Source organism: Tinamus guttatus, unplaced genomic scaffold (genome assembly GCF_059628265.1).
Source record: "Tinamus guttatus ecotype Peru unplaced genomic scaffold, ASM5962826v1 Tinamus_guttatus_pri_ptg000033l, whole genome shotgun sequence".
Taxonomy (NCBI): domain Eukaryota; kingdom Metazoa; phylum Chordata; class Aves; order Tinamiformes; family Tinamidae; genus Tinamus; species Tinamus guttatus.
Window position 1 is genome coordinate 7,091,719 of NW_028288567.1, and position 141,128 is coordinate 7,232,846.

The following is a 141,128-nucleotide window of genomic DNA, read 5'->3' on the forward strand; positions in this document are numbered from 1 at the left end:
AGAGTAACCATCCCCCAGCCCAGGAAAGCTTTATCTTTTGTATTCAGATATAAAACAAAGGAAGATGCCAGAAGACAGTAGGGAACACCATGTTCTTTGTAAAGATGGAAACATCTCCAGTAATGAAATGGAGAATGAAAACTGTTCGATTTGTCATCGGATGGTGCTAGGGGCAATCACAGTAAATGATTAGAAATGTTTGGATCTGTAAATTCAACACTCACAAGACCCTTAAAAAGAAGGAATGGAAGAAATGCATTATTATTATTTTTTTTAAACTGGCTTCCAAATGAATTCTCAAAATGAGAGGTAAATGTGCCCTTCCTAATCCTAAAAGATTAGGAGAGTGTTCTGCTCAGTGCTGTCTATATGTGGGCATAACCTATAATTAGGCATAAAATTTGTTACCGAAAGCAGAAAGTCTTAAAAGGGAATTCTTTTTCTTATGTCAGAAATGAGTGAAATTAAGAATTTATTTTATGAGAGCTCATAGACTAAGATACACATTCCTCCTTTTTTTTTTTTTTTTTTTTTTAATACAGTTAGCTCTCTTCCCTTTCAAAATTTTAATAAAGGAATTTTGGGAATGCAAAGGAATTTTCTGATTTTTAAATGGGACTGCAGGATACCAGGAAGATGAAAAAAGAAAATAAGGCTTTTGGGCATGAGTTAAAATTGGAAAGGAAACATGAAATTTTAATCAGTGATTAAAATTTCAACTCTTGTAATGTGGGTATGACATTTTATTATGCACTTTGTAAACTGGTCAAGGTTCATCTTGAATGCAGTTAATCTTTCATTCACTATATAGTTTACTTCTTTCATTCATTGCTTTGGTTAGGAGGATGTTTTCAAATCTCACTGCTATAATATTTATGGCCTTTCTACTTTACACCGTGTTTCATGCTCAGTTTATGACATTTATTTTTAAGCCAACACAGTCCATGAATTTTCAATAGTGTTTTTCTTTTCTGATGTATGTTTATTGTCTGTTAGTATTATTCAGTAGAAATCTATTTAGCAAAGTTTTGTTTTGAAGAGAAGTCAAGACAGCTTAGGGAGATCCAAGATGACCGTGGTGGCTGTAATTTTGAAAAACTAGCCTGTTCAGTGATGAACATGTTTGTCATCCTGTGTTATGCTGAAATCAAACACCTTCTGAAATTCTCTTTGGGGGCTGACTTGCCAGGCTTATCTACTCTATTGGCAGCTTTCAGTCATCTTAATGACAGAAATGACTAGTTTGGAGCTAGAAGGAAATTCTCAGTGCACTAGGATGCCTAAGCCTGATTAGGCAGGTTTGTGAAGAGAGGTAATGTTTTCTTTAGACAGATTTATATAGTTGGTGAATGCATGAAAGCTTTTGGCATGCCAATCTTTCCTCAATAGAGCAGTTAGATGCATGATATCGTTTACAACGAATCTAAAGGGGATGTTAGTTAGATTTCAGAAGCCTTGTTTGTTAGCAGAAGAAGCTGTAGAGGTTTTTTTTTTTTTTGGCTTTTGAACAAACTGTGTATCGAAATACTACATTCTATAAAATAAATGTGCAGCTGATCTCTGCCTGGAAGCACACTGTGGACAGACAGAAAATGCTTTAAAAACATGCAAGCCTTAAGTAAAGACCTCTGTATGGACACTTTCATGCAAGGAAGAAAACTAGTGAAAATTAACCATGTATTATTAAAACTAGCCATGGAAACTACCTCTTATATTTTTACTTATTTGTTTCATTGGACTGTGGCTCTATCCTTCTGGTTTACTTTGGGACAGGCTTATAATGAGTAAAGACAACAGATACTTTCAGAATATCTGCAGATGAAGAGGAAGAAAGGCAGTGAAGACAGATTAAAATATCTGGCTAGACAGTTGGACTTTTTTTTGGTCTGAAACTTCTCCCTTCTCAGACAAGTGATAGGGGTCAAGTTAGTTGCTGGTGAAGAGCCTACTAATGAGGGCATGGAGCACAGATGGACAAGTCTGCTTGAATAAAAAGATGTTCTTCAGGCTACGTATCTGAAACATTTCATCTGATGTGCTGAAACTAGGTTATGAAAGAAGAAAACTGGAAATCACTTAAAAATGTTTGCTTTCCTGATAACCGTTCTGAAAACTAGTGACAACCAAAACTCCTCAACAAGAGGAGAACAAAGTTAGTTAATTCTGCCTTTTCTTCTTCCTGCCAGAAGAAGCAGTGTGCTGGGACTAGTAAAAGAGCTATAATTAAACTCCGCCCATATGCAAATGCAAGTGCAGAGATTGTAAATCATGAAAGGTTAATATCCATACAATTACAACCTGGGCACAAAACTATTACTGATTCATTAATAATGGGCTACTTACAGTCCTTGTGAGGATCTCCAGTTTGTTTTGTGACTAGGATCTTTTTTTTTTTTTTTTTTTTTTTTTTTTTTCAAACCTGAATTTGTAACCGTAAAGAAATTTTGACACCTCATTGTAGAGCACGTGAAGTATATGAACTTGGTACCCTGGGAAGTACCTTTTTAAAAAAGGAAAACATTACTTTGATGCTACTAGATCAGTTTTAAGGATTTGTTGTTCCTCCAAAGGAAAATTAGCCTTATGTCTGTATTATGGCCCTGAAAAGGTTATACTTTGACAATTTTGGGGGGCTTTACTAATAATGTGAGAATAACACTGTTGGATCAGATCAAAGATCCATCTAATTTGGGAGCCTATTCTACAAAGAACATTCATGACAAAGTAACAGGACCACTAATAGTTCATGCTCTGAAAAGGAGGCTTCATAGAGTAAAAGCGATGCAGTACATTAAGCCCTGAGTAGCCTGGTCTGATTTCATAGCTGACCCTGCACTGAGCAGGAGGTTGGACTTAAGACCTCCTAAGATCCCTGAAAACTGACTGCCACTGCAGTCACGCTTTCGCAAAGGGCGCCTACACCAACCGAAGAGAGATCTCCAGATCTTATGAAAACAACCTTTTATAGTTCAAGAGGCTAGTCCTATATTTTAGCAGCAGTGGCTAACTAATAAACTTCTGGAGGTAGACTACCTACTAGAAAGGGTGAGGAGGCACAGTGAGTTAATGTGAAAATACTGGAAGCTGGATAGCTGGGGACTTTGCCGCCCCCTTTTTTTATTATTTTTTTTTTTATGATCTCCAAACTGCATTTCTTGAATCCCCTCCCCTCAAAATCCCTTTCTGAGCTGCCCTCTTATCTTCCACAGGAGGAATGTGAGATCACCTCACCTTTGTTTGTTTTAATCCTTTCCTTCGTTACCTCCGGTCTCTGCACGTTGTTGCACTTTAATACATTTGCCTAATTCAGGCGGTGAACTCCTTAGGGCAAGAACTGTGTTTCCATAAATTTTGGTGTATTTATTGAGCTACGCATATCATCAGTCAGAGCAATCACCTGCAGGACAATTTGTCATTATGATTGCAACAGCTAGATCTGCAGGATTAACCAGTCAGAATGAGAAAAGCCAACTTCATTTTTCTTCTTGACTAATACATTAACTGCTTTCTGAGTTCCTCAATAAGTGAGTGAGACTGCAGGGAAATCTGAACTTCTAAAATAAACCTGTCTGCATCTGCATTATGGATGGTCAAAGGGATAACTTCTAAAATCTGGAACCTGTTAGACTTCTCCTGACTGGTAAATCCAGAATAACTTGGCTTGTAACAAATTTGTGCTTGATGTATCAAAGATGTTGTTGTTGTTTGTTTTATCACTTTCCTCCCTCTCCCCTTCCCCCCTGCCCTCTTTTTGCAGTGTTATTTCTGGGAACTGCACTATTTGGAGTGGGTTTTTCAGAAAATGTCTAAGATGCAGAACTCGGAGGGTAGTGATCAGTGGTGCCGAGTCTAGTTGGAGGCCTGTAGCTAGCGGGGTCCCCCAGGGGTCAGTCCTTGGTCCAGTCCTGTTCAATTTATTCATCAATGACCTGGATGAAGGCACAGAGTGCTCCCTCAGCAAGTTTGCTGATGATACCAAACTGGGAGGAGTAGCCGATACCCCAGAGGGCTGTGCTGCCATCCAGAGGGACCTGGACAGACTGGACAACTGGTTGGCAAAAAACCTCATGCAATTCAACAAGGCCAAGTGCAAGGTCCTGCACCTGGGGAGGAATAACCCCAGACACCAGTACAGGCTGGGGACTAACCTTCTGGAGAGCAGCTCTGCGGAGAAAGACCTGGGTGTCATGGTGGATGACAAGTTGACCATGAGGCAGCAGTGTGCCCTCGTGGGCACATTGGCCAAGAAGGCCAATGGGATCCTGGGCTGCATTAAGAAGAGCATCTCCAGCAGGTCGAGGGAGGTGATCCTGCCCCTCTACTCAGCCCTGGTGAGGCTGCATCTGGAGTACTGTGTCCAGTTCTGGGCTCTACAGTACAAGAGGGATGTGGAGCTGCTGGAGAGAGTCCAGCGCAGAGCTACAAGGATGATCAGGGGCCTGGAACATCTGCCCTGTGAGGAGAGGCTGAGGGAGCTGGGCCTGTTCAGCCTGGAGAAGAGAAGGCTGAGAGGGGATCTAATCAGTGTCTATAAGTATCTCAAGGGAAGGAGTGAAGAGGATGGGGATGGTCTCTTTTCAGTGGTGGCCACTGACAGAACTAGAGGTAATAGCCACAAACTGAAGCACCAAAAGTTCCACAGGAACTTAGGGAAAAATTTCTTAACAGTAAGGGTGACAGAGTGCTGGAACAGGCTGCCCAGAGAGGTTGTGGAATCTCTCTCCCTGGAGATCTTCAAAACCCGCTTGGATGCCACGTGCTCTAGGTGACCCTGTGTGTGCAGGGGGATTGGACTAGATGACCTCTAGAGGTCCCTTCCAACCTTAAGCATTCTATGATTCTATGATTTCAAAGCTTTGGCTTGTTTTGAGTGTCCCATTTCTCTGTCTGTGAAATGGGTATAATAGCAATAGACTATCCCATCAGGGTGGTGAAAAACAAAGAAGTTTGTACTTGTGTGATCAATGACATTTGAAATAAGATCTGAATGTTTATATTACACTGTGATCTCTATCGTGTAAATAGCTCACTCACACATATATTTCTTTCCACATATATATTATGCATATAGTAGATGGGTGGTTGAAAGGCAACATCACTGTGGACCATCATAAGATATTGGTTGTTAGTTTAGAAGTAGAGGAATTACTTCAACAAGATATTATATGATTACAGGTGTTCTTTAAACCTATGAATAGCATCTTGCATTTTGAAAAATATGGGTTAGGAAACAACATGTCTGATTTTGATGTTAATACAATAATGGCTAGTTTAAAGATTGCTGTAACGTTACCTGTAGTTATGACTAATAATTGTTAGTTAAAATGTTGCAAAACTCTTTACAAGTATTAAACTTGTGTACACTGATTCTGAGATTGATGCTTGGTACGTGATCGTAGTGGACGTGTAGATTTGCACACAGATATAGAGCGACTGAGTTGCATATTTCCTGGAGTTTTTTTTTTTTTTTTTCTCTCTAATGTCCTTATGCAACGAAGTGGGAGGTGCCAAACAATAGGTGTCAGCACTGGTCCAGCTATGCAAACATGACTGCAAATGTAGACCAAGACAGCCTGTGCTTATGGTTAGTTTATAAAAACCTGCTGCAGCAGATTTTACCTGCATTTCCTGGAAAGGGTCTTAGGCACGAGTTTGCTTTGGGCTATATTTTCAGCAAACTGAGTGCCCATAAATCAGTGCTGAGACAATGACTGACAGTTTGTTATAAATTAGTTTATTGTGATACAGGTCCTGAAGATAAAAGCTGGTTAAAAATAATCTGCATATTGTGTTGGCAGTGACAAATTGCCACACTACTGAAGGAAAGTCTGCTCCTGGAATGGTAATTTAATTAGGTTTTTTTGCTTTATGGTTGGAGATGTTAGTAGCAGAAAGAGTTAGATGTAGTGCCATTCCAGGGATATTTCAAGGAAAGCCTAAAACTAGTCAAAACTAGTAAGCCTGGCATGCTGGAGAAAGAAGTCAATATCACAAAAATCAAAATGGAGCTGGCAGGTTTAGCTACAGCCCTAGGGACCTTCCATGACACTTTAGAATCATGGAATTTTGTGGAGGAATGTCAAGCAGGAACTAAGAGCTTGGATGTCTCATGAAAATAGTGCACATCAGGAATACAGTCTGTGGACACTTCTGCAACAGTTTTGGACTACAAATCAGAAAGATTTAAACAGTGTGAGATGTAGGGTTGCATAATGGAGAAGCAAGAAAGAACCACCAATAGGAAAAAAAGACAAAAATTCTTTAAAGAATTTTTTTTCCTCTGTGTTTAACTGGCACGTAAGATTGAGGATATGAGGATTCTGCCAAAAAAGGTAAGCCCAAAGGGTTTAAAAGCCCAGTGGAAACATGGTCTAAGCACAGCACCTCCTCTGAGGTGCTGGATCAGAGTGTCAGTTCTTTGGAACTGCTTGTATCTGGAAGAATACGTATATGTTTAAATTATCTCCTCACAAGTGAAAAGCTTTGTAGCTTTAAAACTCTAAGGATAAATGGGGAAACGGGCTTGCAGGCACTCCAGTAGCTAACATGCAGAGGTGGAGGAGTCCTTTAAATGAGGAGGTGCTCCCAGGAGAAAGAGCTGTGCAGTGGGTGGATGACAGTGAGAAGGGAAAGAGGAGAACCTGCCGATACCCAGGGATGGGCGCCAGGAGAATTGCCCCCTCCCCAGCACTCGCGCCGCGCTGCTAAGCGGCGCGCGCTCCTGGCAGCCGCAGCAGTGGCACGTTCGGAGTGCCCCGTGCTGGCAGCGCCTCCGAGGGAACGCCACTGAGGGGTGATTCAAGTCAATCCCGTGCTTTATAAAAGGAGGCGGGTCACTTTGCTCGGTCCCACTCCTTTTCTGTCACAGCTGCTGCAGGCAGGAGCACCAACCAAAGGCAGCTGGCACGCCTCCGTGGTGGCTCTTATAAAATACGGGGTTTGCAGGGTGCTGATGTGGAAATCAAGTCAAACGTTAAGACGGGCTCGCGTTACTTGTCTTTGCGTCGCCGGTGCTCACCTTCCATAGGGCTGCTCTCAGAGGGCTGATCTGTGACCCTGCTTGAGCGAATTTTTGGGAAGTGTGCAGGATGGCTCCTGAAAGGGCAGGGGATGAGCTTGTCTTCTTTGTGAATGGTAAAAAGGTAAGGAAGCTTCCCAGCTTTCTCTTCTGCTTCTTCCAAGTTTTGCATTGATCATTTTTTTGTTTAGTCATCTTTTCTTCCTCTGAAGTTTTCCAGTATCAGCACACTTGCCATGATGACTTTGAAATATTAAATCGTGAAAATTATTTATTGCTTTGCTAAGTGATTTTTTTCTCCCTTCTTGGAGTTATTTGTGAAATATTCAGAAAGTAACATAACTATATAACTTGATGTTTGCCTTTTGTTTGTAACAATTCACCACAATTCTAAGGCAACTTATTTTAAATAAAGGTGCACTGACTGAATGCAGACGTCTCTACTAGACGTAATTGAAATAATTAGAGCTGACCTGAAAAATGTAACTCAAATATAAGCATCCATACATTCAGTAAGTAATTCTGACTTTTGATTTTTAAAAAGGAATTCAAGTAAAACATTTGTTCCATTTCCACAAATCAAAACCTGAAAACTGATAGCTTTGCATTTCCTAAAAATGAAAGTATCACATGGATCAATTGCTGACAGTTGGGACTAAGAAATCCCACGCTTGTGTACAAGGAGTCACTTCTGCGTAAGAAGTGACTGTGTCAGAGAAGAGGGCAATTCTTGCACCAGCTGGATGTCTTTGCGCAGTTTCTCCCAGAACGCCTTTTTTCTGCTCTGGTTTCCCTAACTATCCTTTCAGCCTCTCATCTGCAGCAACTTGTAGCAAGTCAAGGATGCCTCTGTTCTCCAACAACTTGAAATAAGTCAAGGTTGTTTCTTTTTCAAACTACAAGCTGGTTCTGTTTGTGCACTCAGCTCAATGTAAATCTTGCCCTGCCTCTCTCCCCTTCTATAGATATGTCAGAACAGGCAAATTTGCGCCATAGCAGTTGCCAACTGGGAAATTTGGAAAGGGGGAGGATTGCATATTTGCTGTGTACTGTGGAGCCAAGAGTGTGCAGACCTTTCTGTGCACTGCTCAGGGACAGATCATGTGCAGAATTGTTTGGACTAGAGGATTAGTACTTCAGTCCCTTGAGGAATCACAAGGGTGATTTGGTTGCCCTGCAGCCTGGTATAGGATTCTTACCATTTTTGCTTTTGTGAGTCTTTAGTGCTAAATTTAATCATTTATAAATGTGGATAGGATTGTTTCTGTATTAAATAGGCAAGGTGTTTCAGGTGTTCAAATTCAGGTGTTTCAAATTTGCATCTCAAATTTGGTTGGAATCTGAACTTTCAAAAGTGCTAGATCATTTGATGTCAAAGCCTTTTTTTATTTAAGCATCAGTAGTTAGCTGAAGAATACAGGTTATAAGTGATCCAAAGGGAGCTTGAGTGTAATACTCACGTAGCAGCCAGACCTGGTTCTGAGCTTTCCTAAAGGACAAGTCCTGGAGCTTTGCTTACAGGTATGATTAATGGTTCACATGTCAACATTAACTCATAGATCGGCTGTTCATGGTTTCTAAACAGAGGTGAAAACTGAAGGTCCAGGTTAATCATAGCTAGCTAATGAAGTCTGATCATTGAGGTGGTGAGGCAGTGACACAAGGTGATCTGTGCATTTCACGTGATGAATTTCCTTCTGTGGTAGGGGCACAGGTGACATCTTTAACCTCTTCTGCTTTCTTTCTTTGGGATTTTTAGTGGCTTCAGGTATACCCTAATTTTGAAAGGGTAAACTGGGAGCTTTTGGAGACTTGCAGTGAGGAGGTGCCACAAAAATGTTGGACAGTCCAGGTCTCATCACAGGCCAAGTATTCTATCTTGTTTTGTTTTTCTGATATACTCTAATGCAAGAGAGTTGTAATTCCAATGTCAGATTAGCTTAGATTTAAAACCAATATATTCTCATTGCAGGTGTGAAGAGTTTATAAATAAATAAATCTCTTAAATACCTTTACAGCAGGTGTTTTGGCATCACTTGGTGGTCAGGTATTACAGGCGTGTTGCTCTGCGTAAAACAGTAGAAAACCCTTATTCCTGATGGAAACTCTTGGCCTAACATCTGAATCTATATATTAGGCATACAACAGAAGAAAAGGGACTGAGTTGCACAGAAGTTGTTCTGTGGGGCTGTTCCTTCATTTAGGGTTGTGGGGTGAGCGGTGAAGGATGAAAGCACCATGTTGACCCACAAAGACTGCCAGCAGAAGGTGACTCCTTACTTTTAGTATGCCATGCTTGGCAGGACCATCTACCGCCTGTTCTTACTGTGTCCTGGAGTTAAAGCTCATGCCGGGAATGGTCTCTCTCTCCTTGCATTTCAGTGCTTTTTATGGAACCTTGTTTACAACCTTTTTTCTTGTTTACAACAGCCTCACCTTGGAGCTGGCCTTGTGCATGCAAAAAGGGCTTATCACAATATCCTCTTGGCACTTCTCTGTTAAAAAGCCACTGGGAACCGTTAATGCCACCAGCAGTACCTGCCAATTCTACGTGGCAAGGCTGTATCAACATCGTTCCCTGCTGGAATCAGCAATGCCAGCAAAGAAGCGGGCTCTGCCTGACCAGGCAGGAAAGGGTTTCCTGGAGTGTGCAGTGCCCTGACAATGTACCCGGTCAATGGGAAAGGTTACTGCTGTGCGAGTCTGTGACAGCTTGACATTGCCAACGGGCTGCCGATACAGAAATGCACGACAAGAGATGGCTGATAAGATAGGGACATTCATGGCAATGACTTCTATTTCCTTGCATTAGCCCAGCCTGTAACGTTGTCCAGAAAATGTCTCTTCAGAACAGCTGAGCATACTTCGCATTCAGAATTGTTTATTTTAAGCGCCTGTTTACTTCACTGGACATGAAGTTTGGCACACATGCCGCACAAAGTTATCTTGATAGCCTTGCCAGACTAGAAAGCAACACACACAACTTGCAGTTAATAGTAGCAACGTTTGTTTTCCTCAGCTGGCAAGGCTGTCTCATCCACATGTAGCATATAATTTTAATTCAAACATCTAGAGTCAATATTTCCATATGTATACTGAATATTAAGAGAGAATCTCAGCTGGAAGCCGTATTAGACCCCTTCTAAAGCCTGTGGAATAAAGTAGGAAGGTGTCTGCGGTTATTTGCAGACTTTGCTCAGCTACTTTTATTTTACATTGGAAATTATTTATTTAACTTTCTGGGAATAATTTAGTAATTTAGATATGATGTTTTATGTGGCAAATGCAAAGTCATTTGAATTAATGAAAGGCAGACAGAAAAGATACAAAACCTGGATCTCTGTAAATATTTTTTGTTTGCGCTATGTTGTGCATAGTGGTCAGACCAAGTCAAACCAATTTCTGAAATCATGGAGAAGTGAGCTCAACGCCTTTCTGGATCAGCTCAAAGGCTGTAAGTGTAGAGCATCAGTTAGGAACTTGTTCTCTTCAGTGCTTGAAGAGCGGTACGGTTAGGCCGGACTCCTGCTGAGTTGGTCTGAGTATTAGAGAGTCCCAGAAACAGGAGACAATACATGTGCAGTACAAACACAACAGGACAGAACATGTTTTCAGAGTCATTTCACTATCAGTGTCCTCATAACATTTCCTATAGTTTTTTTTTTCATGCATTTGATTAATATTTAAGCTACCACATGCAGTAAAATCCACGCTTTTGAGGCCGAAGAAATGAAGCTGTCAATATATGACCTTTGTGGGTTTTTTAAGTGATTTTGCAAAGAGGATTTTTTTCTTTAATTGTAATATCTAAGCACACTGATCTTACTCCCACTGAAGCCATTGGGCATAATTCAATTTCCATCTGTATATGGACACTGCGGGGGTGTGCAGGAATTGTTTTGATGGATTAGATACTGAGCTGTGAATCATGTTGATCTGGGCATCAAACAAGAGAAGATGTTGTCCCCACCCACAGAGTTTTAAAATATTTTAAGAACAAATCACAGTAGGTGAGTGTAACACACACTGGGGAGAATGATATGTTGGAGGACAAAACCAGCATCAGCAAAAAAGGGACAAAAGGCTGGAGCATTAAAAAGCTCTTAGTTCTGGGGTCAACAAGAGCCACTCATAAAAAAGCACTGCCCCACCAGGAGTCTGACTTCTTGCTCTCTCCTGAGTGAGATCTGATTTAATCCAGAATGCCCTCCAAACTCTTAACCTTATGTCCCTCTGATCCCAAATGCCAGCATTACACATCTTTAGCTAAACAGAATAACTTCGTGGGCGTAAGAAGCCAGGCACTGATTTGCATGGGGCAGTAGTGTGCGCTGTTCATGACACGTTTTTCTGCATAGTGAAAGCCACTTCACTGAGAAACTTGAGCACACGTTTGACTTTGAGATTAAGTACATCCTCAAGTACTTCATTAAGAGTGTGTGGAGATGAGTGTTTAAGTGCTTTGCTGAATGACGATTAAGGCCTATGTTGTCTTATTTACTTATAACTTTCTGAAAGATACCCATTCAGTGGTTATACCTTTCATTGCTCAGTTCAGGTACATAATATAGAGCTTCTGGGTGCTTTCAGGAAAACTTGGACATTTTCATTGATCACAGCATGGAATAATCTCTATATTCTTTGTCCAGAAAATGTTTTCTCTGTGCCTGGCTATTTTGGATACTGCTTTGAAATGGTCTGCAATGGCCATTGGCACAGTCCTGAGGAAGAATCTCAGATTGATAGAGGTGTGAGTTGCTGCGGAAGGCTCCTTGCTTAAGAAATGCTTGAGGCCTTCCTTTGCCAGTGGAAGACTAGTAGTTATAGATGGTTTTGGAATTGTCTATTCAAGGGTGTTTGTTTACCAAACTAGTGCAGAGGGATCTCTGTGCTTGTTTAGAACTGTCTGGTTAGGAGAGGGTTCTCACTGATTTCTGTATATCCAGGAGGCAAGGGAATGGAGAGCAGCAACATGAAAGCTGCATGGTTTATAGGAAGCTAAGAGGGATTCTGTTGCCTTGTAGATTGTCCCCAGTGCAGAAATGGAATGTCCAAAAATGGCTGTGTTTTGTTGCAGCAACTTTATCAGGTGGTTTTAGAAATGTGGACTCAAATAGGAAGTATGAACCTTGGCTCTTCAGAATAACCCTGTCACGTGTCAAAGGCGTAAAACTGAAGCAGAAAGCAGAGAGGGTGTGAAGGTGTCTTATCAACAAGAAAGAAGGCTTACACAAATGACCTCTGTTTCAATTTGCCCTTCAAAACTGGAAGAGATTAATTTAAATAAACAGTAACTACTGTACTTAGGACTTACATATTGTAAAAGCCAAGAACACATGATTACATTCCTGCACACAGTAAATTTGGAAATGTTTCTTGACACCCTATTAATAACTGCAAAAGAGGAAAACAAACTCTGCAGCCACTTAGAGCAACTGGATAGAACTTTGGTTTCTGATCATGGGATAAAGGTTAAAGTAAAATCCAATTTTATATGTTATAGATCATTGTTAATAATGTTGTCCATTAGTGGAATGGGACTGCCTTAAAACATGCAGGGAATTTCTCCTTAGCCAGAATTTCACATTCCAGATTGAGAATAGCTACTAATGCAACATCTATCAGTATAACATTACCCAGGGAAGAAAGACAAATTTAAGTCAGGCCACTACTTCTTTCTCTGTCCTGCAGCACCTGTACTGGTTATGTTAGGGTTTCTGCTACTTATTCTGCAAATTCTATAATTGATGTTGTTTATATCTTGATGTTTATCTTTTACCCCTCAGGAATTCAAAACTCAAGTCCAGAACATGATTCCTTCTCTCTCTAGTCACTGCTAATTCTGCTTAGTGTCTATGAAGTGTCTTTTAAGGATTTGCCTCACTTTGCAATGGCTGAAAAGTCCTAATCTAAAGAATGCTATGCATGCTTTTCCCTGTCACAATAATTGCAAAGTAAAATTGTAACTGGAGGACTATGACCACTATTTCTGAATCTAGTAAGAGGACAACATAATCAATGGTTCTGCTCCCTGCTTTGTAAAAGTGGTAGGTCTGAACTTCCTCTTCCAAGCTGACCTATATGTTGTGACCCTTTCTATGTGTAACAATTGCTTTACCTTCTTGCAGATAGTGGAACAAAATGTGGACCCAGAAACAACTCTACTGACCTATCTACGAAGAAAATGTATCCAGTGCCCTAAGAAACTGCAGAAGGCTTTAAATGCCTGTAGCATTTCATAATTGTTTCCTGTTCTGCATGTCACTTGAGTGCTTATGCGAGTGCTTGAGCTTATGTGCAGAGCATAGGAGAGAATGTTCTGCATTACATTACAGCCACTTGAGCAGCTTGTTATGTCATCCTGTATTTTGGATATTATCTGAATATTATCCAGTACTTTGATTGTCTCATGCCTTGCATATTACAGGCAATATTGGGTGATCCAGGTATGCAAAATGAGGCAGGGGTTCCACCACATGCTGTGGGCATGCTGCATGAATGGGCCCAGGTGGATGCAGATTCATTTCACTCTTGCATCACACACGAGCCAGTTTTGCTATAGGAACTAGCGTAGGTAATATTGTTTCATGTTTTCCAAGTCCTTGTCTGACCAGTTGTGAATGGCCACACATGAGATTACTCACATCTGTGTTACTGTCTCCCTTAAAGAGTCAAGCCTACTTGTTTAACTTTTGCTGTTGTGTTCCAGCTATTGTCCGGGATCTGAAAGAAGTAGAAGGATGTAAATCATGCTCCCCCTTGGAGTTTCCAAGAGAACTATCAGCAGCCATATGACTCTCTATCTCAGGCTTTGCTTGAGTGCACAAGGTTCAAGAGGGGAAAATAAGTGGTATGTCTCTTCTGCTTTCATGCAGTTCTCACCAGTTGGCTTTATATATCTAAGCTTATTAATGTTGGATGAAAATGGTTTCATATGAAGACAGCTCTTTAAAGCCATCTGATCCTTCTGCAGGAATATTTGTGATGGCTAGGGTCAGACAAAGCATGTTAGAACCACATTATTGTTGAGAGAAACCTTGGATGGCACAAGCAAGCTGCAGTAGATAGACAGCCATATGGAAACAATCCCATTCAGAATGATTGTAATGGAGGTGAAGATTGAGTCACCTGTATCGTGACTATTGATGCTTTTCCTCGGGCCTAAATTCATCATTTCACACAGATGCACAGGCATGTGTCCACTGCCACTGATAGCAGCTGTTGTAAATATCTCTCTGCATTGAACAACTTCATTAAAAATAAGTGGTCTAATTGCCCTCCAATGAGAAAAGGAACCTAAAGCAGAAGTGACCTGAGGAATTGTCTTCTGACATCCCTTTGCAGTATATTTCAAGTGCTACCTGATTGAGAAGTGTTCTGTAACCTGTGGAGGAATCCGCTTAGGCCAGTGTGAAAACTTCTGGGATTCCCAGAGATTTGTGCAGTGCTCCTGTGCCTCCTCGCTACTTCTGGGGTAAAAGCCTCCTGTGGCTTTATGGGAACCTTGTCCCCAGCAGCCATTGCTCAGCAAGTCACCATAAATGGGGCCAAAAGATAAGCTGGAATGGCCAGACTGACTCTTGCAGGTAGTTTGTGAGCAGTTCAAGTATAGCTCCTGCAGCACCTGTTGAAGGCAACTGAAGCAGATGTCACCATGTGTCTCAGGGCTGTGGCTGAGCAAGCCCTGCCCAGAAGGCACTGGGAGTGTTGTGTCTCCTACCTCATTTCCTTCTCCAAGTCCAGAAAATGAGAAGTCTTGTAGTTTATTCTAACGAGTCTACTGGATCCTGGGCTTCCTCATTATTAGACTTAAGGGTGTTGATTTGATAGCTCTCATGCCAGCAGACTTTGCTTAGATCAATTTATTAAGCAAGAAGAACATAAGTCCTTGGTTTCTGATGAGAACATTTAGAGAACTGATTGCTCCACTTTCCAGACTTGTTGCTAAACCCTGACTCACAACTGTTTGTTGAGTGGACTTCTGCCAACATTCTTCATGTTTTCCTTAATTCCTGTTTGCTCAGTGGGCCTATGTGGAACCAAACTAGGCTGTGGAGAAGGGGGATGTGGTGCTTGCACTGTTATGATATCAAAATATGATCCCTTTCGAAAGAAAATCCTGTATCCTTTGCAATTCAAACTCTTCTACAAAGTGTGAAATGAAATGGGGACAGATCCAGGTTCTTGGCATTCCAGACACAGTTCTGTTTTTTTTTTTTAAATTATATAATGTATACTTATGCCAAAAACATAATTTATTATTTTCAGAACATAAATTCAGAAGGATGAATTTATGAACAATGTATTTTTTCCACCAGCATTGCACAATGCTGATAGGGACTATTTCATCTTGTCCTGAAATATCTGCAGTGACCCCAGCACACATTCTTGTCTGCCTTTTCCCAGTCCAGAAAATCTTCATGTTCTTACTTTCAATGTAATATAACTTTTTGCTATGGTGGCTAATAATGATTAGTGTGGTAAATCTTTATTGCTGTTGGATCAGTAGAATAATATGACTTCTGTATGCCAGCAGATATTCACTATTTCTTTACTTTCATTGTAATTTTCAAAATGACTTTTTTGAGGCATAAGATTTTTCCTATTCTGTATAAATAAATGAAAAAATAAGTTATTTAAAGAAATGGAATCAAAGAGGGGAATGAAGAGGGAGGATGGGACAGGAGTGTATATAACTGTTTTTTTTCCCCTCTGTGCGGAATAGAAAAACAGATCTTGATATAAACTTGGAATAACACTTGGAGATGATTTAACTTGGGATCATCTGACTTTGTTCTACTTAACAATATGGCTTCAAATAGGATATTTTAAGGTCATTCTTTCTGTCTTGATAGAAAAGAAATAAAATAGTTTCTATAAAAATATTGGCAACATTACTCCATTTCACCATTAGTTTGGATGTCTTCTCCATGTGTACCATCCAGATGATTTCCTAGATAAAAGGCCAAGAGCTTCTTCCTCTTACACAAGCATTCTTCGTGAGTGGGTCAGGCTAGTTGCCTAAAATCTTGGTATTTGTTGTCTACTCCTTTAAACTGCTTACATGGGTTCTGTAGTGCATGCAGGGAGGAGGGTTAAAGATACTATTTCTATGTCAAATCCTATGGTGCATACTTGATTTGAATTTCAAGTGAAGTTTTTGGGAGCTTTGGCTGAGCAGTTGCTGGGGGATTTGCCTTGGGAGCAATGCATGCACCAAATCTACTTAGGTTTTTCAGTTGTGCCTACTGCTAGGGTCTGAGTACCCTCGAGCTCTCTTGGAGTCTTTTCCTTTGCTGAGCAGCACTATCAAGTGGAATGACCTTAATTTATTATTTTAGCCACTATACTGCCAATGCTTGTCTCTTCCCCATCTGTGCCCTGCATCATGTAGCTGTGACTACTGTTGAAGGCATAGGAAACACAAAGTCCCGGTTGCACCCAGCCCAGGTAAGATTAATACTGGTAATTATTATTTTTTTAAACCATTCTCCCCCTTTACGTTAACTACGCCTCCTCTAAGACACTGGGACCTCCATCATAATATTAAAGCTGAGAATTTGACTTTCCATACTTATGGAACTTTCCATACTTCCGTAGTTGTGGGAATGGCTCAGTGGTGGGATCAAACTTTCATTTCAGCACAGCATCTCTGTTCTTCCCCATCAAGTTAGCTGATGCTGTCCTAGCCAAACTGCTAATATGATTTAGGTTCTTGGGCACCCCAGCTGTGTTTGATCCAGGACCTGTATCAGGAACCAGAAAGACTGATGTTGTGAAACTACATAATGACTGGGAGTCAGGAAATCTGAGTTAGTTTTGACTCTGCTATGGCCTATAGTGGATGACCTTGGTTTCTGCTCCTGCAGTGGCACAGTAAGGTTTGGTTCAGCTCTGTTTGCAGAGACCCCAAACATTCTTGGTGGGAAGGAGTGACAGGAATGTGAAGACTTGCTTTTCCAACAAGATGTTATAGTGTGCTTCTTGTGTGCAAATTATTTCAGTGTTGCCAGAGATACTGCTCCTTTAAAGGAAACTGATTAATCACAGCTCTGATAGAGGGCAATTTCTGTCTGAGAAAGGAAACAGCAAAGAGAAAAATAATTCAGATATGAGTGAATGGATCGTAGCTAGTGTGACCTTTATTTGCTTGTCTTCTTTTTCCTACCTTATCTGAAGACTCTAACAGCTAAACTTTGAAATTGAAACTCAGGTCTATACAGATAGCTCCAAGATTCTAGCCTAGGAAATCCTTGTCTGGAGAACTCTTGGTATCACTGGAGGCTAAGTATCTTCAGTTACTTTGTGAGTTTGAAGTCTAGATGTAAGTTTCTCAGTATGTTCTCTTCTTTGAGGTACTCTTCAAAGACTAAGTCACCGTCTCATGAGAGAATATCTTAACATTTGGTGAGATTGTCATTCTAGCTGATGTTTTGTGGGAACACAAATAGGTAGGGGCCATGAACTCACCGTGATGTTGTGAGCTAATGGTTGTTAATTTTCTTCCCAGGAGAGAATAGCAAAAAGTCATGGGTCCCAATGTGGCTTTTGCACTCCAGGTATTGTCATGTCCATGTATACATTGCTTCGGAACAAACCTGAACCCAAAATGGAGGAGATAGAAGATGCTTTCCAAGGTAATGCCCTCCACTCTGCAGGGATGCAACCTGTGGTGCTTTCATTACATCTGCTTCACCAAATGGAGTGGAGGAACACCTTTTGTTTGTAATGTATTTCATTAAAGACAGACAATTGTTAGGAGATAAAGAACTAGCTTTCCTGCTAACAGATGAGCCAGCTGGTATGAAGCATTTGCTCATTGTTTGCAGGGCAGCAGTGGCAAATGTCCTCAGTCTTGGATTACGACTCCACTAGACTTAACACAGACCAAAAGGGTGGCTTGTCCCTGGCAGGGCTTACAGGCTCCACGTCTCCTCGTGGAGGGCAGTTTGCCACTGGTTCCAAGAACTTGCAGGGCTGACGGCGCATCTGGGTTAGTCAACCTCAGGTAGAGGAGTGATTCAGCAGTATGCGATGGAGTGGGACAGAATATGACTGTGTAAAGCAGCTGAGGGGCTGCTGTTAATACTGAGGTTACAGCTGTCACTAGGCTTCTGGCAGTGACCTGAGAAGAAATCAGAAGCAGAAGAAAGCAGTCTGTAATTCAGGGCACTGGATGCTGATTAGACTCACACAACTGAGGTAAATGAATAGGACAGATTATTTAAATTTAACATTGAAATTACTTTAGATAAATTTCCAGAAAAGCATGGTAGTGTTGTTGCAAAAATATTCATGAAAATTTCCTTTTATTTTTGATCTTCTTTTTCCCCTTTTAGTAGTTATTGTGAGACATGATAAAATGCTCTAAAAAAGGAGATGTTTTCAGCCAAATAACACTAAATACTTATTCTTTTGCTCTGCAATGCAGGGAACTTGTGTCGATGTACAGGATACAGACCCATTCTGGAGGGATACAGGACATTTGCCAAAGTAAGTTTGGAAGGCTGACTGGCTTTCTCTGTTACTCAAATATACCAGGCACTGAAGAGAGGAGGAAGGAAATATATATGCTACAACCCTCTTGATCCATTTATGTATGCTTCATGCATTGATAATGGAAGACCAATTCATTTTCTCATTGTAATTGCATGAAGAAAAGTGCTTGAGTAAGATCCATTTGATGGTTCCCAGACTCTTTGTAATTCTTCTTTGTAAGTCTCTGAAAAGCTTAGCATCTCTGCATGGTACAGCTTGCAGATGACCTCTAATGTGGAAAGAGTGTTAAAGGTGCAGTGCACAAACAGGCACTGATGGGGAATCTGATTGGACAGTTGCTTTCTTGAAAGACAAACTGAAATAGCACTGGAATGTAGTTGCAGTCACTGCTGCATAGCTCTTGCTCAGCACTCAGCTACTAGCATGGTAGAGTGTGAAGCTTTGGTATAGGTTTTCTCTAGCGCTTTTGTTTCAGAAAGATTGCTGAAGGCTGTGAAGGAAAGTAGATGTTCAGTTACTTCAGTCATTACTAGCCACCCATGGGACTATGTAAGCATCAAAAATGGAGAACTTCAGAATGCTGTCCATTAATTTTATTTCATTATCCAGATTCATGAATAAGAGAATACCAAGAGAAGTAAGATCTATTACAATTGTTTGATAAACCCAGTCAAGGTAGTTTCCTTGGATTTCTAACAGGTTTTCAGCACAGTGTCTTACCAAAGACTTTTAAACAAAGTGGGCAGCCCTGGGTAAAAAGGAAGATCTCTGTATGGATGAAAGAATTGCTTGAAAGGCAGGAAATGTCCTTGCAGTGGAGGGAGATCACTGATAGAGTTCTGCGGAGACCTGACGTGGGAGCAGAGCTGTTTGAGATCTCCCTGTATGAGCTGGAAAAGAGAGTGAGCAGTGAGGTGAGGAAAATAAGTTCACTGATGATACCGAGCTACACTGAGTAGTGAAAACAAACAGATTAAGGGGAATTTCAGAAGGGCTTCGAAAGACATGAGAGACCTGAGAGATTGGAGAATAGAATGGAAAGAAGTTCAGGGAAAAAATGCAAAGAGATCCCCAGAGGGAAGGGTGGTCCTCTTTTCCCAGGCAAGATACTGGATTTTGGGCAGACTGCTAGCATGCAGGAACAAGACCTCAAGGTTGTGGCAGGCAGTTCCATGGAGGCATCAGCTTCTCATGAGCAGTCAAAACTGCATTTCAAAGGGTAGAGAACAAAACAGAAAACACTCTTATGCTGCCATCTAAATCATGGCTCTCCTGCACCTTGGCTGCTCCATGCAGTTCTGGTCCTCTTATCTCTCATGAGGTAGAGTGGAAATGAAAAAGGTTAAGAGAAGTGCAGCAGGCCTCACAGCGATGGAAAGATGGCTTCCATACAAGAAACATGGAGTAGACTGGGACTCTTCAGCCTGGAAAAGAGATGATGGAGGTGGAGGGTGTTTTGCATAGCCCATACAGTAGTTTACAGAGAGCTTTGATAGAAGCCTACAAAATCATGATTGTCAGGGGAAAGGTGAACAGATACCAGCTGTTTTCTGCCTAATTCAATACAAAAACTAGCTGTCATGAAATTAAATTACTAAAGGGCAAAGCAAAATGAAATGAATTTCCATGCCTCAAATAGCTGTGCTGCAGAACTCACTAAGGGATGCTTTGGGAACCAAAAGCTTACACAAGGGTCAGGAGAGACTATGTACTTTCAAGTGCTACATACTTGGGAGGAAAGCTACTGAGGGTTATTAGGCTCTCGGTATAAAGCACATTTGGCTAAGGTATTCCCCCAATCTGAACACAATTGGAAGCTGATAGAGTACCATGTATTTTATTATATATTCTAGCCCCTCTTACAGTTTCCAGGGTATTTTCTTAGAGCTGCAGCTGGCCCAGAGCACTGACTCAAAGGTCTGGGTAGTTCTGAGTCAAAACAAAAGGTCTATGTGTAAACTGATTACTTCCTATCCAACAGGCTGCAGGAGTCTATCTTACATTGGCCAAAGGAAATACTATTTACTCAGCACCTTCCATCTCCCATTTGTGCTTCAGAAATAGTCTTCTCTGACAAAGAGAATAAATTATGTTTCATTTCCTTGGAGTATGCACATTTTTTCAGAAAACTGTCTTTGTCCTCTTAGGACTGGGGTTGCTGTGGGAGAGTAGCCAATGGCACTAGATGCTGTCAAAGTGAGAAGGAAAATAGCATGGTAAGCTGAATAAAAAAGCTATAATCACAGTTTTCAATATAATATTAATATAGTTTTGACATGCAAGTCATCCCCGTCTCTGCTATATTGAAGTTATTCAGAGACATCTGAGCTGCTTTGAATATCTGTGTCTTAGAGCATACTGCCATTAAATATATCCTGATTAGCATGACTAGTACTTGTAATGCAGCTTTTATAATAATGAACTAAATACATGCCCTCTGAAACTACGAGGTGCAATGCTTCTGTGAAATTGCACAGGACAACTCTGAGCAATGTGTTACTAGTTTCTGGGATATGGAAGCCAGTATTTTTTTTCTGTGAAATAAGGATAATGGATCTCAAAATTATTTAATTCTCCAATATGCTCTTTCCCAAACTTTGCAGTCCAGTGATGAATAGGAAATAATTTATTTATGTTTTATGTAGAGAAAAGAAAAGAGAGAGTTAGGGCATAAGGTTGTATGAATGTAAAGTGAAATTAAGAAAGAGAATACAATAGAGATTGCATACTTCCTAACAAAGAATTCACCACAAAGCAATGTCATGTGGAATACTCCAGCAAGTAAAGTCATATAGAGTGCTTTCATCAAAATAGTTTATTAATGAAACATCATTCAGAGTTTGCTAAAAGGAGAGCAAGATATGATATAGGAGTTGGAATTGTTTGACTTTGTGCTGAATAGCTGAAGTGTGCTTGTTTCTTCTTTAGAATGGGAGTTGCTGTGGAGGAAAAGCCAATGGTCCAGGCTGCTGCATGAACGAAAAAGAAGACAATGTGGTAAGGCCCTGCTGACCTGTTATCCTCCTCTATTTCATAGAATCACAGACTGGTTAAGCTTGGAAGAGACCTCTAGAGGTCATCTAATCCAACCCCCCTGCACACGCAGGGTCACCTAGAGCACGTGGCACAGGATTGTGTCCAAGCGGGTTTTGAAGAACTCCAGAGAAGATCTCCATTTCATCTGTTTTGGACTTTATCTTGCTTGCTCTTTGCCAAAATCTAACTGTGCACTTAACTGTATATATCCAAAGCAGTTTGGAATAACTTTTATGATGATTATGCTGATGTTATCTTAGAGGAGGCAATTTTGGTGTCATTCAGTACACCAATGTGAAAGTCATGCTGCTTTTAATTGGCAAAAACAGGTGCGTTCAGGTAGGCTTACATTTTTTTTTCCCCCAGAAAAATCTAACTGGAAAACCTGGAAATGCTGTCCAGGTGACATCTGTTCATTATATTTGCCATTCTTTGCTCCACGAGACAGTAAGACTAGAAAAGAAGACATAATTAGCTTTTTTTCTTTTTTCTTTTTTTTTTTTTTTTTTGTGGAAAACTTACTTCTCTGCCTCTCAAATACACGTGTTTATGTGTTTTCTTTTTTCATAGGCAATGATGTCCTCCAGTCTGTTCAATCCTTCAGAGTTTCAGCCTCTGGATCCTACACAGGAGCCAATTTTCCCACCAGAATTAATGGTAAGTTAATTTAAAAGGAAACAATATATAGTTCATTGCCTTCATTATTCCATGCTGGGTTTGAGGATCCCCACTGTGTTTGCCCTGAGGAAACAGCAGTGCAGAAGGTGGATGCTGATAAAACAAGACACATGAGCATGAATGCTTCCATGTTTTACACAAGGCCATTGCCAGCTGTGGTGGCGTAGAGGACATGCAGGCCAAGTGCCTCCCCCAGCTGACTGCCTGCCCTCTGTGTTTGTCATCACACATGCCTGTGCCAGGTTTGTTTTCCTTTCTGATTCCTGTCTATCTGGGGATGGAGTAATCGCTGACACCTGAATTTCAGTTTATTAGGTCAGGTGTGAACCTCTGCAATCACTGCTTGCTCCCTTTAGTTTCTACTTTTCTCCCTTGATTTTATGGGATGTAGTTGAGAATAAGTTTGAAATAAACCACCTTCTAGAAGGATCAGCTTCTCTCCACTCTACATGAAAAGAATCGGGAGTAACCAGATCACAGCGACATCAAAAGTTACATGAGATTAGATTCTCTCCCTGTTTCATTTTTGTCTTTTTGGATCTAATTCTCCTCCTTGCCTCTGCATGCTGAATGGCACAGAAGAGTCCCAGCCAGGAGTCTAGTCTAGGACATGGCACACTTATAACTTCCTTCACGTTTAACAAGCAATCAAATTTTATTTAGTTCTGCTGTTGCACCAGCTTTAGCCCCCAGTCCAAACGTGTCATGAGCTATAGCTCTTCTGGTGTCTTACAGAAATGAAATAAAGGGCCCCTCTGCTGCTTTTCTAAGTTCTCCAGCTTACAGGTTGACCCGCCGTTGCTGTGAGGCAGCCATGTTAGTCTTGTCTTCAATCACTGGGCAAAGGGAATTAGAAAGGAGACAGATTTTAGCTGCTAATTGAAATTCAGCTGTGGTAAAGACTTGCATAGTTTCAGGGAGCTGAGATTGGAAAATCCATTACTTCTGGGATGGTGAAGCCACAGCACCTGCCAAAACTCATGGCCGATGGAACTTGCTAAAGGAGATCTTGCTAAGGAGATGTGGCAGCAACAGGCACTTGACAGTGTCAGGAGGCAAAAGCTTTTTATCAGCATGAGAGAGCGAGCCTTGTCAATGGCAGATAAACAACAAAGGGTGGCTGACTGCCAACAGTTGTGGGGACTCACAGGCGCCTGTCAATAACCCAGCTGAGTAGAATCTGGGCCTGGAGCAGGCAAGGGCAGGAAGCAGGGCTTCTTGGCTTGATGAAGGGTCTGAACTCCATCTCATTTCACTTTTGCAGACTCAGAGTAACAAGCAGCAGAAGCAGCTGTGTTTCAAAGGCGAGCATGTGATGTGGATCCAGCCTACAACTCTCAAGGAACTGGTGGCCCTCAAATCCCAGTACCCCAATGCCAAACTTGTTGTAGGGAACACAGAAGTGGGTAAGAGGATGGGCAAATGCTCATTTTCAGTAGCTGGAAACCTTCCATGTAGTATTTCATGGGAACAGTACAAGTTTAAACTTCTGTCATGCCATTGGTGTTAAATGTCTCTCAACCTGGCATGTGAAGGGAAAAAACTTCTCAAGTTAATTAATCTCACAGCAAATGTTTTTCTTCATTCTTTTTGCTAAGTCAAACAAAAATACGGTAATCCAGACCTTTGAGCTTTTGTGGTAGTGGCTTGTTGAAGAGAGGCAAAGACAAGTTTTTTTTTTGGGGAGAGGAATGGCACACCATAAAAATGTCTTTGTATTCAAGTGAACTGAGTGACACTGAAATGTGCATGTTGAGAGATTTTCAGGGAGTTGAATAAATTCTCAGGACTCAATTTTATTGGATTTCTCCCAAAATACATATTTCTGCAAGCAAATGGAGTGATGAAGAGAGTTAATATATATCAGTAACACTATTATCCTGAACAAATAATTCAGGGCACATCCACCCCCCCTCCCCAGTCTTGTTTGTTTCATGGTATTCATCCTTCTTTCCTGAAGGATTATGTACAGCTAAGCCATGTTATGTTAACCCAAGTCTAGGCTAAAGCACCTAAAACATCCTTGTGAGCATTCCAGTATTGGTAGAAAATAACTTTCAGTTTTAGTAGACCTGCCATGTCATTGAAAAATTTAACTTAGCCTGTCTGCAGCCTGTGTTTAACTGAAGGAGTTTCACTTTTCCATAAGGTATTGAGATGAGATTAAAGAACCTGTTGTATCCAGTGATAATAGCACCAACATGGATCTCTGAAATGCATGCTGTTCAGCACACTGAAACAGGTGAGCAAAAAGGAGACTAAATGCCCATGAAGTGAGTTGAGGACTCCAAGAAAATAATAAAGAGGGTATACAGGAAAAGTCCAAGATTAGAGACTGCTCTCTATATCTGTTAGTAGTACTGCCATGGAGAGAATTAAGCTAGTAATATGTACTTGAGACTCAGAGAGGACTTTTACTTGAAGATATAGTAGGCATTTACCTATCTTTGTGTAGTGTTTTATGTACAGTAACTGAGTTAATGGTGTAAATGGACAATCTTTTTATTTATAAGAGTTTTAAAATTAGTATAATTTTAGGAAAAGGCACTGGATTCAACAGTCCAAGTGAAGTATTGTGTTTATCTTTGTGGTGGGAGCAGGTCAAACCTAGAAATAACTAGAATTAACAGGAACAATGTAGTACTTGTGTCCCAATGCAGTTCCTGTCTGGCACCTTCATATACAGCCTACTGATACGTTTAAGATGTGGAAAGTGGAGAAGGATTTGGATTTCAGTTCTCAAAAGACGAGCTAACACCTATAAGAAAAGAATAGCCTTTCTATGCACTGAAGCACAAGGTGGGTGGGTGTATCATTGTCATGTGAGAAGCAGCACCACCACAAGCTGTGATTTAAAAGTGAATTTTGTTCTGGGTAATGTGGTGTTTGCATACAACACATACTATTTCTGCAGAATAAAATAGCATGACTGAATTTCTTTTCCAAACCCTGCTGTCCAGTGTAAATTCAGTGGCATCTAAGCTTTGTTTGTCAATACAGTTATATCTATGTTCTCCTGTACTTTGATTTTTGGGAAATGAAGACCAACTTCTCCTATTTGTTCATTTTCAGGGATCAGTTTTGGGGCTGCCTGTACTCTGAGCTCAATAGAGGAGGTGCTGAGAAAAACGGTGACAGAGCTTCCTCCCTACAAAACAGAAGTGTTTCAGGCTGTCCTTGAACAGCTGCGGTGGTTTGCAGGGCCACAGATCAGAAATGTTGCAGTAAGTGACTTGGGAGCACCAGAAACTGGAACTGAAAGCTCAGTCTGAGAAGCTGGTCTGTCTCATCCAATATTGGTGTGCCATGTGTTCCTCATGCAACCTAGGCGAAGAATTTGGTACATCTAAACCAACCTCTGGAATAGCAACATGAGTCTCAGATGGTGTCTATGATACACTGATTCCACAAACCCATTGTCTATACATTGTCTATATCTACTATTATCAGAATAAATGTGGGAAACCTCACAGGGGTTTGACTGCAATTTAACAAAAATGCATTTAGAGTGATGGAGAAGTAGATGTGTAGGCTTTTGGCAGCACAGCTCTAGTAGTCAGAGGGTTAATGAATCAGCTCTATCAAATTTTCAGAGGCTTGCTGATTTTCTTCAAGGTGCAAATTTCATTGTCTAGAAATGAAACTCTCTTGGAAAAAAACAGTCTCTTACAGGAGCAGGTCACAGAATGCATATTACATTAATGGTTCCCTGCCAGTGCTCCTGGTTGATATGGGACTTATGACACTGCTTCAAAGTATTTTCATTCTGGTTTTGTTCCTGCTTCATTGATTGCTTTTCATTTTCTACAGATATGGAAGAAGAAAGTTGTGAAAGGGACTTTAGTGATATTAGGAGCTGCTTGAAACACACAGGCACTGCTTGGACACAAGGGTGTTTTGAGTGCTGAAAGCAGAGTTCCAGTGTTTTTATAATGTTCTGAGACTGTGTAGGTCATATTGCATTTGACGGTCTGTGTAAAGCAGTCAGAACAATAGTATGTCAGTGCAACATCTGAGAGGAGAATCACTGCAGAGGCAGTAAATGTTTATCTGTATGGATTTTTAATATGGGGATATTGTACCTGGAAGATGCAAAAGCAGAATTTCATCAGGGTGTGAAAGAACACAAGATCTGAGGCCTCCTCTTTGTATTTTCCATGCTATCTAAAACGAGGCATCAGAGAAGATGGGTTAGAACAGTTGAAAGTTCATAAATTAAAAAGTGTCTAGTAGGCAGATGAGCCAACCTGCCAAACACAAGATTTTGCTCTACAAGATTTTGTGCTATATATTTGTGCTGTAGCCAACAAGCTTAGGTTCCATAATGTCATTGAAAAGGTGTGCTATATTTAATGAATCTTAATTGCAGCTACAGTACTTGAATTTTGGCATCATAGGACATGCATATTTTGAACATTGAAGACTGTTTTGATGCATCACTCAAAGATTATTCCTAAAACTGTTTCAGTCTAATGTTGCGATTGGCTGGGATTGCAGTTGATTCAATGGGTTTTGTATTTTTTGTCCTGTTACGTTATAGACCTAAAATTGCTGAGTAAGGATAAGAGTTTATCAAAATAAACTTAACTGTAGCTGTACTGTAGTGCACTGTGTATGCAATAATGTATGATTACAGTGTGCTAATTATATTGCTGTTGAATACTTATCTAATGCATGTATTATCATGCTAGGCTCTTGGAGGGAACATAATGACAGCAAGCCCAATCTCTGACTTAAATCCTGTGTTAATGGCAAGTGAAAGCAAACTGACTTTGATATCAAATGGTAAGTTACATATCCTTGTGGCACCTTGTGGGAGGTGGGGTTGTCATCAGTCCTTTCCTATATTATTAGACCAGATGAGAGTTTTGAGGAAAGTGCACATTAACCTTAAAGGACATAGGCTTAATCTGAGTCTTTTGCGGCTTGCCCTTTCTAAGGCTGAAGACTTAAGGTTAGACCTAAGCTTGGTTCTCTAAAGTATTTTTAACTTCTGTAATAAAGTGAATCTCTAGCATTGTGCATGCACACACAGATACATCTTTGTAAAAACCTGGTTGAATATGTCCATTCATAGAAAAGCAAACTTATTATAGATATGAGATTCTTTCTGTCACTACCATACTTGGATTTTTGTGGATTTTTCAGAAGATTGATACCTGTTTTTGTCTATGGAACAATGTCTCAATTTGTATTTATTTTTAAGATTATCTTTTTTTTTTTTCCTGAAATATGATCCTTTTGACAACTAAGTGAACTCTTTGATCAATGGCTTTTGCTTGTAATCAGTTTGTGTGCAAGCTAAGGTAAGGTGAAAGGAGGGAAACTACTTTGGCATGCTTGGAACTGAATTCACCCAGAGGCTCAGCTTTAATTAGCTTAAGAAGGAGGAAGGACTTTGAGAAGTCTCTTTGATCAGTTCCTGGGCAGAAGAAACATCATACGTAAACAGATGCTATCATAGGTTCCATAGGAAACAAATTCAATTTGAGAAAATCCTTCCTGATTTGGCGAAGTAGTGTTAAAAAATGAAAATTGATTCCATATCAGGAATAATTTCCGCAGGCTGAAGGCTCTTTCACACACATTTTTGTCATTCTTCATCGGAGTTATTTATTCATCCATCACTCATCTCTCCTTGCTCTACAGAGGGCAAAAGGACTGTCACAATGGATGAGAAGTTCTTTACTGGATACAGAAAGACAATATTGAAACCTGAAGAAATACTTCTCTCTGTTGAGATACCCTACAGCAGGAAGGTAAGCTACTGGGATTAGACTTCAGTGCCAGTGGAGCTACAGCAGTGTTACTTGGGTGTTAGTTTAAATAGGTTAGGCACTCTTCCTTGAAGAATGACCTCCAAATGCTTATGCAATCCCTTGGATCAGCAAGCTCATAGATTTTTTTTTTTTTTTTTTTGGTGAAAATCTTTTTGATAAGCAAGGGGAGGTAGACTCTACAGTGAAGTGCTATAAGCCCAAGAATTGTAGTGCAGTGAATAAATGTCACCTCATTCTTTTGAATACACTATTGAATACACCTTTTTTTTTTATTGAATACACTTTTTTTTTTGAATACAATTTTGAATACGACTATTTTCTGTAGCAGCATGAGTCACAACTGATTCAGTGCCTAAGTAGTAGAACTCGTTTTTTCCCTTAAGGCCTGAGAACGTCAGACTGTAATTTTATGCCATTGAAGGTATTAAGAACCTTTTTAGAGTTTGCAGCCATTAGTTATGTCACTACAGTGTGAATCCTTTTATAATATTTCTTCTTTACAAATGGAAAACATTGATTTTTTTCCAGAAATGGCATCATATTATGGGACAGAACCAAAAAAATCTTTTGTCTATCCTCTATTTTTTCATATGCAAGTATTAAGAGATTATTTTTCTTTCTGTGTTTGGATGATTCTACTTTGAACTTGTCGTAATTGCAGGAAGCATCAATTATTGTCAAAATGAGAAACATGCTTGGGGGAGTCAATGGACAACAGCATGTTCCACCATCCATATCACTGTGGAGAGAAAAAAAAAAAAAAAAGCTTATACTTTAGGCAAATTTCACAGAACAAATAAACTTTTACCACAAGGGCAATGGCTTGATCTGTAAGTTATATGCAGCTCATTGATCTGAATAACTGAAATAACTTATGAACTTTCTACTTCATGGATTTTTGCTGATCTTTGCTCACAAACATAAAGCCAGGAAGACTAAAATTCTTCAAGAGATGTCTGAAAAGAGTGGGATGAGGCAGGCAACGTCTCTAGAACTGTGATTTCCTCACAGCAGGAAGCAGGGTTGTGTTAGCACACAGCAGAATTTGATTTTCTGGTTTATGTTTGTTTAAAAGTGAAGTTACCGCTTGTGTTGGTATGACTTGTTATGCAAGTGTAAGACTGTCAAACAATGTCGTGAATGAAACCAATGAAGCTTAGCAGTTTTCACTGTTTAGTGTTAGAGGGATTTAATTCATGGTAGGCTTTATTACATTGAGAGAATGTTAAGGGAGAGGAGCTAACAGCCTCTTTCCCTTGCTAGTTTGTGTCAGCTGTTGAAGTAATTCAGGAAAAAGGTTTTACAGCCTATATTTGTAAGGTAAATGCTGCTGAGCAAGGACAGTATTTAGGGAAGAAAACAGCTCACTAGATTAAAGATACATATAAACAGATTTCAGAAGATAAAACAGTGCTTTTTAATGTATAAAATGGCATTACTAGAACAGACATATCCTCTGCTTAGTAGCCCTCTTTCTTTTCTGGACTATAAAAACATTCCCTGTGCTCCAGATGAAGTTGGTGTTGTCCACCACCTGCATTATTACTTAATGTCCATCACACCTTCATATTCTTTTCGTTGTGTACATTTTCTTATTCATGTTAGTTACTGTTATTTATCTTTTATAATACCATTGTTCTTTATCATATAAATGTTTACTTTTTTCAATAGAAAAAGCTTATCAACACAATGGCTATACACTTATTTCTTAAAATAGGATCAGTGTTGTCATTGCAGTCTTATGGTATCATAACTTTTGTCCCACTGGAGAAATGTCTGATCAAGTCTGTCTTTAACCCTCAAATTAGTATCCTACAACCCTATTGACATTATTGACTTCTCTTCAATCTTGGTGGACTGAATATAGTGACATAGAAACAACATTTTAGCAATTGTGAATCTTGCCTATAAATCATTTGGAACCTGTGGAGCTCTTAGTGCGCTCCTAGTTGGCATTGCCTGCCCTTCAGGAGGAAAGATATGAGACTAAATTAGATTCACACACAACCCTTTGCATTCTTGATTGCCTTTTTTAACCCCTTCTGCTATAAAAGTGTGTTTTTCCTGTGAGATAACTAACTTCTAGAAGCTTTAACTGTAAAAAAAACAAAAGGGACATACTTGGCTCTGTTACTGAGGAGTGGGGCAGACAAGGGCAATCACAACTGTTGTAATGGTTGACCTTGCCTACCTTTCTAGCTAGCAATGAAGAACAGCAAGTGCCTTGTCTCCCACAGGACTTTGCATCAAGATAATGATGGCCTCTTGTGAGGAATGAGAGCAAGTGTTGTCTTCTCATTGTAACAGCGTTATTGGAAAGCCTCTCTGAAATGTGCAGTAAGGGAAGAAGATGATTTTCGTTTCTTTGAAGGCTAATTGCTTTAACAAACAGAGTGGCATAATGTCCTTGTTGGGAGGATGCTGTTGATGCTCCTTGGCTATTATCTGCAGGTTGCCCACTAATTAGTTGAATTCAGGAAATGAAGCCCACACTCCAGTTAGATCTTCAGTAATGAGATCTCGATGCATAAAATGGACCTCTTGTGAAATTCCCCTATGCCAACAACAGAGGAATTGTTCTTTACAGCAATGGAGAAAGTGTTGCTCGCTTCTGATTAGCGATAATTAATGGAACAAGGCATTGTACTGTGCAGAGTTGCTTGGCTAAGCCATTATAGAAAACAATTGGCAGCAAACTTTTCAGAAGAGCCATGTAAAGTCATCAAATCAGATTCATAACTTGCAGGATGTCCAAGTGGGAATTTGCAGAAAATACCCTGGAGGCCAGGGAAGAGGAAAAACTGAGTTTGCTGTGGATCCCAGGTGATACCATCACTTGGTGTAAACTGGTGGAGTGTTACTCTCACGTTGTATGTCACTCTTTCACAAAGAGCTTCCGAGCTTTCTGAGAGGTAGTAGCTGGTGCCTTGAAAAGAACTTCCTTTCTGTGTGGAGTCATTGCTGAGAAATATATTTGTAGGATCCACTAGCCTGGGATCTGATCAGTATGATTACTGATTTCAATTTTTCCAGAGTTCAAAGACTTTCCAAAGAGCAAAAAGAGAAGTGGTTTAGCAGGATCACAGTGTTACTGATTAGGCCTCCAACTCAACAGCTTTGCAGACTGGGAGAAATTAAAATTACCAAGGAAGAGTAAACTTTTTATATACAAAAATTTTGTCTTGATTCCTCTTCCCAAGACATATCACAAATATGATAGGTACAAGCAGATCTCCATCAAAGCTCATCTCACACAATTCTAGCTTGGATAAGTTTCATCTTTGAATACAGTGTTGCCTGAACAAATATGTTCTGCTTGGCACTGCAAGGTGAATCAGTTAGATACGGGGTTCTGGAATAGCTCATCCATGTAGGGACAGGCCAGCAGGTTGTCCGCTTTCCAAAGCAGGCCAAGATAGAAATCTCTTCCTTTCTTCTAGGGTGAGTACTTCTCAGCTTTCAAGCAGGCTTCACGTCGGGAGGATGACATTGCTATTGTGACCTGTGGGATGAGAGTCCAGTTCCAAGAAGGCACTAGCCAAGTGGAAGAGATTAAACTGAGCTATGGAGGAATGGCTCCTACAACTGTCCTAGCAGTAAAAACTTGCCAAGAGCTCACTAGGAGGTAGGAAGTTTTCTGTGATAAGAAAGGCTGCCTAGTAGAAACAAGGTTGAGTTTTTCAGGAACAAATTGAAATATCTTGGATCCTCTTTGATAGCACCCAGAAGGAGAAAGAGATAAAAATGAAAGCTGCAGTTCTGCAGCAGTCTGTTCCGTCTCTTCCAGTAGTCCTTTCCCTCAGAGATCCAAATCAGTCTCTGAGCACCATATTCACGATAAATGCACTCTTCTTTAGAGCTGGGCATATGTTAGACAGAGGGAGAGCCTGAAAACCAGGGTGTCATGCAGGCTTGACTGAAAAACTTGCAGTCATCACTTAATTGCATTGTCATACCTTTAGAACAGAAGACATATGCGTGATATGAGAGCAAAGATGACGTGTGTTATAGATAGAGATAGAGCAGGTGACTGACACTTGAGATCCAGTGGAGTTGCCATGAGTTAATCTGCCCTTGTGATATTTAGGGCTAAGCAAGCACTGGATGTCACTGTGTTTCTTTGCAGAGACTGGAACGAGAAGCTCCTGCAGGATGCCTGCCGCTTGCTGGCAGGTGAGATGGACCTGTCTCCTTCTGCACCTGGTGGGATGGTGGATTTCCGACGTACACTCACGCTCAGCTTCTTCTTCAAGTTCTACCTGACAGTGCTTCAGAAGTTGAGCAAGCAGCTCAACGGCCCTGTGAGTGCTGCTGGGGAAGATGGGCTGGGTGTGCTCTCTGGATGGGGAAGGCATGAGGAGGCTTCATGTGAAGCATGAGGAGGCTGCACATGAAACAGCAGACTTAACATGCCTGCAGGTGGTCATGAGGGGAATATTTTGACAGAAAACTTTGTTGCAAGAGCTGCCTTGCTTCTTATCCGTGTGATAGTGACCACAGTGACCAAAATTTCCATCCACTTACCCTTGTCATTCCCACATTGCTGTGGAAAGACACTGCTCTGCAGGTATGTGGGAGCACTCTTGGAATTCTCCTACTTAGTGTGCTGCAACTGCCCTTGTGGGGCTGTGGTTATTCTTCCCACTTTACCCTGTAAAAATGGGTTATATTCACAGCTAGCTGAATGTTAGGCCCATCTATGTGGCAACTATGAGCTTTTGCCACACAGTGCTGACAGGTACGCTCTGTTGACAATCCTCCAATTGGCACATCTGCCCCTCGTGGCTCAGAAGGTTACTCTGGTACATCAGAAAGGAAACCTCGTCTTGAGGCAAACAGGAGCTACTGGGGAAGGTTAGAAAGGGACTGGCAGGGGAGATGATGGTTCTTTAATGTCTCTGGCAGAATAAGCTGTGTGAGCCCATCCCTTCGAACTACATCAGTGCCACAGAGTTGTTTCACAAAGATCCCATTGCAAATGTTCAGCTCTTCCAAGTAAGTACCAGTAACTACATGATCCATGGTCATTTTTTTCTGTAGTCCAAACTATGTTGCTTATTGTCTTACTGCCTTCCTGAGTATGAACCATGAACTTGCTGCAGTCATGCTATTCATGAGGCTTGTATTTCAGTCTCTGTTCCTTCCTTGACTTGGGCAATTACATGAAAGAATTGTATTCTAAGACTTTGTTCCTGAAGTGTATAGTTTCACAAAAATCACTGTGGATAACAATTCTGTTCTGCACCCAGAGCTCCGTATCCAAACTGAAACTGTTCTATTTTGTGCAGTTATAGCCTGCCTCTCTTTGCATCTCTCAAGTCTTAGATTCAGGATACATCTCCTTGTTTCTTTGCTTGCTCATGGCTTGTTCTCTTTAGCCTTGAGAGGAGAAGCTGGCTGTAGAATTTGAATTTTTCATGCCAGTGGTCATATCAAATCCTTCTCTTCTATAGCAGTTTCAAAGAATTGAATCCCTTTCACCTCATTCTCTACAGCCCCCTCTGTGCGGCCACATAGATAAACATTCACTCCATCGTGTTTATCTTCCTCTTCCACAGGATTTAGCACTCTCCTTTCCAAGCTCACTAGAATGTTTCTTCTGCCTTTTGCTTTCTGATGAATGCTTGTGTCCCCTGCAATAGAAGGAGCAGCAGTTAGCCATGTGTTTTACTCCAGGAAGTGCCTCCAGGGCAGGCAGCTGAAGATATGGTGGGCCGGCCTTTGATGCACCTTTCAGCAGCCAAACAAGCATGTGGAGAGGCAGTGTACTGCGACGATATCCCTCACTATGAGAATGAACTGTATCTGACACTGGTCACCAGCACCAAAGCCCACGCTAAGATCCTGTAAGTGCTGCTCCTAAGTTTCAAATGTTGGAAGCATCTGGTGGCTCAGAAAACACTGACCTGTTAGGGAGGGAGTGAGGGAAAGGTTCTTGCATTGGTGGGAATTCCAGTTTGTTGCACATCATTATACAGAAGTGATCTGTGTATGTTACACCTTTCTTGCAAATCTCTCTTGGTGGGACTATGAGGGAATTAATACTGAACTCCCAGCTTTGCTGGAGCACAAAGTTCTAGTCCCTAGGCATGTTATTGCATGACCCATTTCTTACATGCAAATATGCAGGACTGAAAAGGAGCAGGTTAGGAGAATATTGCAATGTCTGAGAGGTAATCTTAATCCCTGACCTGAGCATGCAGTCTGGACATGCCTGCCTAGAAGTTCAGCCTGTGAGTTCCACTGCCTCACCCCCAGTAGTGTATAGTCAGTTGTGCATGCAACATATTCTGTTTTACCTTCCTGAGTGCTCTGGCCATAGTCAATCCATCAGCATAATCAGCCATAGTCAATTTGGCTCTGGCCGTAGTCAATCCGTCAGCGTAACAGCCTATATGAATTAGCCTCAGCTAAAAGATATAGAGCTGTTTGTGCTTGGCTGTAGCAAGGTGGATAAGTTGGTGTTGGAAGTTCAGCTGGCTTGAAGCATATCTTGTCTATAAGAGCATGGCTGGCACATAATTTATAACCATGCTGACTAACCAATTCTCAATAGCCTGCGTTAGCAACTAATGTCTTATGCATTCTCATGTGAGCCTTAAAGCTGTTACAGTGCAGTACTGACTGCCGCATGCAGTCCCTAATAGTACTTCCATTGCGGTGGCTCTGTGATCTCAGCTGCTCTCAAGTGCTTTGATGTGGGACACTCTGTGTTACACTGCCCATCTTCAGTAGCCTTGCGATGTGCTGTTTGTTCCTTAGGCAATACTTCCTGCCTATTTACGCTTCCTGCTCTGGTTTCCCACAGTGATTTAATACAGGACATGCAGCCATGTCATGGATGCACAGGTGCAATTGACTGCCAGATTATGAAAGAAACTGCTCTGTCATGATAGTTAAATCTTAGGTGTTGCAACTTGGTCATTGACAGTGCCGCAAACACATAAGCCTTGTTACTGCTGCCCATGCACATGGGACAATAGAGAAAAGCACGAGGTCTATGCTTGTGACCACAATGTGCAGTATTTTCTAGAGGCTGGTGTGCACATACTCTTGTACTTGCACTGTGAATAACATTTCAAGCCATAAGTCTGCGTCATTCTACAGAGGATGTGGCAGAATATTTAATGAAATGATAGGTATTTTCGCCTATGACTTCTGGTCAAAATATTGGCTCTGTTGAAATTAATAAGAAAACCTTCACTTCATCTGAGTCAGGTTTTGACCACTAAGTATAAATTAGAAATCATCTGCCTCTATATTGACTAAGGAAATTGGTCACTGGATTCTTCTGGAGTGTTTTTGCAGAAGCACAGGAAAGTAAGTTTTCCAAAGAAAAATAACATTGGCTTCAGCTCCTGCTGTCTAAGAGCTCATGCATGAAAATTCCTTTATACATATACACACGCACACACACACACATATATATATTTAATTTCTTACTGGGATGCATAAACAACTATTTTCAGGCACATTTTCTATCAGAGCTTCAGGAATCTATGCAAGCATGCTGGAAGAATTGCAGTAATTTACAGAAGACAATAAATCATTCAGTTAGGAGAAACAAACCCACAGCTCTTCTGTTTGCAACAGTTCCATTGTCAAGCCAGCCAATTGCATGGCCAATGTATAAAGTATTGCAAAGGGAACTTGAAAGTCTTCTGTAAAATATTTATAGTTATATTCTGTTTTGTTTATCACTTGGTTTTAAATCAGCATATGACTCAAGCAGGCAAGCATTTTATTTGGATACCTCTTTTGCTAGCTACCAAAGAAGACCATCTGTGACACTTTCTGTCTCTTGGAGTTTACTTACCAACTTCTTACAGTTTCCCAGCTACATTTTTCTGTAGAGGCAAACACACTGTTGGTGCCATGTGTAGGCAGTAAAATCTCATGTTTATCAATGCACAGAAAGGAATTCTGCCTTTACAGAACCATGACAGCTAAGAGGACAGTGAAGGAAAGCCAGGCTATCATTATCACTAATCTATCTTTGGATAAAAGTTCCAGGACATCTTTAATAGCCATGATCAGGAGATCAGTTTCAGATGTGTCTCAGCCAAAAGATGTACAGTTTAAAGTGGACTGGGTATTGGACTGACCATCAAGATCTGAATTATAGATCCCCAGTAATTTAACTATCATATGTTGCCTTTCTGCCTTGGTTTCACATGATATCCATCCTATGTTGCATAGCCAGACCGCTGAAAATCAGGTCTGTAGACTCATTGGTGTTTCATGCTTATAAGCACTTACAGAATTAGATCAATGAAAATTAGTAACTCTACTTCTACTCTCTTTAGTTCTGTAGATGCATCTGAAGCCCAGACTGTCCCTGGATTTGTTTCTTTTGTCTCTATGAAGGATGTTCCTGGGAGTAACATCACTGGCATCGCTAATGATGAGACTGTTTTTGCTGATGGCATGGTATGGAGTTAAAAAGAGCCTCTTTCAATCACGCTGCATAGGAAATGGGGTTTCTCATTTTCTCCAGTGTAGTCCTCAACTGTACATAAAGATAAATCCTGACTGCATTGGAGTCAATAGAAATCTTGTTGTCTAATTCAGTAGGGCTTGAATTTCCTTGCTTTGTGCACCTACATCTATTTGTACCATTTTCCTCTAACTGCAGGCAATGGGAACAGGCTCATTCAGTTACCTTCCAAAGGTATTTGCAGTTCCAAAGATATTTGCAGTTTTTTTCTTTTCTCCTTCACCAGATATGAGTAATTTTTGGCAATATTCAATTCAGGTAGCTCTTATACAGTGAAGGTGAACCTGGCCCTCAGAGAGTAGCAAAATACCACAACTTTAGCCACTCAGCTAATATTAGAGTATTCCTCAGTCTACTCAGAAGTAATTCTAAAGAGGCTGGTCCAAACAAACAAAGAATTGCACTAAAGAAAAAGAGCCTTACAGTGCCTTCAGGCACCTATAGCAAGTGATGATGTGTCCTGTTCTTACCTCTAGGTCACCTGTGTTGGTCATATCATTGGTGCAGTTATTGCAGATACACAAGAACATTCCAGAAGAGCAGCTAAAGCTGTGAAGATTAAGTATGAAGAGCTCAAACCTATTGTCACAATTCAGGTGAGATGACCCAGATCTGTTTCTACAGTTAAGCTGTGGCCCTCTGATGGCTGGTTAAACTCCCTTCTCACACAGGGGATTATTTAGCCATGTATTTTGTTGCCTTTGCTATGCGAGTGTAGCAGGATACAGATAGGATACAGATAAGAATCATTTATGTATTCAAATATAGAGAGGGATACACCTTTGGGGTGGTACTAATTGGCAGTGTGTTAACTTGTTCTGTGTTGTTTGTCATTGAATCAGATAAGACAAATTCTGGGGGATGTATTGCACACAACACAAATTTGTTTAACAAGAGTGCTTTCAGTTCTGTTCTTACCCACTGTTGCTTCCTTTCACTATACTGCTGGCTTTATTGGTATGAATGTTCATATATTGTCCAGTTGCTGATTTACAACACTTAATAAGAAGGCACAAAAAAGTCCCTTCTCACTGTAGAAGCACTATTTCTTTCTAATTTTTCAGAATATTTGTCTGACAAATATAAAGCTGACAAAATTAATTTTCAGGAGTTATGTCTCCACAATGAACATTTCCTCTTACTGCATGGGTACAGCCCTTTAGCAGGATTTTCTTTTTTTTTTTTTTTTAGTTTTCTGAGGGACCACAGTTCCTTTTTTTTTTATTATGGAAGCTTGAGCTTTGGCAAAAGTGAAATGTAAAATTTTGTAAAATTTTAGCAAGAAAGATTATAGCATTTTGACTCCAAAGGAAATGGTTTTTGCATTTCTCCCTTTCTGGGAGATCTAGCTTGCTCCTTCTCTTTTTCTCTGTTTCTCTCCTGCCCCTCTCACTCCAACCCATGGACTTGGTTCATCAGTTCGTGTAAGTTGTCTGTCTTAGCTCCGCTGGCTGTAAACTTTGGGGTTCTGGGTCCATAAGATAAAATAGATCACAAGGAACTACCTAAGACTGTCCACTTTTGGTAAAACTGCCCTTTTGTGAAAAAATATTTGTTATTGCTCTAAGTTAAGTCATTTAACTATTACCATAATTAGTATCTTGATAAGTTCTTGTGCTTTTTAGCTTGGATAATTTTTTCAGTAAGAGAGAGAACTGTTGTCACACCTTTTTCATAAGAAACATCCCTGTGTTATTTTGTTTCCTAGGAAGCTATTGAAAAACAATCCTTTTTTAAGCTTATACGAAATCTTAACAAAGGAGATGTAAAGAAAGGATTTGAAGAATCGGATCATATTTTGGAAGGTGAGAATAACTATTAATAGCTGTTTTGAAGTAGGATAGTTTGACAAAGGAAGACAAACTATAAGCTTCCTTTTCACACATATCACACTGTGTTCATGCAAGTAAGGCTTGCTGGGCTGAACCGATTCCATAATATGTGTTAATCTACTGTTTATATGCAAATATCTTATGAAAGATTTAATTTCAGATTAAATTTCAGATTTGAATTTCCACTTACCTACACCTGTCAAAAGGACTGACAGACAGCAGATCCTGGCAGATCTATTATGCTAGATCTCTATCTCCAGAAATAGCCTATCTATGAGGCCTGTTTTCCATATATTTTTCTAGGAGAGATGTACCTTGGTGGACAAGAGCATTTTTATCTGGAAACTCACTGTACTGTGGCTGTGCCAAAGGGGGAGGATGGTGAGATGGAACTCTTTGTGTCAACCCAAAACCTAATGAAGACACAGGTACTGCCTCTCTCTAGCCTGTTACCTAAAAGGAATTTGCTTCTCAGTCCTTAGACTAGGTAACCTCTTGTTTTGCAGTTTGTTTTAGCTTGTCTTGTATAAAAATGCCACACTGGCCCAGAACTGGGTGTAGGATCTGAAGTCCATATTCATCCCCTAGGGTGTTCTTCTAGGGGATGGAGAAGTTTCTGCTGGCAGCGCCTCCCTCTGTGCCCGGTTTACATCTCTGACCATTTTCTGGAGATGTGGCTAGTGGGTGAATAGCCATGGCCACTGGATGACATGTCAGCAAGGGAGGTAGTGCAAATACTGACAATATAACCAACCCTGTCACCCTGTGGGACAGGCTGCTGGCACTATGAGATGTCTTTGCCCTATTTACTGACTACAAGAAAAGCAGTATTCCCTATAAATCTTCCCTTGTGATTTACATTCTGTTTGAAATGTGGTACTGTTGTGGACATCAAGACTATCAAAAGGTCTAATAGTTGAGTGAGGAGAGTGGAGAGTGTGAAAGGGCTATCATCACACTTTTTGCTAGATGAAATGCATGCCTTGGTAAGCTAACCTCATGTCAATCTCTTCCTGAATCTCATGCTCTTTGCTAAAGCACTCTTACAGTGAAGCAACAAATTCACTTGCAGGATCAATAGGACCTGCTATAGTGACAGCGTATTCACAGTTTTGCGAAGTTTGCAGAATGGAGAAAGCTATGACAAGTCATATTTTGGTATCTATTAGTTACCACTAACTCTGCTTTTCTGTTTTTCTTTAGGAGTTTGTTGCTAATGCTTTAGGAGTCCCTTCAAATCGGATTGTGGTTCGAGTGAAAAGAATGGGAGGAGGATTTGGAGGAAAAGAGACTAGAAATACTATTTTGTCAACTGTGGTGGCTGTGGCTGCTTTCAAGTAAGTTTGGGTACAGGGAATTGTGCTTCTTCCTTTCAGACTTTACCTGTCCGAGACTGCACATTTTGGAGCACCGCTCGTGCTGGGGCACTTTGAAGACTCTTTATAGTCTTCTGACTCTACAGTTTGCAGCAAGCTTCTGAGTTCCTATGAGTGTTTGATGGGCTCTTAGCTGAAAGGAGAACTGAAACTTCTGGAAGGGGCTGGGCTTATGAGGAGTGTCATCTTTTGCTGTGTAAATAAGAAAGGGAAAAACTTTGTTTTTCTGTTGATATTCTAAAATTATTCTGTGTCAAATTCACTGCCCTTTTAGTTCACTTCACCCCCAAAACCTTTCAAAATCCAACAATAGTCTTGCTTGGATTGTTCTTTGTATAATGGAGGTATAATAGCCTGCACAAAAGTCTGTTACTGACATGGGTCTTGCACTGCTCTTCCTTTGCTCTTCCACAAAGCCTGATGTCTTTGGATTTTCCCTAGGAAGGGGGGCAGGTCACAGTGCAGAGAACTCCACTGTTCAACACCCTAAAAACTCATGGAATCAGCCTGCATTGCAACCATTTGTGAAGTATAGATTGCAAATGGGCTTCTGGCTTTCAGAGGTTTGTTGCAGGTTCATCTTTAACTGTGCAAATTTTTGTGGTTGTGAATGAACATGGCCTCTGAGATGACACTTGTGCACTGCATGTAACTCTTCACTTCCCAATATTGCTCTTGTATGCTAGGATGCTCCTTCCTGTTAATGCTAGTTGTATGTTGGGACATATCAGTAATTTGACAGAGTATCTTTGGAGCAGAATAACCAAAATGAAGTTCCTGTGCTTGAGCCAGCTTTATTTTCTCCATTCTGAGCAAAACTTCTTCTTCCTCTGCTTAGTCAGTAGTGCATATTTATTTTTTATTGTTTTTATTGCTTTCAGCCAAACTACTGATTTCATATTTCAGAGGTAGTGAAATTACATCTATGACATTCCCTAGATATTTTTGCAATCTGAAGAGAGGTGCTGGAAAGTCATGCTTGTTTGAAAATGAAGAGCTGCTTTTCTCCTCCATGAGTAATAAATAAGCAACTAAAGACATGGCCAAACTGAAGTCTAGTCATTACCTTCATTAGCATTATTTCATAATTCATGGGGCATTTTCTCTAGTAGAGTCAAAAGAGAATTGAGAAATAGTCCAGAAACAGTGATCACAGTTGTTGTTATCTGTGCCTATAAGAAACCATCTATTTTAACGCAGGAGTCTTCATAAGACTTCTAAAGAACACATCCCAGTCTCTAAGATATTTTCCTTCTTTACTCAATTTTGCCATTTTCTTCAGAGGAAGATATATCCAGGCAATTTACTCCTAACTGATATAGTCATTGCCACTCAGGAAAGAGTGCACACACAAAGGTTCCTGCAGTTCCTCTGTAAGAACTGGGTAGCACGTTTCAGACTTTGCTCGATAAATGCCTCTTTTCTTTTAACAGGACTAGCCGCCCAGTACGGTGTATGTTGGATAGAGATGAGGACATGCTGATAAGTGGTGGAAGGCATCCTTTCCTGGGGAGGTACAAGGTATGCACACACACATAAAATAAAGGCATGTCCTCTTGGGGTTGCTATCTGAAGCATCAGAAAGCAGTAAGATACTGTGATAAACTTGTTGCTCTGGTTTCACTGCTGATCTCTCCTGCTGCAGATGAACCTGGTCAGCTGGGTTATAGAGTTTTATCTGTTAGAGTTCTGTAGAAGTTCTGTAGGCTCCAACTGGTCCTTCCTTCTAACCTTACAGTGAACACTTCCTCTTCCTTGAAGCCAAAAATGTGGCCCCCTTGAAAATCGCATTACTCTTAGATTGCCCCCAGTTTGTTTGCAGAGCTGCATTACTAATTGTTCTGTTAACCTGCTTTATTCTCTCATCCTTATCCAGCTGCTTAGAAAACCAAATCTCATTAAGCAAGGAATGGCTGCTGCCAGTGGTCAGCATGGATTTCAGAAGTGTTCTTTGATGCAAGATTGAGGTGCTTACCTAAGCTCTAACAGTGAAGCTTCCTGAGGTTGTCCTGTGTCCTTCCAGTGCTTGTCCTATACTACAGCAGAGGACAGCCAGTCAGCTTCTTGTTTGTGTGAGGTCCCCTGAGTTTTGGGTGGGAAGGAAAAACTATTTAGAAGAAACATTACTGAAGAGACTCTCTCAACAGGTTGGCTTCATGAAGAATGGGAAGGTCAAGAGCTTGGAGGTGTCATACTACAGCAATGGTGGCAACTCTACAGACCTCTCTCATGGTGTAAGTAGAAGAAATGCTTTGATGGATAACTAGGTGGAAGACATATATTTCCCTGGGAAACCTTTTTCTTGGACTTTGAAGAACTGCTGTCAACAGAAATGCTTGCACATTCTGCTCCTCTGCTCCCAAACTAGACCTTGGTGGTTTGGGGGGCTTCTGCAATTGCTGTCTGAGCCAACTGACCTACCATGACAAGTGCCACACAATTCTTAGAGATACTGTAATAACTTGGATTGGGCAGAAGGCTCAGAAAAGTTTATTCTGCATTACATATGCAGAGTGCTGTGACAGGAGACTTCTTGCACAATACAAGATGGCTAACACCCAGTACAGTGGGGCAGGTATGGGAAAAGTTAGTTCCTTGTAACAGATGATATTCAGATCAGCTTGCTGATCAGCGCAGGGTGTCTAGATCAACAAGCTGGTTAAGCAGTGCCTAAACTTAACACAGGTTTAATACCAGAGTTGTAAAGTTTCCTCCCATAATCTTTTCTACATCAGGTTATGGACAGAGCCCTGTTACACTTGGACAACTCCTACAACATTCCCAATGTCAGCGGTGTGGGCATCATATGCAAGACCAACCTGGCTTCCAACACAGCCTTCCGGGGCTTTGGAGGGCCTCAAGGAATGATGATTGCCGAAAGCTGGATGAGTGAACTTGCTCGGAAATGTGACCTGCCACCTGAGGAGGTACAAATTCACTGATGCATTTCAGGGCAGCACTGCACGTGAACAGGTTCTGTCAAGAGGATGCACAATTGCAGCAAATTGTGAAGCATAAGAACTTTTGCTTCATTTTTGCTAAATCCTTAGCAGGAACATAATGTTTCCTTGGAATGTGGGTTATCATCTGCTTCATTAAATTCCCAATTGTGTAACACTAACTTTAATGATAGCTAGATTCAGAAAGTCCAAAAACAGGTACCCTAATCCTACTACCAATGTGCTTAAATACTAATCCTCCTTGAAAAGTCCCAGCTTTAGCATCCTTGTTTCCTTATTTTCCCATGAACAGAGATTTATCTGTTAACTCTGTTGTTCTGTAGAGTGAGAAAATGTGTAAAATTTGGGAACAACTTCCTTTTGATGTTGTTAAAAAAAATGTAGTTTGAAGCATTAGATGTGGCATATCCTTTATATATTGCTTTCGTTGGGAAGGTACGGAAGCTCAATCTTTACAATGAAGGAGATCTAACTCATTTTAACCAAAAGCTGGAGGGATTTACTCTGCGAAGATGCTGGGATGAATGTTTGTCGAGCTCTAGCTATCATGCCAGGAAGAGGCAAATTGAAGAATTCAACAGGTAGGTGTCCTACAGCCACACTGAAACTGAGTGTACCTGGTGCCCACTAACTTCTGAAATTGTAGATGAGGCAGAGGAAATGGGTTTACAGAATCAATCTTTGATAGACTTTTCAGATGGATATCAAGGCAATATGTGTTTTTTGCCTTTTTTTAGTTGACTGGTATTTATATTGGTTAGCTAATAGTCCAGACAATTACTTTTCTAGTATCTAGGGAAGTGCCTTCAATTCAGATTTCTTCTTGATGGGACACATAAACAAAGCCAATGTTACATAAAAAGTTACTGGCAAACTCCATCTTTATTGCCGCCAAGTACTTGATTTCAGCTTTGACACCAAGGGAGTAAGAGAGGAGCATGACAGGGAGTTGTGCTGAAAGCCTGGTGAGTAAAAAGTAACATTTTCTTTTTACAGGCAGAATCGTTGGAAGAAAAGAGGGATGTGCATTATTCCTACCAAATTTGGCATCAGCTTCACTATTCCGTTTCTGAATCAGGTCCGTATGTGTCATTTGTCTTTTCAGCAGATGAGCTAAATTTGTGCTGCTTCCCCAGGCCTTCCTCTCTCTTTACCAAACTGCATATTTTCAGGAAAGCAGTAAGTTAATTAAGAAAAAGCACAAATTTTCAAAACTAAAATGAGAAAAACAGCAGTTACTGGTTTATATGGTCCAGAAGGTACCGCAACACTGCTGTGTTTTATGGTACTTTGTTATGCTACTTTCCCTGTTTGTTGTATCTTCCTCAATATTAGCAGCACTATGACTATGTAATATGGCTGTTTTTGTCCCTAATGCGTGGCCTGTGTTCTTGGACTCAATGAGTTGTCTCTTGCACCTCTCTTGCACAGTGGCAGGTTTTGTTTCTGGTTGGTCTGTCTCCTTTCTGGGCTGAAAATGCTGGCTGAGGTTTGCCGTGTCATTGAAACCTCTCAAGTCAGTGAGGCTAGAGCAAATCCAGCCCAAGTCTGCACTGGTGGCTTTGCTTACACCAAGGAGCAATGTGTTCTTCCATTTTGTAATCCAGTTTTGCTGCTTTAGTCTAGTTCTGAATTCTTTGTCTCTCTCTTTAGTTTGTAACTCAAATCTGCCAAGTATTTCACTAGCTCATTTTGATCACTACTGGATTAATATGCTCTTTTATAGGCTGGAGCTCTGGTCCATGTGTATACAGATGGCTCTGTGTTACTTACACATGGTGGGACTGAGATGGGTCAAGGACTTCACACCAAAATGATCCAGGTAAAAATGTGTTTGAACTCACCTGTAGAAGATATCTTTTCAGGAAACTTGCACTCACTGTATAAAATAGCCTCAGGCAGCTTGAAATCTCCTCTATGTACAGGGTAACAAATCCTGATTAATTCTGTTTACTGGTTCAATGGCCATGCCTAATTTACAGCCTAACATTATAATTGACTGCAAGAATAGTATCATCTGCATCTTAGTTGGGTTTTAACATGGAGTTTAAATCTGTGACGTGAAACTGAAAATATAAATAGTGCAGGTTATGCTTAAAATCTAGCTATGACAATTGCGTTTCATCCACTCAAAATAGAGTATGCATATATTTTATAGTAATGTTTGTCACATTGCAAACATTTAAATTAATTTGTTAACAATTCATTAATTGCATTTGGCTTTTTCATGAAAAGGGCATGAAGAACAGTATTGTTCTAGAATTGAAATGAAAGGAAAATCTAATTAGGGCTCTTTATCCCCTGGTTCCTTTAATTATTGCAATAAGAATCTAGTCCTGGTGAATGTCTGTTATTGTGGAAGAGAAGTGTCCATATATGTGTGTGTATTCTCAGTTTGTCAAGGGCAAATCTAATTTCCCACCTAGCTCTTGGTCACTAAACTGACTGAATTCCCAAGAAAGATGATATGAAGAGGGTAGTTTGCACTCCAAAACCTAGCAACATAGGCAATGAATGATCATGCTCATTAATAAGAACAACCATTTATTTGTTTTTTACTTTTGCTTTCCAGGTTGCTAGCAGGACACTGGGAATCCCCACCTCCAAGATTTTCATCAGTGAGACAAGCACAAACACAGTCCCAAACACCTCCCCAACGGCTGCCTCTGTCAGCGCAGACATCAACGGAATGGCTGTCCACGTACGGAAACTGAGTACTTTGAACTACTGGGTCATAAGCTGGGACTCCATAACATGAAAAAATGATGTGTATTTATCTATTGCTTCAGAAAGGAATTCCAGGCAATATAGTGTACTGCACTTATTACATGCAGGTGGTTTGGAGACTGACCCCTAAATCAAAGACTTTTAAATCTTGATACACTTAAAGCAAATATCCTTCCGTAGCAATGGCATTGTCATGGGTGTCTCTGACATGGTGGAGTATGAATGCATCTATTTGCATGGCATGTGACCCCTGAACAGAAGAAGTTTTTATTGCCTTTTTAGTGCATGAGCTAAATTTTCAGGTTTGAAGAAAAGAGGATGTCTGGCCTGTAAAATTACAGCTCCCGAAGTACTTGAGGTCGCTTTTATTCTCTGCACAGTGTGACTGAGTGGGCTGAATTTTGGCTTTTTTTTTTTTTTTTTTTTTTGTTAAAATGGGTCCATCTTGCTAGATCTGCTAAGGTCTCCTATGACTTGGTGTAGACAAAGCTAGAGTATAAATGGATGTTTAGTACTTTGCGTCATGGTCTGGAAGGCTTTGTACTGTGTTTGGAATTCCCTTCTGCTAACAGCATAGCCAGTGTGTTTTAAAATCCTTCTCAGTCAACAGTTCTACCTGTGTAGCAAGTTACTGAACTTTGTTCCATTTTATGATATGTCAAAGTCCTAAAGGCAGTGTTGGTTTGAACGGAAGACTCTTGGGGACTTATGCTGCTCCTAATACTAGAGCTGGACTTTTGACTTTTGTTGAGTTTTGAAATCTTAGTGTTGATCAAAGTGCTTTTGATTGTTTGTTTGTTTGTTTGTTTAGAATGCCTGTCTGACTATCCTAAAAAGGCTTGAGCCAATCAAACAGTCTAATCCCAAGGGGTCCTGGGAAGACTGGGTAAGCTGTCTTGATCTGTCGCAGGACAAGCGGGTTTGTCAGAGTTGGTTTCCATTTCCTCCTCCTCCAGGAAAGGCCTGAGGAAAGGCAGTGAAGCAGAAACTCAACAAGGGAAGAAACCAAAGCTTGAAAGGGATGATCCCCAAAATGTCCATTATGAAGTTAATATTGAGATTCCTCCAGACTCTAGGGGCCTGCCTATGGCAAATTAGACCAAATAAAACGCTTGAATGATTACAAAAATCCCTGTAGCCAGACTATAGCCCAACTGGACTGGAAGAAAGCTCATTTGTAATGAAGGAAATCTGTGACAAAAATGACTCTTTGCTGAGCCTGCAACCACTGCATCCTGTGGTGCTTCATGGCAGACGCATTTCTCTGTCCTGAATATTAAGAGATTGGGGCACTGTCAGCCTCCTGGACAGCTTTCAATCCAAGCTCTTCTCTTCCTGGGAGGAGCTTTACCTTTGTGATCTGAAAGTCAAGACATAATTTTCCCCTGGCCATGCTGAAGACAAAGGGCTGGGCATCTTAACCTGTGCCTCTGAGGTGGGAAGGTCCCTGAAAAACAGAAGAGACAAGGTCTCTTCTCATCCCTCTGCCTGTGGGGGAGCCCTGCCCTTAGCAGCTGCTGCAGAGGTTTGCTGGGGAAGCAGCTGCATGCCAATGTTTTTCTTGGTGCTGCTGGCTCTGGGTGTTGTGCCAGGTGTCTGTCACTGCGCACCTTCTGTACGGGCACTCCTGGAAATGTTTGGGACAGCTGTTTTGCTGGACAGTAATTGTTTTTGTTGGATAGTAATTGTTATAAAACTCTGCTTTTTTGCCAGATTAAAGCAGCCTATGTGGACTGCGTGAGCCTGTCAGCCACAGGATTTTATAGGTGAGTCCATGCTGCAGAGGCATGGTTCTTACTCAAATGCATGGTATGTATCCAGGGAGTTTCTGGGGGGATTTATGGCCCCCACCCTCGTCACTGCTCTAACCTAAGCCCTGCAGCCCTTTTCCACCCAGAAATGATAAACTGACAGACTTCTGGCAGAGGAGGACGAAACCAGATAGAGCACATCTCTTGGATCAGATTCAGATCTTGTGTAAATCAGAAGTATATCTATCTTCACTGAAGCCAGCCTAGGTTTAGGGAGGCATAAGTGAGATTGGAGCTTTGCGTGGGGGCCTGCCCTGTGTCAGACTCCGCACTGTGATGGTCTTAATGCCTCCCAGGGGCTCCAGGAAAAAGGAGGCAGGAGATGTCCTTGAGGAGAGAGCAATTGACTGAGGCTTCATCGCATCTCTTGTGGCATGAGCAGATCCCAGTGTTTCCAATTTCATTCTCCCACTTTAAACTCTGGCTGGCTCTTGTGCTTTTCTATAATGAGACACTTCTCGCCTTAGCTTTATTCCTTGGGGTGAGCAGAGGTCTGTCATCTCTGAGGCAGAGAGGCTGGCATAAAAAATAAACACAGTGTTGAGACGAGACTGTAGGACTAAAGTACATCTCTGTTTCTGTTGCATCTCTGATATGTGTTACGCTTTTAACCAAGTGGCTATCAGTATTTTAATAAAAGTGTTTTCAAATATAAGGAACCAAACACAAAGTTTACTAACAGCTGTGCTTAAAAGCAGTCTTCAACTTAGTTCAACTTGATTATTCTCCAAAGTTTAATTACCTCTAAGACATGTTCACCTGCACTCTAAAAACAAAGGATTTGCTATTGCATTCCTGGGAATTAATCCATATCAGTTGTCACAAACCTTAAGATTCATGGGAAAATAAAGATGGCTAAAATGCCTCATTTCAGGAGGGTTTTTGGAGTACAGGGAAGCTTTAATAGATTCCTGTTTATAGCTGTTTATACCTTTCATTTCTGCATGAGCTTGATGGAAGACAGAAAACACAAGTACCTAAGGATTTTGATAAGTGTCAATATGATTGCATTTACTTTGACTGTTCATGACATTAAATGTGGGTTTTTTTTTTATTTTTCCTCTCTCCTTGTTTAAAGAATTCCTGATCTTGGCTACAGTTTTGAGACAAATGAAGGGAGACCATTCTGCTACTTTAGTTATGGTGTTGCTTGTTCTGAGGTGGAGATAGATTGTCTGACCGGTGACCACAAGGTGAGTGAAAGGCAGTGAAATAGCCTTCTGGGTTGAGATGAAGGAAACATTCACAGGGAGCTAGAACAAATACGGGGCGTCAGCATGTTCCTTGCTCTGTCATTGGTTCACTGTGACCTTCAGTGAATTTGTTATCTCCTCTGTTCGACAGTGCAACAATCTGTAAAGGATAATAAAATGTTAATTATCTGCCCTGCAGGGATAATAAGGGGAGGCTTAATAAGCACTTGTAAAAGTTATTGGATTTGCTTAAGTAAAAGATAACAGTACTGTGTTAGCACAAAAGAAGAGCCACATTTCAGAATTGAGTTAATCATTAAAAATAGCACTGGGAGACTTCTAGAGAGGAAAGAGAAAAAGGCAATTAATTAGAATCTGACCTAGTTGTATGTGTGTGGCACAGAGCACTGATAAGGGAGAGTTTAGAACTAATACTAATACAAAACAAGTCCAATGAGTCTCTGGGGAAAACTGAGCTGACTTCTTTTGTTTCACTTTATGGATGAAACTTGGTTTAAAAGTCAGGAGGAAGAATTGAGTTGCGATAGATTGCAGGAATAAGGGCCAAATGTGGGTACTGCTGAATACATTACTCTTCCTGGTATAAAATTATCATGTCCCAGTCTCAATGCTGTGTGCTGATTTATTCTCTTCTTTTGCCTTTTAGAACATTCGCACAGACATTGTTATGGATGTTGGTACCAGTTTGAACCCAGCCATAGATATAGGACAGGTAAGGAAAAGTATCACTAATTTCACCTTGTTAAAGTAATTATAGTGATTTGAGGGTTTCTAGATGAACCATTCTCCATCTCTAGCATGTATCTTTGTAAATAGCATTTGGCACTTAAATGGATCATCCAGTGAGGCATTTTAGGCTTGCAAGTAAAACCAACTTGACCCCCAGTTAATAATGCAATAGGTGCAGAATTAGGTGACGAAATGAGGAAATGCACTGCTTTTTTTTTTTTTTTTTTTTTCTTTGGCTTGAGCACTGTGGAAGACTCCAAGGTATTCTTCAGTTAATACCTCAGTGATTCTTTTAGTGTCTACCTTCACTAAGAAATGCATCTGGAGAATACTAATATAATGGAATAAATGTGCTTCAGGGCCTGGGGGACTGTTTCTACCAAGTGGCATGTGTAGACTAAACTCACACCTGAATTTTATACTGATATACATCCCTATCATATAGCCTATCAGATTTTGACTAGGGAAAAGATATGAGCTAGAGGGAGCCCAATCAACAGATCTTGATTTCCTGTGTCCCTCTATGTATTGCTCCAGAGGATCTGGGGGCAAAAGAAGGAAAGAATGCTATATAAAGGTAAAGAAGATGGGGACAAACTCTTCTCCGTGGTGGCCAGTGACAGGACAAGGGGTCATGGGTACAAGGTGAAACACAGGAAGTTCCACCTCCATGTGAGGAAGAACTTCTTTACTGGCAAGAGTGACAGAGCCTTGGAACAGGCTGCCCAGAGAGGTTGTGGAGTCTCCTCTGGAGATCTTCAAAACCTGGATGCAACCGAGTGCCTCATGTTCTAGGTGTCCCTGCTGAAGCAGGAGGGGTGGACTAGATGATCTCTAGAGGTCCCTTCCAACCTCAGCCCTTCTGTGATTCTGTGACTACTGACTAACAAGTACATATTGCTGGGATAATGAACATGCGTGAATGTTTGTGTTAGATCTTTAGGCTACATGGGTCTGTTAGATCTCTCTGTGAATGCAGACAGCAGAGCTCCTTATAGGATAGTTTGACCACACCTTTCTCTATCCACTTTTGACATCCATTCTCTCCCCTCCCTGCACACCCCTCCCCCCCCCTTTTTTTTTCTCCAAAACTTTCAGGAGAATAAGTTACACAAGAAAGCATTTGGTATTTGAATAGATATGGGAGTGTTTTTGCAGTTTTCTGTGCTGGTGACTTGAGAATATTGCGTGTTCAGGGCAGTATGATGTGGTTTTATATTGAAATAGAAAAAGTAAAATTTGATCAAATGTCATCTTCAATTCTATCTTCTTGTCCTTTGAGTTATCAACAAGTACAGCTCATTCAGTGTTATTTTGCCCACTGAGAAATCAATATTTTGGCATTGATTTTTTTTTCCTTGCTTCATCAACAAAACTCCTGTCCTGCGTTTACAGCATATCTGTTTGCATGTGTGTGTGAATTGCTCCATCTACCAGGGAAATGCAACAACATTTATGTGGAATGCAAGAATTGTGTAAAGGTGGCAGGCTGTACTCAGCAGAAGGGACAAGCTTAGAAGTGAATGATGGGAATTTAGCCAGGAAGGGAGGGTGGAAGGGTCGAAAGCTCCACTTTAAATCATCACTTTTTGTTTCTGAGCAGGAATGAACAACAACAAAAAAATTAACCTTGTTTTGTTGTGTTTGTAGATAGAAGGAGCTTTTGTCCAAGGCCTCGGGCTCTTCACCATGGAGGAGTTGCGCTATTCTCCGGAAGGGAACTTGTATACTCGTGGGCCTGGGATGTACAAAATCCCAGCATTTGGAGACATTCCAGCAGAATTCTATGTGTCTCTTCTCCGTGACTGTCCGAACAGCAAGGCAATTTATTCATCCAAGGTATACATGGAAGATCTGCAGGCCTCTTACGGATGCATACTTCTGTTTGCTTTATTTTCAGGGCAGGATGCTTTTGCATTCCTTGCCAGAAACATGATTACTATCCCTTATAGTAAGGAGGTACCAAAGCAGCCTGCATATCACTACGTTGACTCTCCACAATAGACAACTGAAATGGCTTTGCTGTGCCAGAGGCTCTACCTGAACAGAGGCTGCCAGCCTCCCTCTGCCCCTCAGTTTCCTCACTGTCTGTCCCCAAAACTCTGCTTGCCCATCCATGGCATCAGGGCCACCATGTGGCTCAATGTTTCCAGCAGTGTTGCCTCTGATTTGGCTTGTTTTGCTTCCCTAGCTGTTTCCCAGTACTCACTTCACTCCTTGTAGGTTCATAGTTAATCCATGTGTCCTTAGCTGTTTTCCCTGCAATGAGGGCTGTTCCCTGCAGCTAGACAGGGCTGTGCAGAATGGAGTGGGGTATACAGCATTGAGGAGCTTGCTTTACTCATGGTTCAGAGGAGCATTCCCACATCTATATATGCCTGGCCTGCTTCTGCATCTGTTCCCTTTTCCCTTCTTCCACAGAAACATCTTCATCAATGAGGACAACTATTTGATTGATAAATGCTGATTACAGAATTAAGTAAAGAATTAAGTAAACTTAGTTAAGATCCAAAGGGCTATGGGAAAGGGTTAGTCCCCTCCTCCCCTTTTTTTAATTTTTTCCCTTTGTAATAGCCCCAATATGTTAGCTGTGTCACTTCAGACTCGCTCTTCTGTTAGCCCTGTTGGTCTTTCCTTGGCCAGGACTGTTTCGATCCATAACCTCCATCTTGCCTGTGCTCTCTCTAGGCTGTAGGAGAGCCTCCTCTGTTCCTGTCTGCCTCAGTCTTTTATGCCATTAAAGATGCCATCTACTCAGCGAGAAAGGATGCTGGCGTGACTGAACCGTTCAGGCTGGACAGCCCTGCCACCCCGGAGAGGATCCGCAATGCTTGTGTGGACATGTTCACCAAAATGGTAGTTGCTTCCAGTTTCATAGTCTGCTCCCTGGCCAGCCCACCCCACACCAAGTGTGTTGTGATAGTCACTGTGGCTCAAATCTGGGGAAGGCCATTCATGTGTATTGTCTGTTACTTAACACGCCACCAGATGAGAGGCAAATCCACAGACCAGCATTAGAGTTCACGTTATCAGAAGGGCTGCCCATACAGAATCACTGAGGTCACACTTCATTTCTTCATCCCACTAGTACTATCTGTAGAGCAGAAGCAATGACTTGTTGCTCTGATGCTTCTGACTGTCATCTCTTAGGGGATCACAGCTCATAACGCATCTTGCAGGTCCACCATGTGATTTATTGGTCTCATCATGAAGGGAAAGAAGAAAGTGCTAAGGACAGTGCTCACTTCTGCTGAATGCAGACTAGGATCTCCAGGTGTTGCGGCTGTTGCTCATGATATTTTTTTTTCTCCTTTTCTTTACAGTGTCCATCTGCTGAGCCAGGAACCTTCAAGCCATGGTCTGTTCGTGTGTAAAAGCAAAGTCTGAGGAGCAATCTTTCCTCAGGAAACTGGGCTTACACCAGAGGGACCACAAGGCAGTAGGACTATAATGGAAAAAAAAAATCTGTTTTCATGTGGCTCATCCACTGATTCATAGAGCTTTCTCGTTTAATGGTCCAATCATTGTTTCCCCTAAGAGGGGGGATTGCTGCCAGATCATAGCTGTTAAGTAAATTTAAATGAAGAGTAAGTGAATGATGATGTTATCCAGGTTATTGAAAATCTTACAGATTTCATTTAAAATTGCTGCAAGGATAGGGGACAAACTTATTATCAACCAGCCCAAAAAAGAATATTTTGTTTGGTTTGGTTTTGTGTACTGTGGGGAAAAGAATTGTCACCTTCTGATGTTATGCCAAGAAAGATTTAAATGCATTGAACCCAGATAAACAGTCCTAACAGTCCTCTGGTAGAGACAGGGGGGCATAACACATACTGAGGACTGGACCGCCGCTCTGTATGTGAAGCCAGATACATGCTAGAGGAAGATGAGGAGGAGTTTTGCAGTTAGCTGACTGTGGGTGAAAGTCTGATCTATGTATGTATATAAAGGTGGTTGTTCAGATGAAAACCTTAAAATGTGACCAATAGCTGATTAATCTTAAGTTAAATGAGGACCGCTTCATCTACACCAGGTCTTCAATGTTTTTTTTTAGTTCACATGCTACTTTGCTGTCTCCAATTGAAGACAGTAACTAGAGATACCAAGAGGTTTCCAGCAAGAAATCCAGATGATACATTCGACACATTCAACTTTCCCTTTCCCCACCACATCTTTTGCTCATCTCAGGACACAATATCAAAGAAAGGTCTTTGGAGTAACAGAGAGTTACATATCACTGTCCTCAAGGCAATTTAGACCAGCCTAGGGCAGCTGGGAATTAGCTGGGTCCAAGCGCCCTCTGTGGTCAATTCCTTTCCTGCTGTCAGGGCTTGGCTTTCCTTTCAAGACAGCTCTTAGTTTTGGTGAATTTAAGGAGCGGATACATTTTGCTAAAGGGACTGCTTGTCTGAAAAATGTCCTTATTGTATGATGACCTCATACCTTCTGGGGTGAATGCAATTTTCCTGTTGGATTTAATGTTGGGCATCCTTCTTCACAGTTCTCTTCACTATCAGATTTAACACTGCAGCATCATGTAATCTCTAGATGTCAGCCATGTACTGTACCTGCTCACCATGTGCAAACTTTCACCTATTTCTCTGGCCCACAGCTCTTTTTCTATGTCCTTTTTCTATTTTTGCACTCCTAGAGCTGTTGGAACCAGGCGCAGGACAACTGCACAGGCCTTTACGGGAGCCGAGCCGGATTACAAGACACGATCCCAATATGAGTTTAGATCTTGCTCCGTTTATTAGCGGAAGTGCACATATATTTATACCTACAAGCATCTGAGGGATATCCAGGTTAGCTACGATTGGTTGCTAGGGAGGTTGCTATGTCCCGGCCGCATAGGCTCTTTCCCAGCTCTGCAAAGTTGTTTACCCAAAACGGCTAACTACTCTTTCCCACATAGCTCCCCATTCCCAGCCGGCCAAGGACAACTCACTAACACTCCCCAGTACATTATCAGCAAGGCGCAGGTGGTGCAGATTCTCAGCACAGTGCAGATTCCCAGCACAGTGCAGATTCTCAGCACAGCATTTCTCTACAATTCCCCCGTTTTTCTTTTGCACTAATCAAGCCTTGCTGGTAAGTGAGAATACCTTATGTCTAATACATGCAAAAGCACAGCCAAAAACTACAAGGCATAAGCAATAGAACAACTAGTAACATTAGCCGCGATTTAGTAATACATGCACCCATCCCCAAGTCCGTGTTGGCCTGCAAGGTCTTTCCAGTCAAAGAGTCCGACGTCCTGCTGAGCAGCGTCTGTTGTCTATTGATCTGCTGATGGGCAGTTCAAGGACTCTCGATCATTTCATCGCCGAGGTTTTACCAACCGCCTGGAGCCGTAAGGTGTCCTCGATCTCCAAGCCATTCCTCTATAAGTCCTCCTTTTTTCTTTTGCATTAACCAGGCGTTATGAGTAAGGGAGGATAGCATTCGCCTTAAGCATGCAAAGGCACAGCTGACTAAGCCTAGGATTAAAAGCATAATAATCAAAAGCATCAAACTTGTTTTAAGCAAGGATTTCAGCCACCCACCAATACCCAATAAATTAGTTAACCCATCCAGTCCAAAGAAGCCCACATCTTTTTGTATCTTCTGGGCATGTTCCATCAGCTGTTGGATTTGCTGGTGGATTGCCTTAGAGTGGTCTTGCAGATCCATACAGCACATTCCTTCAAAGTCTTCACATCCGTGCCCATGGGCTAGCAGCAGGAAGTCGACGGCTGCTCTGTTTTGTAGCACCGCGTGTTGCACCTGTGATAAATCTCGCGCAAGATTAGAGAGGACATGACTGGTGACATTTGCTTGTTTAACCACCCAGCAAGATAGGGTGTCTAAGACTTTGTGAGCTCGCGCCGCTGCTGCCCCCGGTACAAAGAAGGATGTCAAAATTACTTCCCACTTGGACCAGAGTCGGACGTTGTCGTTACAGTCCTCCGTCTGGGTTATGCTACGTGCCATTCGTCGAGTTCTTCTTTTGACCCTGGTGCTGTTAGGATGGACCCAGGGGAAAGCCATACTTACTTGGCCTACTGTACATGGACCCCCTATGGGCTTTGATGGAATTCCGGACCAAGCCCGGTTGCCGCATATGAGAAAATATCCTGCAGGCAACGTTCGAGGGGTTACAGGGCTGGATCCCGGATGTGAGGAATTGTGGGACATCTTACCACACCATTTATTCCAACGACTCCCGTTGCCGATTGGGTACAACCAGGTGGGCGCCTGAGAGCTACTGCGACAATTATTATTATAACCCGAAGCGCAACCCTTATGCGATGCATTAATATAAAGGCAAATAGAAGCATTAAGAGAATCTATTAATTCTATCTCCTGTGGTTCAGGCCCTGCAGGCAGGTTGTGGCTCCAAAGATCGAAACAGTTGATTCCCGTTGCCAAGTTCTCGAGTACTGTCAATCTTTTCAAAGTTTGAGGATTCCCAAAGACGGCATTGCCTTTACTGCATTCCAGAAATACTTCCACGTGGTCTCGTTCACAGGTACCCCAACTAGACATATTACAAAGGAGGTACTAGGGGTGGCCAGACTAGCACAGAAGCGCGTGGTATTTAGCTCTTGAGCTAAGGTCACCCAGATGTTCTGTCGAGGATCAAACAACCTTGGATGGTACCCTGGAGCCCCTTATGTCCCAGAGCCCAGCACCCGGAACATCAGCAACGCTGCTGCCCACCACTGTCCTGCATGTCCCTTCCGACAGGACGGTCCCTCGTATCCGTGGGTCCTTTCGCAGGGCGAGTCCATCTGCTGGGAACCCATAGTGGACCTGTGGGTGTAGAAACACACATATGCCCTCGACCATTGAATACAACTTCTGCTGGACCCTCCCATAACCTGGTCCGAGGGTGCCGGTAGTGCACGCTCATAGATGATTCTTGTATCTTTTGACTACGGACCCGCTGCGCGTGCACCCACATGGGGGGTTCCGTGTCATCTCCAAACACACAAAGATGGTTTAATACAAACAGTGTATAGGACAACCGTTCTTTTGGGTCTGTCATTTCCTTAAATTTCATCAGGTAATCTTTTAAGGTGCGATTAGCCCGTTCTACCATGGCTTGGCTTGGCCAGTGGGTGAATTTGGAATTCCCCTGACATGCTTAATACCCCATTTTTCACAAAACTGATGAACACTGTCACTGGCATATGCCGGACCGTTGTCTGTCTTAATCACTTCTGGGACTCCTAATACTGCAAAGCAAGCGGTTAGATGTTTTTTCACATGAAGGGCTCTTTCCCCAGGCTGAGCGGTTGCCCATATTACATGCGAGTAAGTATCGATAGACACATGCACATACTTAAGTCAAGCAAACTCCGGAACATGTGTTACATCCATTTGCCATATCTCTAATGTCTTCAGGCCCCTGGGATTCACACCAATGCCCAGACCTGGCCCATGATGACTACTCTGGGGACAGGCCTGCACAATTCCGCGGGCATCGGACATAGTTATACCATACATCCGGATCAGGCCTTTGGCATTAGTGTGGAACTGTTCATGAGCAATACGGGCGATTTCAAAACAACTCAGTGGCCCATGCTCACGCACCAAGCTCACTAACCGGTCAGCCCGATCGTTACCCTCCCCCAAACCTAGTGTCCATTGATGACTCCGGACGTGGATGATACAGAATGCTGTCGAACGCCACCTCATCGCTCTTTTGATTTGTAGAAACAGCTGGAACAATCGCTGGTTAGAAGTTTCTTTCAAAAGAGCATCCTCAATTCGCTGTACTACTCCGAGGACGTACAGGGAGTCCGATACAATATTCAACGGGGTGTCCTTCCAGTGCATCAGTGCCCATGCGACAGCTGCCAATTCTAAAGTCTGCAACGAGTCACCTTCTACCGCTTGTAGGGTGTGGGCTTTCCATAGGTCTTTCTCCTTCCAGGTGATGGCTGCCCTTCTGGAAGATTTTCCTGCATCTGTGAACACCGTGAGGCCATCACGCAGAGGTCTTTCTACACACTTTGGTCTTTCTACCCACGAATAGCTGGTAAGGAAGTGGCCAAGCTTTCCTGCAGGCCTTTCCGAAGTCACCTCCCCAGGGAACTCCAGGAGCGCTAGCTGCAGCGCAGTGGAGTGCCACGGGGCCCACTCCAAATCTGCCGCCTGCAGGGGAAGGTGGATCGCCGCCGGCTCACCCCCCCGAGATTGCCAGCACCCGAATTCTCCCACGGCGGATCATGTGAGCCACTGCTTCCAACCGAGGGGTCACACTCTTGCACGGTTGAACTGAGGAGAAAATCCATTCTAAAACTGCAAGGTAGTCTTCTCCCCCTTTTTTCTTTTGCCACTGCATGACTACCGCCGTAAGGGAATTCTCCCGTGAAAGAATGAGAAGGCGCAAAGGCAATCCTGGAAGATACCACGGGCATAAGCGCGTAGCTACTAACTCCCCTAATCGTTCGACACAGGCTTGCTGCGCTGGCGTGAGCAAAATCGGCTTCCCAGCATCTGTACCTTTGAGCAAAGGACGTAGTGGCTCAAGGTCCTCATTAGAAATACCCAGCAATGAACGCACCCATTGTAGATCTCCCATTAGGGTCTGCACATCAGTTAATGTACGTAAATTCACATGTAAGGTAACCTTTTGAGGAGCGACTGTGGATTCTGTAATAACCCAGCCAAGGTATTTCCATGGGCTGGTATGCTGTACCTTTTCCGGAGCGATGACCAGACCGGAGCTGCTGAGTGTGTTGGCAATTGCTTCCTCATCCTCTGTCGTGAATCGAGTCTTTCGGGCAAACAGGATGTCGTCCATATAGTGGTAGATGATGGTATCAGGCCATCGTTGTCGGAGAGGCTGTAAGGTAGCAGCGACAAACATCTGACACATGTTTCGCATACCTTGAGGCAGGACGACCCACTGGAAACGCTGTGCCAGTTCTGCATGGTTCACCGAAGGTAGCGTGAAGGTGAGCCTCGAGGAATCCTCCGGATGTAAGGGAATGGTATAGAAACAGTCTTTTAAATCCACAATCAATAGATCCCACCCCTGAGGTAACATGACAGGGGATGGAATCCCCGGCTGTAGCGCACTCATAGGTTCCAGTATCCGTAATGACACAAGCATACCCTTTCCCCCAGGTTATCAAGTCCAAGGCTCCCGTCCATTTTCTCGTGTTCCAGGCTCTCAGCATCACCTTACAGAGACCCGTTTTTACTTCTGTCAGGGCCCCCTTTAGCCCAGCCCTATGCTTGACCATCCGAGGGACCAGGCTACCCTGGTGCAACCTCAAAAATTTAAAACGTATACTGCTCTTGCCAATTTTTTGTTTTTCGTAGCTGGCATTTCAGCGTTTGGTTCATATGTTCCACTATGTCATGGTCCTCAGGATGCAATGGTATGGTGAAAAAACAATCTTTTAAATCAATTAGTAAGTATTCCCCTAAGCTCTGTCCAAGGATACAAGTCAGAGTACGGCTCCCAGTCCTCCATCGGTGGGGGGGGTGGGCAGGGGAGGTAGGGGGTGACGCCGTAGTCTGAGTTATTCCTGGCTTTCCCGTTTTCAAATTCTGGACTTTCTTGTTGTGCTTATTTAGCCCTCTCTGCTGATATATATTACACAATAAAGATCTAAAGACCACAGACACAAACAGCACAAACACAATTTCTGTCCAGTGGCACGACCTCACATAGCTGTGCACTCCACTAGTGAGTTCCACTGGTTATCGGCAGGACACTGAGACTGAACATTCTCTCGATTTGGCAGATTGGAGGGTTGCTGACAGGCTCCTAACTCGGCGGGCGTCCCCGCAGAGACAACGTGGGTCTCAGTGTTAGGAGTCTCACCCCGCCTCTCTCTGCACTGTCTGTTTACGCCCGGTGCATCCTGCCACGTAGGGCCAGTACGTGCCAGCAGGCAGACTGGGGAGCGGACAAACTCCGCCTTCAGTCACATAACCTTCCCTCCTGGGTGCGCAAGTGCGCATGCCAGTAAGTGGTCCCAGCTGTCAGTCTGAGGGTCCTGCCTTTCTCATCTCCCTCCCTCTCGGGTGTTTGACCTTCAAATTAATTTAGAGGATGTTTGCAGTTAAGTTGGCTACAAGCCCGGTCGAGCAGCCACCTTCAACTGCTTTTCTGAGGAGGTCGGCTATGAGCCTGGCTAAGCAGCCGCCTCCGCGCTCCTTATCTCTCAGCCTGGGCAGGCAAGCATCTTCTTTCTTAAGATCTTGGATTCTATTTCGCACAACAGTTTTATGACTCTACGGATCATACAAATTTCCAGCTTTCAACCATACCTCGTGTCAGCATCAATATACAAAGGACACAACACATAATAGAGATGAACATAGCAAATAGAAACAATAGCCCTAATAACGGTTTCCGTCCTCACTTAAAGCATTACAGTTCTACAACCCCCACTTTTAAAAGATGAATCAAATTCCTCTGCACCTCCCTCCTGGCTTTCATCAAGCCTTCAGCAACATAAGTCTCCTTGATCTCATTCGCACTTTATTCGCCCCTTCTTTTTTTTTTTTTGAGGTTATCTAACAAGTCCTGGACCCAGCCAGGCCGTTCTTCAGGCACGATGGGGGGGGTCCGGAAGCGGGGGCACAGACGGTGTAGGCACCGCAGGTGCAGGCACCGGGGCAGGCACGGGCGGGGGGTTTGGCGATGGATCTCCAAACACCAGCCGTTGTCGGTGGCGTGGCGGTCCCGGTCCTGAAGTGCTCACAAAGGCGGACATGACTCCGGCGGCCACTTTGCTTTTGGCTTTCACATCGGATTTGAATACTAGGTGGGCCTCGGCTTTGAACCCATTCTCTCTGCACCAGATCAAAAGCTTGCAGAGGGTCTGTTCTTCGGTAGCTTGCTCCAGGGATTGCACGAGCCTATTCACCAAATTTCCGTAGGACTTCTGCAATCCCTGCTTCACTATCGTAAATGATGGGGCCTTTCGTTCTGACGGCACTAAAAACAGCGCCTGCTTCCGTGAAGCATTATACATGGGCATCGAGTAGGTTAGCTGAGTCGCGGGGTCACCATAGAGATCCCGTCCCATAAGCATCTGCCCAGTCACACCACACAACGGATCTCCCGAGATGTTACGTGCGTTCACCACCTCTTGGATTTGTTTCTCCCACTCCCGTTCCCATAACAGATATTGCGCGGGAGTGAGGAGGACCTTCGCTATCATTACTTCTTGCCACGTACAACCCAAGTCCTTAGCCGTTTTACTACCCCCAATGGTGGCATCGCAGAGAGAGTCCCCTATCTCCTGCCACTCAGTGGCACTATACATAAGTTCCAGAGTCTGCAGATGTCCCGTCTCTTGTGCCCATCGTAACAACTCATAGAGTTTCTTTGTACTCACAACCGCCTCTCGCTTGGCGAGAATATACAATAGCAGCTGTGTTGCCGCCCCCCAGTCCATGGTTAAGGCGGTCTTCGCGGAGGGGCCCCGACGGCTCAACCGCCCCCGCCCCTAGACCCTGTGCCCAGCACTGTCCCGGCGGTGTGGGTACCTCACACCGGACGCCGCTTCCCAGCTCCTCAATCCTCCGTCACGCTGTGGTGACCCTGGATTTTCCGCGATCCTCCGTCAAGCCGCGGTGACCCCGGATCTTCCGCCCGCGGATCTTCCCCCGTCAGCCGTGGCTATCCAGGATCTCCGACCTGCCACAGCACCTTCCTGCCGCCAGGTCCCGACGACCCTGCCGTTGGGTCCCTGTTCGGGCGCCAGATGTTGGAACCAGGCGCAGGACAACTGCACAGGCCTTTACAGGAGCCGAGCCGGATTACAAGACACGATCCCAATATGAGTTTAGATCTTGCTCCGTTTATTAGCGGAAGTGCACATATATTTATACCTACAAGCATCTGAGGGATATCCAGGTTAGCTACGATTGGTTGCTAGGGAGGTTGCTATGTCCCGGCCGCATAGGCTCTTTCCCAGCTCTGCAAAGTTGTTTACCCAAAACGGCTAACTACTCTTTCCCACATAGCTCCCCATTCCCAGCCGGCCAAGGACAACTCACTAACACTCCCCAGTACATTATCAGCAAGGCGCAGGTGGTGCAGATTCTCAGCACAGTGCAGATTCCCAGCACAGTGCAGATTCTCAGCACAGCATTTCTCTACATAGAGCCATCACCATTATCATACAAAAGGATGCGACTCCATTGCCTTAAATAAAATTTTCTCACTTACATCTTGCTCGAAATTGCTCTCCGTCTTAGGACTTACCAATGCGTGCACAGACTGAAACATTTTTGAAGCACTCCAAGGCATAAAACTGTGAAAGTGCAGATTTGTGTCTCAGTTTAGAATATTATAGTTTTACCATCTGGAAAAGGGCATATGTATATGTGAGTTGCAGAAGTACTTCATGTCTGCTGTGCTTGCTATGTAACTGTTTTGTTAATTGAAATGTGATGCTGTTGTTTCTTAAATTCTGAGGTACTGAGCAAGAGCACTTTTTTTTTTCCTTTTTCTTTTTTCCCTCCTGAAAGCTGGAAATATATAAATAGCCTCTCAGAGAAGAAAATGTTTACATTTGTGTGCTAGCAAGCTCCCTGACTATGTATATTCATGTTCTTTGATGCCCCAGAAGGGACGCAAAATATGAGGTCACATAAGTGATGACTGCATCGTCTCTGTGCACCGCGCCTCACATGATCTCTGGACACCCTCATTCAGACCAGGCAGAAAAAAAAATACAAAAGAAAAGTAATATGTGCTAATGTGAGTGGTATCAGAGAGGTTCCAGCATCTTCTTTGGGAAATGACCCAGCACTCACAAGAATCCTACTCCCAGAGAAAGGCTTGGATGTTATGGGGTATCTAGCAGGATGGCTAATTGCTGCTTGCCTCCCGTGGTTCTAGAAAGCACCTTCTTCCATTGTTTCTACATGGGTTTGGTGTCTCCCACAGCCATGGCTACTGCCTGGCAGTTGAATTTTTTTTTGACCTAGATTCATGAAGGCGCTTTCTTATTATTCACTTTGCAGCTTATCCTTTTGGGGAGTATTGGATTTGAATATAGATGAGAGCAAACACATGAGGTGAGGTGCAGGAGAGTACAAATTCAAGATTGCAAAGTTGGAGAAACTGCTTTTTGGAGTGTAGGAAAAGGGAAATTTGGGGACACACAGCAATTTATGGAGAGATGCAATGTAATGCCCAGCTTACGTGTAGGTGGTACAATGACCTAAAGAACATGAAGTTGAGCTTTTATTTTACCTCTCTAACACCATCTTAACATTTCATACATTACTTTCCAGTGAAAATAAATGCCAGATACTCTAGAGAAGGAAGGACTTGTTGTAAAGGATTGTGAGAAAGCGATGGTGCTGCCATAGGATGTCCCAGCTTAAAATGTGGTCTGCACTACAGAGCTGTCAGAGAACAACTCTGCTGTCGTGAATGTACAGTGCTGCCTTCTGCCAGATGTTATGTCAGGTACACCAGATTTCAGCTTGCCTTTGCTGAAGGGAAAGCTGCATATGAAGATAAACTGTGCTTATCCGAGTCCTTTTCAGTGAAATATGAATGCATTACTCTTATGTATAATCTGGAAATTTGCCCTATTTTTCTCCTTCCAAAGCTGTGCCTTCAGAAGAGGAACTATGCTGCACGATAGTCTTACTAGACTTGGAAGTATTACGCACAATAAAGGCACTTAAGCAATAATTGCTCTAGCTTGATAGTTCATGGGAAGGTGAAAGGAGATAAGCTGCTGTAATGTCTTAACGCTGTTAATTGCAGCCCCTCTGTGAGAGAGGGAGGCGAAGTTTTAGTGATTTTGGGGGCAATTCTAACTGACACTTTTCACTATCCTTCTTTAATGAGCATTGATGTCAAATCACTGTCTTCGTCAGACGAATGTGTATACAATTCTCTGTGAATGTCACATCATTGCAAAATAAAGGTAAAGAATATTCTCAAAATTGGTGTGCTACTGTCAGAAATCTGTTACAATTTAAATGCTGTAGAACTTCAGCTCATCCTTGGCAAGGACAAGACCCTTACAGGTGCACAAAGGTCTCCTCTGTGGCCAAAGCTGGAAGAGGGGGGGCAGCAGTTTATCAAACAGACAAGAACAGGCGAAGTGGCAGACACGTCTCCCAGAGTGCCACCCTCATGCTATGTGTTTCTCTAGCACCTGTTCCAGCAGTATTTAAATACAAATCAGCAATGGAAAGAGCTCTATCTCAGTTCCCTGCGACAGGGACTTCCCAAACCTCAGTCACGAGTCAGGAACTGTACCTGACCCAACCCATTGATTTTCTGACACATTTGCATTTGAACTGATGGCCTCTGCAACAGTCCTGCCAGCCAGGATATTTTTACCAGGTCTCTGCTGTGCTGAGGTGGTCTGAGAGCAAAGCTGTTAAAAAACTGGAAAGAAGAAAGGGCCCCGTGATAGAAATGAGACAGTTGTTTCTTCTGCTGGAGGGAAAATTGACTGAATAGGACTCCGAATTCAGCAATACAAAGGAAAAAAAATGGACTTAATAACAATGATGCCTTTAATTATCACAACGTAGATACAAGCACATGAGGTTTTTTTCCTGACGAAATGCCAGAGTTGCCGCCACCATTCCCACTACGGCTTTCAAACTGCAACATTTTCACAATGAGCTTCACCGCTTTGACAGAACGAATACAACTTCTATTGAGTGGTACGACCTCACCTAGCTATGCACACCACTAGGGAGCTCCACCACTTTCATTGCCGAATCCCATCCTCGTCGGCAATTATGTGCCACATGGGCTCGGGATTCAACAAGCCACAGAAAAAAAATAGACTTAATAACAATGATGCCTTTAATTAACACTACGTAGACACAAGCACATGAGGTTTCTTTGTTTTTTTTTCATTGCAGTACGAGTTGTGAGAAAGGGAGAAAGGGAAAAAAAAAGGGAATAGTGTGCGAGCTGTAATTACTGACCTCGACTGGGATCTGGAAACCTGCCGTGCAGACATTTGGGACTCAGATGAGGAGGCTCCTACAGGAGAGGAAGCAGCCAGGCAACGATGCGCGCCCAGGGCAGGTGGAAAGCGAGCTGCTCCGCTAGTGTGGAGAAAGACTGTGCACAAGAGAAAGACTGTGTGGGAGGTGGAAAATATTCTAAGTGTGTAGATAATCTACATGAGACAGTAAAAGTGCTCTACAACAGAGGCCTGACACCGGAATCAACACCCCTCACCTTAATGAAGGGAATACCTGGCGTAAATCGTGTTGTTGCTACTTCAGTCCTAAGGAATGAGCCAGGGATTATATTCAAAATCAGCGCGAAGCATGAGTCTTGGCACAGCGTCACACTCCCTTGGCATGCCCTTTGTAGCCTCACTCCAAATGGGGCTCTACGCTTCCTCCAGCTCCGTGCTAGCACTAATGTGCAACTCTGGCATTTCGTCAGGAAAAAAAACCTCATGTGCTTGTTGTGTTAATTAAAGGCATCATTGTTTTTAAGTCTACTTTTTTTTCTGTGGCTTGCTGAATCCCGAGCCCATGTGGCACTTAATTGCCGACGAGGATGGGATTTGACAATTAAAGTGGTGGAGCTCTCTAGTGGTGTGCATAGCTAGGTTAGGTTGTGCCACTTAATAGAAGTCGTATTCGTTCTGTCAAAGTGGTGAAGCTCACTAGTGGAGTTCACAGCTAGGTGAGGTCGTGCCACCGAATAGTGACTGCTCCTGTGCTGTTCGTGCTGGTGACGTTTGTTTTTTAGAAGTTCTTTTTGAAGGGATCCGTCATTAATAGCATGCTAATAGGAATAACATAGGCATTACTTATTATTACAGTCATTTATATTTTGGTATTTACATGCTTTCTCTACTGCGTGGTTCCAGATCTGTTGGGAACTGTTGTATAATTTTGAGAACTATGAGAAAAATGACAAAGACTTCAGAGGGCAGATGTGCAGATTTGTTATGTACAATTTTTCCCTTGATATCGCATTCTTGTACCTGAGCTGTTAATATAAAAGAAACGCAGGTTTCTTGTCTTATAGATTTTTTTTAACATTAATTTATTTTCAACTGTGGTCTAATACATGTCAGCTCTCCACGGTGCATCCCTTCGTCATGAGAAAAACAGATTTATTTGATTAACTCTTTTCTAGAAATGAAACAGAGATTGAATTGATGTCACTTATAAATAATAAGCTGCATCAGTATTATCTTAATAGGATACTTCCTAGCTTCTAGCTGAGATGAAAGAATCACTGCCCTAGCTGCCGCAAGAATTATGGAAAGATTTGTAAAAAATGATTAATAACTTGCACATTTTCCTTCCCCGCATTGCTAGACTAGAAAGGCAAGATGGGGCAAAAAAGCTTTAGATCTTTTGTTGTGTGAATGTCTCTGCTGAAGATGTTTAAAACCTTGCTGCCTTGATCTAGTAGCTGAGATCTGCTTCACAGAGAAACCTTAATGCTGTGAAATTCTTCTCTTGATTCTGGATGTGAACTCCTCTATCTTCTATATTTACCTTTTTTCACTGATCAAATGGGTGCAGAAATGCAAATTTTGATAAATTCAGAAGATTCTCCATGGAATATGGAGCTTTCTGGGGTATTTGCCCAAGATTTTGGGAGAGTGTTATTAGAGTGCAGGCAAATTTATTTTCTCTCTAAAATAAGATGCAAGTGAGCCCAGCAGACCTGCCTTCCTAGTAGATGCAAATCCTGCAAGATACTAAGCAATAAATTCCTCATCATGCATAGTCAAGTGCTTGGTTTCTGGCGTGTACAGTTGTACAGAAGTTCAATCAAATTTCAAAGCCTATTTCTGTGAAAATCAGCAAAATTGTAATTGGTTTTGTTTCATGAAGTGAGATGTGGCTGTTCTCCCCTCACTTGTACTTCATTTTGCAGTTTCACGGTTATTTTTTTTTCTGTGAAACATAAAATTGAACAGAATCTCAACACATTTTGCTTTATCATTGAGAATATCAGTTTCTCCTTTTCGGTCGGCGCTTGTTCTTCATAAACTGGCAATGCCTTCTCCATGCTATTTCTAAGGCTGCATTTCTTGTTAGAAAACTCATCAGTAGGTCCTGATGTATGCTAATTTCTATTGTGTTTTCTTCTCAACATAGTGAATTTGGAGCTGTAGGGTAGATGCTACAATCTTTGTTTTTTCCCAAGCAGTTTTCTATCCAATAAGTATTCACCTTAAAGAAGATCAGGATAATCAGCAGGATTGTTTTCAGATTAAAGTACTACTCAGGATGTGCCTAGGCAGCAGAATGTGGTCCCATTAAGATTTGTTCTATGTGCAAGCAGTTTCCTTTTTGTTTTTAAAAGTTAGCCACCCTGGTATCTATGCTTAATATTAACTTGAAAGTATTGATGTCCCAACAAAGTGACCCTTCATTAAAGTTGACTTTACTTTTCTTAGCATTGGGCAGGGGTATAGGAGGAGAGGTAAGAGTGCTTGAAGAGGCTTAAGTAGCCTGCAAAATGAATACACCACATGGCTCTAGTAGTAGTTATTCAAATGCTGCTTCTTTGGTGGAGCTGTAGGATCAGTGATTGTCAAGCTTTTCAAGCTACTTTGCCATGTAACTGGCAGATTAATGTATGCTCTTGTTGCAGATGGATGGAGTTGGTTACACCTACATTGCAGCAGTGGTGGTACCAGTGCCTAGGTTGAACAATAAGGAGGCCAATGCTTGTCCTATTAAGATCTTGGTGCCTTCACTCATATAAGTAGAAGTGAGGAAAAATTTATATCGGCATAGAGAACTGAATACTGTGGGTCCCTTTCGGATGTCTCCTGATGATAGTTGAGTAACAGTGAGAGCTGCTCATCATTTAATGTTGACATAAACGTTGACAGTTTGGCAGCTGGAATGGAGGAATTAAAGTGAAGTCTCTGTGAAGGAGGTTGTGGAGGTTACTAAAGCAAGGACCATGCAGAGAGATGGGACAGAAATAAGGAGAAGGTGACAGGACAGAAACTAGTCCCAGCTGTGAATGCTTTGTGCTTGCTGGTATTACTGATTGATGCTTTGATACTGAGCCAATGTCTGAATTGAATAAAAGAGTTCAACTTTTCCATTGTTACTACAAAGATCTTGCCCTGAACTCCTGTACAAACAGTTTGTGATGAGTTTTAAGGTTCCTATGCAATTTGAAAGCTACATATGATCTTGAGTGTACAGCCAGACTCATGGGCCACTATAGGAATTGGGATTTTTGGGCTCTCAGAGTGAGTTGCTGCTACCTGAGACCTGAATTCCCAAACCCTCTATAGAATTTATTACGCACATTCTCTGGAGGCAAAATTGCTTTTTTTCAATTTGGCCAATTTATAGCTCAGGCTGCAGATTTAAGACCACTTACTTTAAAACCAAGCACTTTCCCTAACCATAAATGTCTTTAGAAAATAATTGTAGGGCAACGTTAGGGGTAGATAAAATATAATACCACGTTATCATTATTTTGTGGCATTTTCCAGCAAGTTTTATTTCTGTAATGTAATTTTTGCCTTTTATAAGACTCCATGGCCAATGTAAGTAAAAGAGAATCAACGGATATAATCCTTTGGACAATCCAAATTTATTTTTCTATAATTCAAATAGTACAGACTTAACCAACATTAATTTTTATATGATAGCCATGTATGTGTTTACGCTTTTGTTGGGATGAATGAGCTATAAATGCTAACTACTGCATCTCTTCCAAGCCTCTGCTAATTGTTTGGAGCAAAGGTGGCATCTGTGTGGGTTGTTTCTCACCTTAAACATAAGGTTGGATATTTGTCAGTGAAGGATACGTGCATTTTGCATGTGCGTGAGTTGCAGAAAATAGATGTTAAAGCTTACTATTTAAAGCTAATAACATGACAACACACTTTCCCTGTAGATTATAACATCTTGCAAATAATGTTATACATCAAAAAATGAACTGTTATATGATGGATTCTCTTACTGATCTTTTCTGTTATTGGCATAGAATTGTTTCTTTTCGTGAAAATGAAATTAGAGCAGTAATTGCTTGGATTTGATGACTCAGATTGATCATTTCTTGTAATGCATCCAAGACCAGGCCTTACTTAGAGAAAACAGAGTACTGTGGCTACTGCAGAATTGGATTCTAGCCATAGGACTAAAACAGACTTTCAGTTTGACTCTTACTACAAACTTCCTTGGCCCAATCTTTTCAAAAGAGTGTTGAAATTAGTAGCGCACAGATCCAGAATGACTAACTGCATAGGAAATCATCCCTGGTTGTAACACTGCTGTATAATTTTGTAATTTCTAGGGGGAAAAAAAAAAGACTGTGAGTGAAAAGATGTTTGTTGCATGTAGACAACCTTACAACCTTTTATGCATGCTATTCACAAAACGTGTCAATGATAATGCCTACATGACTGCTTAGACTGGCCTGAACTTGACAAGTCTTAAAATGATTTGTGGCCACACAGAAGGATCCCTAGTTACCTTAAACACTCATTTTAGTGCTTCAGTTCTGCCTGCTGTGAATACTGAGCTGGCACTTGCACTGTGGCACTCGCTGTGTTCCAGATTTTATGCCCTGTGAGCCTAAAACTCAGCCTGAATGGAAGTCCAAAGCAGGAGTTTCCCTTGCCTGTGCTATGTTTGTGTGAAACTCACTGAGGCAGAGAGCTGGTGATGCTGTTTCTCACCAGCAAATATTGCTTTTTGCTTCTGGCCCAGAGACGAGGCCAACAAACACAGCCCATGAGTGAGTGTATCTGTGATAGGTTTCTATTTTAGAAAGTAAATCAGTGTAACAGTTTTGGAATCTGAACCTACCCCTTGCCTTTTTTTGGAAGGGGGTGGGGAAAAGTTTGTTTGTTTTTGGTCTGGACTAGCAATTTTGAAAAATTGGGTTAGTGCTGCTTTCACTCCTTAGCAATGCTGAAGGAAAGTGGTGCCAGTTAGAAGGAAAGATTCTGCTAGCAGACACTACACATGGCTGGGGTATTGGAGTCAGGTGTGTTGGGTCTCTAACCCTCTCCTAGCTGATGTGGCAATAGGTGAAGCTCCAGGAGGAATTTCTTTTTCCAGAGCCTAGTGATGGTGGTTTTACTACGGAGGAGTTTTCTGAACTGCTGCTTTAAGTGGAGGTAAGGTAAAACATCCATGCGTGTATGTGCAGGGCCATGTCTGAATGTTCTTGTCCTGAGGTGAGAAAGCTTGTTCTCAGCACCTCCACTGGCTGTTACCTCAGCAAGTCATGGGACAGTCTCTTATTGGCAGGTAAAAATGATACTAAAAAGGTCATGTGGTTCCATTCCTGTTTTGAAGTGAAAATTTATCAAGTACTGTATTTCTTTGATTCCTTTTGTAGCAGCCCTGTATAGGGTGACCTGTGATTCTGCGGTGCTGTACTCTCTTCCTGTTATAAAACCCATTATATCCTTTAACACACATGGATGGTTATGGCAATTCCACAGAATTACCTCCTTTTTGGCTTTGAAATTGCTTATATTGCAGAGTGGAAAACTACCTTGCACAACCTTGTGTGTGTAGTAATTGAGAAGAAAAGTCTTTGGTATGTTACTTCAAGACCTTCAGTCATTTCTGCTGTGCAGGAAAGAATCATTCTCGGAATATTTCCCCACTGCCATTACTGTCTGTGCTGTTGAAATGCGGTATCCAAAAGTGGGAGATTATTCTGCTTGCTGCCTGATGGTTTTTGCAGGTTTTCAATATCTCATAAATTTCTTGGTACAAGAGCTGCTTTAGTTCCTGCACTTATTTTAGTTTGCCAGTAGAGGGATTAATTTTATGACAAATGCAGTATTTATCTGCCTTTGACTCTTAAATTGAAAACAGGATAGTAATAGTCACAATAACAGGTGGATAATTCTTCCTCGATTGATTTTTGTCGTCCCCCTTCCCCTTTCTGCTTTCTACAAAATGACCTTGCTGGACTGTCCTTATTAATGTTTGGAAGTTAGAAAGCAAAGTGAAAAATTCTGATTCTCATTGTTATTTTGTGGCCGCTTAGGCCACCTCTGAGAATTCATAATGTTTCTATTCAGCCAGTTCGGCGTCAGGGATCTCATTTTGGCCTTAACTCGCAGGGAAACAGTTACAGGAGAACTGTATGTTCTGAAGAAGCAGAGCTCTCTGTACTGGCTTCACTGTATTTCAACACCTGGATGGTATTAGATATCAAATTAGACAGGGATATGCGTGTCATGTGTAGGGGGATGAAATATCTGAGCAGGGTTATGCTTGCTGCTTAGGTATGTAATTCACCCTACATGTTTAAAAGAACTTACAATTGCAAATTTATTCCATATTCAGGCTGAAGAATAATTCATGCTTTGGCTAGTAGTTGATGTCGCTAAATCAGAGGCAAATCTGAAAGCTACTACCAGAAATGTGTACTTCTGCTTTTTGATTAGGAGTAGGAAAAGAAAAACCTACATACAAGTTAATGAATATGTAACAGATGAAATCCTTCCAAGCAATCTATGATATTTATAATAGTTCTCTAAAAATAAAACCTAGAAATGTGTAAGTTTTCAGAGGTCTAGAGGATTTTGTATTTTCTAATCATTTTTTTACTCCTACTGGGCTGTAGCTGATTTAATTATATTTTTAACTTTATGGTCTAAAATGGCAGTGAAATCTTTGTTTTGTAACTAGGGGGAAACCTTTGAATCTGCTGCTAATTAAACACCTGGATTGCAGATGTGTGCTCATTGGAATCTCTACCTCATTGCTCTGATTATGTCATAGCAAAATAATGCTCTGGCAAAGTACGCAGTGACCAGTTCTGCAGTGGAGTAAATGATTGCCTGAGGCACAAAAGAACACAGAACTAGGCTTTGCCTACTTTTTTTTTTTTTTTTTTTTGTATCTGGTATTTGGAGTTTGTGTTACCTGTTTTTCTGTCTGCAGGAGTCCCAAAAGAACGACTGAAGAAATAAATGACTCCTGTTTGCAAGCCCAAATTAGCATTTGGGTTATTGGTGTTTTCAAGTTAATTTCTTAATTTGTTCTCCCACAAAGAGGTGGTTCTGCTTTGCCTCTACTTTAAAAGCTCCTTCCCTCATGAAATTTGGACATGTGCCTACTGCTCTCTGGAAGCTTTGCCTAAGGCTCTGAGAATCACTGCTATAAATGGGTGGAGAAAGGCCATTAAATGACATAAAAAAGGAAGGCACAGTTTCAAATTTAAAGAAAAGATGTGATGGCTTGCCCAGTCCCATGGTTACTACTCACATTAAAATCCTTTTTAGCCTTTCCTTAGCTATAGGAAAGGGAGAAAAAAGAGAAATATTTGAAAGCAGAAGTATCACAAAAAGCTTTACAGAATATTCCAGACTCCCCTTACCTTTAGAGAATATCCTGGGGAGAGACTTTCCCAACTGGTGCAAGACAGGCAGACTTAGTCAGCTGAGCTGGTCTTCAGCTGAGGTACATAAGAAAGGGACATAAGAAAGAAGGCAAGCTATAAATTAAGGAAGAACAATTTCCCATCAAAGGTGGGGGTCTCTTCTCCATGGGAAAAAAAAACGGTACCTAATATTCTACCCGTGGCACTAAGCATTATTACCAGCACTAAAAGAGGGATGGAGCTGCAGGCTGGAGTCTGGGCAGTACAGGTTTGTACAGGAGATGCTGCTGCAGCCATGGCTTCTGGTGGGAAATGACGCACACAAGACCCATGTCTCTGTCTGTTGTAACTACTTTTCTTGCCGAAACCGCCCAAGGTGGTAACTCAAACAGCACAACAGCTTCATGGTGGCCTCTCCTGGAGATGGGCACACCCACAGCATGGTCCAGACCAGGGTGGAGGCCAAGCAGGAGCTTGACCAGCGCTCCTGGGCCTGTGGGCTGAGGTCTTGGGGGTCGTAGTTGAGGCCTGGCATGGGGGTTAGGCAAGGCCTAGTACCTACTGGTGGTCCACATGCACTCTAGTTACACCGTATGTGTGCTTAGGTGTGCCTATGTGTGTAGAGAGATGTTTTTGTTAGGTCCATTAGTTATAATTAATTTTTAAAAAATTCCATTTAACAAATGATAATTGTTTTGGAAGGAACTAAATGGATGCTTTTTCTTCCAGGGTGGGGAACATGAAGAACTTGCTGGCCAGCTCCCAAGGACTTCCTCCTCTTAATCTTCCCTGCAGGCTGCAGCCACTGAGCCCCATCCAGTGCAGTGCTAGCAAGGTGAGTGCTGGGACCAGGTAGGAAATGTTGTGTGTGGTGTTTGTTTTCTTTGTTTTGTTTTTGTTTTTCCCCCAGAGCCAGATGAGAGGAAGCCTTTTGATTAAATTAGAAAGTGCAGGGGAAAACTCTGTATCTGGACATCAGGTTTGGACAGGCAACAGTATTTGAAGTCAGGTGGGGAAAGGAGGGTATATCCAATACAGAAGTATTAATCTGGTTTGTAATTACAGTGGGTATATTTTTGTGCTGCTTCTGACTTTGATTTATGGTTTGCAGTTACAAGCTGAATTTAACCATTCTAGGTTATTTGGGATGTGTGACTCCAATCAGAGCTTTGGGTTCTCTTTTGTGGAATCTGATGGAATAGAGATTTATTCGGGTCATCCATATTCCAAAGAAAAACAAACAGGCAAGGAAGGAGCAAAGCCATTGCAGGCAGCACTGTTCGTGTGCAGCTCATACAGAGTAATTCTTCTTGCAAATAATTACCATTTTTCACCTGCTTTTCTTGGGGCTTAAACTAATTGCTGTGTTAACAGACTACAGATTGAGTTCAAAGGTTAGTATTGATGCAGCTAGTACTGGAGGGGTAACAAGAAATTACATGGCCCACCAATGGGAAGGAGGGATTTCCGTGATTATATCATCATGAACACTTGTGTCTGAGCCCCATACAGTCCGATGGACTCTTAGATATTCCACATATGGGGGATTTAATGTTTAATATCAGATTTATTTATTTAAGGATTTGTATGGGATTTTGATTTAGCAATACACTGAAATCGCAACACTTAGCAGAATATAGGAATTGCAATATACAGTTGAGGCACAATACAAACGTGTCTTTCAGTACTGGCCTTTATAATACGCTCACTATCACCACGCTGGGCATCCCCAGTTGCTGGAAGGAACATGCAGCCTTAAACCAGCTCTAGCCCATTCCTCTCTACAAAGTTTCTTCCTTAGTTGTTTATATATATATTGCAGGGATGTTGGAGTCAGCCTGAGGCTGGTGACGGGCAGTGTCTTCTCAGCAGATGGGGGGCTGAGCAGGAGAGGCTGGAGCTGCAGACACACAGCCAGCACGTAACCAAGCAGCTCATTGGGCAGCCTCGCGCACATGATAGGCGCATGATCATCTCGCTGATTGGGTTGCTGGGCTCTGCGTGCTGCCCAGGCAGGGCGGGGACTGCTCTGGGATCAGAAACTGTGTAAGTTGTGTTTAACCCTAAATAAAGGTTTTTGGCTCAGCACCGCAGAGACCCCACTCCTCATATGCCTGCAAATGGCACCCAATGTGGGGCTCGAGACTAGCTGTCTCTCCGGTTGCACCGCCCAGCTGAGCTCCAGGATACACACTGAAAGGAAGCATAAAAGTCAGCTGAAAGAAAGCATGTACATGCACGAAAAGCCTCTTGAAAGGAAAGAGGTAAGCGGCTGGGAACTACAGGTTCATAGCTAACAAAGGAACAGTCTGCTCCTTCACCAGGTACAGCAAATAGCGCCCGAACAGGGACAGAGATAGGTGACAGACGTGCTTGTCGCAGCGGGGCATAGCTCAACTGAACGAAGGCTGAAAGGAAGCCGCGCGGACACAAGCGCCTCCTGCAAGATGGAGGTGAGCAGTCGAGAACGATGGGGAACAGGAGCAGAAGAATGCAGGAGAGGCGGCTGATTTGAAACAGAGCTTGATATGGGCGCGTGAGCAAGAACTGCATCTAAATACTCATACAGTTTATGGCCTGCCAAAGTGGGTTAAGGTCGGGGTGACACTATGGGACAAGGCAGACGTGGCCGGCGGCAGGGGCCGGTGGGGGCGGCTCCGCGGTCGCCTCGGCTCGCTCAGCTCGGCGCGACTCTCGGGCGCCAGGACGCGGTGGCGGCGGCGGCGCGGGCCGGTGCCCGTAGCGGCCGCGTTTCTTGGCAGGATCCTGTTGTGGACGATCGGCGGGCCGAGCCGCAGCGCCCCCTGCAGGGCGGCCGGGCCCGGCACCGAGCTCAGCCTGCCCGCGAGTGGGGTTCTGTGTAACTACATCGTCATGACCACTGGGGATATCCTTCCGCTCATGTCCAGTGGCAATGAGGAAGAAGAGGAGGACTACAACGGCCCTACTTCAGGAGAATTGCTGGAAGGCCTTTTTAAGAAGAGAAAGAAACTGGTCAGGAAATAAGCAAGAATACTATCTTGGGAAAATGATGATAACCCACTGTCAGAACCAGATCAAGGAGAAAAGGAAAATCCAAAAGCGAGTGCAAAAGAGATACCTACAAAAATACAGAAGAGCAAATGTCTCCATACTATCCTGTAGAAATGGGAAATGGCACACCGTGTAGCTTCAGAAAAAACCTACCCGGATCAAGCACAGTGATGTATACCTGCCATCCGGAAGCTAAGCATGAGATCCTCTCCATAGCAGAAATCACAACCTGTGAATATGAAGTGTTTATACTGATACCTCTGTTATGCAGCCATCCTAAATACAGGTTCAGGGCTTCCCCTGTGAATGACATCTTTTGCCAGCCACTACCAGGATCACCACTTAAACCTCATAACCTGAAACAGCTGGAGAAACAGCAAGAATTGATGAAGACGCCTTTTAGAAGAATTGAGGAAGAAGAAATGCATTCAACAAAAAAAAGAGAATTTTTCTTCCATCCATAAACCATCTGCTGTTGGAAACCACCAACTGTTGACTGTGGGAACAACACATATCTCCAAACTGACTGATGACCTACTTATAATGGAGTTTCTTAGTGGTTTCTACTGCTTCCGTGAAGGGGGTTAGTTGGTGGAAGTACAAATTCTGCTATGGCAAATAGGTTACCATGAGGATAGGGAAAGCGGATGAGGCCCTGCCAGTGCTGTGGCATTTTGGTGGAAAAGAACCAACCCAACTTCATAAAATCATGGTGGAGGTGCAGGACCCGGGTACAGGCTGGTGGAAAAAGCAGTACCACTGATAACATGGGGCGAGGGTATGCTAGTGTCTCTCTTGTGATCTGTGGATCAAGGCCCGCAGTGGATTCCTGTGCGATGGGTCTGACTGGCACTAGCGGCGGCCTCATCCTCCCTTTCTTCATTATCCTCACTGGAACCATAATGGCAAAAAACAAAAAAGAGGGATATGTTGCAGTAAGCCTGGAGCTGTTGATGGGCAGTGTCTCCTACTCAGATGGGGGAGCTGAGCAGGAGAGTTGGTAGCTGCAGCCACACAGCCAGTGCGTGACCAGGCAGGTCATTGGGTGGCCTCGCACGCAGTTGGTGCGTGATCTCCTGCCTGTTTGGCTGGCTGGGTTGATGGGCTCCGCATGCTGCCCAGGCGGGGCAGGGTCTGCTCCAGGATCAGAAACTATATAAGCTGTGTTTAACCTTAGGGTTAAAGGTCTTTGGCTCACCATCACAGAGATCCTGTTCCTCCATACGCCCTCAAGGGAGCCATTATACATGTCCAACTTCCCTCCCTTTCACACACCACTCCGTGCTGCTCTAGCTAATTCAGGGAGGCACACTGTTTTGATTAACTGGGGGAGAGGGAAGGGAAACACACGAAGATGTGATTCACTGGGTTGCTACAGATGGTGGTTGCACTGTTGCCATTTATCTAAAACAGACGCCACCTCCAATGTCCTTCATGTTCAGATAAATTGGGCTTTCTCTCAAACAGCTGCGGTCAATCCCTTTCCTCATTCTGCCCTGGAGCTCTGTGGACACGTGGGCCTTGCTGGTCTCCTCTGACCCTTCTCCCATTGTGAGGGTTTATTTGACTGGTCACAACTTGATTTCAGAAGCTTTGTCAGTTCTTAAGTTAATGAACTACTGAATTCAACTTAATTAACAATCAACTATTGTTAGATTTTTCTTTTTTTTTTTTTTTTCTTCTCTTTGGAGAGGGTGTTGTCAACAGTTTTCAGCAAACAGCTACTTCTGTAGCTACAAGTTACTGCTTGTTTTCAGCTCCCTATTTAATTGCTGCTGAGCTTTAATAGTGTTCTTGAATTTTATAAGGGTAATGCCAATTTGTGAAGCAGAAATAAGTACCAAGCTCTGCCGTGTAAAGAACAATGCACATTGCAGAAACAGGGAAGCAGAGAAAATCTGTGTAAAGCAGTAATGACTCAAAGATGAGTGTATGGTAAAATAAACAAGATTTAGTTAGCTACTGCTGTGGTGAAACTCTCAGCAGTGTGGGTCTGCTGGGGGTTTCAGGATACAGGGGTTAACAATATTGCACACAGGGCACTCAATTCAGCGCTGCTATCCCTGCTTGACTTACAAAGTAAGCATTCCCCAAGAATCAGCAGTACCTCCATATTAATGAAATGTTTTGTTTGTAAATGGTAATGTACCACCAAATGGATCAACAATTGTGCAAGGTTTAATTTAATCCAGGAAAGGGTAGAATACTGTAGTAACTTGGGAGCTATTTTGAATTCTTGGATAAATACTATTTAGACTTGTCTAAATTTGCAGAAGTTATTTTGTGAAAATCACTATTTATCCAAGTTAATATGTGCTTTATCTGCTCTATACCTGCTCTATATGTATTTGATCAGTACTGTTTGTACTGTTTTGTACTGTTTACTTAAATTGTACTTCTCTAATGCTTTGAAAACATTCTAGACTACCAGATAAAGTATATTTTTGGCTTGATCTCTGACTCAGATTTAAAATACAAAGTATAGGATCAGAGTAATGTGAATAGTTCTGAGTGACAGGTTGCTTGGTCCCTTTCTCTTTAGGATCAGAGGAATCATCAGAGGAGAGATTCCTTAGATATTGAATATCTCTGGATTAGGGCCACCTGAGGGATAGAAATGAATATATTTTGGGAACAGTTTCACTTTATTTTCCATGGAATTGTTGACATTGTAATCTAAGGCTCTAATATAAAGAGTTTTAAGATTCATCTCAACCACAGAGCTCCGAGTTTCTAGTGTATGAAAACAGACATGAAAAATTGTGAAAACAATGTAAAGGATCTGAGTGGTAAAGGCTAGGGAATTTGCCTTGTCTTGCCTGTCATTCTGTCTTCGTTAGAAGCTAAGTCATCTGCCATGCCCTCTGATGCAGATGTGAAGTTGCTACTTTTTCCTTTACTCTCAGGTTATGCTGCAGTAAAGGGAAAAAGTAGACCAAAATCATAATTTTATTTCCATTGTTGTGTTAGCTGTTGTGTTAGCCCAAAGTTTTTTGTATGTCCTCAATTCAGGCTAAGATGCTGTCTCTTGCACGGGAGCTGCTTGAGTGCAGGTGCCGGCTGGGTATGAAGGGAGTAGCTGAGAGCACCCTTCATAGGTGCAAGACAAGGCAAATTCCCTAGCCTTTACCACTCAGATCCTTTACATTGTTTTCACATTTTTTCATGTCTGTTTTCATACACTAGAAACTCAGAGCTCTATGGTTGAGATTATCTTAATTATGGAATAATTCCTATTTGGGGATAAACAATAATGTTGATTATACACCACCAGCTGTAATTTATGTGGTTCGGGCACTTAAATGGATACTGTACTCACCAAGCATGTTAAAAACCAGGACTGAGAAAAAACACCCAAAGAAGTGGTGATCTACAAAGATTCTGGCAAGTTTAAGTAGTAACAAGCAAAGGGAGCCCACGTGAAACTGATCTGATTGTTACACTCAAAATCTTGTTAGGAGTCAAAATGGAATATACTATGGATGTACAGAACTAAGAATTTTTGTTAGTCTAATTAATATCTTAACCTTCTAATCAAAATTCATCAGCTATTATTAGTCAAATTACAATAACACCGCCATTCACAATCTACAATAATTTAGAAAAGTGTAATGCAGTTAAAATTGCCACATATACAAAATAACCTTTTTGTTAACATCTATTACTATCTATCCCTTTCTCTGGTATTATATTCACCTCTTCAGTGTTCCTCTTTTTGACAACCTCTGTTTTCCTCAAGAAGAGCAAGTATATGGTTTACAAATCATCGTCAGCATCCTGAAGTCTTCATCAGGGGGAACTGAGCATTCATGATCACACGTCTTCCTCCTCAGTCCTGAGGTCCCCTCAGAGTCACATTTATGTTTTCTGAAAATCCTTAGATAATCTTTCTTTCCTTTAGTTTCCAGTTATTCAGGTTTTTGCTCCTAGCTAAAACTAGCTTTACCCAGCTGGCAAGGCTGTCTTCCTGAAGGCACTGTAACTGCCCATTGTGGTTTTGTTCATAGTCTGGGACCTCAAGCATCACTTTGCCTTTTCACTCTGCAGTATCACCTTTTGTATACAGACAGTTCAAGCCATGTAAAATAATTGCTTGTTATTGCTATAAACAAAAGCAAAACCAAAGCCAGAGGATGCAGCAATCCTCTGAGTGCTAGGCAATCACAGCTAACACAAGCAAAAGTAAACTGAGCTGAGGCCAGCGCAAGTGAGGGCTGAGACCTTGCACTGTCATGTCAAAACAGTACCGGCGGTCTTTTACTAGGAAAGTAAAAAAAAAAAAAAAAAAAACCACTTACTATTACGTGACCATCATATCTACTCTATACAATAGAAAATTTCAAAAACTGGAAGACATGCATTCTCTGTCAGATCTCTAGCTAACTTCTTCTGTGAGTTCTTCTGTGTCTCAGCAGCCTCATCAGGCTGAAGCTTCTGTCTCTTCAGGATCTAGCAGCTGAGGTCTCAAATACAGAGACCTTTTAACTTACTAGGATATATAAGATCTAAACTTTTCTAGCAAACGGCCTAAATAATCCTATTCTGTAATGAAAGTCTAACAGTCTCCCCTGATTTCATCTGCTCACAACTTTATTTGAAACCTTAATAAACATTCTCTGATTTTTGCCACTATGTTAACACAAATGCCTCAATAAGTAGGTCTGCTACATTCCTCCATACTCAGATGAAAAGCGATGCACTCTTCGTTCAGTGACTACTGCACTTATTCACTTTTGCTACAGCAGGGAAGATTTCAGAGCAACACCCCTCATAGCTCTTCAGCACCCACACAACAAGGACCACCTAAAGTATCTTCCAGTGCTGGAGTGGATAAACTAGTAACTTTTCTGTGAGTCCTGGATGGTTTAGTGTCTTAGGAAGATTCCTTACTTAGTTAAAAGCTGTGTTATGTACTCTTTTTTTTTTAATTACATTTACTGGATAATGGACACTACGATCCTGTAGCAGATCCAAAGGAGAGGAGACAAGAGATTAAGGTTTAAATGTGTCCCAGTAAAAAGTGTCTGCTTCTTTTAAACCAAACTGTTCTCCATCATGGGGCTCTTTTTTAGCGCCTGTTCTCTGAGGGCTTAAAAAGAACAGCCAAACCATCTCAAATCTTGCTGCTTCAGCATAACCCACCAGCCATTCAGTTCCAAAATCTGAGGATTGAACCTGTGCTATTTCACAGATCCTCAGAGATTACAAGGCATCTTAAGATTCTCGTGGATTTTTTCTCCTTCACTAACAGAATAAACTAAAACCTTCCATACCAAGGGCAGTCGCTATCCAATGCGACGAATACTAACAGATCCTTTCCTTAGAATTACTTCTTTCAGTGCAATGCCTGCTCCTTAAAAGATAGGACATCTGGCGCAAAGACAATTTATTGGTCTTTCATATCTTATAGGGTCAGCAAAAGCTTTTTCAGAATCTAGGCCAAATATGTAGAGCTCAATTACATAAAAATCCCAAACGAATGCCATGAAATACTGAATATCTCTGTCTTCAGTCATCTATTCCAATTCTGTCCATCATAGTAACATTACAGAGGGATTAGATACAGATGTTTTATTAAAGTCAATATTAGAACTGAAATTTATAGTGGTTCCTGTGTTTCCAAGGAATAGCGATTAGGTATGGCCCAGTTTGCTATATCCTCAGCTTCAAAATCAGTGTCTATAAGTACCTCAAGGGAGGGAGTGAGGAGGATGGTGCTGGCCTCTTTTCGCTGGTGGCCATCGACAGAACTAGAGGTAATGGCCACAAACTGAAGCACCAAAAGTTCCACAGGAACTTAAGGAAAAATTTCTTGACAGCGAGGGTGACAGAGCACTGGAACAGGCTGCCCAGAGAGGTTGTGGAGTCTCCTTCTCCGGAGATCTTCAAAACCCGCTTGGATGCAGTCCTGTGCCACGTGCTCTAGGTGACCCTGCGTGTGCAGGGGGGTTGGACTAGATGACCTCTAGAGGTCCCTTCCAACCTTAAGCATTCTATGATTCTATGAAAAGACTAGAAGTTTCACTTGGATCAAACCAGTGATTTTTGGAGGCAAGATGACCAAATATACTACTAAATGAACACAGCTCTGCTTTCTTGATTACAACAGCAAGGAACACAGCTCTCAAAACACCGTGAATTGGGTTTGACACTTGGGTCAAAACCTCACAACCCTCCTCTTTCTGGAAGCACATTTCAGCATATAAGAAACCTGCCAATGAAAGAGTCCAGCAGTAGCCCAGTCCTCCTGTGCTGAATGGGAAGAAATTCTGGAGGGCCAGAGAGAAATTAGGAAGCAAAAAGAGACAGCCTTCCCAGAGGGGCCATACAAAATAAAGTTCAGTCTCATGTGGTTGGCCTCAAGGATTTTGATAAATGAGGAATATGTATTTTTTTCCACTCTATTTGCATGATGACTGCTTGGTCGTTTCCTCCTTGCCTCAGAAGGAGATGCATTTGTGCAGCTTCTTACCAAGTATCTTAAAAATCTACAGGACAAAGCATGAAAGCTCAGTTATTATAAGCTTATTTTTGTGCCCAGGAGCAGCAGGAGCAGGGCAGCTCCCTAAAGGAAAAGTGATTTGGAAGTTCAAAGTGGCCACTGCACAGTCCAGTCAATAAGGTAAGCCTGGCTCCAGATGCACTGACCTATGCCTGCAAGATAAATACACAGGGTCAGTAGCAGCATGAAGCAACGCTACCTCAGAGAGAAAACCAGGAGTCATGCACGTGGGGAGGCTGCATGTAAATACTGCTAAGTATCCTTAGGCTGTACAATGTTCTCCAGCAGCTGCACAAATCCCGATCCATACACAGCACAATGCACTCTGCTTTGCCTCTCCCAGCAGCGACCTCAATTCAGGGCCAGGGCCGTTTCTCTCTGGTTGCTCCACTGGCAGAAGACGACCAAGATGCCCACCTGCCCCAGTGGGCCTTTTTTCTTTTCAAGAAAAAGAAAACAACAGACTGTCTCTACAATGGTTCCTATAGTCTTGGTAAGGGTTTCTAGAGAGAGAATATTACAGGTCAAGAAAATGAAATGAATGTAATGATTAATCCACAGCCCTGTGTAATCTTAGTGAAATTACTGAAATTAACATCAGATATTATTTCTGCTCCTTAGGAAAATCATTTGAAGCAAATGTTAGAAAAAGTCTAACTCCCATATTAATTAAAATTCACCTGAATGAGAATGCTTTTCCATGAGTAGAAAGCTTTTAAAGAACTGGAAAGAGACTAATGTATCATGATTTACATGAGAAAGGAAATGGTCTAAGTAGTATTAAAATTTTCATTACAGATTTTAAAGGGAATAACCCAAATTCCTTTCCCAAATACATTAAAGCAGAAAAAAAAAACCACACAATTTCACTGGTTCACACAGTTATTGAAATCTATTTCACTGGAGGGGAAAAGGGGCTTTACTGCCAACGAACTTAAAGGGTTGAAGAAGTAAACAGATTTTGTTGCTTATTTTACCTACTTTCTCAATCTACTGCACACTTGGGAGTTGTTTCTCACACTACTCACCAGGAAGCCAGTGGTTGAAAAATCCAGCATCTGATTTTGGAAAAGGGCCCCAAATAGTCCTTGTCAGAGGTAAACAAGAAGGTGTCTAGGAGTTTTCCATGCCTTAGGTAAAAGTCCATTTGCTAGAGCAGGCTTATACATGAAAAAGACTGTGGAAGGAATGCATTGTTCATGTTTTTATACTGTCAGAAATCAAACTCCTCTTCGTTCCACTGAGATTTTAAGGCTGCAGTTTAAAGCTCAAGCTGGTGTCATCTGCTCAGCCCATGTTATAAGTCTAGTTAAAGGTCCTTACTGTAATATCTGCAGCTCTAGCCAAATGCTTTTCTAACCCCACACCCTTATGCAGTTCCTGCTACAACAGCTTCTTTCACCAGCCATATTCATCTATTCATCATCATCTTGTCTTTCCCTGCATCTTTCTTTGACCACCTTGGCCTGAGCCATCACTTTCAAGGCACTTCAGAGATCATCTTTTGCTAAAGAATCTACCTTAACATAACCCCTTTTGGAAGGGCCCTGTTATGTACCAGTAGTCTCTGGAAGTCCTGAACTAACTCCCCAGAACACATATTGTAATAGCTGCTGTCCATAAATAAAGACAAAATAAGCCCAAACTTAGTCATTTTTCTATGAGACAAATAACCACTCTGGCAGCATTTTCTGGGTTAGGAATCCTATTTCCAAGCCAGAAAGACTTCAATTTAGTAGTTTAACCATTTCTTCTCTGTAAATACCTCATGCCAATGTCCAGGGTTTTGAGCCGTCTGGAAGGCTGCAGCAACAGATGACACCCAAGGGTTTATAAAACAGTTCTCCTATTGGAGCATATTGACACCATCAGTATGAGAGGAAAAATATTTCTGAGAAAATATACAAGACCACTGTAAAGATAAATGAGGATAGATCACTGACTCAAAAGACACAGATGCTAAATACTTTGCATTTTACGTAAACATTGGAAGAAATAGTAGCCAAAAGAAAGGAGCCAGGAGAAAAATTTGACATATTCCCAGAATTTCTACAATGGAAAAAAGAGATGCTTCTTCTTCATGTTGTGCTTAGATGAATGAAAATTCTTTGCCTCTCCACTGCAACACACACACACACACACGCAAATCTTCTGAGTTTCTGACCTCTCTCAAGCCTTTTCGGAAATGTACCTGAACCAGCAGCTATAGCCAAGCCCTACATGTGTTGCTCTACGCAACTGCCCTTCAGAGGTTACTCAACTGCACTCTGTCCCCACTCAAAGTAGTGTTGTGTTCACTACTTCCTCAGGAAGCTTCTACTTCTGCCCTGCTGCAGTTCAGAGGAGAGGAAGGAAAGAAAAATCCAGGAGAATACAGTGAAGGAAAGAAGTTTAATCAAAGTTCTCATTTTCTAACACTAATGCTGAAGCATGTAAGGATTTCTGAATCATGGTGGTTTGGATATTTTCCTGGATAGACAGCACGTGTGTGGTAAGGTCAGAAAGACACAGAGACACCCAGCAGTGTTTGCCACAAAGGAGATAGAGAATAATTTGATAGAGCCATTTCTGGTGGTGTCTTCATTTTTATCAATATAAATCTCAAATCTGCAAGTACTGCATAAATCCCTCTTTCTGTCACACTAGTTTCAACTAATAATAGTATGATAAAATGGTATTATGGCAAAACAGAAAGATAAATCTGTGTACTGTGCAATGAAGCACAGAAATGAGCACTCAGGAAGGGCTCATCAGAGCCCATGTAATCTGACCTTCAAGGTGGCTCTGAAGCATTGATGCCACAATGCATATTTTCCATATATCACATTTTAATACCTCAGTTTAAAGACCTAGTATGAAAGAGGATGACAGAGGCTCCCCCGTGCAAGATGCAAAATCCAAAACTAGAAAACCAGCAACTCTTCAAATACTCGGTGGAGGTCAGAGCACTTTGTTTCACTTTATTTGGCATACCTAGAAAATAAAGGTGTTGCACTTCTATTATGTCTATCAAAAAGAATGCAGCAGTTTTCCCATCAGCAACACTCTGTTCTGAAGGAAAGGCAGAGACCATTAATGCTTTTCCTCTTTTCAAAAATATAACAAAAACAATTACAAAACATATCTCTATATTCCTATTATTCATTCAGTTACAGTGGTTGATCATCAAAACCTTTCAACATCGCATTTTCAAGCTTTTCAACACCACAATACTTTGGTAAAAATCACTATCAGGTTCTGCCTTCTCCAATATGCTGAATTATGTTTCCCTTATTTTGCTGCTGAACTCTTCAGTACTTCCTGTTGCACTTCAAAGCAATGAGTCTTTACATATAGCTGCATCTGTAAGAGACAGTTATGGATTGTGTTTGTCTCAACATTGTTGACACATCATTTACCTGAACACTGCTCCGGTACCTTGTCTCTGGGAGGACCAGCTCAAGACCCAAACAAGGACATTAGCTCTCACCATTTACACTTCTTAACCTCGGCATCTTGTCTGTGGGAAGACTATAATATCAGCTATCTACTTGGTCTTGGCATGCTGTCTCCGGGAAGATCAGCTTGAGACCTGACTCAGCAGTGCCCATCAGAGCAGCTCGCATTCCAATCGGGTGAAGAGGAACATCAAAGCACAAAGCGTGTATGATACAAACAACATGTACAAGAAAACTTCAAGAAAGTGGGAAGACTTTTTGAGAAGGGGGACATAAAAGGATCCCTCCCTCCAGGTGTGGATCATCACCTGCACCAAGATGAACGGCTTCTTTCCCTGAACATCACTTGCACTGAGGGTGTGCACATCATCTGCACCAAGGCATCGAGGCACCTGTACCTGCACCAAAGCAGAGCCAACAACACTTAGCTGGACTGGTGGTCATGGTAACTATAATCTTGTTGCATCTCTCCTGCTTGCTTGCTTATCTTTCTTTCTTTTTCCCTTCTTCTTCCCTCTGTCCTATTGTGCTTATGAGAATAAAGCTAACAAGGTGGTATGGCATTTGACCTCGTTTGTGTCTTAATCTCGCTCTTGGGATCGTATCAAAACCTCCCCCGACAGTTGATCGGGACAGCATTTTATGTCCTACCTGATTATTTGTTAATACTTATTATATAGCTCCATTGCTGGATCAGTCAAGACTGGATTAAGGCAAAACATTCTTAGACAAATGTCGTGACCATGCAGTTTGGATCAAGAGCAGGGTACATGTTTCCTGGGACAAAGCCATTGCGATGCCTTTGCAAGTACTTTTCACTGCTTTCTTCTTAATGATTTTATAGAAGCCATTCACTCTTCTCTTCATTTTATTCTACAGGCTGTGATGTTCTAGTCCTGTGGAATCCTTTGAAAAATGCTTCATTCTGATATTTTTCTATAGTGTTAATACGGTTTGCTATTTTGTCAGAGTCTTATTTGCAGGTTAGCTCTTTACTGTGGAGCTGCTTACTCCAGAATTAATGCCATGTGTTTATCTCACTGAATGGCACATTGATGCCTACGAATGGGGCACACTGCACACGGGTGATAGCACAAGATTAAGCAAGGGTGCTAGCAAGAGAGGGGAAAGGGAAGATGTAAGGGCTCTGCGTAAGGGTATGAAAAGGTCATGCATATTTTGCATGACCTAGGAAAACAGACTGCACTAACAAATTCTTTAAAGGTGGAAGGAGAGAAAAGCTCTTTACTCCTTCCTAATAAACCTATACATGCTGAAAGCTGAAGATTTGTGTTACGAAGCCTAAGGTCTGTCCAACACAAGTAGGTATACACACACAGGGATGTACTTGCACACCGTTACAGATGTCCCAGTAAAATCCATTTGGGCTCTGAACAGGAATATAAACAGATAAATACCAGTATGCGCATGTAAGTAACTGGTACTCATGGGTCCGGAGGCAGTGCAAACACATAATTTTGAAAGTCTCCAGGCAACCTGGGTTCTACATTCATATGGAAATGACAGGTGATTTGTTTGATTTTGTTATGAATGGAAAACTTGAGTTTCGCAGCTGCAATATTTTCTTCACCACAGAGAGAACTGAGCTGTTCTGTCCCCATTTTCCTTGCCCCTCATCTCTTAATTGAGCTTATTTTTCTTGGATGAATGTGTAGAACTTCTCTATAAATCAGCACATTTCTGGAATGACTATGAATGTTTATGAAATGAGGGAAAGTGCAAGAGAAAGACCTGTGCTTATTTAATTTTAAATGCTTGGAAATACAAGTTGCAATGTGAATAGACATAAATATCAATACCTAGCAACCTAATAATAATTAATAAAGATTTTGAGACCATCCTTAAGGTCAGTAAACCCTACTGCACTAAAAATAATAATTTTAAAAATATATAGAGTTCTGTTCATCAGGCATCCACAGACCATTATCCCATGGTAAGCATCTCATCTATAGACACCATCTTGAAATGTATGGAATTTCTCATTGTCAGAAATCAATCTTTTTCTCCCCAGATAATTCCTTGGAGATAATGTTCACAGAAACATGGCTGAATTAGAGATACACAACGAACACAGGTTTGGAAAATAAGAGAAATAACTTCCAAATTTGCTAAGATGAGAATGTCTACAGCTGTACCCAGCCATGATACAAAATATCTGACCTAGAGATCTTGCACAAAACATAGGAGACTCATTTCAAATTCAGGGAAGCCCTGCAGGTAAATGGAGGTTTCCCTCAGGCAATACTCAAAAATAATTTTCAGACATATTCTTATTTACTTAAGGTAAAAGGCTGATGAGAAAAATATATTCTTAAAGTTATTTAATAAAAAAGGAAACTTTTCATTTGAGAAAGCATGTAGGGAAGATTGAGTTCACTCATTCTTTTTGCTGCACAACAACTTTCCAATCTGCTCTGTTCATTTCAAAAAAAACCATTCCACAAACAGCAAACCTAGGTTACAGCTGCCTAAAAGCTTGGGTAGCTGGAGGGCCATTCTAATAAATACTTGGACCAATACAAACATAAGACATTTGAAATTCCCAGAACAACTACAGAGTGAATGGAGAACTGAAATCTAGTTCTGTTTCTGAACTAAATGGTATAAAGGCTTGTTACGGGTAGTCATTAGGAATCTGGGAAAATCATTTGATTCCTAGCCTAGCAGTTTGCTATATATTAGCCACATCCCTTGTTTTCAGTCAGAGCTTCAGCTTTATAGAAAATCACAATCAAACAATACAGCAATGAAGCTTTTACATATCTGTCTGGCCAAGATATAAATTGTGAATCACATTCAGAAGAGGTTCAGGACACTGACCACAAAAGTACATGTGATCTTGAACTCAAGCCAAGTTATCTTTCACCCTTCATGTCAAATCTTAAATATCATCAAATATCATAGGTAAAACACCGCTACTGGGAAAAATATTATAGAAATAAAGAACAAGGTGTCGAGATTTCAAAAGAGAGTCCTAAAAGAGAGTCCTAAAATGACAACATTTGATGCACTGTTCTAAACTTTGAACCAAATGACATTGGACCTCAGACTTTATCACACTTCTCCAGAGCCTGTTCTCGCACTCAGCAGCTAAACTCATTTGTTTCAGTAGGAGCTGGAAACATTACAGCCATTAGTCTTCTACACAGGGCAAAGATGCAATCCCTTCTTCTGCTCCAGCTTTGAACGTCCATCTGCTACCAAACAGAAAGCTTCGGTGGCACCAGAGTTAAATGCTACAGAACAGGTCAAAAATTCAGTGACATTCATTGAATGCTGAGGGAACTGGCAAGGGTCATTGCTCAGTCGCAATGACCCCTGGACAGTGAAGTGGATTGAAGTGGCTCTGCTGGATGGCAGAGCCCAGAGGGTGCTGATAAATGGGGCCGAGTCGGGTTGGAGGCCTGTGGCCAGTGGTGTCCCGCAGGGGTCGGTACTGGGCCTGGTGCTCTTCAAATTGTTCCTCAGTGATTTGGACAAAGGCACAGACTGCACGCTCAGTAAGTTTGCAGATGACACCAAACTGGGAGGAGTGGCGGACACTTCAGAGGGCTGTGCTGCCATTCAGAGAGACCTAGACAGGATGGAGAGTTGGGCAGAGAAGAACCTCATGAGGTTCACCAAGGACAAGTGCAGGGTCCTGCACCTGGGGAGGAATAACCCCAGGTACCAGTACAGATTAGGGGTTGAGCTGCTGGAAAGCAGCTCTGCAGAGAGTGATTTGGGAGTCCTGGTTGACAACAGGTCAACCATGAGGCAGGAATGTGCCCTTGTGGCCAAGAAGGCCAATGGGATGCTGGCCTGCATCAGCAAGAGCTTTGGCAGCAGGTCAAGGGCAGTGATCCTGTCCCCCTACTCAGCTCTGGTGAGGCTGCATCTGGAATATTGGGTGCAGTTCTGGGCTCTCCAGCACAAGAGGGACAGGGAGCTTCTAGAGAGGGTCCAGCGTAGAGCCACGAAGATGATTAAGGGACTGGAGCATTTGTCATATGAGGTAAGACTAAGCGAGCTGGGCCTGTTTAGTCTGGAGAAGAGAAGAGGAGGAGATTTGATTAACGTGTTCAAGTACCTGAGGGGTGATTGTAGGGAGGATGGGGCCAGGCTCTTCTCCGTGATGGCTGGTGACAGGACGAGGAGTAAGAGGTGTAAATTGAAACACAAGAAGTTCCTCCTCCATATGAGGAGGAACTTTACTGTGAGGGTGACAGAGACCTGGAACAGACTGCCAAGAGAGGTAATGGAGTCTCCTTCTCTGCAGATCTTCAAAACCCACCTGCATGCCACCCTGTGCCACGTGCTCTAGGTGTCACTGCTGGAGCAGGGGGGTTGGACTGGATGATCTCTAGACGTCCCTTCCAACCTTAAGCATTCTGTGATTCTGTGACTTTGAGACAACATGTTCAATATCCATCTTGTTATTTGTGTATGTATTTTTTTAAATAAATACCTAATAGATATTTGGGTACTGTAGTATCATGATCATGTATACACTCAGCATCTGTCCAATGCAGTTTAATGCATTAACATGTCACATAATTTAGAAATGGAAGAGACATGAGAACGGTAGCAACAGAAGAGGCTGTGACCAGAGTATGGGCACACCCTAACCAACTTCGGTTCCAAGTGGGATGAGATCAGTTTACACTGTTCATGGGTCAAAAAGAAGTTTGCATATGCAGGAGTTAAAGCCACATACAAAAGAAAATATTCTGCACCAAGCAGTGGCAGGAGGTATTACAGCTGTGCTGGAATAACGGAAAGGGAAAGTAGACGGGCAGTCTGCACAGACAGCTGGCAACCAGTGTTTGCTATGAAAAAAACAACAATGCTCACTGGACCTCTGAATCTTAAAATAATAATTATGATTACTGTTTTTCTGTAAATATTGTTGCTTATCTGTAAATAAAATTGTTTCTGGGTGAAAAGATGGCTAAAAATATTATTCATATTCTTAAGAACTAATCCATATAATTTACTGCAGCTTTTGGTGACCCCGTGTTAAACCATCTCTTCCCCCAGATAAATTAAGGTCAACACAAAGAGCTCCCTGCCATGAATCAGAAATCGAGAAGCCCTGAAAAACTCCAAGTGAAGCACATAATGCCGTATGCAAATTGGGAACATAAGAAAACATATTGGCTTCCAGAGCTGAGAGAGAGATTCTGGCCATTTTTCCTGCATCTTCACTATGCTGAGAAAGCCTCAAGAAACAGCAGGGAAAATTGCAGAAAGCTTCTTTCTTGAGACATACACATACAGGAAAAAGGTAGGTTTTTGTCTCAGATAGATAGACAAGCCACTGCTGAAACAGCTCCCAAAACCCCCCAGTCATCTAGCAGGGAAAATGGCCAGCAGTCCCTCCTCCATAACAACTTATTGTATAAGCTGCAATGTGCAACCCACACACAGTAGCAGAGAGCAAAGGACTTTCCCTTGGGGGGGTGGGGGTGGAGACAGATATGCAGATCTTAGTATGTTCCCCCCTGTTTACCACCCTGTCCCGTGTCAGCAAGATGGGCTTTCTCAGATAGGCACAACCCAAGGTTTCCCTGCACCTCCTCCATGAGGAAGTGGAGAACTGAGTCATTACATCTCCCTCCTCTAGTGTCTGAGACTATCCCCTCAGTAAAATAGAAAAACTGTAGTTAAGACCTGCCGGCTGGATATGTGCAAAGACATATCATTGCTTCCAAATGCAACTGCTAGGAACAAACTGAAGAATTTTTTTTTTCCCCCAGGACTATGAAGTGAGTTAGTGAATTAGGACTGGACCGAGGGACACCGCTAGCGACAGGCCTCCAACTAGACTCTGCACCGTTGATCACCACCTTCTGGCCTCTGCCATCCAGCCAATTCCTAATCCACCTCACTGTCCACTCATTTATCCCACACTTCCGGAGCTTGCCCAGGAGGATGTTGTGAGGGACGATGTCAAAAGCCTTGGTGAAGTCGAGATAGATGACATCCACCGCTCTCCCCTCATCTATCCAGCTGGTCATTAAGCTTTGAGGACTTGGCTTTGAGGGTTAAGAGTGGTGATTCTGGCTGCACTGCTGTTAAGAAATTACAGCAGAACAGCATGTGATTTCTTAAGGGAGTCCTTGATTTGCTGACCCACACTGGCGAGGCTATGGGCTTTTGTGACTCCTCTGATGGCCTTCACGTGCACTGGGCTGGCTTGGGCCTACAGGCTTTCATGCGGCCTCCCAGGACCTCGGTGCACACTGGGCCGGGGTGGATGGGGCTCTCTGGGCTTTTGTGTGGCCTCCGGTGGCCTCCATGCATACTGGCCCTTGGGGACCCCATAGGGTTTGGTGCAAATTCCCTGGGCCTCTGTGCTCACTGGACCGGGGGGACCCTACACGCTTTTGTGCGGCCTCCCACGGCCTCTGTCTGCACTGGAAGGGTCCTATGGGCTTTTGTGTGGACTCCAGGGCTTTCCATGTGTACTTGGCTGGGGCAGGGCCCTACGGACTTTCTTGCGGTCTCTCGGCGCCTCCGTGCGCATGAGGCTGGCAGGGTCCCTATGGCGTTTTGTGCGGCCTCCTGGGTTCCTCCATGCGCGCGGGGTTGGAGGGGGTCCTATGGGCTTTGGTGTGGCATCCTGGTGCCTCCGTGCGCACAAGTGCTTGCGGCCCTGCAGGGTTTTGTGCGGCCTCCGTGCGTATTAGACACTGGCGGGGGGCAGGAGGAGCCTTGGGCTTCTGTGCGGCCTCCCGAGGCCTCCATATGCATTAAGCATGGCAGGGCTTATGGCCTTGCGTGCAGCATCCAGGGCCCTCTGTATGCAGTGGGCCAGGGAGGGCCCTACAGGCTTTGCTGCAGCCTCCCATGATCTCCGTGCGCATGGCTCCAGGGAGTTCTACAGGGTTTCTTGCAGCCTCTTGGGGCCTCTGTGTGCACTAGTCTGGGGAGGCCCTACTGGCTTTCATGTGCTCTCCGGGGTCCTCCATGCGCAGTGGCCCGGTGGGGGCCCTACTGGCATTTTGTGGCCTCCTGGGGCCTCCATGTGCACCTGGCCTGGTTGGCCCTAAGGACTTTGGTGCAGCCTCCTGGAGCCTCCGTGTGCACTGGGCCAAGTGGGCCCTATGGGCTTTTGTGAGGCCTCCCGAGGCCTCTGTGTGCACTGAGTCAAGTCGGCCCTACTGGCTTTGGTGCCACTGACCTAAATTCACAGCTTCTAATTTCTGAATTGTCTGTGAAAACATTGCAGAAAAGACCTCTTTCCTTGAGACAGATCTGGCCCTTGTGGTATGCATCTTTCCTTTCCTTCCTGTCAAGGACAGGATCACAAAATTACTCAGAAGCAGCAGGGGAATGGAATGACATCTTCAGTGACTAGTCTTTCCTCTTAATTAAAGAACTTACAGGTAGAGCGGTCTTACATTAGCTGCTTGCAACTTCCCCAGGGGAATTGGTACCTTCCTTTTTTCATTAACTTGTGCATAATCAGGCATCTTGCATAAATCAGACAGGTTGCAAAATGCTCACAGAACTTGGTCATCTTTCTTTCCCTTCCTTCCTTCCTTGCACACAAGATGAGATGCAATGTGTCTGTCATATTAAAACATGCCTCCTGGTAGTAGCCAGTGTGCTGTAAGCTTTTTTGATGTACTTGCATATTGCTGTGGAGGATTTCAAATATCTCTTTCAAAGTGTCTTTGGTGCCTCTTTATGCATTACTGTTAGCACTGTGGGGAAATGGGCTGGAGAAATGGCTCCAAACAAACACACGCCAAGAGAGGAGATACAACAGGAAAGAAACACAAAACATTAAAATTTCATTCGTCTCTTATATTTCTATAAGTTACTGTGCGTTTATTGCATAGGGTAACATTTAATCTGTGGGGAAAACTAGTTTTCAGAAAGGGCTTTTTCTGTCCTAATATGTGCATGTCTGTAAAATGCTGGATCATAGGTTGTGTGAAAACTTTAGGCAGGCCTGCAAGTTGTTCTTAAACTGAATGCTCTGAACTTTCTCTGAGGAATCTTTTCTCCGGGACACCTGGTGAAACACGGTAGTAACTCATTTAATCCATACAGCTCATTATTCCATGACTTAAGATTTCTCCTGAGTTACTACATGCACTAACCCAGCCCTGATAACCTGTATCAGGTCTACCTGAATTACGTGTATTTGTGGTCCTGTACCACAACCAATTCTAGAAAAACAAAACAAGAACCCCCACAGGTACTCAACTACCTTTAATTTCATTTGATAATTTTGCTTTTTCACATTCACATGTGGGAAAAGTGTGGGGTTTTTTTCCCTCCAACAAAACTTGGTCAAAATGTATCAGGCTTTTTTTTTTTTTTTTCTGTTTACGTGCCTTTTTGGAAAATGAAAAAAAAAAACCCATTGCAAGTGTAGTTGTTGGGATAATATCGTTTGAATACAAGATGAAATTCTTCGAGACGACAGAACTGAAATGTACCTTGTTAAAGGATAGGAAAGCAATGAAGTGGGTGAGGTCACTTTGTTAGAATTAGGAAAAAAAATCTTACACAGTATCCTGTACATTAATTAGCAGTAATGAAAATCGTTGTTCCCTCCAGCTTGAAACTGTGGCTAATTCCAATTAGGCATTTGTTACAAGTATTAACTTGTAAATGTAATTAGACCTTCATTATGTTTTATAAATACAGTTCAAATTATTCAGGGAGGGAGGAAGTGTGTCCTTCGTAGCACTTTCCTGTCTTTGTTTATCTCCTTTCCATTTACTTCACAGATATTTTTTAGTCTTCTCTCTTAGATGATCCCACTGTGTGTGCTAGACCTGATTATCAAGGCAGTTTCTTGCCAAGCCTGAGATAGGTTTCTGCTGCCTCTCCCTTTTGTCAGGTGGGATCGGTAAGATGCAGCTACACAGAGAATCTCAGGAATCTGAGACCTACCCAAGTTGTGCTTTTATGGCTCTGGTCCCAAATGCATAATTTAAATAATCAGCTTTTGTAATATGTATTTTAATAGTGTGAGGGAAGAAGGTGTTAAAAAAAAGGAGGGAGGAGTGGGAAATGACAAAAAAAAGAAAAGTCTTTCTTAAAACTGCAGTTTCCTTATGACAAAAGAACATCCAACACTTTAGCTGATGTATGTTACTGTATTTGCAGTGGATTTGTGCTGATTTTTGTTTTCCATTGAGATTTGGAGGATAGCAGCACAGCGTATTTCATTACTTTTGTATAGAACTTGCAATATTCTTTGCTTACATTTGGGGATGAATCACCCCACTCATTCATCCATCATCCCATCTCTTCTCTATCCTAATTTAGACATATGTTACCCAGAAAAGAGATTTGTTTAACCTTGTCCCTTGTCTCTCCTTTACCTTTATTTTCGTTGGATTATGTAACTAAAAACTGAGAAATAACACTAGAAAGCAGACACTAAAGTTTAACTGTTCTGGTGTTTATTTCAGAGTTAGGGGAGGTAAATGGTGTGATACGTTACAACCAGGAAGCTCTTTTCTTACCAATTCCCAGATGACTCTGGGATGTCACCTGTGTTGCTACACCATCTGGCTGGTCAATAGATCTGGAAGAGCTGGAGAAGAGATGTTTGGAGGCAGTACTTGTCAAGCAGGGAGTATGGTGATGCCTTCTTAGGGAGAAGAGATGGAGAATAGGGAGCTAATTGAGCATAAAACCAACAGTGAAAAAGGCAAACCATGAGAGAAGGAGGGAAAGTGAGAGGGCTGCGGCAGGTAAAAAGACATTATGGCCAAGTGAGCAAATAAGCAAAGGGACCACCACAGGCAGCAAATCCATTAGATTGCACAGAATGAGCAAACGGGCGCCTTGCTAGTGCAGGATCCAGGGTCCTGCAGGGCTCCCCTTTCTCCTGCCCATGGATCTAGCACCCCAGCCTGTGTCGTGCAGCTGCTTCTGCTCTGTAGGGCACTTCTTTTATTTATTTATTTATTTTTCAGTTCAGACGAGACAAGGCAGGTGCAATCCTGTACTTAGTCACTGAAGATCTTAATGGCTGTTTCTGTTCAAACAGAGATTTCTGACCTTTACTTCTGGCCCCTATTCAGTCTGGACTATTACATTTTGTCCTCTGTGCTGATGTTTCCCAGGTACTTTCTAATGGCTCCATTACTCTGCCTCCCATACTGATGTGTCTGTTAGTGTTGCTAAGGGCTCTCAAGCTACAGCTACTTTTTGAGGTGAATTGCCCTCTGCCAAAATGACGTCTTTGTGGCTGGTCTCTGGTATGAGAAATGCAGGTCATCCTCACTGAATGGCACTTCACCTCTGTGTGAGGCCTTTCAGTCACAGTCTTGCCCCTATTACTCTAAGGGGGCAAGAAGCCTTGTTGCTAGAAAAGGAAACTGAAATTCATATCCTGAAATCAACCACAGAATAAGAGTTGTGCAGTCCTTCAGATCGGAAGGGACTTGAGGAGGTCCAACCTTCAATTCAAAGAAAAGTATTGAATCAGGCTCCTGAGTGATATATCCACTTTGGCCTTAAAAACCTCCAAGGATGGAAACTGCACAATTCTGCCACTGCCTGAATGTCCCCTGGGAAAACAAAATAAAAATAGTTGTTTTTCTTTATATCTAGTTGGAACATCTCTTGTTTTTTCCTTCCTGGGCAGCTCCAGTCCCCAGCATAACTGGTGACCTTTTGCTGAACTGGTTATGATTTTTCTGATATCTGAGTTGTATTAGGAGCCCCAAAATTGGGTCCCATATTCTAGAAGTGGGTCTAGCAAGTGCTGAAAATCACTTCCCTTAGGAAAAAGGGAATGAAACAAAAGGATTCCTCTGCTCGTTGCTTCATGCAAGAAGCCAGGCTCCTGTCTTTATTGGTCAGGTAGTATTTTGTTATCTTGACTAACCAAGGCCTTTGCTGCCAGTCTCCTGTAGGTTTGAGGAAATTCCTGTGAGTCTAGGCAAGCCATGTGGCCAAAAAACAGGACCGAGTTCTCTGCTCTGCAAAAGATATGAGAGACTGCTTGGCTTATTCTGCCCTGAGCCTGTCAGCTGTGGGGGTTTTGTACAGGCATCTGTAAAATGTGGTGCAAAATTTTTATTTGTGTAGCTGTCTCAACCACATAGCCAAAGAAGTTTGGCTTAAGAGCAGAAACATTTGCAGCTGGACACTCTTGGGAGGCCACGCATGGTATGAGCCTGGGTTTGGGCTTAGCTTCAAGCCGCTGGGGCTGCTTTGGTAGGCAGTAACCCTGACCGTCCGTAATTCCGCATGAATTTAAACCATTGCAGCACTTGTTTTCTTCTGCAGCCTGACCTCTAGTGTTTCAGCAATATACATCGATTAATGATCATTAACTACAAAAAAAAAATACAGAGGCAATTTTTGATGCTCACAAAAAGGTCTTCTCTCTTTGAGTCTAAAAGGGTTGGTGTTCAAAGATTTTGAATGCTAGACCCTTAAAAAGCATCACTGCCGCAGAGATCTGAACATGAAGGTATCTTATGCAAGGTATTTTCTGAGTTGTAGGTAAGAAAATAAAAATCTCTTTATAGCATTTAAACCTTTCAGTTATGGCTTGAAGCCTTGTAAAAAATGGGAGCTTATTACTAATGCGGGTGGTGGGTGGGAATAATCCAGCGCTGCTGAGAGCAAGACCCCGGCCATACCTTGGGGTCAGACCCATTGCAATTTCTGGTTGCATAAGGGTGGTGAGTAGACCTCAAGGTGGTAGACTGTGGTGTTTTTGAACCAAATGTAAAATCCAGCCTGCTTTCCTGGTTACTGCCTGGTAGATGGTATGTTTTCTTTGTTTGCTATCTCAGGGTTCTTTCTGGAAAAAAAAATGATGAGGGCTGATGCGTTCATGCTCTCTCTGTCACTCTGTTTGTTTCAGCAGCTCATTTCTATATTCCAGGCTGTGTGTGAACAGTTGTTGGCTGCATAATAGTACTTCTATTTGCTAAGCTAATCTACTACGAGCACTTAAAATTCTGCTTCACATGAAATCTTTGGCAGCAAAAGATCTCTGCTCAGTAGAACCTATGCTAATTGGCAAATAATATTTCAAACGGTAGCTGTAGTCAGAGCTGTAACTGCAGAGGAATTAAATCATGTATTTCATCAAAGTGCTATTTTAAGAGAGGAAATGAATCATAAAATATTTGTGTTAAAAAATTAATATGGATCATACGTACAAGATTAGCGTGCTGTAGGCAGACTGCTTAACAGTGAAAATGAGGATAGCTTGAATATGAGTGCAATATAACTGTAACAGTTAATCTGAGTATTGTTGACTTGCTGGGATGTTCAAGTAGCCAGCAGTTTTGAAGTTCAAAGCTAATAAGTGCCTTGAATTCATTGCCTCAGCCTGGTTAGCATGCAAGATTTATGTAGTTTAAAGACTAAGAGTGCATATTTCATAGAATACAATACTTTTTCTCTTGAGAAGAAAAGCAGCTCACATGTCATGTGGTCAAGATTGGATGTAGTGTTCTGTGAGTGACAACACAGATGCAGCAGCCCCTTAACCTGATGACTGCTCTGTTTTGTATGGTAATCAGGGCTTTCTGGTGCTTTTTTGTGTAGGTGAGATTTTTGGTATCGCTCTTCATTTAATCATGAAGTACATGCCCAATCAGCACCTGGCACTCTGGCTCTGGCCATTCAAGCTTGGTGTGGTTTGCAAGGATAACATTTCTCTGGTTCCGTGGCTGCTCCTGTACTCTTATCCAGGAGCAGGAGCTGACAGTGGTTTTTGCCCACGTTAATTCATCCTTTCCAATGCTTCTTTCAGGCTCAGGCCTTCCTCTCTTGACTTTAACTAGCTGGAGCATCCTTTTGGCAGTCTTCATATCTTAGCTATTGAACAGTGTATAGTATACAGTATTTTTCCTGGCTATTGCTAGGATAAATACTATATCCTCTATGTAATCTTACCTTTGTTTTTACTGAGGAGAATCAGCCAAAGATGTTAAAGTTCCTGTTTTCTCCTGTCCCCGCACTGCTGAAATGACAGATCCAAATCAATGCTATGTGTGATTTAGGAAAGAAAGCTATCATCATGGCTAAAATGAATCATTCAAAGATGTTTGGAAGCCTGTGGTAAAGGCTGATTTTCTGGCCAGTGCTAGACCAGTCTTCCTCTCTAAGTAGCTAGAAGGCTGTGCTGTTAGGCCTTTTTTATACTGGGGATACTCTAAGCACCAAGGAATAGACCACCGTCATCTGTGCTTGTAGGTCTTCATGTTGGATGGAAATGGGACCTGCAAGTTCCCTTGGAAGTTCTTGCCCCCCAAATTAAAATTAAAGAAGGGACATAAACTTCCCCAAGTTGTATATTGTAATAGGCAAGAACCTCAGGGCTATTGAAAGTTCCACAGGAACTTAAGGAAAAATTTCTCAACAGTGAGGGCGACAGAGTACTGGAACAGGCTGCCAAGAGAGATTGTGGAGTCTCCTTCTCCGGAGATCTTCAAAACCCGCTTGGATGCAGTCCTGTGCCACGTGCTCTAGGTGACCCTGCGTGTGCAGGGGGGTTGGACTAGATGACCTCTAGAGGTCCCGTCCAGCCTTAAGAATTCTATGATTCTATGACAGTCTCAGAGGACAGTCTGGTCACATGCCAGCACAAATAGAGAACAAATCTCCTGTGAATATTGGATGCTTGGGTAAGTTTAGGAATTCTTCTGAGAGTTTAAGGCATGGAATTTTGCTATCTATCTATCTGCTCTGTGAATTAAATTTATTCAAATGTAGTTTCTGTGGCTACAGTTGGGAGTGAGTTGGTCAGGAAACAAGTTTAGTGCAGGATAATCATTTCCCTGCTTAAAGGTTGAAGAGGGCGGAATTTGCACTCTTTTGCCTACACAGACTAGGCATAGCTGTCCATTTTGTTTTGGATATCAGTGTGAAATCCCCTTTGCCTTTAACACAGCATAAACAGAATGCAGAGAGCTGCAGAAGGGAGGAGCAGGTGGCCTGTCTGCCTGGTAGCAGTGATGTAGATGAACGGCCCAGTAATATGCCACAGTGCTTGGGAGAGGCCACAGTGCTTCTCAGCACTCACCTGTTTCCTTTGACATCATCTGTCTCAGCTGGGAATTATAATTCCAAAGGTTTACAATATGTTCAGCTGCTATAATGGGAAGGAAAGGTGCAGCTCAATAGCTTTAATTATATTTACTTCCAATTTCCCTCATTGTAGAAAAAAATATCTTAGGCAAGAATTTTTCCCTTCCTGCTCAGAAGGGATTTGAGTACTTACTAGAATAAGAATGTACTAAAATTCCTAGCTGTGCAAAGAGATCTTTTAATTGTTGTTCAACTGCATGGGGAATAAACACATCAGTGCCTGCAATTAAAAGACTCAGTAAGCAGTTGGAAATGTTCTTGTAGAAATTCAGGTGCACTCCCAATGCACAGGGATGCCTATTATAGCATATGCTTGTAACTCCAGAGTGTAAAGGGGAACCTGACTTTTGCATGCATGGGTAGCTTGAATATTTTAGTCCAATAAACAAAGCAACATGCATATTTTATGGTTAGTACAAATTAGCCATGCAGGATACCAGAGGAGTGCCTGAGGGAGGTGCAGTGTGTTGAAATTCTGGTCCAAGTGAAATCTGTTTAGTGTTAAAATAGTCAAATAAGAGCTAGCTTCTCCACTGGTGTCAATCAGTCCAGTTCTATTAACTTCAGTGCCTTTGTGCTCTGCTGGGGCAAAGGCCTGTTGGGCATATTTGGAGTAAGCATAGCATAGCTCTGTTAAAAGAGGAAAAAGTGTTTTGTACAGTTTTGAAATTTAAATATACTCTTCCAGTTTAGAAATTAGTGGGGTACTATGGCTTTTCACAAGATGGATTTCCAGAAATCCGTCATCACCACCAATGCCGATGGAAGAAGAGAGGGGGCTTTGTATGCATGCAGAGTAGGACTCAGGGGCTGACCATCTACCCTGCTGTCTGTAACACTGCAGGGGCTTGCCTTTAGAGAAGCCTAGGTCTTTCCTACACTTTAGGGACTGAGAAATGCTGCTTTGATCTATATATATATTTTTTTTCTTTAAAAAAGAGACAGATGACTCGGAAACTTGAGTCACAGTCCATGGCTTTGTGAGACTTATGCTCCTAAATATATCTAATTTATAATCATTGTTTCTTAAAGCCCTCAGTCCTGAAGATAGCTTGAAAACTTTTGTCCTCTAATATGAAAATGAGAGATATATTAAAAATATCATGGTTTAATTAACTGACTCTTTTAAAAGAAAGTCAGCCTGGTGAATTCTTGCTTTCTGCTGGTTTTGATTACCTCAGAGAAGAAAGAGGAACTATGATGCAGAGACTGATTCGTCTTGTTCAAGTTTTATGATCTTTTAAAATAAGGACCATCAAGCTTCCTGTGAGGGGGGAGGTTTCTCCACAATAGTATAAGATGAGCAGTCCATAATTAAAATAGGGTATCTTTTTTTTTCAATGTTTGTTCCCTTATGACTTGAGTTAGCATTAAAAAAGATTTGAAGAGTGAGTGTGTTAAAAATCAGGGTTGAGAGAACTGTTTTAAAGGAAAAAATAAGTTCTGGTTGCGTATAGACATGGAGAGTTGTTGTTGTGTTATGCTACAGATGCAGTATTATTCTGTCTCTGATATCATTCCAAAGTAAAGAAGAGCTAAATGTCTTTGCTTGTGCTGAAACCTCTTACTTGTGGGCTGGCGTGTTTTGCTATCCCTATACAAGCATTATTCAATCCAGTTTGGAGGCTTTTGATTCTTACCAAAAGCTCTGTAGTTCTTATTTCCCCTATCAGATGATCCAACCAAGAGTCCTTTTTATGCCTGCGTAGGCACATTCACCAGGACCCAAGAAACACCACGGTTTTTGCAGTGCGTGTTCCATCACCTCGTAGTGATAGCCAACAGCAGTACCTCTTTAATTGTTCATCCCATGTTGTTGGAGTTGTAAAAATTCCTCTTCTTATAAGGCAGAAAATGAATTATTATTTCAGTTTTTATTATTGAAGAGCATAGCAAAATTCATAAATATATTAGTAGCATCTTCCATGGACTTAGCATACAGGCATATACAATATTTATTCATATTGTGTAATCATCACAATACTTTGACTGAGGTTTTTCTAAAGTGCAGTTTTATGTACTTGGCCACTTTGGTTTGTGTGAGATTTAGATGTGCTGGGTTGTGAACAGACCATTCCTGGTGTATTTACAGCTTCATACCAAGTCACACACACAAGTTCTGGGGTACTCTGCCAGGTCCTGAGTAATTGTCCAACAGCTTAGTAGGGCATAAGGACAAATGAAACCAGGAAGGAAGGTGATCTGCAAACTACTTCTCCTTCTCTCCCCTCTACCTGCTCTGAGGAATTTGTTTTGGGTTAATTTCAGATGTCAAAAATGGAATGCCTCTTTTGAACTAATGGACTTAAGTGCTCATCAGGGTAATTTATAAGCTGTTTTTCTAAGGAGAGAAATGTATGGACTCATACTGTCTGTATATCTTTGTCTTGTATTCTACCTCTTCTCTAGACTGATTTCAGCTAAAGTTGCTGGGAAAGAAGAAAGATTTTCAGGTTATTAAATTTCTATTAGTTTGTAAAAATTAGGATCTGGCCTAAGGAGCTGCATTACATCCTTTGTTATTCCTTGAGAAGAAGGCTGCAAACTCGGGTGCTCAACCTGAAAACACAAATCCATAGAAAACCAGAAATCAATGATTCCTCTCCTCTCGGAGCCTGGAAATTCAAGTCAAAGTAGCAGTGAGCTACAGAGTTGGAGTGGTTTGTTCCCTGTAGAGTGACTTCTGCCTAGGGATTGTCTAGGTATGTTTCAAAAATCTTTAAGTGAAAGTCATTTGCTATTAAATCCCTTGCACTCAAATATCTCCTCCTAACTTCAAGCCTCTTCTGGTGCTCCTGTGAAGTGATACTGCCTGAGGTCACTCTATTCCTTTACACAGTAATTGCTACAGCTAAAACAACAGCCGGTACTTCAGTTAATTGTGTTACCAGTTGTCTTTTGTCCCTTGAGAATGAAGGGATCTACTTTCTGCTGGAGTGAGGTTTATAGAGATGAAGACACAAGGTCACTTCAGAGTTAATGTGTTATAGTGAATACACTGAGTTGAATACACATTGCATGCCGTATGTGCTATAGTTCCTCATAGTTTCTGAAGCTGTTACAGGAAGCAATATATGTATGAGCTTTTTATTTTGAAGGATTGAGAATATTTTCTAAGGCATTAATTGGCATATAGTCTCCTGTTCAGAAGCTAAATCCTATGCGTATCAGAGGGAGATCTAGAAAGATGTAGTGTTCTGAATAGGATAGCTGTATAATAGAAGAACCCAAATAGAAGAGGAAGCTCCTCTTTGTGCCAATTGACATTCACTGAGGGATTTTGCTCTTATGTAGTCTGGTCTGCATGCTTTACCCTACATAGGAGCACCTGCATGGCCTGCTGGCAGAGGGGAAAACAGTGTGGTATTTGAAAGAATAGAATAATAATAAGTTGAACTTTTTTCTTCATATTTGTAGATGATTAGTATAGGACATGTATTCTGTAGCCTGCCACGTGTCAGATAAGAGTTAAGAATTGCTAATTTGCTTTCTTACAGTTGTCTTTCTATGATAGGATGGTAAAACATCTGGCATAACATGAAATTTCATTTATGACTAGTGATTTAAGTATGACAGATGTCAGAGAGTACTCTCCTAATCTACAGTGAAATTTTGGTCTGCCAAATAGCAGTTTAGGTTCCAGGCTTGCCACTGTCACTAATTTGCTAACAGACAGCTGGCAAATCACTTTATATTTTAGATCTTTCAGCTGCAAAAACAGGAAATAAAGCTATTTTGGTAGAACCTTGGATTTTCAAAGGAATATAGAACCATAGTTCTAGAAGGAATGGTCTAAATGATGCAACCCAGTCATATGGAGTTGTGTGAAATGAAACAAACACGAACCAGATTGAAGTCACACATTCAGGTATGCTAGGTATGCCTAGGTTTTTATGATGAGAAAGGTCATTCCTTACATTTCGTCAAAAGTTTTGTTAATGCCAAATAATTGTTGTTTGGTCACTTGATCTGAAATGGTGTTTAACTTGTTCATGGGCAACTGTTAGTATTTTGTCTGTCAGATGTATTCACATGGATTTGTGCCATCATTTAATGTGGCACAATGTAAGTGTAAGCTGGATGCCTACATGCTGTTTATATATTCACATCATTATGGTCACCTTCTACACTCACCCAGCAAAACCCCAACCTTGTTTATTTCTGCAGCATCCTCTTGGGAACCTGTTACGAGTCATCAGTCTCACACAACACCCACATCCAACAGTCCCTAAGGATACAAGGTATCTTAGAAGTCTACATTGTTGCTATGAGTCCTCCTGTTCCTTTACTGTGTGTATACTCTTTCCATAATATACTGGATCTCTTTTTGTTAGGAATCTCTCTTATACCTGTGAGAAGGAATAAAAACAGCTTGCTGTTAAAATAATTCAAACATCCTTTTTCTCATGATTAAAATAAATAAAATTGAAATCGTTGAATAATTGAAATAATCGCCCAGATCTCCAACCAAAATCTTCCTCAAGCTTCTCAACTTTTTTTTTTTTTTTTTAAAGTTACTTATGTGTCTAGATGTGATATTCACATAATTACTTTTGGGATATCCATATATTACTATTTCCAAATACCTTTCACATAACTATTTTTTCTATATTACTATTTCCAAGTACGTTTTTATATTTTTTTTTGATGTAAATACACATAATTAGAGTCAAGAAGTTAGAGTAGTTGTTAGTTACTGAAACCATCCTATAAAAGGGAAGAACTATTTTGATAAAATGGTCACCCAAAGTCAATGAACTTGAACAGATTTATTATTATTTCATTATTCACATTCCCTATTTTCATAGTATTTGCTAAATAAGATTTACAGTCTGTACAGAATCTAAATTTATCTCTCCTTAAAAAATAAAAAGAGCATTAAATGCAGGACTCACTTTCTCAAGAAGACATCTGTGTAATAAGAGATGAGGTCAGGATTGTGTGAGGAAAGAGTATGGGACCCTGGGTCAATATTGACACCACTAGGTGCTGGACTTCATGCTGCTGATCATAACCCTGGCAGTTCAGGCACTTTTCAATCTGCGTTGCTCCCCCACTTATCTGGCCTGTACTTCATCAGTTTGTCCTTGAGGATGTTGTGGGAAACTGTTAAACCATCAATAAAATTGAGGTAATGCCTACTGCTTTCCCCTCATGGATAGCTCACCCATTCATGGACCACGTATTAAGAGAAGGAAAAAGACACAAAGCAACAGATGAAAAATAACTCATGTTTTGAAAAGCTATTGCCTTGTGGGAAGGGAATTCTTTCTGGCTTTAAATATGCAGATACACCCCTGTGTCTAATTATGATTGTTCTAGGATATGCTTCATTTATTCTCCCATACTGGGATTTTTTTCTGGAACGAACTCTTTTGTGCATGTAGACTGTAGCCTCTACATGCACAGGGTAAGATTTCTCTTCCAAATGTGGCATCAGCAGTTTTTGCTCCTGGCTGCCTCTGTTTCATCTCCTCAACTGCTATGCATACATTTCTCCTATAATTCCAAGTTTTTGTCTTAGATGCTCAAGTTATGTTTCTAATACACATTGTTTTGAAAAGACCTCCTCAGTTTCTGAGGAAATGCTGTTTCTTCTTGTCCCGATCTGGTGTCGGGGGAGGTTTCAATATGATCCCAAGAGCGAGATTAAGACACAAATGAGGTCAAAAGCCATACAACCTTCTTAGCTTTATTCTCATAAACGCAGATAGGACATACAGAAGAAGAAGAGAAAAGGGAAAGAAAGATAAGCAGGCAAGCAGGAGAGATGCAACGAGATTATAGTTACCACCACCAGCAGTGTGGCTAAGTGTCACTGGCTCCGCTTCGGTGCAGGTCCCGGTGCAGGTGATGTTCCACGCTGCCAGAAGGCCGTGCAGGCTGGTGCAGGTGATGTTCCGCGCTTGCCAGGGAGGAGAATATGTGCTCCTTTTATGTCCCCCTTCTCAAAGAGTCCTCCCGTTTTCTCGAGGTTTTCTGGTACGCACCTGCTGTGTGCTTTTGTATTCCTCTTCACCCCCGATTCTCATGCAAGCTGCTCTGGTGGGCACTGTCATTGTTGTCATTGTTCAGGTCTCAAGCTGATCTTCCAAGCCAAGTAGATAGTTGCTAGTACAGTCTTGCCAGAGATAAGATGCCAGGGCATTGTCCAGGTAAATGGTGTGTCAACGATGAGACAAACACAACCCATAACAGTCTCTTACACTTCTGGCTCTGGCTACTTGTAGGAAACTTGGTGAAATTAATTAACCTTGCTTTAGCCAAATTATTTTGTAAAAATCTGCTCATTTTCAGGGGTTCTCATAAGGATTTGGTTATTCCTTAGTGTCTGTGATCTGATACAACTTTTATTGGTGATGGATTCTACATTCACAGGAATACTTGATAATACAGTCATTTAATTAAATTGACTACAATTCCTACTTAGTATGTAGCCAAATTTCCCAAATAATGACAAGGCCTTAGGAACAGGTGTCAAGTTTTTCGTGTATAGTTAGGGCCATTGCAATTGTATGAATCTGAAATCTCATTAACATAATCAATTAGACAATTTTGTGCAATGCAGATGCCCCAGTTCACACCTCCTGTGAAAACAATCAAGTTGCCTGCCTGATTTGATTTTTTGTTTAGCCAGTCTTACATTAAATGGACTATATTTAGTACCATTTCAGGCTGAGTGCTGGCACAGGCCTTTCAGGGCATGCTATTTTTAGTAATGGAGCTAATATCCAATGCCTGCTCCTTTCCTTCCTCTCTCTCTCCCAAAGCAGGAATCAAAATCTTTAAAACAATCTTGTATTAAAATCTTACAAAGAATTAAAACAAATCAAAAACCCCAGGGATATCAAAAGTATTTTGTTTTTAGAAATACCTGCTTGTCATCAGGTTGCAAAACTGATAGCACTTTTTCTTCTGAGAAAATAATTTAAACTCATGTCTCCTGTGACCATCTTTATTTCCTTGGTAGACTCATAGAGAGCATAAAAATGCCTCTGGTAAAAAGTATTTTGGGTTTGAGCTGTCGTTCCATATTATTTTCTTGATGGAAGTAAGTTTTGATTTTTTCTTACCTTAGCTATGAGAATATGTGACCTTAAATGGTTACTGAGGAGAGGAAAACATACAAACTCTCTGCAGATTCCTTACAAACAAAAGGCAGAAATATGAGCTGATGTATATATAAATACATTGTGCTGCACTTGAGCAGCACAACTTTAGACACGCTTCTTGCTTCTGGAAAGCAAGAATCAGGTGTCCAAAGATGAGCATCCCAGACTGATGCGTGTGGACAGTCTCAAGTATGATGTCATAAGAAAGAGGCGTAAGCTTGGAAATAACTTGTATATTTGTATAAAATCTTCTGTACAAAAAAAAAAAAAAGCAGTAAAAATCTCATCCTTCTAAGGAAAATAAAAATGATTTCAATGTTACCCAATAAAGAAATAGAGATATTATAAAGCCATTTTATTCTTAACTCTTCTTTAGATTATTTATTTCAGCTTCTTAGAGAACTGTCTATAGCTGGTGCTTCTAATTGTCGCTTTAATATTGACTATTTTTATTATGGTTGCTAGGAGGAGTTTGAAGCTGATGTGTTTCTGCTTGGTGTGGAGTTCAATGCAGGCTGCTTTCATGTCCCAGCTGGGAGCCAGGAGTTGGCTTCTTTTTTTTCTGAGCAATACAGAACTGTTTTGTTTTGTTCCTTGGAGGGATATTGCAAGCTATGGAGAGAAAGAGGCAACCACTGGCATAAGGAAAGGAAAACGGAGAAAGGGGCATCTGTAAATGTAATTTTATTGAATGACACAGGGATATTCTGAGACCAGTGTAGTTTTAATGTAACAATAAGGCTGATAGATTCAGAAGCCAGTCACTGCATTTTGATTTTCAAAATCTTAAAGTAAGCAATTTTACTTTAATTTGCTCTGGTGTGTACAGATAGACAAATATACAAAGCAGTAATAAAACTGGACTAGTCCTTGTTTCAGCATGTCATTTAATCTAGTTCCTGGATGTCAAGGGAACACAGAATAAAATGGGTTTTCCAAAACAAGGATTGTCTAGTTCTGTGCTACCAGCTAGCAGTGAGGGAAAAAAAAAAAAAAAAAAAAAAAAAGACATGTAAAAGACAACCCCTTACACCGTTCTTTGGGACTAAAAGAGAAGAAAAACAGAAAATACTTTTTTTTTCCTTTTTCTTTTCTTTTTTTTTTTTTTTTCCTTGTAGTTAGTAATTAGAGTATTTAGTTTTTTTCAGTTGGTTCCAATTCAGAAGGCTAGAGCAGCTCGGTCATGCTATGGCACGAAAGGCATTTAAGACAAATTTGGTACAAATTCAGGTGCTATGGTCTGATGCTGTGTGTAGAACACATTTCCACTCACACTTTTTTTTTGTTGAGGGTCCTAATGATTTTGGAGTGATTCGGTAGAAACTTGGCTGTCTGTTTAGTGCCCGTTCTTGTAGACTGCATGCAAGGAATAACCACCTTCATGGATTGCCCAGTTCTCTGATTCAAAGTCTGTATTTTCATGTTGACTGCTGTTAAATCTATGATGAGGTTAGGGCTAACTCAGTTCAGAAAATGTGATTGTTTCAGAACCCACAAATCATTTTAATATAATTTCTGAAATATATCAATCATTTAACACTGTCAGAATCTGAACATTTTTTGGAATATATGGAGCTTTTACCTTTTTAGAAAGCAGAGCTCTTTTGTGGTATACTGTCATGGAATGAGTGGTGGAGGGGGTGAGTGACGCAATGCACTTCACTCGTGGGAAAGAAATAGGAATAGGTTTTATTGGTAATGACAATGGTTTCATGAGATTCTATGGCAAGGACACTTATTAGTTACTGCATGAAAGTTCAAGATATGCACAGAATTACCAAGGACACCCTCCCGTTGGGTCACGAGGTTCAGACTGGACCCCCTTGCTTTCCAAACTCCTTCTGAGAGGAGTCTGCGTGTGGCTGGATCCAGTCCTAGTCCCGACGGTTTATGTCTAAGGGATTTGTGCACAGTTAACAAAGTAAAGTTTACAAGTTCAAAAAGAGAAAAGCGTGCTATAGTCACTTACCATGAATCTGTAGTGGGAAGGATCTCTTAACCTTGAGGAGTATCCTTGAGAGGCATCCCTGCTCAAGGGGAGATCCTGGCGTGCAGCCCACTGCAATGCGAGGAGAGCTCAATGGGCTCTTGGGCTGTCCCTGTGTTTATAAGATAAGATGATTAGTAATTCTTTCAATTCAGAAATAACTGTTGGCTGATGTACACACAGTTAGCCTTATCTCCCCATCGGGATAGGGCCATCAGGACTCTTATTGATGGTTAATGTCTGGATGGGGGAAGAAATCAGGGAGGCAACTACAATGATCAAATAATGAGGTAGTTAACACCTGAACAGGGCTGTGTGTGAGAAGTCAGGATGAGCTGGGGAAGGAGCGTATCCATCACATATACTTTTGATAAGTCTAAAATGCTACATCTTGAGTTAACAATCCAGAGAATAATGCATATATGGCTTGTAAAGGCTCGTAAACCTCTTAGCTACTTCAGTGCAAGTGTCCTCCAACCTTATTAACAATAAAATATTTTAAATAATCTCCAAGAAAACAATTGCAGGGTTTTCCCTGCTAATCCTTATGGCTGTTCTCACACTGCTGCTATTAGAGTAATGACATTTTAATGGTATATATATATGTATGAGTGTAGCAGTCAGATGCTTTATGGTGCAAACACAATTATAGTGATTTTCAGTACAGAGGTCACAATTAGTATGGCAACATTTGCCACTGTTACACTATAGCAGTATCTGTGAAACTGCATATTTTTCCCAACAGCCAGAGCTGGCTAGAAAAAGAAAGTACAGGTGCTTGTGCAGAAATCACCATTGCTTTCAGAAACAGCAGCATTGCAAGTGTGGCAGGAACCACGTCGTGGAGGTGCTTTTTCCCTTGGCTGGCTGTAGATGCCTACCTGCCATTCAAAGGTAGCTACCTTTGAAATTTAAATCTACATTTAAGAATTATGCAAGGATGTAATTTTTGGTCTACTAAGTTCTGGAATAGCTGAAGAGCCACTCTTCTTTCCATAAGATAGCATTGTTATTGTTATTATTATTATTAAATATATTTGCTCTTTGAATCCAGAGGAGAGGGCTTCCAAATTGCTTCCGTGGGTGTTTGTCCTTTTAATAGTAACAAACTTGTTGTCAGGTTATTTTTGCTTATCTAAATTCAGAACTTGTATATCCTTGATGGCTATTGCTTAAACTGTAAGTGACAGTAACTGGCAAATGAGGAAGTGGATAAGAAGCAACTCACTGTTCTCGCGTCCTTATCATATGATGGCTATACTGTGTTTTTGCGGTATGGAGATTCGGATGGAAGCTGCTAAATTTCAGTCACGCTTTTCATGTCCTTACCGAAAGCAGATTTGTCCTGTCTTCTCAAGCACTTAATCCAATATCTATGTCTATTTAAGAGACCCATTGGCAAAAAAAAAAAATCATAATCAAGAAGTGACTATGTGATTTGCATAAGATTTGAATCTGCTTGTTTAGTCTACAGACTCAGGAAAGAATTGATACATTTAATGTAGATGCTACTATACTGGATCTGCTGGTATGTAGCTGGAAAAAAAAGTGGAAAAAAAAGCAAATAGAAAAGAAAATATATACAGTTCCTGGTACTTTGGAGGGAATGTTTACTGAATGTCAAGCAAGAATACATTTGTTCCAGCATGACTTTATCTCTCATTTAAGTCTATCTCTTTGTGAATTTAGTTTCTTATAATAAGTCTAATAAGCTAGCATTTTAGTCTCTTAGTAAAGTATGTTCTCGTTGTGGCTAGAAATCCATAGTTCTGCCACAATTAGGGATATTTGTTTGAAAGCTCAAAGTGGGGGAAAAAACAACAAAAAAAAACAAACAAAAAAGCTGCCTGGATTAATGGGAAATTTGTAGGTCACTAAATGAGATCATGTAAAATCTTGAGATGATTTGCTGGAACCAGTTCAGTGACTGTAACTGAAAAATAATGATATCCAGGGATTGTTATCAATTGTTACAGTATTATTATTGATCATTACTTACTAATACTTTAAGTATTTTTCAATGGAATATGTGATGTCTTGAAATCAGAAGCGCTATGATATTTTCATCAAATGTCTGTGATATTACTCATAACTTTAGACAAAGTGGGAATAGGACCACACAATGAAGCGTCCCATAAAAAAATCTAAGGACATCTGTGATACCTGTGCTCTTAGCTTAATATGACTGAAATGCAAAATCTTTGAGCAGGAGAAAATGAGGAGAGTATACACTTTATATGAGTAAGATCATAAACCTATGTAAAACAAAATCTTAAGATCTTGTTGCTTGTGGAGTCATGCTCTAACAGCCATATACGCAGCTCAGAAAACTGATCTCTGTTTGTATGTATGTTTACATAGGTATGTATAGGTAGGTATGAAATGGCAAAAGTGCCATTTCAACTTTTAGGCTGAATAGCAACATATCTGTGAATTTATGTGTGAAATCTTGTGTGGTCTGAGGTAGCAATCTGTAGGCAGTTGCATTTTCAACAGTGCAGTTTTTTTTTTCCTTGAAGACAATTGTTTTTAAAAGAAGAAGAATTGAAGACAATGGTTTTTAAAATTGTGTAACCCATTTTCTTGGCAAGCCTATTCATAATAAATGAATTAAGCAGAAAGTCAGGCTCACTGCTTTACTTGCATCTTCCATAAAGCCTTCATAAAATTAAAAAAAAAATTACTTGTGTTCATCTCCATTTTAGCTCTTAATTCAAGTGCCAGAGTATATGTATTTTAACTGCATTTTTTTTCAGAATAGGAATGGTCACGGCGAAGTTAAGTGATCTATCACAATAACAAGCATATTTTGTTAAATAGCTAAAACATTCAGTTTTGTAATGGTGATTTCCATGTACTACTTTTATTATTTTGGAAGAAGCAAATCTCCTCACTCTCTTTTTCCCTTTTGGTGTGTAAAATACTTTATGAAAATCTGCCAGTGATTATGTTCAAGGTTCCCATAGAGATACCCTAGAAAATAGCAGTAGCACAAGTCTCTCTAATTTCCCTCTGATGTTTTCTGTCCATCCTGTTTTTGATAATGTTGAGTTTCAATCTAATGACCTGTCTAAAATATGGCCATTCTCATCAGTAGAAGTCTGTGTTTGCTGCTTGCAGCTCTGAATGCTCTAAAAAGAGATAATATAAGGATTCTTCTACTTTAGAAATGCATCTGTACTCATGAGATGGAAAGATACTACAGATACAATTAGAGTAATCAGAGTAACTCCAGTATTTGGGTTACTCAAGTTCTGCTGTTTATTCCTCTCTGTGGAGCTGAGAACAATGAAGAACATGAAGGCCAATGTGAGGGAATATTAGAAAACAGAGGTAGTTATTGCTTCTAAGTATGTTTTGTATATGTTTTCTATGATTAATTATTTTTGTCTTGCACAAACAAAAAGAAATCTACAGGGCTAATGAGAATACATGTGAGTAGCTTAAAATTCAGGTGAAAAAACATGTGTTTTAAAGAATGACTAATGACTAATGTTTTAAAGAATGACTAAAAGACATATACCTGGAATTTAAAATAGTTTATTCTAGAAATATATACAAACTGATTCATTCCAGCATAATTCTAGTTTTTCCGAAGTCAGTTATTTCAATTGATTTTGGATTTGTAGTAATGGAAGAGTGAATCCATCTCATAATTATTTTCGGAAGAAATATTATGCCAGTTGTTCTGGAGAAATAAGTTTTTCTACATGAGTCATTGGTGTTTAGGGAGAAAGAAATATACCTTTCTTCATACTTCTAAATGAATTCAGTCTTGCATATGCAGGATTGTTTCTTTTGAGATCTCATTAGGGAAGGTTATTTTTCTATGTAAATAGCAGATGTCTTGGACAAGTAATAGAATTCTGACATGCTGTTATGGGACAAAATCCTAAAAAAATCCAATTATTGTATTAAATGAAGAGGGACAGAAGGTTTTCAAAGCTTACTCCTTAGCAACTCTGAACTTAATTAAAAAACTTAAGCTATTTTCCACCACCTTTGACAGTTGAAACTGTTGATCAAAAAGAAAGAATTAAGTTTGCAGTGTCATCTGTTGCAGATAGTTAGGGAACGGCGGCCGGAAGATATCGTGCTGTACGGAAAGATAGGGCCCCTAATAGCCAATAGTGTTTAGTCTATGGTGTAAGCAGACGGATGTGACGTTGTAAACCTAGCTATATAACACCTTGTTACCCATCAATAAAGGCCATTTTGCCGTCCACCACATTGATGTCAACTAGCTGATGGCCCGAGTGGCTTGGGGGTGGTCGCCGTGCCGTCCCTGAACCAGGTCGCTGCAGCCGTTTGAACTGCAACATCATCTTAGTGCCAAGGAAGAGAGGACAGTGTTGTGACGGGTGTGACTTATTCAAACATATGGGTCTAGATGCTAGCAAGGAAGATATTTTGGCAGTTATTTTAATTGGTATAGAACCGCTGGCTTTAATACAACTCGTAAAGGATTTTTTGGGGGGTTGCTTCTCTGTGTGGTTCAAAATATTTTCTAAGTCTATTGCCAGGCTTCATTAATGTGCATAAATTGCATTAATAGATATGTAGGTGTAGTTCTTTATTCAGCTCAAGAATGTATGTAAATAAGTGTGTGGTAACATAGCTGTCATAAATAATATTCCAGACAGTTAAGATTTCAATTTTTGAGTTTTTTTTTTCTTTAAATCATTTGACATAGAAAACTATTAACCAAACTGGAAAGTAAAGAGATGTCATAAGTATCCTATCTATATGCACATAGCACAGAGAAATAGGAAATGCCAATGAGGTGTGACCTCTGCAGCTCATCAGCTAAATATTCTTACTGAGTATCCATGCAGAAATGTAAAATCTTCTTCTGTATTTATTAAAACAATAACTCAGTGCAAAAAGACAGATGTCTGGGGAAGAGTGCCATCCTAGAGCAGAGAGGTGATCCAGGGCAGCCTACATTCTTACTGTGATTCCTGAGAAAAACCTCAATGCTAGTCTTCCTTCACCCATCTTATTTTCAATTCAGGGTCTAAATGGCGACTGAGTGAGGAAAAGAGCAACACTCTTTGCTGTGCGGCTTTCTAGGCATCCAAATAAAAAGTAGTGGGTGCAATGTATTAACAGAGGTAGCAGAAAACGGTTGAATGTGAGCACGGGAGTTAGGGGACAACTTGGGCAAATGAGGAAGCAGGAGCTATACTGAATGCAGATGCATGCACCCCGACTCAAGGTGACTCTCTCCGGTAGCTTGATATCTATAACTACGAGTAGTTAATCTTGCTTTGCTGAGTGTGTATAAGATGACTGTATGAGGGAAAATAAATCGATACATATAAGCCTAGGCATGCATGAATCACATGCATGACATGAAGCTTTGTCGTGTCTCACACTGAGAACAAAACTCATGCAAGTGAGTTTTCAACTCTCACTGCCCCACAGTGAGATTAGGATTTTGTTTGTGGTGCTCCGTGACGCCCTCTCCCCTCTGCACGCAGAGATTGTGTTTGGTCTCTTGAGCGATGGAGGAGGCAAGAGGCTATAGCAGGGTTCTGCAGGTGATACTGGTGCTGGGATGATGTCTCAAAGTAACTTCACTGTTACTAGGTGCTCACAATTCTGCTGAGCAATCTGTTCTCACATACAGTTGAATCATATAATCTGTAGTTGATCTGCGAGCAGTAAAACAAATTCAGACTGCTTTTCTGTGGGTTATGGTCCTGATTTTGCCCCTGCCACCACCACAATACCCTCATCTCTACATAATAGCCCAGTGCAATACCTTCATGTCACCCTCATGGTTCCAAAGGAAGGATTGCTCTGTTGCAAGGAAGGATTGCTCCAAATGTGAGACATGACTTATTTCCCAGTGCTCTCCATCCATCTTGTAAGAACTTAACTCTCTTTGAGATACTCCTGTATTAAATATGGGAGAGGTTCAAAAATTAAAAGGCCTGTCACATGGATCCCATAAAACTTGTTTCCTTAGAAAACTGTGCTGGGGAAAAAAAATCCAATTTTGTCCACCCTTCAAATAATGTAGGGAAGATTCAGGAAAGACTAAGGAGCATATTTATAGCTGACAGAAATCGGAAGGAGGCAGCAGATGGCGTGCAAGAGCGTCAAGTTACCGCAAGGGCAAGTCTGAACAAAGCCAGCATTGCTGACTGTTGTCACTGCTGCTTCTCTGGTTTTCAGAGACACTGCTAATAGAAATGGGTATTTCCATCTGAACTCTGTGTTTCCCATTGCAAATCACAAAGGTGAGATTTCTTCTGCTGCTCGCTTTCTGTGTTTGTGTGTTACCTGTGCATGGTGTCTGTGCCTCTGCCATTAATCAGCAAGTGACACAGCTAAGTGTGCTGTTCTGCAGGTCATGCTGCAGTAGTTAAAAGCTCATGCTTTTCACCGGAGTGGGTTTGATGCGTGAAAGCAGTTTAAAGAATCGTAATTTAAACTCCTGCATGAAGAGTATTGGGATTAGGTTAAATAAGGTTACTTGAGTCTCATTTTTTTCCTTTAAACACAACATTGAAATTAAAAGCTATTAGGAGATTGGGGAGCGAGAGACAGTGTGACTTAGACTATCTCCAAAAATTCTGTGTAGAAAGTCGATGTAAGCTGCCAGGGCAGAAGTCCTTCTTTCTCCATGATAGGCAGTGCCTCCAAGCATGAGGTCAGTGCAGCCTTCTTGCAGCAACTGTCACATTTCTCCATGGCATCAATTAGAGAAATTCTGTTATGTCAGACTTGCCTTGCCTTGGGCATGTCACATCAAGAAGGCAAGTTGGCACCTCCTTTTCCAAAGACCAACTTGCTAATTGGAGCTTGATTCTGCCATTATTAGACAGTGGTTTTACTCCTGTGACTCAGGCAGTAACTTGGCAGTAGCTCAGGAGTGAAGAGGGGAGAGGGTAGTGTGAGGGAAAAGGGGGCTTAGAGCTAAAGTTTTTTGTGATGTGTCCCAGAAAGACTTCTTCAAATACCTGAGAAATGTTCCAATCTGCTAGGGTGTCATGGAAACAATGGTTGAAGATAATCTGTTCTTCCCATTAACCCTTCTAGGTCTCCTTTTAAAGCACACTCACATACCTTTTATCACTGCATTCCTCTGATTCTGTCACCCACCTAGGCTCTCTTTCTTCCCCTGTTCATGGTGAAGCAAACCTATTAACCTCCAGTAGTTCTACCCTTGTTCTCCAATCTGATTTTGCCTAGCTTCCTTTCCACTTTTTCTAGCTCCTTGCCTCAAGGACTGGGTGTAGTCTGGCAACTCCTGCTTTCACAGTCTTTTTCCCACCTCTGTCTGTCTGTTCTCTGCCCTGTCATCCTTTACCCCTGCACCTGCCCCACAGAAACCCAGAATCTGTGGATGGCTTCTCTGAAAATGCACAGGACATTCTTTGATGCACAATAGCTTTCAGGACTGACAAATATACAGTACAGTAAAGCTGGGTTTACTCATCATCCAGGAAGCAGCCATTTGGCTCCTGTACTTCTCTTTAGCTGTAAACTGTACAAATAAGCTATTTCTTGCCATCCTCTGCTGTCATTAACCCATGTTCTTGGCACTTTGTCAGCTACTCCATTTTCTATCCAAACCAAGATCTCTAAAAACTTCTTTCTGACCATCTCTCAGAGCTTCTTTGATATCATCAGTCTTCGCCAAATGTAGTGATGGCAGGCCTACTACTGTCTGTGCTGTTCATTAATGACTTTGGCTTTATTGCCTTTTTATCTTATGGCAGGATACCCAGAAAGAGAACAGACTATACTGGAACGGGTAAGTGTGAGGCATCCTTTCTAAATTTCATCTTTAGTTATACCCACAGTACTTTGGAGGATAAGAAGGTGCTCAGGAGTAGTCAGTATGGGTTCACTAAGAAGAAAGGATGCTTGACTAACCTGATAGACTTCAATGATGGAATGACTGACCGGGTAGATGAGGAGAGAGCGATGGATGTCATATATCTGGATTTCAGCAAGGCTTTTGACACAGTCTCTCAGTGTCGTCCTGGGCAAGATCAGGAAGTGTGGGTTAGATGAGTGGATGGTGAGATGGATTAAGAACTGCCTGGATGACAGAGCACAGAGGGTGGTGATCAGCAGTGCAGAGTCCATTTGGAGGCCTGTCCTGTTCTATTTATTCATCAATGACATGGATGAAGGCACAGAGTTCTCCCTCAGCAAGTTTGCTGATGTTATGAAACTGGCAGGAGTAGCTGATACTCCAGAGGGCTGCGCTGCCATCCAGAGGGACCTGGACAGAGTGGACAACTGGGCAGTGAGAAACCTTATGAAATTCAACAAGGCCAAGTGCAAGATCTTGCACCTGGGGAGGAATAACTACAGAAACCAGTACAGGCTGGAGAGCCGCTCTGCAGAGAAGGACCTGGGCATCAAGGTGGACAAGCTGACCATGAGGCAGCAGTGTGCCCTTGTAGCCAAGAAGGCCCATGGGATCCTGGGGTGCATTAAGAAGGGTGTCTCCAGCAGGTCGAGGGAGGTGATCCTGCCCCTCTACTCAGCCTTGGTGAGGCCACCTCTGGAGTACTGTGTCCAGTCCTGGGCCCCACAGTACAAGAGGGATGTGGAGCTGCTAGAGAGAGTTCAACGCAGGGCTGCAAGCATGATCAGGGGCCTGGAACATCTGCCCTGTGAGGAGAGGCTGAGGGAGCTGGGCCTGTTCAGCCTGGAGAAGAGAAGGCTGAGAGGGAATCTGATCAGTATCTATAAATACCTCAAGGAAGGCAGAGAAGAGGATGGGGCCAGCCTTTTTTCAGTGGTGGCCACTGACAGAAGTGGAGGTAATGGCCACAAACTGAAGCACCAAAAGTTCCACAGAAACTTAAGGAAAAATGTTTTAACAGTGGGGGTGACAGAGCACTGGAACAGGTGTTCCGAGTGGGCTCAGGATTCGGCAATAATCACACAGAACGAGGTGTCTACATCGAACATTTATTCAGGTGAAAGCAAGCACATAAAAGAAGCAAAGTATGCATAACTACTCCTGAGGTGATACCTGCCGGTGGGATACTGGACCCAAACCTCCTCTCGAGCTGGCAGATCAGAGAGAGAGTTGCTGACTGGCTTCTGCGGAGACAGCATAGGCCTCTGAGTTAGGAGTTTCTCCTCCCTTCCGCTCTCTCCTCACTGTCCTTTCTATGCCCAGTGCATCCTGGCACGTAGGGTCCGTCCAACCCAGGAGGCAGGCTGGGGGTGGACAAACTCTGCCTTCAGTTGCCTTCAGTTGCCTTCAAACTCTCCCCACCCCCCGGTCCGCTCACGTGCATAGCACTCGGGGGTTCCAGCCCTCCATTCTAGGGTCCTGCCTTCCTCCTCCTCTTCCTCATTTCCGGGTGTTTGGTCTCCAAAGCTAGTTTGAAAGACATCTGCGGTTAAGTTGGCCAAGCGGCCAAGCGGCCGGCTTCAATTGGGTTTCGGAGGGGGCTGCTTGCAAACCGGGCTGAACAGCTGCATCCATATTCCTTATCGCTCAGCCGAGGCAAGCAAACATCTTCTTTCTCAAGGTCTGGTCTCTGCTTTCCACAGGAGATTTTTATGACTCTACAGATCATAGAAATTTCCATCTCCAATACAACAGGTTGCCCAGAGAGATTGTGGAATCTCCCTCGCTGGAGATCTTCAAAATACGCTTGGACACAATCCTATGCCACGTACTCTATGTGACCCTGCATGTGCAGGGGGGGTTGGACTAGATGATCTCTAAAGGTCCCTTTCAACCTTAACGATTCTATGATGCTATGATTCTACATACATTACTGCCTGAGTCACAGGAGTAAAACCACTGTCTAATAATGGCAGAATCAAGCTCCAATTAGCAAGTTGGTCTTTGGAAAAGGAGGTGCCAACTTGCCTTCTTGATGTGACATGCCCAAGGCAAGGCAAGTCTGACATAACAGAATTTCTCTAATTGATGCCATGGAGAAATGTGACAGTTGCTGCAAGAAGGCTGCACTGACCTCATGCTTGGAGGCACTGCCTATCATGGAGAAAGAAGGACTTCTGCCCTGGCAGCTTACATCGACTTTCTACACAGAATTTTTGGAGATAGTCTAAGTCACACTGTCTCTCGCTCCCCAATCTCCTAATAGCTTTTAATTTCAATGTTGTGTTTAAAGGAAAAAAATGAGACTCAAGTAACCTTATTTAACCTAATCCCAATACTCTTCATGCAGGAGTTTAAATTACGATTCTTTAAACTGCTTTCACGCATCAAACCCACTCCGGTGAAAAGCATGAGCTTTTAACTACTGCAGCATGACCTGCAGAACAGCACACTTAGCTGTGTCACTTGCTGATTAATGGCAGAGGCACAGACACCATGCACAGGTAACACACAAACACAGAAAGCGAGCAGCAGAAGAAATCTCACCTTTGTGATTTGCAATGGGAAACACAGAGTTCAGATGGAAATACCCATTTCTATTAGCAGTGTCTCTGAAAACCAGAGAAGCAGCAGTGACAACAGTCAGCAATGCTGGCTTTGTTCAGACTTGCCCTTGCGGTAACTTGACGCTCTTGCACGCCATCTGCTGCCTCCTTCCGATTTCTGTCAGCTATAAATATGCTCCTTAGTCTTTCCTGAATCTTCCCTACATTATTTGAAGGGTGGACAAAATTGGATTTTTTTTCCCCAGCACAGTTTTCTAAGGAAACAAGTTTTATGGGATCCATGTGACAGGCCTTTTAATTTTTGAACCTCTCCCATATTTAATACAGGAGTATCTCAAAGAGAGTTAAGTTCTTACAAGATGGATGGAGAGCACTGGGAAATAAGTCATGTCTCACATTTGGAGCAATCCTTCCTTGCAACAGAGCAATCCTTCCTTTGGAACCATGAGGGTGACATGAAGGTATTGCACTGGGCTATTATGTAGAGATGAGGGTATTGTGGTGGTGGCAGGGGCAAAATCAGGACCATAACCCACAGAAAAGCAGTCTGAATTTGTTTTACTGCTCGCAGATCAACTACAGATTATATGATTCAACTGTATGTGAGAACAGATTGCTCAGCAGAATTGTGAGCACCTAGTAACAGTGAAGTTACTTTGAGACATCATCCCAGCACCAGTATCACCTGCAGAACCCTGCTATAGCCTCTTGCCTCCTCCATCGCTCAAGAGACCAAACACAATCTCTGCGTGCAGAGGGGAGAGGGCGTCACGGAGCACCACAAACAAAATCCTAATCTCACTGTGGGGCAGTGAGAGTTGAAAACTCACTTGCATGAGTTTTGTTCTCAGTGTGAGACACGACAAAGCTTCATGTCATGCATGTGATTCATGCATGCCTAGGCTTATATGTATCGATTTATTTTCCCTCATACAGTCATCTTATACACACTCAGCAAAGCAAGATTAACTACTCGTAGTTATAGATATCAAGCTACCGGAGAGAGTCACCTTGAGTCGGGGTGCATGCATCTGCATTCAGTATAGCTCCTGCTTCCTCATTTGCCCAAGTTGTCCCCTAACTCCCGTGCTCACATTCAACCGTTTTCTGCTACCTCTGTTAATACATTGCACCCACTACTTTTTATTTGGATGCCTAGAAAGCCGCACAGCAAAGAGTGTTGCTCTTTTCCTCACTCAGTCGCCATTTAGACCCTGAATTGAAAATAAGATGGGTGAAGGAAGACTAGCATTGAGGTTTTTCTCAGGAATCACAGTAAGAATGTAGGCTGCCCTGGATCACCTCTCTGCTCTAGGATGGCACTCTTCCCCAGACATCTGTCTTTTTGCACTGAGTTATTGTTTTAATAAATACAGAAGAAGATTTTACATTTCTGCATGGATACTCAGTAAGAATATTTAGCTGATGAGCTGCAGAGGTCACACCTCATTGGCATTTCCTATTTCTCTGTGCTATGTGCATATAGATAGGATACTTATGACATCTCTTTACTTTCCAGTTTGGTTAATAGTTTTCTATGTCAAATGATTTAAAGAAAAAAAAAACTCAAAAATTGAAATCTTAACTGTCTGGAATATTATTTATGACAGCTATGTTACCACACACTTATTTACATACATTCTTGAGCTGAATAAAGAACTACACCTACATATCTATTAATGCAATTTATGCACATTAATGAAGCCTGGCAATAGACTTAGAAAATATTTTGAACCACACAGAGAAGCAACCCCCCAAAAAATCCTTTACGAGTTGTATTAAAGCCAGCGGTTCTATACCAATTAAAATAACTGCCAAAATATCTTCCTTGCTAGCATCTAGACCCATATGTTTGAATAAGTCACACCCGTCACAACACTGTCCTCTCTTCCTTGGCACTAAGATGATGTTGCAGTTCAAACGGCTGCAGCGACCTGGTTCAGGGACGGCACGGCGACCACCCCCAAGCCACTCGGGCCATCAGCTAGTTGACATCAATGTGGTGGACGGCAAAATGGCCTTTATTGATGGGTAACAAGGTGTTATATAGCTAGGTTTACAACGTCACATCCGTCTGCTTACACCATAGACTAAACACTATTGGCTATTAGGGGCCCTATCTTTCCGTACAGCACGATATCTTCCGGCCGCCGTTCCCTAACTATCTGCAACAGATGACACTGCAAACTTAATTCTTTCTTTTTGATCAACAGTTTCAACTGTCAAAGGTGGTGGAAAATAGCTTAAGTTTTTTAATTAAGTTCAGAGTTGCTAAGGAGTAAGCTTTGAAAACCTTCTGTCCCTCTTCATTTAATACAATAATTGGATTTTTTTAGGATTTTGTCCCATAACAGCATGTCAGAATTCTATTACTTGTCCAAGACATCTGCTATTTACATAGAAAAATAACCTTCCCTAATGAGATCTCAAAAGAAACAATCCTGCATATGCAAGACTGAATTCATTTAGAAGTATGAAGAAAGGTATATTTCTTTCTCCCTAAACACCAATGACTCATGTAGAAAAACTTATTTCTCCAGAACAACTGGCATAATATTTCTTCCGAAAATAATTATGAGATGGATTCACTCTTCCATTACTACAAATCCAAAATCAATTGAAATAACTGACTTCGGAAAAACTAGAATTATGCTGGAATGAATCAGTTTGTATATATTTCTAGAATAAACTATTTTAAATTCCAGGTATATGTCTTTTTAATATTAGTCATTCTTTAAAACACATGTTTTTTCACCTGAATATTAAGCTACTCACATGTATTCTCATTAGCCCTGTAGATTTCTTTTTCCTTCTTCCAGGAATCACAGTAAGAATGTAGGCTGCCCTGGATCACCTCTCTGCTCTAGGATGGCTCTTCCTCTGCATTCCTATGTCAGCAACTTACCCAGGCCGAGAAGTCTATACAAGAGAATACAGAGGAGGTAAAGAGGCGCTCTGTCAGAGACCAGTGTCTTTTTCTGCTAAGCATTAGTCTTCACTGCAACAACACTTGAGCTGGCATGCTTGCAAGGCATTCCTACAGGAGAGGCACTGCTCCTTTTCCCTCTTTAGTGCTCAGTTGCACCCAGAAATTCTCCAGAAGACACGGCTAGTCTGGAGTTTGTGACTAATGGTTATTAGTGGTAAAGTAATTGCAGTCCACAGTGACAGAAATGGGAGGAAACTCAAGGCTTGGCAGCTGTTCAACCCAACTCTACCTCACCCAGTGGGGGAAGTGTTGCTATTTGTTGTCTTGCTATCTTTTACTAGTCACAAAGTTAAAAGGGCCACAAACACATGCTCTTTGTGCTGCCTTTTCACATCCATCTCCTGTTCTCCTACTAGTCTCCCAAAGGACTTGAAGGCTTAGAATTACCTGTATTTTCTGTGCTCCTGAGACCCTCAGCACATTTAAATAAATGTTTAAGGATTGAAATATAGAAAAAAAATACATATCTCACCTTCTTCATTCTAGAAAGAATCATAAATTCTCTTCAGAACACTGTGGTTGTCTTCTGTGTTGCACAAAGCCCCCTCCAATAAGTACCTGAATGATCTGAATGCTTAATTCAGAAAGAAGAAACAGAAAGAAGAGACAACAGGTTGGTGAATCTTGCTACGGTGAAGGACCAAACACCAGAGAGCTGTTAAGATGGAGGTGAATATGTGTATATCGGAACAGCAGAAACCAATATCATGGGGATTTAATTGATCAAAACTTGTTCTGTGAAGAACATAGGTGACCCAGGACTCCTCAGTCCTGTATCTAATAAGATACACATCTGTCACAGTGGTGGGGCACAGTAGTTCTGCAGTCAGCCTCGTCCAAGTGAGCTCCAGTAATGAGGGGCACCTGGAATTTTGCACAGCTTGCTCTGCACCTGTCTGCCCAGCTGAAAAATGGGGTAAGAATGCCTGAGAAAGAAAACTTCCTAGTAGAAATAAGAAAAATCTCAAGTTCTTTGCTTAACAAGCACTAGCTATAGTGCTGAATACGCATCACACAAAGGGCAACCCCTCCAAACCGCAATATGCCATCCAGTTTCCCAATGACATCAGTTTATCACATGAGAACAACTTCCTCAAATGATCGTTCTGGCACACAGCTATGGTTCCAGAACAGCACAGACACGGCTATGGTAGCTGGATGTCTCCCAACCAGCCTGCACTTCCTTGTTTTTTTCCAAGATCTGCTGCAAAATGTAGTGTCTGTGCTATGCGACGAGCCACCTAAGGAAAAACAGCTGGATAACGTGCCCAGAAGAGCAAAGACTTCGCAACTTTGTGACATTCCCCTGAGCTCTGCTCCGCACTGCCGGCTGTGAAGCAGAGGAGAGGAGTAAAGCTCCAGCAAAACACAGGCAGAATCATTCTTGGAAGGCAGAACACTGACTGACTATATGCAGCAGTTTGCTCTGAAGCTGTGTGTCCTAGACCATAGGCCATGCTCTTTCTTCCTCCCCTACTCCCTTGTATCTCATTTTCAAGTATTAACATCTCTACCATTGCTTTGGGAGACAGTGCCTGCAAATAGCCTGCTATGTGCAAAACAAAGCTGCTGTCAGCCGAGTTTTACATCATGCTTCTGTAGATGTTTGCCTTGAAATTATTTTAGGTTCCCTAGTAGTTAGGAAGTGGTACGCACACAAGAAGATGGAAGAGGTTTTAAATATCCTTGCTTTCTTGACTGATACAGTAAGCAAGCCAGAGGTCATCTTCCAGTTCTTCTCACTCTGTCCATTTAGGATCCCTGCCCCATTCCTGTTAACAAAAAAGGGCTTAGAAACCTCCATGAGATGTCGAAGGAAGCGATCGAGAAAAAATAGCTACAATCAAAACAAGATATCTGGGAAGCATCTGTTTCAGATACAACAAAATGATTTTTTCATTCAACAAATGTTTTTAAACTTCATCTCTCCATCTAACTGTGTCCCTGGAAGCATAGATTTATCTCTGGCAGGCTGAAAGTACACCTTTGAATCACAGAATGGTTGAGGTTGGGAGGGACCCCTAGATATCTAGTCCAATTGCCCTGCTCAAGCAGGGACACCTAGAGCACGTCCCATCCAGGTCGGTTTTGAATATCTCCAAAGAAGGACACCCTACAATCTCTCTGGGCAGCCTGTTACATTTTCACTCAAAGGCACTAAATAAATTGCACCTGCAGAAATGCGTTGACAAACCTCTGAAAAACAAGGTGGCTTGCCTTCAGTATGACCAAATGTTGGTGTGGCAATAGAACATTTGTATCTTATACTACAGAAATTGGAAAGGGACATATGTATGGCACAGCTGATATCCAAGTACCCAACGACTTAGCATCTCAACCTGCATGCCCAACATTTCCCTTATTACATAAGGTTCCTTTTATCTTGCATCCTCAGAGAAACAAGTTGAAGATAACATTTCAAATTTAAGCAAAGCAAAGCACTTGGGCACTCTGGGATTCAGGTAGCCTTAGGCATTTAAAAATCCATCACACTTTGAAAATTTCAGCCTCAACTTTTTTTCAGTGCCCTCTACTGAGTTATGCATTTTCCTCTCCCTTTTGGGAAGAGCATAAAAGCATCTTTAAATTACACCTTAGTTTGTTAACATCCTCACGGTTGCCTGCCCTTCTCTGTTGTCACCACACTGGTTCTTTGGAGTGTGGGAAGAGTCCTCCTTATCTACCTTCCACAGCTAAAAGGGGGAAGGTAAGTCAGCAACAATCTCTGCCATGCCAGAGCTAGAGGCTTACATCACTATTTCTTAGCAGAAGTCTTAATACCCACCTAGATAGCATGAATTAACACTGACAGTCTGCCTTCTTAATAGAAATGAAAATTCTGTATTGCTAAAGTTTTTAAAGGTAAACCTTCTCTTTAAAAAGTGCTTATGACCTTTTTGTACCTTCCTAAAGCCCAACATGAAGAAAGATCAAAAGTGTGTGACTTTTAAAATTTTCAATTTTCAAGAAATTGGAACAAGTTGGTATAAACTGAAAACAGAAACCAAGATCTGTTTCTGGATTTCATCCCTCTGTGTCTTACCTCCAGTTTTACCCATAGTGCTCTTGCAGAAGTTTTATTTTATTTTTTAATACAACCACATAATATTGCAAACACAAAACAAAACCCAAACAGTTCCAACGACCAGCTCTGTTCCAGCACACACACTTGCACTGTTAGCTGCAGCTCATTTCTAAGCTGACTCCTACTTGTGAACAGAAGGAGACTGCCTCCCTCTGGGCACAGGATGCAGAGGAGCTTGTGAGGTGGGGACTTGAGACACCAGTGACCCTTTCCTGCCTTCTGGAAGCAGCATGTGCCACGTGAGCTGTGGCACCACACCAGGCCCATCTATGCACTGGAGTGACTGTACTAGATAGCTGTGCCAAGTTGAGTGCAGTCCTTCACTGACACAGCTACGAAGTTTTGGGGACGTGAACTAAAGTTCAGGACTATGAGCTTTTTTTGCTTCCCAGAGTTAACCCTGGAAAAATACATTGCAGAGATTTTCAACAATAATTTGAACAGATTATGAATCCAGTGTTTGCATGGTTTATGAAATCTATTGAAAAAGCAACAAAACAAAACACAAACATCTCTTGAGAAGTATCTTCATCCTCTTAAACTGAAATGACTGAAATTTATCATCTTTCTTACATACCTTTTACGTCATCAATTCTGATGGATTTAACAGCTCAAAAAAAAAAATCACAGCATCACCCAAACTCTGAAGAGCTTCACTCAAACTTCAATTCTCAAAACAACCTCACTCAAAATCCATTTTTAATCTGAAAGAGTTTTCTTCTCTAATACAGTGGATTTTGCCCTGGTTCACTAAATGCAAAGAACAGATAATGAAAAGGATTTCTTGTATATCCTAGAATTTCTTAATTAATTATTGCTATTAAAACGATCGCTACTTTAAAAAGTCAAATAAAAACAGTATACAGCAAACACGGCATCAGAGTATTATATACACAGACAAAATACAGAATAGTTTAAGACAGTTGAACTCATCACATAGCTGTTTATTTTATGAAAGGAACTATAGCACACAGCAAATAAATTCTGATGTCAACTTCAGGTAGCCACTTTATTATAAAAAAAAACAATGAGAAAGCAATATTGAAGTCTCAAGGCAATCCCTTGTACACTAACTACACTGACAACACAGTGCTCTTAGCATTTGTGGAAAGCTGTAAACACAGAAGGAAAAAGTGATTTCTGACGCAACTTCTCATCCAGCAGGAATAGACCAGTTTCCTCATCTCCTGGCTGCTTTTCAATGTTTGTACATCCCCTCATCTCAGTGTTTCTTGTTTGTTTAAATCCCATATCTTGTGCCAATACACACTCCAGATATATTTTGCTCACCTTTTCCAGACTCTCTCCAGAAGATCTAATATGGATATCATATAGATACTTAGCCCATTTGTATTTCTAAAGTAGCCTCACTTTATCATCTTGCGAAAAGATCGACTGGGGTCTAAGGAGATAACCTCACAGCAATGTGTCCAATTCACAAGCTCATTTCCAGGACTTCTATTGTCATAAATATAGTAACTCTTACAGACCTTTTCTATACTGACTTTTTGTACTGAAACAAAAGCACTTCAGACTTACATGGTACATGCGGAGAAAGAATTACAGTGATCTAATTGTGGTTCGCAAGAACGTTTCAAAACTAAAACGGGACTTGAGTGCAGCTTCCTGTCACTTGCTGTTTACCCACCAACATTTACATTTGTATGAGCTAGCTTTGCTCACTGAGCCAAATGTGGTTTTAGAACAGTGTGATGAGCTAAACCCAGATACCTTGTTACCAAAAATACTACAGCCCAAAGTAAAAATATTTCACAGCTGCTTGGAAACCACAGATTTGAGGCCAAAATTTGTTCTGCCTACTGTGAAAGAAGAATCTCTGCACAATTTTTATTTGTCTGTGATGAATTGTCATACAATGAAAAGGGTCAAAGGGTTGCAGAGTATGCAATAACATACAGAGTATATAGTACTGCAAGCTAGATCACTTCCAGGGGATTTTGGAGCACGGGCAGCAGAACTGATAGCTTTAACCCAAGCATGTATTATAGCCATGAATAATTAATTAAACGTAAATACGTTTACAGACTCAAAACATGCTTTTAGAGTAGTATTTGCAACAGGAATAATTTGGAGAGAGGGAATTTTCTGACAACAGCAGGACATCAAATAGCCCATTCAGATCATAGAATCACAGAATGCTTAAGGCTGGAAGGGACCTCTAGAGGTCATCTAGCCCAACCCCCCTGCACACGCAGGGTCTCCTAGAGCATGTGGCATAGGACTGTGTCCAAGCACATTGGGTTTTGAAGATCTCCAGAGAAGGAGACTCCACAACCTCTCTTGGCAACCTGATCCAGTGCTCTGTCACCCTCACTGCTAAGAAATCTTTCCTGAAGTTCCTGTGGAACTTTTGATGCTTCACTTTGTGGCTGTTTCCTCTAGTTCTATCAGTGGCCACCAGTGAAAAGAGGCCAGCACCATCCTTCTCACTGCCTCCCTTGAGGTACTTATATATGCTTATCAAGTCTCCTCTCAACCTTCTCTTCTCCAGGCTGAACAGGCTCAGCACTCTCAGCCTCTCCTCACAGGGCAGATGTTCCAGGCCCCTGATCATCATTGTAGCCCTGCACTGGACTCTCTCCAGCAGCTCCACATCCCTCTTGTACTGGGGAGCCCAGAACTGGATACAGTACTCCAGATGTGGCCTCACCAGGGCTAGATTTTAGAGTTATTTCAGACTTTGGAAAAACCTTTGCAGTTAGCAATCCTGTATCAGAAGGCTCACCAACAGATCACTTGCAATGTAACTATGAGAAACAACCTTGTTGGCGCTGCAGTGAAAGAAGCTGCCTTACAACCACTGCTCACCAAGAAGAAATGGTAATGATTAGGACTATAGAGAAATTGGAAACAGGGCACCAGGCAACAACTAAGAATGAGATGGAACTCTTTAAGAGCAGAATTTATACATATATATATATATTTAGGGAAATCTGTTGTTCCCTAAGATCATGTTGACATCATTACTAAGAAATTTCCACAGATGGACACACGGAGAGGTGCCTTATTTAGAGAACAAATTTCCCAGTCATGGGCAACATTGGTTTGACGCAAGCAATCTTACAAATAATGAAAGCGTGTTTGGTAGGTGCAGAATACAACACTAATTGAAGATAGATGCTAAAATAAAATGACGATACCCATGGGCTTGGATGCCATTTCAAAAATCGTGAACAGCTTTCAAAGACATGCTCCTGAAAGGGGTCAGGAACATCTGCTAGTCATAGTTGACTAATTATTTTGTTGGGTGAAAGCATTCCCAGTCAGGAAGGCTTCAGCCTCAATAGTAATAAAAGGCTTATTGAAAGATACCATACCACACTTTGAGATATCGTAGATTCTGATAAAGGAACTCATTTGACCACTGAAATACTAAAAGCAATACATGAAGCATTAGCAATTGAAATAAGACTAGAAAGTCTTCATAGAAGACTACAAAATAAGTTCCAGCAGTAGACAAAAGGAAGGAAGGAAGGCTCAATAAATCTCAGTACCTGTAAAGTAATGCTTTCCTCCCTCACTAGGAGGATTTCTGCAGTCAAAGCATCAATCAATTCTCTATGTTCATTCAACATCTCCTCATGTTGCTGCCTTATCAGGTCTTTCTCATGCAGTTGCATTTCACTCTAAAAAAATTGAGAAAAAGTTTAAAATCTACTTTAATCAACAAAGATTCATATTTGAAAACAAGAACACTTCCACATCTCCACATCATATTATACTCAAAGCGCTCCTTCCAGTGTCACTAGAATGACTTAATTCTTTTCACCACAAAACCCAATTTTCAGGGTTTGAGAAGTGTCAGTGGGCTTAATCTTCCTTCCTTGTTAATTCAGAACACTGCAAGGAATCTTTTAAATCCCTATGCTTCTGCCTTTACAGTGTTTACAGCCTGAAAATACAACCACTGTATCTATTTAGAGATATCCAATTTTAACTTACAGATATTTTTTCTATGTGGTAATGAAAAAAACTCCAGATGTGCTCATGCTTGTCACTATCCTGTCCTACTCCTGTGGATTTTTAAGTTCCCTCAGCTCACTAATGAAGACAGGCTTGACCGAATAAAGGCATTTGTTTTCTAATGCTCTTCACCATATAGATGGTTTAAGTATTTAACTAAATGCCTATTTTTGAGGCAAAGGACCTTATAGTGAAGAACCTCTTGCCCTCAAAAAATAACAACAAACTCTGATTTCAACATAGGCTGCTGTAGTAGACAGGCCTTCTCCTTCACAAGGAAGAACACAAAAGACCCTGTTTGCTCAGAGACAGGAAAAAGTACATGACTTTTTGGACTGCTGTAGTTAACAGGGAGTGGAGGTTACAGAGCGACAGAGACAAATCAGAATAAGTAAATGGAGCTCTTCCCCAAATGGTTGTCTGCATATGCTTCAAGGAATTCCTGCTTCTGTCTCCAAAACACAAGAGAGCTTGAAACGCAGTTAGAGTGTTCTTTTCTGGTGCAGAGACAAAGAAAAAATGCAAGAGCTGTCACAGGGCAAAGACATGCAGATATACCTCCTCTAAGCATACCAGAAACCAGCCAGCCATTTTCTGGTTCTTGTCCAAGATAAAGAAAACATGATAAGATAAAAAAAAAAAAACTCCATTGTGCTGAATCTGCATCTATTTGATATGTAATTTTACTAAGAAGCCTGAGAACCTTGAATTTCAACAGTTGCTTTTAAGAGCGGGATGACTGCCTGAAAGGGAGTAGTTTTGGGAATTCATTTGCAGAAAAATTAAAGATCTAATACTGTCTTCCTTCTAAAGTTAGCATGGAGAGGAAGGAAAAAGAGAGGACTCCTCCCTTTTCATTTCGAATACCTATTTCTAGTAGAAGAAATGTATTACCTCTTATTATCATTCTACAGAGGCAATTCAAAGTCTTCTCACCTCTTTGAGACAGCGCATTAAATGACAGAGAGCATTCACCAACGACAAGGTAAATCCAGCGAGGCCTTAATTTCTCCGAGTTTCCTGAACCTCACGGCCTGTACATCGCTCATATTCCTCCAGCTCATGCTCTACTTTGCTTATCATGCAACTGAGAACATGCAGACTGGATTTACTGTCCCTTGGAAGGTCAAGGGGAAATGAATTTCCATGATTATCACCCATCCGCTGTCTGGAAGAGTTCTGTGCAGCTTGCTTCCTTTTCACTAAAGGAAGGGAAAAAACTCCTTGAAATTTCTTGAAATTTCAACTCATACAGAAAGCTTGTAATTTCAATGAAATCCCACTAAATCTTTGTTGAAGAAAGTCCAAGGAGAGGTGCTCTCTGGCCCTGAACTGTAACAGACCATCAAAAATATCTCCCCAGTCACTTAAATTATCTTCAGATGATCAAGAAAATAAAACAACAAACAAACAAACAAACAAAAACACTTTTTCTGCCAACATACTACTGCCTCCTGAGAATCATGGTTTCCTGCCTTTAACTCAAGATACCTGCTATACTTTCATTTTTCTCAGTTAAAAGTACAGAAACAGTCTTCTGATGAACTATCAGTGAAAAATGATTAGCTGCTTTGTTTTCAATGTCAATCCCCATATGTAAACACATGTTCATTAAGTAAATTGAAAATCATTATAAATCTGGGCAACATAGCAAAGGCAAGATTACTTAAGAGCATGAAAGCACCACAGAGAACAGTATGGCTAGCAACAAAATGGGTAGCCTTGAAGAGCCATATATATGGTTCCAAACATCCCATGGACTTTGTTTTGTCAATGAAAATGCAGACCACGCTTGAATACATTGCCCGAAGGGCCTACGGAATACCCACCCTTGGAGGCGTTCAAAACTCAGCTAGACAAAACCCTGGGCAACCTAATCAAACTTCGGAGTTTGACATGCTGTTAGCAGAAGTTTGACCAGAAGAATTCCAAAGATCCCTTTCAACCTACATTTTCCCATACCTAAAGATCTCGGTCAAAGACAGGCATGTTATTTTTAAAAGTACTACACCTTTTCCTGAAATTTGCTTTTGTTTCCTAGAGTCTGGGTTTAGTTTCACAGTGTAAGTGGGGTCCACAGCCTCTTCTCTCTCTTTGTTCAGAAGCCTTGAATGAATTCTCTTGACTTCAGTGGTAGCATTGAGGGCTGATTTAAAAACAAAACAAATAAGCAAACAAACAAACACATAAAATACACCAGGAATGGTCCCAATAGCAAAATGTTTCAAAGTAATTACATGGAAATAACGCCCTTTTTTTGGTTTAGAAATTCATCTGAACTAGATTAACACATCTCCATCCATCACTCACCCACACCAAAAGGAATTCCATATCAGATCCTGTTAGCAGCTTAATATTCCTTGAGAGCCTGCGCTTTGGCAAATCTAACCTGAATGTTCCAGCAAAGGAGTAGTAGTTGTTGGAGTCAAAGGTACATTTACGTCTTGTGATAATATGTTTTTTTCTCATTTCCTTTTCAGAATATAACTGAGAACTCCCTGAAGAATTTTCTTCTCTCAATGATCGGAGTAGTCTACATTCAAAACAAGTGTAACAACGAATTGTAACCTGATAATAATGTGATTGCAGGTAAAATTTACTATTTAGCAAAGATTTTTAAAGTAGCTCTAACTGCTAATATGAGTTCCCCATTCACGAGGAGTCTCCAGATTACCATGAAGGCTTTCTCTGGAATTACAGTCAAGAACATACCTATAATTCATGAAGGAAAACAAAAAGTAACTAACCGCTCCCCTATAGTATCCTTTTAACTCTGTCTACCTCAAACATTAAGACAGAAATCTGAATTAATATATTTGCACTGACCTGTCAGAGTTGGTGCTGGATTTGAAATCGAGAGAGTCCTGCTGCTCATCATCTGACTGACAGATGGATGATGTTTCCTCTTCCACCTCATTAATAACCTTTTGTAGGAATCAACAAATAAAAGGATAAGGATTTCAGCAATTTCAAACTGTTTTTAGGAAGAAATATCAATTTGTTTATTTTTCATTAAAGAGCTTCAAGAAAATAAGCACTTCATTCCCCATTTCCAAAATAAAGCTAAAAACGCACATCTCTGTGGGAAAGTTTGAGGAAGTACATGGTATCTGAGAAATACCAATACTGACAACTGCATCAGAAAAGAAGACAACAAGGCAAAGTTCAAAATACAGTATTTTATTTAGATAAGAAAGGGCATGCATACTGTAGTATTTAAAAAATAAAGAAAAAGAAAGTTTAAAGGCTTGTACCATAACAAATGCAGAGGAAGAACAGCAAGAAGATGGAAAAAGCAACCTGAATTATAGCATTTCTAAAATTTCTGTCATTTTATTTTAAAAACTAAAGAAAAAAATGGAATTAGATCTGTATAATTATATTTACATTCTATATATATAAAAAAGCAACCAGAATAATATGCAGTCCTGCATATCACATACCAAACTTAGAGTAATCATAATTGGAATTAGAGTTCTGCCACTTTCAGTCTCAGCAGGTAGATTTCACCAGATGGCCTTCAGCTGCCATTTTCACAGGCATGATTTTCATGTCTATGGGATTTCATAGGCAGGACTATTTCACAGGCATATAAAGGAAAGCAAGTCTCACAGAAGCTTGGCAGAAACCTACCAGTAATATTTTATTTTAAAAGTCTAAGCCTATTCCACCACACGTGCATCCAGTGAACTCTATATAGAGTTCACAGCTTATAAAAATAACTCTTCATATTAAAAACACACACACGAGAAGACAGAGCAATATTGCAACTCAAACTGCATGTATTTGTGCAAGACAATAGAAAATAGGATTAGAAATTCATGAGAATAAAACAACAATTTTGCTAGAAAAAGCATTTGCATTGCACAGTCCTTTCAGGCTTCACCCCAGTGAGCTACTTTTCAGAAGTTTCATATGCATCATCTAAGCCAAAGTCAGCATTCATGTGACAGAACACCGAAGCAATTTAAATAATGACACTAAAAATTTACTTTGGAAACAAATCCAAAAACTGTAAAATTATGTGAAGTATTAAAAGTTGAACTCAAAGGGCTGTCAAGGTTGCAAAGTCGACTGGGGTACATCTACAGATGCATAACCATAAATAAATCATAGCCAGCTGGCTATGCGACCACGTATGCTCACAAGGCAATTAGTTAAATGGCACAAGAGTGTTTTCTTCGGTCTGCAATTACTTTGTTCTCTTTCTGAAAATCCCACTATTTGAAAGAGACAGCATGCCAGTATGAAACATAAGAAATCGGTGTTTCTCATACTCACAGGTTAAGAAATTCAAAAATTTAGATTCCCAGACTCGCAAAAGAATAAATTCACTTCCATTTAATGTACTTTTTCCTGTACATGATCAACATGGCATACAACATACAGAAGAAAGGTTTAGGTGTGCTTGGAAACCTTTCTTCTGAATATCTTTTTTTGCGCAAAAAAACACCACCACACACACCACAGGACATGCATGGAACTGAGCATACGTTACCTGGGAATCCATGACAGATTTGCTAAGGATGGAAAGCTGAGTGGGAGGATCACATTTTTGTACAATGGGTCCTTCAGAAGAGTCTAGGCCACCTTTAGGAGCCATTGTTACATTAGGGAAACCTGGAGGAATCATACAAAAACAGGAAAGCACGATACGGTTTAATTTTACTGTAATTCACAGGGTGCACTGATATCCCCTTATATTTCAGACTGGGACTATTCCTACCCTTCCCAATTATGGGAAACCATTCACCGCTAACCCTTTAGTGTAATGCAATAATGTTATTTTAAAGTAAAGCATTGCTAGAGAAACAATTGGTGTGGTGATGACATATTCACTATCCACAGCTATACAGACAAATGCAAATTATTTGTTCATTTAGATTTTTAGGAGAAGCTCCAGAAGATTAGAAACACTATTTCACTCCTACATTCACAGTTTTTACTCCTTTTCGCTTCAATATCCAACTACAAGAAAAAAAAAAAACACTAATAGCAGTATCTCCTTAGTTTTCTTTCTCATTCTTTTCTCTCTTTAAATCCAGCAATGGCAGATAGACCTTTCCCCCACCACATTTCCATCACACAATGAACTATATATAGGTAGGGAGAGAAGAAGGGGAGACAACCGTAAGAGCACACAAACAATGCTCATCTTTTCACAGTTCATGGTTGAACAAGAACTCTTTTGCATAGTTAAAAGACACAAACAGGACTGCAGTGCTAGACATGTCAGAGACAACAAAAACAAACAAACAAAATCTTAGAGTTCTATAGTTGCTGATTTCATGTGGCCTATTCTGGTCATTGCCTTACTGAAACAACACACAGCATGCAGAAAAAGGAGCTTGTCTGCATATCTGGAATCCAGTCAGCCACTAAGAGCAAAATTTGTCCTATGCGCAAGAACAGATTTCACTAGAACAGAAGGGAATACAGGAATATACAGCTCTGTGTGTTTTGGCAAGCTACCGAGGCTGAAAGTGCACATTTTGCTCTCACCTCACGCATCAGAGTTAGTTTCCTTTTTTCCAAGGAATCAGGAGAAAGTTGCTTTTGCCTCCCCCATTTTCTTTTTGATGCTTTTTCTTGTAGTTCCAGATGCACTAGTGTTTTATTTTTCGACTTGTGTAGTTCATGACGACACAGCTACAGAAATATTGAGGAACATAGTTCAAAATCAAAGGACAATCTAAAGCAGAAACAGCAGGGCAATACTTAAAAGTATTTTTTTCCTGATTTTATCACTCATTCACTAAACACCATTTTTTGTAATTTCATGGTAATACCACAGACCACCTCTTGAATATCCGTAAGTGTCAAATACCATTAATACCAACCAAATTAATACAGAAATTTTAGTTACTCCAAAGATAACAAAGGCAAAGTCTGCTTTCCTTTACCCTATATCAGGGAGTCAGCAAGAGTTTTCTCTGCTGTAAAAGAAGAAAAACAAACACTCCAACTTATGAGATATGTAAAAAGACACCATGCATTCTCCTAGTTTAACACCACTGTCAATCACTGACATGCTCTCTCTTCCTCCAATAATGCAATAGATATGTTCGCTTTAAAGAGTAATAAATTAAATGTGAGGTGCTTGTTAAAGCCTATCAAGCGGATCATTTACGGAATCGAGTCTCTCCCCCATCACCTCCATCTGTCCTGACTAGCCTCTCGAAACACACACATTTATATCAGTAACAGCTCGTACTGTCTATTCCATTCTGGTAATGAGGGCTACCAGCAAAACTTACAGTGGCATGCTTTTATGCTTATGCTATGCTTTGTAAAGAACAAGTCATTCACTATTAAAAAACTATGTAAAATTGTTTAAAGAAAAACTGAATATCCTTAGAATTAGAGAAATTCTCAGAATAAAACACGTTTTTCAGTCCTTTCAGCAGAGATGAGACCTAACTTTAGACTAAACCCCTGAGGTTTTATTTATTTTTATCATGGTAAATACTAAAACAAAAACATAGCACTTCCTGACAGAGACAGGAGAGTGAAAAACTTCGGTTGTCAGAGGGATACATGTAGATGTGAAACACCAAAATTAAAGACCTAATACTAAAAGCTCAATATTTTCAGAAGCTCCAAGGAGAGATAAAAGTATTGCCACAAAAATATCACCATAAATAAACTCTTATGCTAGGTAACCAAATACATCACCTACAAGAGAAGTAACAATAAATTTTTAACTTACTAGGTCCTCAGGAGTTGCACAATGAACTGTTAAATCATGGACTGTACTCTGCAGAGAAGACATCAAAAGAAAGAAGAGAGGACTGGATTTAATTTCAATTTAAAAAACAAAACAAACAAAACCTTAAAATTATACAACAGTATATTTTTTACAACATTGTAACGCATTTGCTTTTAAACATTTGCTAGCAAAACAACCAACCAAAAAAATGATATTAAGATTTTAAGTATTAAGATTTTTGCTAAGAAATAGTGATGTAAGCCTCTAGCTCTGGCATGGCAGAGATTGTTGCTGACTTACCTTCCCCCTTTTAGCTGTGGAAGGTAGATAAGGAGGACTCTTCCCACACTCCAAAGAACCAGTGTGGTGACAACAGAGAAGGGCAGGCAACCGTGAGGATGTTAACAAACTAAGGTGTAATTTAAAGATGCTTTTATGCTCTTCCCAAAAGGGAGAGGAAAATGCATAACTCAGTAGAGGGCATTGAAAAAAGTTGAGGCTGACATTTTCAAAGTGTGAAATGCTTGAGGCTACCTGAATCCCAGAGTGCCCGAGTGCCTGAGTGCTTTGCTTTGCTTAAATTTGTAATGTGATCTTCAACTTGTTTCTCTGAGGATGCAAGATAAAAGGAACCTTATGTAATAAGGGAAATTTGGGGCATGCAGCCTGAGATGCTAAATAGTTGGGTACTTGGATATCAGCTGTGCCATACATATGTTGCTTTCCAATTTCTGTAGTATAAGATACAAATGTTCTATTGCTGCACCAACATGTGGTCATACTGAAGGCAAACAGGCTTGTTTTTCAGAGGTTTGTCAATGCATTTCTGCAGGTGCAATTTATTTAGTGCCTTTGAGTGAAAATGTAACAGGCTGCCCAGAGAGATTGTAGGGTGTCCTTCTTTGGAGATATTCAAAACCGACCTGGATGGGACGTGCTCTAGGTGTCCCTGCTTGAGCAGGGCAATTGGACTAGGTCCGGCAACAGCCTGGACCCGTCAGGCAAGTGCCGCGCGAGCCGCTGGGATCCCCTGTCGTGGTCGCCCACGAGGTGCCACATAAATGAATACGCAGGTGCCAAGTGCCACTACATCGCCTGCCTCAAAGCGCAGCCGCGCCACCTTTCCTGAGGAGGAAAAGGTGCTACACGCCAACAGCTCGCAACGGCCCCGCCGAGCCGGCGGAGCGGACTGGCCGCCTGGGGCCGCCCGCGGGGGCCCCAGGAGCGAGATGCCCGCGCAGCGCCGGGGGCAGAGGGGAGGGGATCAAGGCGCACTGCCGTCTGCGTTCCTCACCCTCCTGCGCACTGCCGAGGTGCTTATTTAAAATGCACAGAGCGGCTCGGCGCCCGCCCTGTGCGAGCAGAGGCGGCCCCGGCGGCGCCGCACCAAGTGCCCCGGAGCTCAGCTCAGCTCGGCGATAGCACCATGCCCGGGGCTGCGGAGAGCAGCGGCGGGGCCTTTCTCTGCGTCTTGTTCTGCGCGGCAGCCGCCGCCGCTGCCAGCTCCGGGAGCAGATCCGCTCCCGCCGTGAGCATCAGTGCCGAGCGCGTCTACGCCTTCGCCTGCCGCAGCCGGCCCGGGCAGGTAAGAGCGCAGCGGCGCCAGGACCCGCTCCGCCGGGCGAGTGTGACCAGCGTGGGTTAGAGAGGAGGCGGCTCTGCGGAGGGTTGGGCTCCCCCGGGAGCCTCTGGGGTTCCCGCTTCCGAGCTTCCTTGCGTCCTCCGCAGGAGTACCGGGGTCGGGGGAAGACACGGGGAGAGGGACGGGATCCGGCGCTCCTGGCTGCCAGCGGGGTTTCACGTCTCCGGGGGAGGCTGTGCAGAAGAGAAGCACCTTTTTTCCTTTTTTTTTTTTTTTTTTTTTTCCGTCTTTAAAAAAAAAGAGAAGAAGGGTAAGGCGCTCCCCACTCCTGCCGCTCCGCTCTCCCCTTCCCCAGCCCGCCTCACCCCCTGATAAACTTGCGGCCCTCGCACGGGAAATGAGGTCAATCAGGGTGGCTCTCCTTGGGTATCTGAGCGGGGAATGGCTGTGCAAGAGGGCAGCTCGCCCTTTGCGTGCTTGCCTTCCCCCTCCCCCTGCCCCCTTCTCCTTTAATGTCATGTTTATCTCGAGAAGCTGAGTGGTGCCTTGGAAACTTGGGGCCTGTTATTTGGTTTGGGCATTAATTATACGGCAAGATGCTTTGATGTCCCAAACTACGGCCTTATGAGCACTCTCTCTTCTTGGCCTTCTCTGCACAGGGCGAGAGAGATCGGAAAACATCTCCTTTCCATGCCTTCCGCCCCCCCCCCCGAGTTTTTAATATGCAGGGATTTGGTAGAGAGCACAATGAAAGAAATAAAGGGGGGGGGAGGGTGCTTTTTTGAAATAATTCCTTGCTTTACTTTGAAGCAAAAGTAGATACGAAGTGGAATGCTTAAGGTTGGAAGGGACCTCTAAAGGTCATCTAGTCCAACCCCCTGCACACGCAGGGTCACCTAGAGCACATGGCACAGGACTGCATCCAAGTGGGTTTTGAAGATGTCCAGAGAAGGAGACTCCACACCTCTCTGGGCAGTCTGTTCCAGTGCTCTGTCACCCTCACTGTTAAGAAATTTTTCCTTAAGTTCCTGTGGAACTTTTGGTGCTTTAGTTTGTGGCCATTACCTCTAGTCCTGTCGGTGGCCACCAGTGAAAAGAGGCCAGCACCATGCTCCTCACTCCCTCCCTTGAGGTACTTATAGACACTGATCAGGTCCCCTCTCAGCCTTCTCTTCTCCAGGCTGAACAGGCCCAGCTCCCTTGGTCTCTCCTCATAGGGCAGATGTTCCAGACCCTTGATCATCCTTGTAGCCCTGTGCTGGACTCTCTCCAGCAGTTCCACTCAGTTCTACTCACCAGGGCTGAGTAGAGGGGCAGGATCACCTCCCCCACCTGCTGGAGACACTCTTCTTAATCCTGCACCCCAGGATCCCATTGGCCATCTTGGGGAGCGAGTGGGCAGCGGGGGAGCGAGGGCAGCGAGTGGAGGCCCACGTTCTCCAGGTCGAGGCTCTCGAGGCACCAGAGGCTCTTGAAGACACCGCCGGGGAGGTTTCCCATGCCATTGGTGCTGTCGGCCAGCGACAGGTACCGCAGGTGCGTCGAGTCGTCGAAGGCGTCAGGCGGCACCACCAACAGGCAGTTGCGCGACAGCCAGAGCACGCGCAGTGAGCGCAGCCACGCGAAGAAGTGGTGCGGCACCATCTTGAGGCTTCTGCGCCTGTAGCTTGAGGTTGTACAGGGGGCGGAGGCCGGCGAAGGGCGAAGGCTCCCCCTCGCTCCCCTTTGGTCCATTCTGGGCTCCCTCCCTCCCCATTCGTCCGTCCCATGCTCCCTCACTCCCCATTGGTCCATTCTGGCCACCCTCGCTCCCTATTGGTCTGTTCCGGCCACCCTTGCTCCCCATTGATCCATTCCAGTTCCCCCACTCCCCATTGGTCTGTCCCGCCCCCCCTCGCTCCTCATTGGTCCATTCCAGTCCCCCTCGCTCCCCATTGGTCCGTCCCACCCCGCCTCGCTCTCCATTGGTCCATTCCAAGTTTAGGGCATTTTGGGCAGTGTGGGGGCATTTTGGGCACTTTTGGGGCAGGTTGAGCTTTTGGGGTGAAATCGAGGGATTTGGGGGCATTTTGTGGGGTTTGGGTGGGAGTTCAGGATATTTGGGGACGTTGAAATCCAGGGGGGTCGAGGGGCATTTTGGGACATTTTGGAGCAGTTTGGGCAAATTGGGGTAACCCCGCCCCCACACCGAGGGGCCCAGGCGTCCAGGCACCCCCTAGACCCCTTCCTTCTCTTAAAGGCGCCGCCGTCCCTGGCCCTGCAGCTGCTCCCGGAGCTCGAGCGGCACCTGCGCCTCAAGGCCCTGCAGCTGCAGCGCTACCGCGGCGATGACGTCACCGATGATGTCAGCGGTGACGTCAGCGAGGCGGCGGTGGGCAAGCTGCGGCGCCTGTGGGCGGGCCGGGCCCGGGGGGCAGAGCGTGCAGTGGCGGCGGAGCGGCAGCGGCGGGTGGGTGCCCAGGTAGCCCCGCCCCCACGTGGCTGCCGTCGCAGTGATGCCGTGTGTTGAAAATGTTGCAGTTTGAAAGCCGTAGTAGTGGTGGTGGAGGGGGGGGGGAGGAGATATCAAAACAGTATCGGATTCACAAACAGTCTGTGGACTGTAGGTCCGATCGCCTTCCTAGGAGCAAATCGAGTTCCCAAATAGTGTGATCCGCTATAAGCTCGACCCTGGCAGTATCGGATTCACGAACAGTCTGTGGACCGTAGGTCCGATCGCCTTCCTAAGAGAGAATCGAGTTCCCAAATAGTGTGAGCAACTATAAGCTCGACTCTGGCAGTATCGGATTCATGAACAGTCTGTCAACTGTAGGTCCGATCGCCTCCCCCCAGACAAGTAGTCGAGTTCACAAACAGTATGATTTATTCAAATGCAACATTTACAAAGCAGGTTTCGGATGTCAGTACAGGAAATTCTCTACTAGAGCGTGGGGTTTTTAGCTAGCTCTGATGTACAAATGTGTGATCATCACTCACCCCAGAAGATGGGAGAGGGCTCTCAGTCTCGAGTCTCCTCAGGCGGCATCCTGGCGCAAGGGGAGGAAAGGGGGGATCAGCGCATCAACTGATCCAGAATTTATGATGGATTCTTCCCTCTCACTTCTTAGTCTCTTCAGGCAGTGTCCCAGTGCAAGGGGAGGGAAGGGGGCTCAGCCTGTCGACTGACCCAGGAGTTACGATGGTTTCTTCCCCTCCGGACTTTTCATCCTTAGTTCACCTTTTATACTTTTCTTTACATTCAGGTGGAGCTTGAGTGACTAGAGTCATACTTAATATTGTTATTGATTGGTGAAAAAGTTTCTCGCTTTCATTTAAAGGTACAGTCAACCGAAAATCTAGAGCACATGCTCAGTGAGGGGTGGTCGTACCTCGGAGGCGGGTAACTTTTGGGATGGAGGTATGGTTTTCACATTATAATGAGCAAAGTTCAAGCAAAGTTCATCATTTGCCACCTTTGCTGGCTCAGCACCGGACTTGTTATCGTGTATCTCTCATTAGACAGCCACTGTGCAGCTTATCAGCAGCCCAGGACATGGAGTGCAACAGAGTTCGGCTGCAGTGCCTTCACCCCGCTCCATCCTCCGTTACTCCCCTTTGCAGCTGCGAGGAGGGCAGATTGCGTTGCCCAGGGAACCGTGGAGGAGCAGAGTCGGTGCATACCTGCTGTCCTGGAAGTGGCAACTGTGTAGCATCCAAAACAGACCTCTGTAATGCCAGAGCTGTGTTAGGCCCTAGTTTTCCTCTCAGTTCCTGCTTTCAAACAATTCTTCCACAAACACTTCTTCCACATGCCGCGGTGACGTCATGGTGACGTCATGGGTGACGCCGCGGTGACGTCACGCAGGCGCTGGGGTGCTGCGTGCGGCTGCTGGGTCGCCTGGCGGGGGAGTCGCTGCGGGCGGCGCGGGCGGCCGTGGGGTGACGCCGCGCCGGGTACCTGGAGGCCAAGGGCGCCGCCACACTGCTCAAAGTCTGGTGAGTGTCACCGGGTGTCCCCGACTGTCACCTGTCACCTCCCTGTGTCCCTGTTTCCCCCTGCCACCCCCGCATGTCCCCGCGTCACCACGCTGTCCCCGCGGGTTGCAGGAGCTGCAGCTGCTGCAGGAGACCGACCCGCCCGAGACAGTGGCAGCACCGCGACATCCGGTGACGGCTGCCTGAGAGACCCACCAGTGACAACGATGGTGACGTGGGAGCCCCCTCCGGTGACACTAGACACCCCTGGTGACGGCGATGCCGACATGGGACCCCGCCCGGTGACGTGACTAGTGACTCTGGGAACCTCTGGTGACGTCATTGGAGAGCCTGGAAACCCTCCGTGACAACGACGGCAACGTGGGAGCCCCCTCCAGTGACCCGAGACCCCCCGGTGACGTCACTGGTGACCCTGGGAACGCCCGGTGACCACGATGGTGATGTTGGAGTCCCCTCCGGTGACCCGAGATTGCCCTGGTGACGTCATTGGTGACCCTGGGAACCCCCGGTGACGTCATTGGAGAGCCTGGGAACCCCCGGTGACCTGAGACCCCCCACCGGTGACAATGGCGGCAACGTGGGACCGCCCCCCCTCGGGAGCGGAGATCCCCAGTGATGTCACTGGTGACCTGGGGAACCCTCGATGACGTCACCGGTGACACCAATGACAGCACAGGAGGTCCGCGGTGACCCCGTGACCCCCCAGTGTCCCCTCAGTGACCCCCCTGCGACGGGGGCAACGCGCCGCCATTGGCGGCGCCGTCGC

The 141,128-nt window shown here is 42.2% G+C and overlaps 1 protein-coding gene and 1 pseudogene across 1 annotated transcript; both read left to right on the top strand.

Annotated features, from left to right (window-relative positions):
- The first annotated feature begins 7,055 nt into the window (after window positions 1–7,055).
- Window positions 7,056–52,780, top strand: XDH (xanthine dehydrogenase). The gene is made up of 37 exons (XM_010217995.2): window positions 7,056–7,142; window positions 13,147–13,204; window positions 15,043–15,139; window positions 16,360–16,468; window positions 17,529–17,655; window positions 18,450–18,511; window positions 20,665–20,733; window positions 21,446–21,514; window positions 22,124–22,210; window positions 23,496–23,637; window positions 24,381–24,473; window positions 25,304–25,455; window positions 26,923–27,016; window positions 27,881–27,990; window positions 31,452–31,636; window positions 32,138–32,312; window positions 32,917–33,006; window positions 33,688–33,857; window positions 36,318–36,441; window positions 36,985–37,104; window positions 38,217–38,313; window positions 38,644–38,768; window positions 39,544–39,677; window positions 41,150–41,237; window positions 41,864–41,950; window positions 42,452–42,643; window positions 43,112–43,257; window positions 43,673–43,754; window positions 44,403–44,498; window positions 45,249–45,377; window positions 46,215–46,289; window positions 47,117–47,169; window positions 48,293–48,407; window positions 49,075–49,140; window positions 50,808–50,996; window positions 51,846–52,013; window positions 52,481–52,780. Exons 1-37 carry the CDS (start codon window positions 7,089–7,091, stop codon window positions 52,529–52,531), a joined length of 4,080 nt encoding a protein of 1,359 aa, XP_010216297.2. The 5' UTR covers window positions 7,056–7,088; the 3' UTR covers window positions 52,532–52,780.
- Window positions 52,781–74,081: 21,301 nt separating this feature from the next.
- Window positions 74,082–75,156, top strand: LOC148596052 (endoplasmic reticulum lectin 1 pseudogene; annotated as a pseudogene).
- The last annotated feature ends 65,972 nt before the right edge of the window (window positions 75,157–141,128 follow it).

What these genes read in the sequence shown, in the direction of transcription:
- XDH (XM_010217995.2), top strand. Translation starts at nt 7,089, where the DNA reads ATGGCTCCTGAAAGGGCAGGGGATGAGCTTGTCTTCTTTGTGAATGGT. An exon ending in GACCTATCTACGAAGAAAAT is followed by an intron (nt 13,205 to 15,042) that starts GTATCCAGTGCC and finishes CTGTTTGCTCAG; the next exon opens with TGGGCCTATGTGGAACCAAA. An exon ending in AGGGGTCCTGGGAAGACTGG is followed by an intron (nt 46,290 to 47,116) that starts GTAAGCTGTCTT and finishes CTTTTTTGCCAG; the next exon opens with ATTAAAGCAGCCTATGTGGA.